Here is a 144,179-nt window from a genome sequence, read left to right as displayed (position 1 = left end):
CCCCCCTTAAGCTTACATTTGGATTTCTCGTGCAATGGAAAGAATAAAAGCTAGAGCGTGCATGTCTTCGTCAAATTTGTCTAAAATGTGTAGAAGAAAGACCTTACAAAGTACAACAACTTTTCCTAACATATTGTGAGACTGAGTCATTTAATTTTAGCCAGAATTAAAATTTCTGCTAAATTCACATTCTGGACCACTGTGCATTGGTGGTTAAATAAATGTGTAGAATTATATTGTCTAGAAAATGTCGAAAATGTTTAACAAATGTCAAATGTATTTCTATATTTTTTTAATAATTTTTCAAATAAATACAGTTTCAACCGGGTTCTTCATGCGATTTTTATATTATTTAAGTTGTAGAATGTTTCATATATTATCAGGTTCCAGGACAATTTTTTTGTAGCAAACACAGGGATTTTAAAATGACCTCCATATCATGCGGAACATAGCACTTGACTAGGGGTTTGCTGAGGAACACAAATTGTGTCTCTATTTTTTTTAACTAGCGTAAATCCGGCACTAGCTTAGTCCTGTTAGTAAGATAGTGTCGGATTCTGATAAGAAGAAGCCGAGACGCAAATTCCATAAGCAATTTACTTAGATTTGTTGGTGCTAGTCACTGGGTTAATTTGATAAAAATCGTTGATTTTAGGAAAATGCTTCAATTTCATGTAAGTTTGATAAATTACAGAAAGTTCAGAAACAAAATTAGTCTAACATATGCATTTATAATGTGAATTTGTGCATGAAAATACAAAGTGCACTTGGTATAAATAAATATTCGAAAACTTTTCTAACGATCAAGATCACATAATTTCGAAGGCTTCAACTGTAGAGTTTTAACGACCTCGAAGAAGCTTTCCAACATAAAAAGGACATCTTTTAATGTTATAATTTTGGTGATTAAATCTCTTAGAAGTAATTATGGAAAATTAATTCTTTAAAATTAGTAAGAAACTTGGTGTCTTCAGTAAAGTTGTAGATAATGTTATTTTACATAACTTTGTTCAAATATAAAGGCTACATGAATGCAGTATATCGAAATATAAAACGATACTTAAGAAATCCTTTTCAATATTTTTTTGTTGTAAGCTTCAGAAACTACCTTGAAAAGAATGTGAATTATATTCTTTATCACCTCATCAGATGAGATTTATCAATTACAGTAATATCAGAAACCCGGTTTTAAAAAAAATCCATCACTTATAAGCTAATATATTTCGATATTCTGAATACACGGAGTATTCATGTCTTCAACATAATTAGTAATGTTTTCAAAAAAGTTTTCTTTTTTCATTTCGATTATAAAGGCTTTCACCTTAGGCTTTTTCGACTATTTTTTCAAGTTAGAAAAATTTCAAACCTGATGTACGGGGGTTAGGAAACGAACCCAAGTGAGCAGCGTACAAGGCAATCGACTGTCCAACTACACTATTCCCACTTCATTCAATAAAGTTGTTTGAAATAGCAGTTTCGAAAACTTTGCAGAAGACATTAAATCTCGAACTAAATTTGTTTGAAGACCGCCTAAATTATTTTATTAGGTGAGGTGCTGCTTTACGTTGTAATATTCTACAAAGATACTAAACAACCATGACCTGTTAAAGACAAACGAAAAACGTAATTTTTCATCATTTTTCTTCTACTTTCCAAAATTGTTGTCGTTGTTAATCACACTGAGTTTTTGTCTCAACTCAAAAAGATACATTTTTTAGTAAATATCAAATTGCATGCAATTTGTTTATGTTTATAAACATCAAACTGTGCTTCCCGTTCGAAGCATTGTCCCTAATCCATATTTCGGAGTTAAACTTCAAAAAAGAGCTCATGATAATTTGGCAACTATGGAACCTCGGCTAAGAGATCAGTTACAAGATCCCACAATTTTCCTATAGATGCTAAAAACAATACGTTATTAATTCTTACTTCAAAAATTGTTCTTGTGCAATATTAAATTAAAGTAGTTAGCATTAATTATTATTTTTTTCCTTTCAACTAGCTTTGGTTTGGGGCATTTTAACCCCCCAAACAACCACCCCCAGACTACACCACTGACTTTCATATACTTTATTCATATACTGAAAAACGATAAAAATCCGTCATCCGTATTTATCTTAAACATCTCTTTTGATAACAGTCCGATTTCAACAAACTATAGCTCATTCGAAATGTAGTCGTATAATCTATCTGAAAATATATAAAATGTACATCTATATTGTCAATTTCGACAGCATTTTCCAAAAAACCGCAAAAAAAATTTTTTTGCACATTCACTCATCAATATTTTAAAAACTAAGCACTAGAATCAAAAACAAATTAATAGCGTTTTGTTTGGGTGTTAGGCCTTTCGTTCAAAATTGGTTTTGATAAGCTCGGTTCAGCCGTTGTTGAGAATCACACAGACATTACCCCGAATCGTCGAGCTGAGTCGATTGGGCCTCGGACAAAATCTTAAAAGTTTGAGCGAATTCTAAACATTCCTTTTATAAGAAATGTAAAATATTAGAAATCTTCTGCATACTATTTCTTATTTCAAAAGATGGCTCGAAAATTTGTAACTATCAGCTATGACAATACACGGTGTGTTTGGTAGAACAATTTTATTCGAAAAAAATCGGCATCGCTAAAACTTCAGCAAGTGATAGAATGGGCTTTTCCCTTTCATTTGAAAGTAAAATTAAAATATTCTGTCGGGGGCTCCAGAACAACTTTTTATTTTAAAGTTTTTTTGTTTGAAAATTTAGGTTTTTCAATGAAACTGGTTCATATTTTTGCCCCTAGGTAGTACTTTAGACATTCAAACATTATCAAATGTGAGAATCTGATGGACAATTTCATTGTGTACAACTTTGTAGAAAACTACATTACGATCTAAAATCGCCAGGGAAAACTATTAAATTTTTATCAAAGTTTCTAGATTCGCACGGGGCCTATTAGTTAAAAAGCTTTATTCCAAAACCGTTTTTATGTGTATAAAAATGGATTGCCTTTTTAACAGTGTGCTCAGAGGAACCTGAATACTAGCAAAGTCCCACCTTTAAGCGTAAAAAACATAATTCCAGATTCCACCGTTTTTTGCGCACCAGTGATATTTTAGGAGCATGGAGATATAGAGAAGAGTAGATAAAATTTGAACAAAATTAAGACTCTTTTGAAAGATACTGGGTAATGCAGCAAATGAAACAGTTTTTTTTCTGTCACAGATATATTTGTTTCTTCTTTTTTTCTTCACTCATTCTGGAGTATGCTTGATGTAATCTTGAATCAACCTATTTGTTTGTGGGATATATTTGGCCTTAATTTTAACTTTATATTTGATCAAACTCGATTAGGTGTTCAGTCATTTGATTTCATTTCAATTGGGAATCCTGTTGACAGTTTCATGAAGGATGGAAAAATAATTCGATGAGATTTATGTTCAAGTTTGTTAACTTTTGGGAGTCGCTGTACATTGCACAGTAATCGCAATAGTAAATGAGAAATAAAGGTTTTGTCTATTGTACGAAGATAGCGATCTCAATATAAAAGTAGATATAGAAAGTATCACCTTTACCCGAAAGACGTGTTGCTGTTAATGTCTTCAGATTCTGAACTGAACTGGCAACGCTGTCTTCTTGATATGTTGTCTTTGCTGTTATCCCATATTATGAGCGAAATCCGGAAATCTTCAATAAACAGACTTGTATTACTTTGAGAATTTACTGAATGTATGGTCCAGCCTGATATTTTCTTGTTCGTTTTCTGTTGTGATCCGTGTACAACGAGTAACGACTCCGGAATTTCTTCTTAAAGGAAATTATGAAACTTGGTTTTGTTCTTTTTTTCTAAGATTATGTGAAGTGTATTCGATTTGGAAATAAAATTTGAGGACAAGCAAAAATCTGCATCTATAAATTCTGATTAAATGAATCTACCCCAAAAGACAGCAAACATGGATCCAAAACTCGAAGAGCTTTTTTTCTTTTTCAATCATCTTTATTTTAATGTCGATAAAGACAAACAGGATTCTGAACCTAAAATTGCAATAAAATCCGTCGTTTATTACAATGACTCGAACTGTCTACTTTAGTTCATTCAAATATAGAGCTTTGAATTTAAGCCAATTGTATTTTACCAGGCAGGATAGGATCAGGAAGAAGGGTAATTCTAGTTTACATTAGCTATCCCCTAGAGCGAGAAAAGAAATGAAAAAGGCCTGATAAAATCCGTTACTACATTAATCAACATCTTGAAAAGGTATAAGATTACCGAATAAATTTGGTCAACACCTTTCCACGCCTCCTTGTTCATAAAGTGTCATTTTCACCCAAGACCCGGAAATATAGTTTTTCTGCTGAGAATGGGACTTTGTATACATTGAAATTTATCTGAATTTACTGTTCATTTAAACCCAACATTTTTTTTGTAAGTCCTTATTAATCGACTTCTTAATCCATAGGCCCCGCGCACACCTAAAAACTGATAAAATTTTAATAACTTTCTCGGGTGATTTTATATCGATTTATAGCATTCTACGAAGTTATAGACAATAGGATTGTTCATCAGATTCTCACTTTTACTATTTTTTGAATGTATATAGCACCAATTAGTAGCAAAAATGCGAATTAATTTCATTACAAAACTTAAGTTTTCAATAAAAAAAACTTTAAAATAAAAAGTTGTTCTAGACCACCCCGTTAGAATATTTTAATTTTACTTTCAAATGAAAGGGAAAAGTCCATTCTTTCATATCCCGAAGTTTTATAGATGCCGATTTTTTTTGAATAAAGTTGTTCGACAAAGACACCGTGAATACCTTTTGTCTGCACTATGACAGATTTATGGACAAGGACACAGGGCCGGGATAACGTAGGTAGTAAAATACACACTCGAAAATAACTGAGTGGGTAATTACCCAGTCGAAATTTTGCACCAACGCAAAATTTTGAAACCTGCAACGCATGCATCTCGGTCACACATTGCGCACATTTGAAAACATCGATGTACCACCATCCCATGTACACAAACGCTCCGTAAGTAATTTAATGAAAGCGTGTATATTGTTGAAATGAGACAAACCACTTGTAGTAGATCCCCCACCCTATGCTTACTACCTTCTCGGGCTAAAAATGTGACGGCGGCCCTGCAAGGACAAAAATCAGAACCGCAGTGCCGAAACGGAAACAGTTCTATTGCAAATACATGCACACTAACTTGCGAACAAATCAGCAAGGAAGAGGGCTCTTGAAAAAGTTTACTGATTTTTCAAGTAACCGACTCAAGTCACCCGTTCTTCTTTGCAGTGCTTGTTCTCGCTCCAACAAACGAGGAAGTATGCTTTGAACTAGCCAGCATCTGCCTGCGCTTCCGTTCTATCGATTCTCGAGTAAGAACAAACAAAATTACAAAAGCAGCTGATGCTGAGAAGTCCTCGAGACAGTTAACAAGCACACTCGAAGAGCTGCGGGTGGTTTATCAAAGCATATTACATCATAGAAATTGTAAGTTAGAACTGTCTCACAGTGAGTTAATCAGAAGCATACAGATTATTGACTCAATTGAATCAAATTTGTATCAATTTGTAATAAGTGAGATATACTTCTACCACTGCTTTGCCGCACGTTTTCACTACACGGTGAAATTCATTCAGGCAGCATAGCATATTTTTTCTATCTTTCACGCTTTTCATATACTATAAATTTTCAAAAGCAATTTTTAAACGACATGCAGTCATGACTGAGAAAAAACAAGTTTTTCCAAGATGAAGATTAAATAAAAAAAAAAACCTCGGCAGGCAATTAGTGAGGGCAAAAACTAGCTCATTCAATGCAACGTCGTGTAAAAGCTTAGTGTGGAAGTTTACCGTGACTTAACTTTGTGCCAGTTCCGACAAGTACAAGTTACTTTACGCTCGTCCGGACATGCCGCAGACTCAGGTGATTCGTATTTCCAATGTCAAAAGATCCTGACCCCTGCGGTAGCAGACAAAGGATTAAGTCGTTGGTAAACTCTAAGCTTGCTCAAATGACCCTTTCCACGCTTTTCTAAACTTTCTTCCTTCAACTCCTTGCTCTCCCTACTATGGCTCTTAATAGTGAAAAATATACTTCATTTTCCAGTCCCTTGCTAATTGAATGTCGTTAAAAACATAAAAATAAGAAAACTGACTCACTCTTAGTAGTTAATAAAAAAAGGAAATAAAATAATATTTTATTTAATCAGTTTATTTAACACAGCGCCTTGCGTGGGTGTGGGTCGCGTTTAATGACATTGTTCAACAGTTTAATGGCAGTGGCTCATAGTAGGGGTCATTTTGTGTCCATGAATCGGTCGGTTTCGTCATCGTGCACAGCTAATTAAATTAATTTAATCAATACATACAAAGAAACCTATTAGTTGTCGTTTTGTAATAAATGTAGTTTTTAATTCTAGTGTACAATTATTATGTACTAGTCCTATGTTTATCTGTGAGTATTTGTGAAAGTTGGGTCCGGGAATGGATTCAGAACTGGCGTATATGATAGAATAGTGGCTAAAATTTCCGGTGTTCAATTTGTGCATTCGATTCTATTCATTCGGGAAGGTTAGATTGGGTAAATTAAGGTACAATTAATTTACCGACGCATGTAAATCATCCATTCCCGGTCAGCATAGCGTGATGAGATTTTAATATAATAATATTTTAATAATGAAATATTTGCTGCATTTAGACAAGTTAACGTAGTTTGATTGCATGTTACACGTGTTTTTCTATTCTACTTCATTAGTCTGTTTCTATTGTACTTTTATTAGTCTGCTTTTTCGTTACTCATGTATACCAAAACAGTATCGGTCAATTTATATACTTCTAATCAATCTCTTAATTATTTCTTTACTGTGCATGTTACGAAATTTTTAAATTACTGTATCTCCATACTATACTCTATCTTTACTCTTATACGTACAAACGTACAAACGCTCGTGGCCTTCGTGATAACACAAAGGTTGTCAAGCATTAACCCACCACTCGCGCGATCATAAAATGGTCACATCCGGAAGTCTAACCCCGGTCCTTAACTTCAAAAAAGAGCTCAAAATAATTTGGCAACTATGGAACCTCGTCTAAGAAATCAGTTACAAGATCCCACAATTTTCCTAAAGATGCTAAAACAGTTTTTGTAGTCTTTAACCAAGTCTCATGCATTCAGTTGGACCAATAAAAAAATGACGCTCATATATACTAAACAACACGTTCCATGGCAACATGATCGGGAACTCCAGTGATATGGGGAAACTCTTTTCTCCCATATGTACTATACACTAAAAATTAAGCTTCAGATTCACGGTCTACGCGCGATCATTCAAGAATACACGCCACATGATTATAAAATCGAAATTATACACGCGACGTCACATACACGTGACAAACACGTTAACATACAATTGCTTGAACCTTTCGCTACCATTCCCGGTACCTACCGGTGATAAGGTGAACGTTTCAGCGCTTATAAATTTTCAAGCCCGATCTCAAGCGTGAACTTTAAAAATCCCGCGCTCGCACGATCATGAATCGGTCACTTCCGGAAGTTTCTATCCTTAATATCAGCAGCCTGGGTCCATGACTTCAATTGAACCAATTAAAAAATAAAGCTCTCATATCCACTGGACAACGAGTTTCATGACAACATGACCGGGAACTCTGGTTATATGGGGTGGCTCACTCCCTGTCAGAGTATGAATTGTACGCCGAAAACTAAATATCAGAATGACAGTCCCCGTGACCAATCCAATTCGAAATCGAATTTGTACACGCTAAGTTACATGCACGCGGGTGCATGCGACAAACACGTTAACATACAAACGCTTGAGCCCTTCGCGATCAGCAACGCATACTTACGCTCGCGATCGCGCAAACTTGATAACACCCTTGTAAAATGTTTTTGCGCTTACGAAGTTTCAAACGCGAACCAACAAACATCCGTATTCGCGCGATCATGAATCGGTCACGTCCGGAAATTACCCTCCGTCCTAGTAGCTTAGGCTCATGCATTCCGTTGGACCAATCAAAGAGTGAAGCTCATATCCACTAGACAACACCTTCCATGGCGACATAATATGGAACTCTAGTGATATGGAAGATCTCATTTTCTTTTGGCATCTGAGCCGTACATCGGAAATTCTACAGCTCTTTTGGAGAATTGAATAAAATTTTTCCCACTTGTGTAATAATGTCCACACTATCCAATAGATGTACATTTACGGTATAGGGTGGGTGCTCCTATAATTGAGGTTTACCAATAGTTACAGTAGTGGGTTATACGCCTAAGGTACCAACCATCAGCAAATATTTTTTATCGATTCATCGCACTAAAATTATGCGACAATTAAACTGTTATCGTTGAAATTTGCTCAAATAACTATTGAAAAAAAATGATTTTCTTAGAATTTTGAGCTCCCTTGCACCTATAGTTGATCTAGTGTACCTATAGTTGCAAGTCCCATAAGAAAGTAAAGGGATTTGCAACAATAGGAACCGAAATTAGCGATTGCGCCACTATTGGTACATGTGTTCCTATAGTGGTACAAGAGGTTTTGAATACATAAATTGGTTATTAAACTATCTTTATATTTTTCCTATGAAGCAGGGACTGAAAGCTTTCGTTTAATGTATTAACATTGCCCATAGGTCTATTCATCGATCAAAAGTTTTCCTTAAGTATGCGACTATTGGTACATCCACCCTATATAATTTAATAACAGCACTTAGCACATCTTCTACATCTAAGATGCACATTGGTGGTGATGATGTAGTAAACCAACCATCAGTGTAAGAGCTACACCAGTGGTTTAAAATGCGAAAAACGTGATCGTTTTGAATAACTTCGAAATGTTTAGTTGAAGTAATACACAATCTTTGAAAGAATTTATAACAATGAGACGCACGTTTTTGTTAAGCAATTTTTTGTCGATTAATCCTCGTATAAGTGAAATGCATAATCAATTTCTCGTATAGTTACATATAACAAGTTGGTATATTTTCCAAAGATGTAGCAAATTCTTCTATAAGAAGCTTTGTCGAAAATGGTAATATTCTATCTTTAATATTCTTTGAGATATAGAGCATTGTTTGAAAAAAGGACGAAAAAATCATTTTTTTCATGATTTTTAAGAAGGTCAAAACGTTCTACAAAATCTGTCACAATTAATTAAATAAAAAAAGTGAATGGAGCAACGTAATATGTTTTTAAGATATTACCGCTACTTTTCACCAAAATAACTCATGAATGGGCAAAAACCGGCAGACCACTCAGTATGCATTTGAAAGTAAAAGAAAAATGTTGCAAGATCCAAGTATCTAATGGCTGGAATCAAAGAATATAATTTTCTAGTGTTAAGGCATAAACTAAGTACTACTACATAGACTACCAATCTGCAAGAATTTTGATACGAACCATAATTGGTGAACTTGACGAAATTCAGTGGTGGTATCTTCGGCAAAGTTTTGGAAAACGCTCTCACAAAAAACATTGCCGTGGACCCCAGCTTTCCATCTATACTGGATCTACTGATACGGAAATACAGACTTCCACGTTAATTTAATGTTTGCATCGAATGGAATTATAAATTACGAAAAGAGTTTCGAATAATAAATCGACGGGTATTTAGTAGGTATATTTATATGATTTTCATATATTAAGTGGATCTTACAAGATTGTTTATCTCTTTCATTATTCTTTTATCTTGCGTTCCTTCTATTGAAAAAAATATGTTTCATGATTTCTCAAATCACTTGTGTTTCATTGCATGGTTTCTCGAAATAACACGGATTTTTTGGCACGGTTTCTCGAAATAACACAGATTTTTCTTGCACAGTTTTTTTTCACGGGATAGTCGTATCATTGAACCGGTATATCGAATGAGTGATACAGTATTTTACACATAAAAATGGTGTTTTTTGCAAAACCGTGCAAAAAAGTCACACAAAAAACCGTGCAAAAAAGTGCGTGCAAAAGCAGAATCCGGTGTAATCTGATCTTGACCGTTAGAAAAGTTTTTGAACATTTATTCCACTTTAAAAGTGCACTTTGTATTTGCATTCTTTGACTTCATTGACATATTATAAAAGAAATTATAAAAGGCATCTGTTCGACTAATTTTGTTTCACTAATATTTCAAACATACAATAAATTTACACATTTTCGAAAAAAAATCAACGATTTTCATCAACCCCACCCCAGCCATTTTTTGGGTACACCACTGCATAGGAGATAACAACAGAGAACAAGAAAAAGACAATAGCGGATTTCATTAAAAAAAAATTTTAGTGATGACTAAAGCGCGCTCACAGGAGATCGTTTTATAAGAGTAGATAAAATAGAGAACAAACATCACAGTCTTCTACACATCAAAAATGAGTTAGTTTTACGTTTGATTTTAATTTTACATGACGTTGAATTTCGTAAATCGCGAAATTTTACTCCACATATGTCGTTTATTTTGAATGGTAGTAAGTGTAATTTTACGTCATTGCGCATGTAAAGTATATTCTTCATGTAAAATTAAACGGAACACGGTTATGTTTCGTCATTTCGTCAATTACGGTTTGTTAAATTGTGTCATGTTTGCAACTACGTTAACGATAAAATTAAAAAAAAATATGAATTTTATGGTTGACGTAATTGCAAGCATGACATAATTTAGTAAACTGTAATTTACGAAATGACGAAATATAGCCGCGCTCCGTTTAATTTTACATGAAACATTTACTTTACATGCGCAATGACATAAAATCACACTTACTGCCATTCAGAACAAACGCCATATGTGGTATAAAATTACATGATTTGCAAAATTCAACGTCATGTAAAATTAAAATGAAACATAAAAGTAAGTCATTTTTGATGCTCGTATATGTCAGGGTCAGGAGACGTAAATTTACATGATTTTTTCTAGGTGTGTAGACAAATATGCGCTAAATTGTTCGTTCACTGACAGCCCGCCAAAATAGTTTTTTGTTTAATTTTTGTTTGCAGTTTGGCATGAACTACAACATAATGTAAACATGATATTACTAAATATACAATATACAATATTTACTACCAAAAATTCGAAAATCTCGAGAAAAGTTTGCAAGATTATATGGAGAAGTACACACCAAAACATAATGAAATTTAAACGACATGTAAATCAATATGAATGTAAACATACAAAGCTTGAATCAAAAATTTGATTGAAAATTAAGTTGAGTTCGATGGATGTACCAATTATTTTGTTCGTGTGATTGAAGTTGGATCTCAGGTTGATACTGTATACACGGATCTCAAGACTGCATTCGATCGTGTAGATCACTCTCTTCTACTGGCAAAGATAAAGCGGCTGGGCGCTTCGTCAAATTTTACAGGGTGGCTTAAATCATAGCTCGCAAATCGTTATCGATCTGTAAAATTAGGAAATAGCGAGTCATACAGCTTCATTACCTTGTCGGGAGTGCGTCAAGGAAGCAATCTAGGACCGTTGCTTTTTTCGTTGTTCTTCAATGACGTTTGCTATGTTATACCTCCAGGGTGTAAACTTATATACGCTGATGATCTCAAACTATTTCTCATTGTGCGGTCAATAGAAGATTGCGTGGCACTACAGCGACACTTAGATGCTTTTTGTAATTGGTGTAGTCGCAACTTGCTGGCTCTCAGCGTGGCCAAATGTTCCATAATATCTTTTACTCGCAGAAAAAATCCAATACTCTGGAGCTACACCATCTCAGGGGAATCGCTAGAGAGAATTACAGTTATCAGAGACCTCGGAGTACTCCTGGACTCCCAACTGACATTCAGAAATCATTACTCTCATGTTATAGCACAGGCAAATAGAAATCTCGGCTTCATTATAAGAATCGCCAAAGAATTCACTGATCCATGCAGGCAAGATTCCTCCGTTTTGCTCTTAGAACTCTCCCATGGCGTAACCCAGTAGAGCTACCACCGTACATCGATCGCTGTCGTCTGCTCGATATGGAAATCCTAGCGAAAAGGCGGAACACATTTAGAGCGGTATTTGTTGGGAAAATATTAACTGGTCAAATAGATGCTCCAGATATTCTCTCACAAATAAATATCAATGCGCCCCCTAGAAATCCCAGATCGCATAACTTCTTTAGACTGGAAGCGCACAAAGTACGGTCAGAACGAACCCATTAGGGCGATGTGTAATATTTTTAATACTGTTTATGACCATTTTGACTTTTCTGTATCTTGTGATGTTTTCAAAAATAGACTAAGAAGGTTGACTTAGATTTTAAGATTCTATTTTTGTAATATTTGTAATTTGTAGTTATACATGGAAATAAATTTAAAATCACAAAATATTTTTTTCTGTGCACTGTGTAAAATTTCAAAATTATTGACACTCTAGATTTTGAGTTATGATGTACACCACAAAACAATTTTTTGTCAAGACGCTTCCGGAGATTCACTGTCACTCAATTTATAATATTATTTTATAAAATTATTCAAATGTTTTCTTTTTTACCGAATTAAAGTTACCCTCCCCTTTTTTCGAACATTATTTTATGTTGCATTTGACGAGACCTGCAACCTATACTAGGTCCTTTGAAAAGTATAAAATCACTATAGCATCGTTTTACCTGTGGAAAACATGAATAATCATAAACCGAACATAACCGCAAAGAATGGTTCGAACCGGGTTCGGTCGAATCTTAGGTCATGTTGTGTTACTTTGGAATTCCTCAGAACTGGTTATTTGGATTAACCATATGGGGGCATGACGTGGAACACTGTCCACGCTGTATATTTATTGCATCAGTTGATATCGAAATATGCATGCTGAAAAACATAAGTAATTGCGATCTGCCTGTTAGTTTCCGATTATAGTACTAATCAATTTCAAAGCGTTCATCTTGCATTTCAACAGTGCTACTCAAATGCTCACTAAAAACTTTTCGAATTGAATTTTACTCGTTGTTATTGTTATGATTCAATATTTTTCCTTCTCAATTACTTTTCCTTCCCTGTATCTAGGTAATATATTGATCAATAAATCGTCCACGTGGTGATCTATGCACGCAGAAACACTTCAATGGATTCTCTTGGAACCATCTACGATTGTTTGCTTTTCAATACTCTTGTATACCTATAGTTTTATAGTTGTTCAGGTTCTGTAGAAAACACGAAAGATAGAGAGTTATGGAGATCAGTAACACCGACAACAATTTTCTCCGGAAACCGAAAGCCGTAAATAGTTTAAAGATTGTCCTTCGGGTTTGCACTCAGCGTTCATCGTGAAATGTAGTGGATAGAGACTGTACCTAGTAGAGCGAAACATTCACAACAAAAAACGGCATCGATCCCAGTTATCTCATGTGGAGGCAAAAACTAAGTACTACTACATAGACTACCAATCTGCAAGGTAGAAAGTATTTGTGGGAAAATAATCGTCCTGCAACTCCTTCCGTTGGCGCTATTTCCAGCTTTCAGAATGTGAACTATATCGAGTGCAATGCGATAAATAGCAGAAAGCAATTTATTTTTTCCCGATAATTTCTTGATTGCAGAAGTAGGATCAGAAAACACATAGTTTCACTTTGCTAATCGTTTACCAGTAAGGTATCTCTCTAGCACGCTTTGCTTCGCCCGTGGCATGAACCTGAATATGTTTAAAAAGCAGTTCTACTTCACCGCATTGATGCTCTCTTCCGGAAAATTGCTGTTACCTACATATAGCTTCAGGAGCAAAGGAGGTCTTGACGAGGAAAATATTTCCAGGATGATATTAGTTTCCATGCACGGAAAAAAAATCACTCCCGTGAATAAAGTGATGAGAACTCAGGAACAATTTCGTTTCGACCGTGAACAAAAATCAATTGTTTTATAATTGTATTCTATTTTAGTTCATCTTTATGAACATTTTTCATAAACCACTGTTGACTCGTGATTTTATATATCAATTTAGGATTATTATCTACGATCCTATTATATTACGTGATTTATATATTGTATTGTATTGCATTTATTACTTTAAATTTTTTTTAGAAGTAGGGAAAAGCCCCTTTTGAGTGAAATTTCATAAATCTCTTCTCAAAAAGGCATAACAACTTACTTATCTTTTCAAAAATATGTGTATACAATAAATTCTTAACCTATTGTAGCTCACTCGGTTAAAAATTATACCATAACGGAACTCAGCTTCATCTTGATTCGGTCATCGTCGGTTATCCATTGCGTACCTGTAAAGTCGTTCGAATGTATGAAGAATCAAAGATTGATTTTGAAAGGAATTCAAATATGATTTTGAGGATAGCTAAGTCTCTATTACTCAATACATCTCATATAGAGTGGAAAATAGGTCTTCCAGTAGGAGAAAGAAAATGGTGTCTTGTCTCAGAACATTCGCAAAGATTTGTTTCAATTATATTAATGCGAAAAAGTTGATTTCTGCATAAATAATGACTTGACAATATACGAGAAAAAGTTTGTAGAAATATAATAATACTACGGTTAGTTTATAAAACCAAGGTTTACGACTAATATTAATAGAGTGATATAAACGCCCCATTTCACACGAATCCCAGGATTGTTGCCAATGTAAGTTGATATTTCGACGTATTAAAGGAAAATACTCATCACTTTGAATACCACGTTCATAAAAACACCTCTTAATGCTCCTAATTTCGATAACATATCTGCTTGTTCATTTCCGTATATTTCACAATGAGCTGGTATCCAAATAAAAGCAATTGAGAAACTTCTGTGCTCAGTTTATTTATTACATCTCGAATTAACAATATCAAATGAGGAGTTTTGTTATTCGTATTTTGAGAATCCAAAACTAATAAAGAGCCTAGACAATCAGAACAAATATAATAAGATTGGGGATATAAAGTTCTTATTATTGTGCATACAAAGAATAAAGCAATCAATTCTGCTATGAAAATAAAACATGGTAAATGTAAACGAAAAAAATAAGTGATTTCATTGTTATAAATACCAAAACCTGGACTGATAACAAATTTTCGATGAAAATTTAATTTGGCGAGTTGTAACAGATGATGTGAAGGAATATTGTTGAGTTAAGTAACTGTAAACATGGGTAAGAGATTTAACTATTTCTTTAGTGATATATGATATGTAAGGCATTAAAATTCTACTTAAAGGATTGATTTCAAATAATGAATCAAGAATAGGAACTATAGGATGAGCAGTAGAAAAACATTGGGTTAAAAATCTGCAATTAAGATCATATCATATCAAATTTTTAAAGGAAGAACAGAAGAAATAACTTCAATAGATTTAGTATGTGTTGATTGCATTAAACCCAAACATATTCTTAAACAGCGATTTTAAATTCTCTTCAATTTTAAAAGATGAGAATTTCAGCTGACCCAAAAGTATAACAACCATATTCTAAAACTGAAGAAATAGTTGTTTTATAAAGTATAATTAAATCAGAAGGAGAAGCACCGCACCACATGCCAGTGATACTTCTTAGAAAACTAATTCTCCTATTACATGTTTTATAAGGTAATCAATATGTTTTATCCCAGTAAGTTTAATATCAAGCCAAATACCTAAATATTTATATTCATTAACTTTAATGATTTCCTGACTATTAAGATAAAGATGAAAATCTCAAATTGATCTTTTACGTGTAAAGATTATATATTGAGTTTTAGAAATCGAAAAAGTGAATCCATTCTCTAGAGACCAATTTTCTAATTTATTTAAGGCAGACTGTATGGAATTTTGAATAACGTATCTATCTTTTCCAACAACTGAAATAACTTATCATCAGTAAATTGATAAAAGATACAGCCATTAGGAATTATTTGCCTAATATCACTAGTGTAAATATGGTATAAAAATGGACTCAAATACGATCCTTGAGGTATACCAAAATGACTATGTCGGGATAATTTGATTGATTCATTCAAATAAATATGCATAATTTTGAAAGAAAAAAGGTTGTTTAGAAAATTGACAAGTATAGCAGGAATTCTTAATTTAAACATTGTTGGAAAAGTATATTAATCAATACTGAATCATAAGCCCCTGAAATGTCTAAAAATATTGTAACCATATCTTGTTTCTGATTGAAACATAATTGAATTCGAGATGCCAGAAGAGCTGTACAATCTCTAGTACTTCTTCCTTTTCTGAAACCATATTAGTAATTAATAATATTTTCTTACGTATAGGTTTTTTAGTTTGAGCTTGTAGTAAACATTGTAATAACGTGTCGCAAAACAATTTATAGTTATCAAGAGTACTTAACGATCTATCAAATTTATGGATTTCTATAGATATTAAATTTGAAATTTTCTTTTTAATCTAAAGTTTTATTTGAAACGGCTCAATGCGTTGGCACAACTGAGCAACGGGTCTTTTAATTTTTTTAACAATAATTAAAAAAATAAATTCTAAGAATGTCGGTCTGCCAGATCTTGTTGACGCAGTTTGCTGCTGCGTGTTGAGATCCTTTTCCTTGGCGGTGAAGCCGCTTGGGGGTCTGCCTTTCGTGCTGTTCACGATCAGAGGTTTTTTTTGTTTCTTGTTTTTACGGGTCGCTGTTGTAAATCCGTCTTCATCGGTATTTGCTTCTTTATTGGCGATGCTAGTTGTTGGTTTGGGAGCGGTTGTCGTGGTCGTTGTACCTGCACAATTGGTTAATTGGATCGTTGTTTTTGGTTTATTTTAAGGTGTCGGTGGCTGCTTGTTAGAGTTGTCTGTAGTAGATGAGTTTTGACTAGATGCTTCGGCGCATGTTTTTCCGTAGTGGGCTGTATGGTTACAGAATTGGCATGTTGGGGTCTGCCCGGGATACGTGATTAGCGTTGTTTGATTATAGGTCACGCCATCCTTCGGTGATTTGCATTCGATAGTCATGTAAGAAGGTATTGGTTTAGTCACTCGCATCCTCACAATACAAACGCCGTTGGGAATGCTGGTAAAAAAATTTCTCCAGATGTCATTCGTAATTGATTCTACTTCTCCATATTACGACATGATTCATTTGATGTAATCATCCCTAGTGCTGAATCATGGATACGCACGTCTACCATGTCGCTTTCCATATGCCGGGGATCTTGATTCTGGTGTTATTAAATTCGACCTCGTGTTGCATGTTGTTCTTTGCCATGAAGTTTTCGGCCTGTGCTAAGCTTCTAAACGTGGTCAAACACACAGTTTTTTACGTGATGTAGCTGAATGTACGTAACTTCAGCAAGATTAAGCTCCATTTTCACTTTAACTAATTGTTCCACTTCCTGAACTCTGGTTCTAATGGTAAACCTATATTAATCTCTCAAATATTACGAAGATCGGTGAACTACATTGCAAGTTTTTACTAAAAATGTAAACAAAAGTCACACTCATACGTGTCATAGGTGTGTATTGATGACAAAATTTGTATGGCGTGTCAGAATCGTGCATGGAAAATTTTCCATAGAAAAAAAACCGTCAATAATAAACTTTTATTCATATCTTTGGTTTAATTTGGTCTATAAACAATCAGTTAGATGCATTTTTAAGGAAATAAATCAGGGAATCTATAAAAAATAGTAACTTTTGGTTACAGTGTTGCCAAATATACTATATTTAAAGTTTAAAACTTAAACTGTGTTTTTCTCGCAACTCGTGTATTTTTCTTTTTTTATGCCATTGTGTTCCTCAGACATTTTTACATATAAAAACATCTGAAACTTTTTTATAACTTGAGCAAATCCTAAGATACAGTGATTTGAAAACTCAGAATTTCTCATCATGTTTCTCGCTATATCTTAGTACCAAATAGAATTTCAAAATTCTGAGAACGCTACTTTGTAGAGATTTTTTAGACAAGTAATGTGGCATATCTAACTCAGTTTGCCCCAAAATGGCGTTTGTCATAAGATAGCACAACAGCGACGATATATAAAAGTCAATGTTTATATGGACTGCTAAACGTCGTTGGCTAAACGGCTTAACCGATTGCCGTAAAAATGTATACATAGTAGGCATTTTTTATAAAGCGTGTTTGTATGCTATTGGTTGGGGAGTAACTCCCCGCCAGATGGCGCTTCGGAACAAATTGTGTTTTACTCCTATTTAGTTGAAAGTCGTAGCAACGCGCGATGTGTATTAGTGCTAGTTTCTTATAAAAGAAATGTATGAAATTTGCTCAAACTTCCACGTTTTATTCCGAGGCCCGGAGGGCCGATTTTTTATTAATTTGTTTTTGATTCTGATGTTTAGTGATATGGATGCTTGTATTATAAAAACCGGAGGCTGAAATATGTACTCATTACAACGACAAACAGTTGTTGTTGTTGTTTATTCGTGGATATAACCTCTTTAGGTCATTCGCCATGACCAGACATTGCATTTATCGCTCATATGAATAGATGCGTCCGGATAATTTGCTACTGCGACAATAAAAACTCACATTTTCACACGAAAAGTTATTGGCACTCACACAACTTCTCCAGATAAATTCAACGTGTTATTTCTCCGGATAAAGAAAACCGCCGGAGAATGAGCGAATGAGTTTATCATGGTATCCTTTTTGTGCTCGCTGCCTTGCTGTCACTATTCCAAAACACGAAAAAACAAGTCTGTCGTACTTCTTTGCCGCTTTTCTTTGAAATTAAGTTAATATTTTGACGCTTTCATTGATTTCTACGAAATTAAAAAATTCTCACCTTCTCCGGTGAGAAGGAAAAAATCAAATAAACTGTATTCGGAAAATTTATTCTCGCGCTATTTGTGGAGACGGAGAATTTTGCGACTCATCTCGGAAAAGTTGGACATCGGATAAGCCTCTTCTCGCGTGAGTGAGAGAGAATTACAATGCCTGGCCATAACAAACAGTTTATCGCACATCTTGTTCTTCCTTAGTAGGCAATGACCTAGCTTCTCCTTGTTAAAAAAATTACGAAAAGTTGCTGACAATGCAGTATGCAAGCGCGATATTTTCGCGGCTTTGATTCACGTGATAATATAAATGCAGGAGGAACATTACATCATAGCCAATAGTTTTCAACTTTTCTACAGTATTTTGATGTAGATACTGATACTCCCTTATTTGTTTTTTTCGTGGAAGCAATAGTTATTCTACAAATTTATTCTGGTCGCGAATATATTATCTCATATTATATCGCGAAAAAAATGAGGTCGGACACTACGTTGTCGTGAAAAGCTAAACACCAAAAAACGTAACATCACGTTGTTTTACTTTTGCTGGTCGAAGTAGGTGGATTATCGCCTATTTCTGCTCACGAATGCGAAAATTTCAAACTCTGATAAAAACGCTTTTTATCCGCCTGACAGTATAATGAGAAATTTCTTATAACCCTGATCACTCTCTTCCAGTGGCGTAGCCAGAAATTTGGTTTGGAGGGGGTTTTGATGAAAATCGCTAATTTTTTGAAAAAATCTTAAAATTTAATATGAGTTTGATAAATTATTGAAAACTCAAAAACATAAGTAGTCTAACAGGCGTCATTCCAGTCTACAAACAAGAAGGATCAACATGGAACAGTTTTCAAATCTCTATAGATTATTTTCTTGTATAATATGTCAATGAAGTCAAAAATTGCGATCTTTTAAAGTGGGATAAATGATCTAAAAAACTTTCAACGTTCAAGATCACCTAATATAATAATCCTTGACTTTGAAGGTTTGACAACTTCGGGAAGTTATCAACATAAAACAGCGCCTGCTTTGATATAGAAATTTTAGTGATTAATTCTCATAGAGGTAATTATGGTGAATTAATTTTTCAAAAATATTAAGAGACATGGTGCCTTCAGCAAAGTTTTTGATAATGTCATTTCAAACAATTTTGTTGAAAATATGAAGGCTATATGAATTCAACATATAGGGATTTAAATGGACTGGGCATGCTATATTTCTCCGTAGTGAAGAAAAATTTAGGTGAAAACTATTTTTTCTGCGCTGCGGATAAAATTGTTTGAAACAATCATTGCGAGTTGAGAACACAAAACCTATAACTAAATTATGGATGGATGGAACTGAAACTTGCGTTTCGACTTCATCTCATCACAATCCGACACTAACTTGGAGGGCGGACTAAGCTAGCACCGAATTGATGCTAGCTCCTGAAAATGGAATCACTCTTTGTGTTTTTGAGTCCTTTTAATATCTGGGAATTATTTGTTTTAAATCCAGTTCCCTTATTTTTTTGTAAGCTTCAAAGGCACCTTAAACGCAATGTGAATTTATTATTTAATTACCGCAGAAGAGATTTATCAAATACAGTAATTTCAGAATAGCTTGTTGTAAAGGTTTTCTACTACTATATTTCGATACTCTGAATATGTGGAATATTTATGTCTTTGACAAAGTTGTTTGAAATAGCACTTTCGAAAACTTTGCTGGAGACATTAAGTCTAGACCCAAATTTGCTTGAAGAGTAATTCTTCTCTATAATTACTTCTAGGAGGATTAACCGTCAAAATTATTCTATCAGCAGATGAACAGTTTTACGTTTTGAAATCCTTCAATGTTACTTAACATCGAAATTTGGCAGTTTCGAATGAATATGATCGTGACCGTTAAAAATTTATCGAGCATTAATTTTACTTTTCTTCATTAGTCAACCTCACAACTTGCAGTACGTATCACACAAAATTTTAGTACGCCATTCATTGCATCCTGCTAGGAGGCTATTCATATAGTTGATAATACAACAAAAATCCAATGCTCATAAAACCGATCCTGACCTGCTAGAGACAAAATTACACCAGCTTTCAACTAGTTTCTGAAATGTTATTCTTGTTGTTAATTGAATTGTTGTCTAAACTCTACACAATCTAAAAAAATACATTTTCAGCAAATGTTGAAATGGTTGAAATGTATGCAAGTTTTCGGTAAATAAGCTTATGTTTTATATGCAATCAACCTATTCAAATTTAGATTCCCATTCGAAAAATTGTCTCTGATCTATATTTTGAAGCATCTTTCCAAAAATGAGCTCATAATAATTCAGACAGTTATTTTATTTTACATTGAAGTAATTTGACAGCTATGGGATTTTGGCTAATAGATAAGTTACAAGATCCCCTTCCCACAATTTTCCAAAAGTTTAAAAGTGACGCTTTAAACACAGTTCTCAATGTAGTGATCAGAGAATATTTTTCCAAAAATGTTTTGTGGAATATTAAATTGAATTCGTTAGTATCAATTTTTTTTTTAATCCGATTAATTTTGGTTTGGGGGGGGGGTTTAACCCCCAAACCCCCCCCCCCCCCCTGGCTACGCCACTGCTCTCTTCGGATATTATATCGATTGAGAACATTTAGAATATGATGTTTCATGATGTTTTTGATAACACATATTACGTGGGAAAATGCAGGACTCAGAGAAACAATAAACGAATAATTAATAACATAGGATGAAGCGCCTATTTTCACCATACTAGGGAGGGTGCCCCACTATTTGATTAGTTACTCGGCCTATAAACAGTACAATGCGTATAAATTGGCATCAACAGCTTTGCTTCGTTGGTAAGAACCAATTTAATAATACAAATGCCCTGAAAATGACGTTTTTGAGCGCGACGAAAACTAGAATCGAGTGCCACTACCATTTGACCTAATACGTTAAACAAAGATAGCAGGTGTAGAAGAGGTATATAATACATTAGCAATTAAACAATAAATGTCATACCTAATAGTATAAAACATTATCTGTGAAAATAAAAAAAGAAATTCCCCCCTACACATAATCACCAATCCACCAAGAGAGAGAGAGAGAGAGAGAGAGAGAGAGAGAGAGAGAGAGAGAGAAAGTTGCATTACTCTTCGCTTTGGTTCCATCTCTGGGATCTCTGGAGGAGAGGTTCTTCTTTCTGCCACAAGAAGAAGAAAACAATCTTTTGTTACCTGTTAGAATGACATAAATAGCGCATCATCATCGACTAGCAGCTCATCAATCATCATTCAGTTTGTGTTCATCTCGCTCCGAGACTGGACGCTATTTTTTTCGACTGTTGTACGCTGCTACCTGTGTTTTTGAATCACCGAGCTGTTTGCGACTTTAGTGTCCCAAGAGATGGGAAAACCGCGCCCTTCTGCTGGGCAATCCGCTGCATCCAAAAGGCAGCTAGAACCTGATGCCGACGGAGACGAGACGGCTGCTACAAAACGGCTGCTGGCCAACAACAAATTCGCTGCTCTGACCAGCCAGGAAATCGAAAAAAGGAGAAATTGCCGCCATTTTACGTGCAGGGATTTCCACCAACGCTACGGACGGATATAAATAACCTAGTTAGCCATGGTGTCAAGGCAACCATTCGTCTGTGTGCCAATTGTTATAAAATTATCGTCCCAACCCGGCCGCATTACAACGCTATATAGAACTACTTAAACCAAGTTAAATTTGAGTACTTCACACACGACTTACCGTCGAGCAAGCTGCTGAAGGTGGTACTCCGTGGGCTGCCAAACATGCTGACAGAAGAACTCATGAAGGCGCTTGAGGAGTGCAAACTAAAACCACTGGCGGTCTACAAGATACGAAGACAAAACCAAAAGGTAAAGTACCGGGATCAACTGTATCTGATCCATTTGGAGAGAGGCTCCACTTCGTTAGACGAGTTGAAAACAATCAAAACGCTTTTCTATATAATCGTCGAGTGGGAACGTTACAGACCCGTACATCGAGAAGTGACACAACGCACAAAATGCCAAAACTTTGGGCACAGAGCAAAGAACTGCCATGTTAAAAGCAGATGTCAAAAGTGTGCAGGCCCTCATAAAACAGAGCAATGCGAACCTATGGAGGAAACAAAGGCAAAATGTGCAAACTGCGAAGAGGAACATGAAGCCACTGACAAATTGTGTCCCAAGCGAGCAGAATTTCTGAAAATCCGCAAGGCGGCAATCGATAGGCAAGAAGCCGAACCAGAAGCCAGATCCGGTTATAGATGAACTCGCCTTCCCGCCACTGTGTCCGGGAACCTATTCACTTCTTGATCCGACCACTGGAAAGAAGAAACCTCCCCCAGGTTTCCGTAGCTATGCAGATGCTGTGCAGCAACCAACAACGAGCCAACTTTATTCAATGGACCAGCTGACCTCCCTGTTTCTAGAACTCGACAGGCATACCAGAGCGTGTCGTTCCAGTCAAGATCAGATATCAGTGATGATGATGTTCTACTATCGACATGGTCAAATTCTCGCCTCTCAAAGTCGTTAATTGGAATGCCCGTTCGCTGGCTCCGAAGAAGCTCGAACTATAGGACTTCTTAAAAAAACATGATGTCGATATCGCCGCTATAACAGAAACCCACCTAAAGCCGGAGGCCAACTTGTGCCTACCTGCTTACACAGTCATTAAGATGGACCGGACAACTGCTGCTGGGGGAGGAGTTGCCATAGTCATCCGTAGAGGCCTTCAGTTTAAAGTGCTACCAAGTTTTCAAACAATGATCAAATTAATTCGATCATCGCAGCCTACTGCCCAAAGCAATCGCGTGTATCCGACGGTTCAGATAGCAGATTAAAAAATGACATAGAAAAACTAACCAGACGTGGTGGAAGGTTTATCATTGCGGGCGATCTCAACGCTCGGCATCCTTCGTGGGGAGACTCTCGACTAAACACGAACGGGAAAATTCTGGTAGATGATTCCATCAATGGCCACTTCGTGCTGGTTCACCCGGATTCACCCTCCTTCTTCTCCCGCAACGGTATTGGATCAAATCTGATGATACGTATTTCTCACCAACTTCAGTGAACATCTGTCAACATCAAAAACCATCACCGAATTATCGTCAGATCACCTGCCTGTCATCGTTGAAATTAGTGCTGCTCCTGTACAAAGGAACCGATTTCTGCAACACGTCGAAGATCAACTCGAAGAAGACGTCAACTTGAATACAACTGATGATATTGACCAAGCACTGCAGTCTCTGGTGAGTGCAATTCACGAAGCGGAAGAGAGATTCGTTCCGACTGTTCGGCTTAGAAGTAAGTACACTGAAATCGATCAACAAACCAAATTAGTGATCTCCACTCGTAATGCGATGAGACGGCAGTACCAACGCACAAGAAATCCCCGATTAATGCACCACGTAAAACAGCTCACTTATATAATTAGACTAGACTACAAATTGTTAAGAATGAGCAGTTCTCTTCTGATATACGCAACATTCCAAATTACTGTAGGCTCTTCTGGCGAGTCACAAAAGTTCTAAAAACAAAACCTAAGCCCATCCCTCCTCTGGTAGCAAATAATAGCATAAAAATTACTTTTGCCGAAAAAACGAACACTCTCTATCTCAGCACTTCTTGTTCTCTCACAATATGTGTCAACACATTATTAGTCCGTTGGATGCAGTTGTCTCAGAAACTATTAACAACCTAGTTACTGCTCCAATTGAGGTCCCACTGAATAAGATCATCACCGTTGACGAAGTTAGGAACAATATCAAGCATGCGCGGAACATGAAAGCTCCTGGCTTTGATGGCCAGTTTAACTTGGTTCTCAAGAAATTGGGCCCCAAAGCGTACACCGTGATAACTAAAATTCTTAACCGTTGCCTACCCGAGCAAATACGCATGGGTTCAAACACCACATAGCCCCTTGAAAAGACCTTAAACATGGTCCGTGCCAAAATTCACAACCATTAAAACACCATAAAATGGTCTCTATAACCCATGAATACTCCAACAAATGGTTTTTAAATATGATCTACCGGACCATGATGATGGTGTTTTCATGGGTTGAACCCATTTCAGACACCCATGTCAAACTCCATGAGCATGGGGGTATTATGGGCTTTTCGTTTGCTCGGGTATCGCTGGTATACTTCCCAAGTCAGTGGAAAACTGCCAAGGTCATCCCGATTGTTAAATCGGGTAAGGATCCAACCTGCCCTAAAAGCTATCGCCCGATTAGCTTGCTCTCTGCCCTCAGCAAAGCTTTCCAACGATCTATTTACAATCGAATTCTGGAACACGCTGAGACGAACAATACTCTCTTAGAGGAGTTGGACAGTTCGGTTTTCGTCGAGGCCATTCGACAGCCCATCAGTTGCAACGTGTGTCCAACTACATTACCAGAAATAAGGCGGTCTCCAAGTCGACCGTAATGGCCTGCCTCGATATAGAGAAAGGTCTCGTACATGAAGTGGTTCATTTCAACTTCCCAACGTATCTGGTAAAAATCGTACAGAACTACCTACCTGATCCCTACGATGTGTGCACGGGAGTACCTCAAGGAAGCATTTTAGGACCAATTTTATACAACTTATTCACTTCGGACATTCCCCCACTTCCAGGCGGTGGAGTTTTATGTCTCTTCGCAGATGATACCGCAATAATGTACAAGGGTACAAAAATTAAATGCATGACCAAAAAATTGCAAAATGGTCTAAACTCCTTCCTCGGGTACTTAGCGAAGTGGAAAATCTGCGTGAACGCGGCTAAGGCGCAAATCATCATTTTCCGACACAGAAATACGCAGCGCCTAGAGCCGACAAATAAGATTCGCCTGAACGGGATAGACATCCCCTGGACCTCGGAAATACGTTACCTCGGCTTCGTAACATTCGATAAAAAGATAATTTTTTCGTTCCCACGTGGACCAAACGGTCTCTAAAAGCATAATCCTGCTAAGACGTCTTTACCCGCTAATAAACCGTCGATCTAAATTGTCAACCACGAACAAACTCGCGGTATGCAAACGGATTGTTTTGCCAATGCTGATGTATGCATCTCCAGTATGGAAGACTTGCGCCCGCTCACACCATTTGAAGCTTTAGAGAGTACAAAATAAATTCCTGAAAATTGTCCTAAACCTTCACCACAGGACAAGCACAACAGAGGTTCACGGGATGGCAAACGTGGACTTGCTTGATGATCAAATTATCCAATGCTATGAGAGATTTCCAGTGCATCATATTCAAAAGGACAGTTTGAAATGTAAATTTTGTCTTATATACCACAACTGAATTACAAAATAAAACGAGAAGAGGAAACTATAGCTGAAAAACGAAAAGTTGAAACCCTAAAAATGTTATATTAAGTAAATGTACAAACAAAACTAAATAAAATAGGATTTAGTAAAAAAAATCGACTAGCAGCTCATTCTTGCGGATACTTTCAAAAGCGACGGATTGGATCCAAACTGGAAAAAAGGACACTGCGAGCAAGCGGCCTGCCAAGGATGGCAATCAGGACACTGCGAGAAAGCAGCCTGGGCGGATTCAGCCAGCCACGGACGGCGATCAGTACACTGCGAGCAAGCAGCCTGGGCGGATGCAGTCAGCCATGGGCGGCAATCAGGACACTGCGAGCAAGCAGCCTAGGCGGATGCGGACAGCCACGGGCGGCAATCAGGACACTGCAAGCAACCAGCCTAGGCGGATTCAGTCAGCCACGGGCGGTTATCAGGAGATTGCGAGCAAGCAGCCTGGGCGGATGCGGTCAACCACGGGCGGCAGTCAGAACACTGCACTATGGTCCCAAAGCGGTATTTAGGAAGACAAAACTGTTTGCGCCAAAACCGTTGGTTTTAGATATATAGTATCTTCGGCAAACTTTGTTAGTACTTTCTTGCCGATTTTTTTATATTATTTGAATTAAGGTGGTCCTTGTGGTTAGGGTGTTCAAAGTATCAACTTCTTAGATATGTAAAATTCAGCTACATAATGTTCTACAAAGTTATAAATCAATCAAATTGAAGCAACTTTTCTGAAGAAACTATGTGGATATCTCTAATGGTTCATGTGCAATGATTTTTGCAATATTTAAGGTGGGGTGGCTCTTTAAAAATTGGTTTTCTATTAATATCTTTTTATGTGTTAATTTCTCGCTAATACTTTGTTCTAGAGGTTTTTAGAACTTTTGTAAATACACATTTTTGCTGAAGCCATGAAGTTTCTATCTCTTTTGTTTGCATAGTTACAAGCGATTTTCAAAACAAAAATGGTTTTTGTCAAAGCTAAATATCTTCCAACATTGCAAATAGATTTTCAATCTTTTAATTTCATTTGAAAGATCAAAACTTTTTTAGTTTTTGGTGAAAAAACTGCGAGAGCGTTATTTCTGTAAAATAAATAATTAATTTTTGAAAATGGTGTATTTTTCAACAAAAATCGTTCATAACTTTTCAAATAGACGAGATAATAACTTTGTTACTTCAGCAAAAATATTCATCATACAAAGTTCTAAAAGTGCTGCAAACAAACTATTTACGATAAATCAATGTATGAAGTGACAAATGAGAAATAGTGATTTTAATGGGTCACGTTTCAACGTTCAATCTCTTATGGTAAAATCAACTGAGAAATAGTCAATGTGTGTTATAATGAAAATCTATTGAATATGTGACACTGTTTGAAAACACAACATTTTACCGTACAACTACATGTTAGCGTGAATTCACAATAGTGTTAATAACGTACTATAGTAAACTCTAAATAAAAGTTATCTATTACGGGGCCAATAAAGCAAGTACCGTCATCATGCATTATATAGATGCTAGGGAATTATGCTTTATGAGTTATTTTACCAGTTCACGGTTAGCGATTTTCAGACCTCTTACTTTTATTTGTTTTGAAGTTACAAAAAATTGAGAATCTTTCCTTAACCTACCCACAGCCGTCATTATAGTCGATAATTAATTTATACTTTCAAACATTGCATAAATGTTGGAAAAGCATTCAATAATTTCCGCTGCTATGAATAACAAACTCGTTTCAAGATTTTATTTTAAGATAACAAGACGTGAACTAAAACATTTTCTTTCTAGCACTCGTTTTGAGCACTAGTCCAAACCAAAAAGGAGCATAGTGCATAGTGAGCATAGATAACTTTTGTTGGCCGCTTTAGAATTAACGATAGTTTGCAGCTAACACTACTGTAAATCCACTGTACTATTTAGATGTACGGGAGATTGTTCTTTCAAAAACGTTTACAAATCCAATAGAATTGCCATAACATTCGGTATTATCACACTCAATGACTATTTCTCAGTTGATTTTACCATAAGAGATTGAACGTTGAAACGTGACCCCTTAAAATCACTATTTCTCATTTGTCACTTCATACATTGATTTATTGTAAATAGTTTGTTTGCAGCACTTTTTGAACTTTGTATGGCGAATATTTTTGCTGAAGCAACAAAGTTATTATCTCGTCTATTTGAAAAGTTATGAACGATTTTTGTTGAAAAGTACACCATTTTCAAAAATTAAATATTTATTTAACAGAAATAACGCTCTCGCAGTTTTTTCACCAAAAACTACAAAAGTTTTGATCTTTCAAATGAAATTAAAAAATTGAAAATCCTTTTGCAATGTTGGAAGATATTTAGCTTTGACAAAAACCATTTTTGTTTTGAAAATCGCCTGTAACTATGCAAACAAAAGAGATAGAAACTTTACTGCTCAGGAAAAAATGTGTATTTACAAAAGTTCTAAAAACCTCTAGAACAAAGTATTAGCGAGAAATTAACACTTAAAAAGATATTTATAGAAAACCAATTTTTAAAGAACCACCCTACCTTAAATATTGCAAAAATCATAGCACAGGAACCATTAGAGATAGCCACATAGTTTCTTCAGAAAAGTTACTTCAATTTGATTGATTTATAATTTTGTAGAACATTATGTAGCTGAATTTTACATATCTAAGAAGTTGATACTTTGAACACCCTAACCACAAGGACCACCCTAATTCAACTAATATAAAAAATCGGCAAGAAAGTACTAACAAAGTTTGCCGAGGATACTATATATATAAAACCAACGGTTTAGGCGCAAACAGTTTTGTCTTCCTAAATACAGCTTTGGTACCATAGTGCACTGGGTGCAAGCAGCCTGCGCGGAGTTGCTCTCGGAACGCAACGAACAAGCTACTCCGGGGAAGTCGGCCAGCTACCGAGGGCTGTCAGAACAATGAGTGCAAGCAGCCTGAATGGATACGTCCAGCAACTGAGGGCAGTCAGATGCGGCTACCCCTAGAAGACTCTCGGGGTACTGCGAGCAAGCAGCGAGCCACGGACGGCGCTCGGGATGCGCCAAACCAGCTACCGAAACGGATGCGCTTGGGATCGGATTCTCAGTCCGACCTGGGTGTTTTGGATGACACACTTGGACAGTCAACGTCGGTTCACGACAATGGCAAATAGATTTTCATATTTTAGCGCTTCAATTTGGGAAGATTTTGTAAAAAAGAACGCGTTGCATAAAAGCGTGGGTGACCAGTGTAAATCCGTCATCATTGTTTTTATCTTCTTCGCCGAAATTTCTCACAGTGGTTTTTGAGGTGCTGGATGCTGCTTTTGCAGTTGTCAATATAGACTGAACAGCTGCAACAAATTTTGCAACCGTTTGTGGTGCGGGTATTGGTATTGAAAACTCTTTTTGGGTTGATTTTCCGTGGATTCGTTGGCAATAGATTGAGATGCATTCTCCTCTGTATCTTCCGCGCAAGGTTGTCCATGGTGTGCTGTCTGATTACAATACTTGCACGTAGGAGTTTGCCCCTCATGGGTGCATAACGTAGTTTGATTAATAGTAGCTTCGCGGGTTTTAAGTTTTATAGTCAAGTGGGAGGGAATAGGTCTTTCAATCCGCATCCTCACCACAAGAACACCGTTAGGTGTACCGGGGAAGAAATTTCTCCACGCATCAGGTGTAACGTATTGCGACATGTATTCTCCGTATTGCGACATGTATTCTGCAACTAGATCAGGAGGGGTACATGGTAATAGGTCATGTAGCTTTACATCTACATAGCCTTTTTTCTATATACACGGGAATCTTAATTCCAACTTAATCACTTCAGCCACGTGCTTCAAGTTGTTCTGCGAAAAGAAACGTTCAGCTTTGGCTAACGTGTTGAATGATATGAGTACTACATTGCGAAGATGATGATACTGGAGATACATAACCTCCTTGAGCTTAAGCTGCATCTCCACCTTCAGCAGGTATTCCACTTCACTAAAACTCAATCTTATTGAACAGAATTTAAAGTCAACGACCGCTGTGTTGGGTCGGAGCAGAGTTTTTTCGTCAACTTTACTCATGACGGCAAGAATAAATTAAATGTTTCCTTTGTTCTCGAGACAATGCACACTAGATCGAGAGATTGCTAGTTGTTGTTCACTTGGTTCGATTGTACGTCTGACTTGGGCAGAAGTAGAAAGTAGACTGGGGACCAAGATGTCTATTAGAAACGAAGAAAAGGGATTCCGCCAACTTACCCCAACCGCCAGCTAACACCGGGCTACTGCTCGAACCGAACTGAACCGGTTTCGAATGGGTAGAGTGATACTCCAAACATGGCCAAAATAGTCTCATTACCCTATCTAAGTTCTTCAATCAATTAATTGTGTAAGGTAAACTTAATTGTCCTAAAGGGGTATGTACATGTTGCGCTGGACCAAAAAAAAAACAGAAAAAAATTACTTTGGGTGATTTTTTTTAATTTTGGACCTGTTTTTTCACGAAACCCTTGAAAACCTGGATTTTGTTTTCTTCAGATAGAGTAGACACCATGCACCGTCAATCCGGTGCTAGCTTAGTCCTGTTATTAAATTAGTCGCGAATTCGATAACTAATTTAGATGTTGCTAACTTCACGCGCAAATTTGGTTCTATTAAAAGTTGCTCTGGACACCTCATGCGAAGATTAAGTTCATTAAAATGATCTCTATAATCTCAATATACTGTCATATTCAACCTGTTTTTTTCGTTATATAAGCATCGTTTAACTATCGTGATTTGTTTATTTCAATAAGGCAGTCCGCCGATCAATATATGGAAAATCACCTGGTCGTAACGCGCAGTCCACAGAAAACTTCAATATAAATACCAGCCAGTTGCATACAACGTACAGTTTTGATTTGAACCCACTGTTGTTTTTTTCACCAACTTAAGTCATGGGACTGATTCCGTCAAGTGTACAATGGATCGCATTTCTTTGGATTGTACTCACCTACACCGTTTTAACAAATAGCTTGCCTTGTATCTGTTGTTCGGGATGCTGTGATTCCAATGGACTAAGAGATAACCGTGGATCATACCCAGATTCGACAAACGACGTCGACTGCGGTAATACAGAAGATGAAGACGTTCTCTCACGAAGTATCGGTCTTATAGTTAGAGATGGTGCCTCCTTTACCTCTAAGAACTCAAAATATTTAGCAGGACCAGACGTAGTTCAAGATGCGACAAATAACGGAAATTTTGGAATGGGAAACGCTAAAGGACCGGGTGCAGTTGCCAATGGCGATGCTGGAAACGGTTTTGGTCCATTTGGTCGTCCATGGGGATGGGGCCCTCCAATAGGGTGGCCTGGGCCCTACGGTCCAAGAGGTTTTGGAAGATAAATTTGCCGTTCGGCCAAGTAAATAAAAACATATTAAGTTTTAATTAAAATAATCTAAAAATTCTTACGGTCGTACCTGTAGAACTAATAAGAAAATAAACTGCTTGACAATTAGTATTGTTTCTAATTAAAAACTCAATACAATAAATTGAGAAAATTGAAAACATTGCACATTGTACCTATAATCAATGGTAGATGCTTGTCTGTTGTATTCAATACATACATAGCTTCTCATAAGACGGGAGGTTATCAGAATCTCATTACGGTACATGCAAGAAACACTTGTCGAAAAATTTGCTCAATCCAATTCAAAGTAAAGATTTCATACAACGGTGTTTATTTCCAGTATCAATCAATCCAGGTGCTAATTGGTTCGGCTTTGAAGTGAGATTCAAACGAACGATTGTATTGTCTAGATGTCCATACAATTCAATGAAACACTGCAAATAAAACCAAATTTATCCAGGGAAACTATTGAAATTATATCGAAGTTTTTAGCAGTTTTATTTTAAGTTGGGATGTCGATTTCCACAATCTGTTATAAATTATTTGAAAAAAAAAATAGTTTAGTTGTACTTAAAAATATTTGAGTGCTTTGGTCTCAGCACTCAAACGTCAAAGTTACTGAGATCTCAGCAAAAACAATAGTTTGCTGAAACTCAGCTGTTGAGATTTCGGCAAAAGATGCAAAAAAGCTGAGATTCGACAGGAAAAATTAAGTGTATATTATCTATGATTTTTCTTAGAATAAAGTATCAATGCCCTGCATCGTAAAAATCGACGAAATACTTATTCAACTAAAATTTATCCATTTCCAGCATCAATAAAAATAAATGTTCGATTCTGTGCATCTATTTTTATCGCAGCAATCCAGTTCTCCTTGGCATGCGAAATTTCACCGCTCCGAAAAAAAATCTGCTTGAAACGCAATTGCGCCAAAAAGTTTAACCCATAGTAACAATCCAAAGGCCAATTGGTTTTATACAACTTTTATGGTAGTTTTGTATAATTACTTTTGACTTTCTTTACAATTACTTTTGACAAAAACATCTAGTTTTATATGAATGTCGGGATTTTTGAATTCTTCAAGAACATTTGAAGAAACTTCCATAAAACTACATAATTAAAGGGAGTAATTTATCTTATAAACAGTTTTAAAAGACTCCTGAGCCGCTTTTTAAGTTATTGTTTTCCAACATCCATAAAACCAAAGGATAGTTTTATGACTTTCTTGTTCAATCTGAATGTATCTTGAAAATGCTTCCATAAACCTTTTTAAAACCATATAGTTCAAATAAAAAAACTGTGTTATGGCAGTTAATTTTAAAAAGCTTAGGTTTTTTAAATTTTTTGAGAAAATAAAATATTTTTATGTTCCTAGCTTGTAGTACTCCTCTGTAGCTGTGAAATTATGTTGTAAACGATGAAGAATTAATAATTATTAGCAATAAAATCTTAATGTTTCAAAGATTTTCTTCCATTTAATTCCACTATGTTTTTATAGTTAGATGCACTTGCACTTCACTATTTAACAGATACCGGTATTTCGATTACTACTTGTAATCTTCTTCAGTGTTTGTATCAGTCTATAGGAAATTACGGGATTGTAAAGTCGTTTTATCTAGGGAAGCGGATAGGCTGTGGTCGGTGGGTACCTAGGTGCATGAAGCTGACCGTTTTTTGCATGTAGGTAAAATTTCGAAGAGCCATGAATATCCGTTACCTTGGTCTCGATTTAATAAGAAAGGAGACGAATGTTTGAAAATTTCCAGGCTTTCAGCTACGTCTAATTTCCAAGGATTAGAGACTTGACGCTGAACTTTAATATCTTCTATAGTTAAGTTATGTTTTTCTGAAAAAGCGTGTTCCGCTACCTTGGATTTGAAGTGGAATGGTAAATCTTTAGCAGATTCTCTAGAAGCTTTTGCTATTTCCGCAATATGCTCTTTGAATCGAATTTCTAATGTTCTCCTGGTTTGTCCAATATAAACTTTATCACAATGTGAACATGATATTTTGTATATCCCCGATTTGCTCAGTGTTTCTATCGGATCCTTTGTGGATCCAAGTATTGATTTTAGCTGGTAATTTTTACTACTGAAAACTAGATCTACACCAAACTTTTTTAATTTTTTCCTAAGTGGATAAGCCGTATTCTGATTGAAATCTACTGCTATCCTTTTTAAATTTTCAGTTGTTGGAGTTAAGGTTGTGAGGTTTTGCTTATGAAGTATTCTAGATTTTTTATTAATTATTGATTGGATGGTTTGCTCTGGATACCCGTTGAGCTTACCTGTTTTGAAAATGAATTCAGTTTCTTTAGTTTTTGCTTCTTACCCTAATGGTAGAGTAAGCATCCTATGGACCATGTGGTGAAAAGCGGCCATTTTATGCTGATATGAATGGTTTGAAGTATTTGGTATAATTCTCTCAGTATTTGTAGGTTTCCTATATATTTCGAAAGTCAAGGACCCCCCCTCTCTTTTTACAAGCACATCCAAGAAGGGCAAATTGTTATCTTTCTCTTCTTCATGTGTAAAATTGATATTTTTATGGATGTTGTTAATGGTTTTCAACATGCGGGATAAATTTTTACGTTTGATAATACAGAAGATATCGTCAACGTATCGCCACCAGCGTTCTGGTAGCTCACCTTTTTCTTTTAAACATTCTTCTAAGTTTGCCATAAAAAGTTCACAAAGAAATGGAGAGAGTGGGTTACCCATCGGAGCACCCGTGGTTTGTTTATAGAAGACACCCCGGAATGTGAAATAATTTTCTTCCATGCAAAGACGAGTAAGCTGGATATAAGATCTTACTTTGCTTTTCCATAGACTGTTGTTATTTTGTTGTAATAACCAATCCTCTAGTAGGCTAATTGAATCTACATTTTTCGGCTTTCTCATTACAAAAGGATTTTTTACGAAAAATAAAAATTTAAATGCTGTACATACATATATAGCGCGATGTTGTTAGTTGTTTGTATAGCTCTATTTAACATCCGTTGTTTGAAATGAATTATTAAAACGCATGGATGGAATTGTGATTGCCACAGAAACTAATCATAGGAATCTTCATTTCAACATTGACATTTTCAATGTTTATGTTGTTGAAAGGACTGGGTTTATGGTATCTTGCAAAAAAAAACAATCTGTCTTGAATAATTCCAATTAGTTTTATTAAGTTTCCACAGGCTAAAGATGGGTTTATCACGATCTTGAATAAATCATATTTCTCTTGAGAAAGAATAAATCGTTTTATTAGGCGCTTATTGTCGATTCAATTAAAACTAATGACAAGTAATGGCGTCATTATATTTTTGACTTGATCGGAATAGTAGTCGTTAGCATATGAATGATTATAACCATCTATTTAGTTTATAGACTGAACTGATACTTACTGGCCATGATCGATAATCAGTCCCATAAAGATAGGAAATCCCATAGAAAATGGGACAACTATGCGATCAAGGGCAGCTTACAATGTTGAACAAATATCTAAACTAGAAAAATGTTTCACTATACCTACGATTTATTTAAAATAGGGTTACTGCACCCTAATTCATCGTAGCCTCTCAATTCAGCTCACCCATTTGAACGCATAAATCTGTTGAATAACTGGTAGTACAGAATTGGATTTAATTGTGTGGACTTTTCTAGAATGAAAATTCCCACTCTTTTTGATCAAACCGTTGATACGTACAGATCATTTCCACTCCTATTCGGATTTTCGGTGAATCAAAAATTGAGTCACTTCCCAATACTAACAGTTACGAGAAGCGTTCTCCTTCTAATCCCTTTCAAAAGAGTAAATTTTGATTAAAAAAAAGAAAAAAGCTCAATCTCATCTCGAACAAAGCTTCGACTTATGATATAAAGTCTTCGATTCTCAATACTTATCGAATGCAAGTAAGCTTGGAGAAAGGTCACTGTTCGATTGCGCTGAAGGATGATCTGTTAAAAGATTTTCACGAGTGTCTCTTTTCAATCTCTCCTATCTCATTCATCCCTAGTTCCAGTGGATTTGGCTTAAGGTATGGTATTGTTTGGTTCTCTCCGGATAACAAGCACGCATGAAACATAAATTGAAGGAGATAAGTGCGAAAACAGGGGACTTTCGTTTTATTGTCGAACCATATAGCCTCCATCAGAATAAGGTATTCCTTTACATTCCGTGGAGTCCCAAGGAATGTTTGAAGAGTGCTGATGTTTTGATGAGGCTAGATATCCATAATTTTTGTACGCGGGCAGTTTGCTGGGAGTTTCTCAGAACTAAGTAAACTATAGAGAAAAATAGCAGTACACTGAATTTTTTTTTATGCGGGGGATACGTACCGCATAAAAAACCGCATAACTTTAAAAATCCGCATAAAAAACCGCATAGCTTTAAAAATCCGCATAAATTAAAAAATCCGCGTAAAAAACCGCATAAGAAAACCGCATATCTTTGAAAATCCGCAACCGCATAATTTTGAAAATCGGGAAATTTTTCCGTCGGAGTAGACTAGGCCCATCGCCGGGGACTAGTTCGAGTAGATCGGGAAGTAGCACCGGCAAATGGTCGTCGGGCGCCTGTCAACTGGAAGTCACCCTCCACCCAGAATCGCATGACCGACCTCGGCATCTGCCCGGGTAACATCGGTTTTGGAAGATCTTGCCGGGGAATTCTTCGTCGGAGTAGGAAAGATTCACCGTCGTGGACTATTCCGAGTAGTCCGTAGCGAATCGCCGGCTTGAATTGTCAGGGCACCAGTGGACCGGACGCAATCCTCCACGCGGAATCGCTGGACTGACCTCGGCATTCTGCCGGACTGCATCGAAGGAAGAATAACGCGTTCTCATCAACAGTTGCTTGAGACATTCTTTCGTCAGGGAACTCTTCGCCAAGGTAGGCTAGCTCCACCGTCGGTGACTACACCGAGTAGCACCGAACGCGACAAACCACCAGTATAGGGTCGTCGGGGCACCAGTGAACCGGAAGCCACCATCCAACCGGAATCGCTGGATCGACCACGGCATCCAACTGGTCAACGTAGAGAGGAGAGCATGTAGAATATCATGCCGTGCAGGACTGATATGGCGGTTATGAGATCAGTGAAATCTCGCACGACCAGCTAGACCTGGAATCAAGTGAAGTGCATTAGTACACCTCCCCGAAGTAGTCATTTCAAATGGAATCCGGGGAATCAGGCAAATATCGGACTTCTTGGTGGAGCTTGGAGGAGTAGGGTCCAGAGTTATCTTCTCTGTTCAGAGTCCCTCATTCTGGCACACGATGGACGAAATCGGTAGTATGGTCTAACTACTGAACGTGTGCTGGGTCGACGTAAAAGCTTTACCACCAAGAAAAAATATACACACACATAGAGACTTTTTCCGATCTTACCGTACTGAGTCGAGTGGTATAAGAGACTCGGCCCTGCGGGCCTCGGTTACAAAGTCGAAATTCCGACCGATTGCATAACCTTTATTACGAGAAAGGTAAAAAGGTTTTCATTCACTTTCTGTTTTTATTTTCACTCACATCACGAATGCTCCCCATATCTTTAACCCAAAGACTAATAATTAATAATCTAAAATAAAAATATGAACATTTTATGTCTTTTGTTTAAGGATGTGCATTCACGAGGATCTATCTTTCGAAAAAAATCGATTCATGTTATGCCCTAAAGATTAAAAGGAAGCTGCATAAAAAGAATTGCATAACTTTGAAAATCCGAATACAAAAACCGCATAACCTTGAAAATCAGCATATTATAATTCGCATAACTTTAAAAATCCGCATAAAAAAGTCTCATAAAAAACCACATAAAAATACACAGTGTATTTTTGCAGTATCGAGAACCATTCCACAGAGGAATAACTATAACAAATTCCTGGCGAACCACCAGAATTTTTGTTAAGTTATTTTTTTGCATACCCAAAACCATACTATATAATTTTGCAAAATAAGGAGTATGTCAAAAATTGCTAAAGAATTTTTGCATGAATGCAAAATGGTGATATTTTAAGGGGTTTTAATCATTTTTGCCTTTCTCATCAACAGAGTTCCTAAAATCACAACACAAACCGGACAGCTTACTACGAAACGCAGCATGAATAAGGTAATACCGACAAAACTCCATTTGGCTCCTCCATTGTTCTTCCCAGGGACTACCTCTCGGAATTACTTCTGGGGGATGGCTGTACTTGATGTACTCACTCACTCTCGCTCATGCGTTCATACATCCTGTACGTAGATTACCTAGGTGCTCGCTCTGTCACACCCTGATTCACTCTCTAACACTCCATGTGAGGCTTACTTTTGTGCTCACCCCTACCACGCCATGCGAGGCTTACTTGTGTGCTCACCTTTTTCGTACCTTGTGAGGCTTACTTTTGTGCTCACCTCTAACATACCATGTGAGGCTGACTTGGATGCTCACCTTATCACCTGATTCACTCTCGATCATACCACTCTATTACGCCCTGTTGCTCCCCCTGGCATCCCATGTGGTTCATTTTTCTTAGGCCCCACTTCTGGCATATTATGTCAGGCTTACTTGGGTGCTCACCGTTTTCATACCTTGTGAGGCTTACTTTTGTGCTCACCTCTAACATACCATGTGAGGCTTACTTTTGTGCTCACCCCTAACATACCATGTGAGGCTGACTTGGATGCTCACCCTTCACTCCTCTGCCACGCCACGAGGTATCAATAGCGAAGTCCCAACATACTACGCTACGACCCTCCCATCTTGGCATGAGGCAGTCCATATATACCTATGCACTCACTCTTCTGCCTTGCTTCGGGGTGGCTGGGTTTACCCCTTGCGCGGTTGCCAGTTGCTGCGCCAAACCTGCCTCAGCATGAACAGACCATTCACTCACTTTTTCGCGCTCGGCCCTTTCCGCTCCAACTAACCAATCAATAGTTAGTCGTGCCCGTCGTGTGTGGCTCGGTGCGCCAGATTCTCTGTAGCCTGCAGGCAATTTGAGTGGTTGCAGTCGTGTGTGTACCACAGACGTCAAGCATTGCTCTCCTTTCGACGTCGAAGCGAGGACATACGAACAGTATGTGCTCGGCAGTTTCGTCAACATCTGGGCAGTCAGGGCAGACGGGGACCTCCGCGTGCCCGAACCTGTGGAGGTATTGTCGGAAGCAGCCATGGCCTGACAGGAATTGTGTCAGATGGAAGTGAAATTTCCCCATGGGGTCTACCCACCCAGCTCGATATGTTAGGTATCAGCCGGTGGATCCACCTACCTTTCAAGGAGTTATCCCACTCACGCTGCCATCTAGCGACCGAAGCCACCCTGGTGCGCTCGCGGACTCCTCTAAATACCACGCAGCTCAAATCACTCCTCATCTTCCCGGATGATCAGCCCGACTGGCATCATGCTCGCTATCACGCAGGATGCATCGTGTGATACCGTGCGGTAAACAGATATCACTCTAAGGCACATCACGCGTTAGGTGCTCTCCAGTTTCTGCAGGTAACTGGTTACCCTCAGTGCTCTTGACCAGGACAGACCGCCGAACCTGAGAATAGATACCGCAACGCCTGCCAATAGCCTACGTCTACTGGCGCACACCTTTGAGCTTTTGGACATCATCCTCGATAATGCCGCAACAGCAGTCGAAGCTCTCTTGCACGTATAGTCGACATGGCTGCCGAAGGTCAGCTTGTCGTCTATGATGACTCCGAGAGACTTCATGAGATAACTGCATGTTGTGCCGACTTGCGGTTGTTGACGATAACCACCTCCGTCTTATGCTGAGCGAGCTCCAGGCCTCTCGCGCTCATCCATTCCGCCACAGTGTTGATCGCGTATTCTGCGGTCAGTTCTACCTCGGGGATTGACTCTCCGTCGACGATCTTGACCCCAGGAGGGAACTTCAGTCTCAGAACCCCGTCATACATGAGGTTCCATAATACCGGGCCTAGGTTCGAGCCCTGCGGGACTCCGGTGGTAATAGGAACTCTTTTTTGACCGGCGTCGGTATCGCATAGCAGTACACGGTTCTGGAAGTAACTTTCCAGGATCCGGTACAGTCCCACCGGTAGGCTAAGCCGGTGTAACGAGAGCGCGCCAATTTCGCAGCTCGAAACACTTCATGGCGGTTCTCTCTTGTATCCTCGGTGCGGGCTCTTTGCATCCTACGTCTAGCTCTGAGGCAGGCTGATCGTAGAGGTGCAATCTCGGTACTCCACTAGTATACCGGGCGTCTGCGGCTTCTTGGCAGGGTTTTTCTCGGCATGGTGGCGTCGCACGCGCGTGATAGGACTGCTACCAGCGCATCCCCGCTTAGACTGTCGATGTTGGCCTCCAGTCCCAGGGCCGCGGTGAAAGCTTCGATGTCGAAGTGATTGGACTTCCACTCGCGTGCCTGACAGGGATACCCCACTCCACTGCCCAAGCGCTGAAGTCTCCCGCTATCACTACCGGTTTCCGGCCCAATAGACGGACGAGAGCCTGTCGATCATCTGGTTGAACCGTTCTATGGGCCACCTTGTACTCATTCACTCTCACTCACACGTTCATACGTCCTGTATGAGGCTTACATGAGTGCTCTCTCTATCGCACCTTGATTCACTCTCTAACACTCCACATGAGGCTGGCTTGTGTGCTCACCTTTTTCATTCCATGCTAGGCTTACTTTTGTGCTCGCCTCTACCATACCATGTGAGGCTGACTTGGATGCTCACCCTGTCACCTGGTTCACTCTCGATCGTACCACTCTATTATACCCCTGTCGCTCCCCCTGGTATCCCATGTGGGACATTTTTCTTAAGCCCCACTTCTGACATACCATGCGAGGATGACTTGTGTGCTCACCTTTCTTATTCCTTGCTAGGCTTACTGTTGTGCTAGCCTTTACCATACCATGTGAGGCTGACTTTTGTGCTCACCCTTAACATACCGTGTGAGACTGACTTGGATGCTCACCCTTTCATTCCTCTGCCACGCCACGAGGCATCGATAGCTAAGTCCCAACATACTACGCTACGACCCTCCCATCTTGGCATGAGGCAGTCCACATATACGCCTATACACTCGCTCTTCTGTCTCACTTCGGGGTGGCTGGGTATACTCCTTACGCGGTTGCCAGTCGCTGCGCCAAACCTGCCTCAGCATGGACAGACCATTCACTCACGCTTTTGCGCTCGGCCTTTTTTCGCTCCAACTAACCAATCACTAGTTAGTCGTTCCCATCTTCTGTTGCTCGGTGCGCCAAATTACCTGTAGCCTACAGGCAATCTGGGTGGTTGCAGTCGAGACTGCGTTCCACTTCTCCACCGATTGACACATCCGCTGAATAAGGGTATCAGGGGTTGTGTCCCAGCCACAGACGTCAAGCATTGCTCTTCTTTCGACGTCGAAACGAGGACATACGAATGTATGTATGTGCACTAATGTCATGTAATTATCTCAAAAACTGCTGAACCGATCTTAACGAAATTAGTTCCACATGAATGGCCCAACGTTGCAATTTGATACTATTATTTTTGTTTTTCGATATGTTGTTTACTTTCTGAGATACGGATGATATTAACAAAACACAGAGTTTAAAACAAATATCTCTCGAACTAAGCAATGCATATTATATGTATGCACAAAATTAGAAAGCTTGTAAAAATACCTTTCGAACAAGCTATATACTGTCAAAATCCGTTTACGGACGGCGGAGATACTAAACATTTTGTATTTTAATTCCTCATTTACCAATTTCCACTAACTAAAAAGGAGATCGTTACATACAGAGTATGGCTTTACAGGTGTTTTAGGAACTAAACTAAACCGATTTTGAATATCGGGGTACGAAAATACATCTGCGTGATTCAAGGAAATCGATTCTGAAAATGTTTTGTGAATTTACTTAATAAGAAATCAACTTTTTATCAAAAATCAATACGCAAGTTTACTTCAGACAAAACAATGTGTAAATTCACTTCAAAATGAAAATTTATCCAGAGTTGATGTATTTATCCGTTAAATTAAGCATTACGTTCAGTCGTGAGATAAACGTTTGATGGTATATGAATGCACAGATCACTAAGTAATCCACCTAGTAGTGAGAAAATGAAATTCTGACATAATTCATATTCATATTATACTCGTAGCATCACCGAGAGCAACTGTGTTTTTGAATAACAAAATTCTAGTGAAAGTTTATCTTATTTTACAAGATTTATGTTATACTAATTATGGCGCAAAAATTATCAGTTGCATTGTGTATAATAAAGATGTGGGGAGTCAACATTTCGCCCTTTGTACAAAAATAATGTAACGGCTAGGGGGTGGAGATAGTGTAGTTGGTAAATCGTTTTCAGTGTGATTACATAACCTTTCTATATGAGAAAGGTAAAATGTTTTTTTTTATGAGAAATAGGATTCTTTTGCCTAACTTCGGAACCAATACTTAAGACTTTAAGACTAAGATTGTGAGCATTAAGTCAGCAATATCTGAGAAACAGGTGTGAATCTAATTTTGGCCATTTCCTCGAATTTCTGGGATCCTCAATGTGGTCAAAGAGACTTTGATTTGCAATTAGTGATCTGGACCAACAGTTTCAAGCAATTTAGAACTCATTTCAATTAGTTTTGCATTGCTTAAATACAATCATTATACCGGTTTGATTGGGAATTTCGCATGTGACCGCATACTTCAATCCGTAACATGGGAACAAGAACTCCAATTTCCAATGAAATTTAATATCGTCAATGCAGCAGCTTTCATTTGAAACCAAATTTGAGAAAATAGAGTCAGACAGTTCTAAGAAGCAGATGTGAATTCACTTGAGGAACTTTGCCACCTTCCCGAAGCTTCCGGTTCCGCCGAATGTGTTCAAAGTAAGCAATGTGGGTTTGATTGAACCAGTGAGCTGAAACTATAAATCCAAGCAATTTAAATTACAATTTATGAGACTTTGCATTTTTAGATAACATACTGACAACAATTTATATGAGAATTTCATGCGTGATCGCACTCTTCAACCCGTAACTCAGGAACCGGTTGTCGGAATTGAATGAAATTGCCTATGGGAACGTTGTATCTTTCATTTGAGACTAAGTTTCAGAAAAACGGTTCAGCCATGTCCGAGTAGATGTGTATATTTTTGGTCACATACATACATACATACATACACACATAGACACACATACGCAAACACAGACATTTGCCGAACTCGACGAACTGAGTCGAATGGGATATAAGATGCAGCCCTCCGGAACTCTGTTGAAAAGTCGATTTTCAGAGTGATTGCATAGCCTTTCTATAGGAGAAAGGCAAAACGACTTTTTTGACATTAAAAATGTCTTACTCCACTATCTGGGGCTAGGTGTCATTCTAAAATCTAAACTATCTCCCATGTAACGAAACTATGTAAGGTTTGCACGCTTATAATTCCGATATTACTAGATGAATTTTAATCATTCATACACCAACCGATTCAGAAACACCTAATTTAAATATTGGTAATAATTTAATATCTCCCCAATAAAAGTAGACTTTTGGAAATTGGTAAAATTAAAAAGTTCACAAAAAACGGGAAAAATACCATTCGTGAGGCAGATTTCTCAGACACAGCCGTCAAAAGAGGGCAGCTTAGTTGCTCAATGAAACACGAAAAGTCATAAATAGAAGCAACGCATGTCCGTTTAAATCAGTTGTTGCTCTTATCCCACACGAGCAACGTCGTCTCCGGGCGATGCAATAAGCGCTATCGATTTTCGGTAACGTTGGCATTTGCACACACTCGCACCTAAGTGACTAAACCATATACGGTTAGTTTATAAATAGAGGTGACGCGTACCCGTTTGAATCAGTTTTTGTTCTTATGTCGAACGGGTAAGATCATGGCTGCAGCGTCTGGGCACTACAATAAGCGGTAGACGCTATGCATTTTCGGCAGCGGTGGCCGTGTGCGGATTTGTCGGGTACCAGCATGGTGTCACAGAATGATTTGCAAAGTGGGTGGGCGGGGTGGTTTGGATTTAATTCAATACGGTGTGTGCTGCTTAAGAGTGTTGCGTTTGAAAAAAATATATTTATTTTTATGCATGCGTGTGCGTTGTAACTTGTTAATCCATGTTTACGGCGCTTTGTAGCTGCGTAGGGTAAAGGGCCAATTGGTTTTCATGTTTCATATTTCGGTTATATGTTTTTTATCAGTAAGGCATCTGACAACGTGCTTCTGTAGTTATTGCACTGCTCAGCAGCGTAGTATTTTATATAGGAGAGTACACTCAGGTTTTTTACGCGGATTTTGAAATTTACGCGGTTTTCATTAACGCGTTTTTTTGACATTGAAAATGTCTTACTGCACTATCTGGGGCAGGGTGTCATTCTAAAATCTAAAATCAAACGATGTCACGTTTTTGCGTCACTATTTTGAACGCTAATAACTTTCTTATTTATGAACGGATTTCCGTCTGGTTATCACTAAACAATTCAGAATTAACTGAAATTATGTTTTATTGCTATAGTGTTTTTGTATTTCAATAGTACACTATTGAAAAACAAGCAAAAATGAACAGATCTCGAAAACGTGAAAACTCTCATACATCAGTCAATCTATCCCCGGCAGCGCCGTCGAAAGGGAGCAGCTTAGTGATTCAAACGAACACGAAAAGTTATAAATAAATGTGCCGTGTGCCTGTTTGAATCAGTTGTTGCTCTTTTGCCAGCCAAATAACATCGTATCTATAGCGTCTCGTACGACAGATTTGAGCACCTAGCACACTACGCTTCTATGAATGACGTCATCCTCGACTATTTAAAGAATATCATTTCTCGAGCGACTTCATTCTCCCGTCGATCGTCGGGCCGTAAAGAACAGCAGTAGCAATCATGCATGTTGACAATGCACTGCGTAGAGTGCTGCATTTGATCACTGCTACCGCTGGGGGTGATCCGATGTAAATAGCGCGCGGCTGGAAGAGTTGCCCAACCTCAGTTGAAGCCGACTAATTGTTCCATTCTGCATGTTATTGGTTAATTAAAAACCCTTTTAAGGGCTATAACAAACAATGAAGAACAAATTTGAATATTTCCAATCATTGACAGCGATAATTCAATTGCGCAGTTTATATTCGTTATTTGTTGCTTGCACACGCGCAAGCAATCTGAAATTTGCAACAATCTGTTATTTGTTTAAATTTATCCTTCCGAAACAATACAAAAATGGGCAGCTACTTAAAGTACATTTCGAGGCTGAAATTGGTGAAAACCTGCGATTTATTAAAAAATAATCTTTCGGAAACATAATCCAAAATTCTGCAATGTTTCAGAAAATTGGAGAATGTAGCAACACTGCCAACTAGCGAAAGCCGTACCAAAAAGAATCCGCAAATTTTTGTTCGTTATTCTGCATGAAGGCAGTCCTTCCATCAACAATGCGAAAGTGATAAAAGCCGATGTCACATTTCAAACTATCAGTATTTCAAATTATCTGTTGAAGGGGAAGGTTGTTTGTTTCTTTCCAATTTTAATTATTTATCCGATGTAAGTAGCGCGTGGCTGGAAGAGACGGCAAACCGTTATTGCGGCTGACTGTTGGTTCCATTTCGCATGTTATTTTTGTAAATTAAAAGCCCTTTTCAGGGCTATAACCAACAATGAAGAACAAGTTTGAAAAATTCTTGACGATGACAACGATAACCTAATTCCGCCGTTTATATTCGTTACTTGTTGCTTGCGCGTACATTGACAATCTGAAATTTACAACAATCTGTGATTTGTTTAAAATTATCCTTCCGAAACAATACAAAAATGTACAGTTATTTAAAAGTATATTGTCATGCTGAAATTGGCGAAAATCAAGCCAAATCCAAAAGTCTACAATATTATAGAAATCGGAGGATGTGAAAAATCCGCAAATATTTTTTCGTTATTCTCGTGAAGGTAGTCCTTCCATCATCAGTGCGAAAGAGATAAAAGCCGATGTCACGTTCCAAGCTATCAGTATTTCATATTAGATTCTGAAGGGAAGGGTTGTTTCTTGTTATTTCGAAATATTTATCTGATGTAAGTAGCGTGAGAAGGCAGACCTTGTTTTGCAGCTGACTAATTGTTCCATTCTGCATGTGATTTTTGTTAAACCAAAAGCCCTTATTTAGTTTAGTACTTTTCATTCCATAGCACGCGTGTTTGTGGATTCCACAAATAGTCCTTTTCAGGATTCCACCAATGGACTCCAAATATAGAACATTTCAGAGTTAATGTTAATTATACTACCGAATATATAAAGATACATATGTTAAACTTTCTTTGTTTACGAATAGTTTGAGTTATGACCAGTTAATTTTCTATCATGCTTGCAAACATTTAATTTGATAGCAGGTATTTAAAGATAGATGTAAGGTTTTGTTTGTGAGCATCATTAATTGATGTTCCCATTTCATGGATTTGAATAAAACTTTTTTAAAACTTGAATTTATCACACTATAGGTTATCGATTTTAATTTAAAAATTCAACAATTATCTCTAGTGAAGAATAGCATGCCTGTGTGTAGTTCTAAAACAGTCTATGGCATTAAGGGGTTTTAATTTGGCCACGGATAATATTGATTGCTTATAAAACTGGCTACATTTTTAATGTCATCGTGGTCGTGTCTTGTACACAACCCTTAAATTTTTTCACCGAAGCAGCTTGCCTCCCCTTAAGAGGATCAGTAACACTGAAAACTGCGTAAATTTGGTCCACGTCTCAGAAAATTTACTGGACTGCACAGTTGCATATGATGTTGACCTCCATGATTTGAGATGTAAAAAACAAGACTGATCAAATTTGCAATGCAAGTTGGTAATGCAAATTTGTAATGCCAATTTGTAAGGCAAATAGCAAGATTGATCAAATTGCAGATAGCCACCTGGCCATAAAGTCCAATCAATGAAACTCTTCCGATTACATTCTAGCAAGTTAAATACCACGTTGAGACTGCATTTTGATTCATTTTTGTTTAGTTATTCGCAATCACCATGGATTTGATTCCTTCAAGTGAAAAATTGATCGTTTTTCTTTGGATTTCATTAACCTACATCTTATCATCAAATTGCACTCCATGTGGATGTTGTACGGTTTGTTGTGATTTCAAAGATCAGAGTGCTTACCCTGTACCGTACATTGATACATCACTAGATGGTGCATACGGTTCCCCCGAAGATGAAGACGTTCTCTCAAGAAGTATAGGTGCTATTATTGAGAAAGGAGCGAAAGTACATCTAGATAATGTAATCGCTAGCGCAGGACCAGATAAAACTCAACTTGCGACAAATAACGGTAATTTTGGAATGGCAGGTGCTAATGGACCTGGATCAATGGCTAATGGAGGTGCAGGAAACAAAGGTCCATTGGGCAATCCATTGGGCAATCCATTGGACAATCCCTTGGGCAATCCATGGGGAAATCCATGGGGAAATCCATGGGGCAACCCATGGGGTCCATGGGGGCCGTGGGGGAATCCATGGGCATATGGAGGATAAATTTGTGCTTGTGTACTTATATCTGTGAAAAGGAAAACAAGTTGCTTGACAATTAATTATTAAAAAAAAGAAAATTTCAAAATAACCATCCAGTGTATGTATGTATTTGCATGTTATGTTCCCGTTTTTAGATAAATAATTATACAATTCACCGTACCTAGAGGAATTTATCGGAAATCTAGTCATATTATATATTCAGCGATAATAAAATTTGGAAAGTAGCACTCTGCTGCTATGAGATATTCAATACTGAAGACAGAATTATAAATTTAAACTGAAAATCATTTTTTTAACCTCAAATCATCATCATGGAAACAATAAAGGATTTCCGAGAAATCGGCCGACCACAAAATATCAACATCGTCGATATGAACGAAACTTTGCAGTTGTGTTCAGTTTGTGGATCCCCGTGTTTACCACTTGCAATTAGAACATTTTGACAATAGTGCACAATTTTCAAAATGGTGTAGATGTGTTTACACACATTTCTATTAAATTTTTTACAAAAAGTCCATCCGAAAATGAGAATATGAATCTAAATTCAATTTAAAATCACATTGCCTTTAAGCATAATCTTCCAAAACGTGTTAATTTTCAGGATGTTTTGATTTTTATTTCAATAAATTAATTCATTCGTAAAATTACGACCTCTTTAAACGTTATTCACGTTTCTCCTTCAAAAACATTTCATGATCAAAAATTTTGCCTTTCTCAATAGAAAGGATATGCCATCACTCTGAAAGTCGGCTCTCTAACCGAGGCCCGCAGGGCCGAGTCTCGTATAACATTCGATTCAGTTCGATGAGATCAGCAAATGTCTGTAAGTATGTGTGTATGTCTGTGAGTATGTATTTTCTAATCTCACTCATTTTTCTCCTAGATGGCTGAACCAAATTGCTCAGTTTAGTTTCGAATGGAATGTATAGCGCTCCCATAGGCTGCTATTGATTTTTTTGTCGATCGGCTTTCCGGTTGTAGAGTCACGGGTTGAAGAGTGCGGTCACACAGCAAATCCCCATATATCACCATGATGTCCAAATGAACTAATACATATTGAAAAGGGTCCAACACTACTTGGATTTGCGAGTCTAGATCACGAATGATCATTCAAAGTAGTTTTGACCACAATGACCACCTATGACGGCTCCCAATACCCCCGGGTACTTTCCAGATTGTTAAGTTAATGGTACACCTATTTTCTAGCGAATTCTTTATCGATTTTTACAAACTTGAATGAAAGATACAATACTTTCATGAACTAATATTGATTTTCATTCATATCTGACTTTTGGCTCCGGAGTTGCAAGTTGGTTACTGCGATCACGTAGGAAATCCCTGTATAAACCGGTACAATCGTAATATTTGGGCATGCGTGCATGCTTCAAGCTTTTGGACGCGATTATCATTTTACACTATGTTCACTTGCACTCATCTACTAACACGTAATTTTTTTGTTCTGCGAACGCTAAAAAAATTATTACCACTTATCGCGAATACTAATTATAATTGGCGGATGATTCAAACTTTTCTAGCTATTCACCCTGATTACGCTAATTACCATAAAACTACGGGGGATTTTTGTGAATGCTTGTAAAGCATTTCTTATGATTCTTAGAACTCACTATTCGGATATTATATCAATCACCCGAGCAAATACTCATGGGTTCAAACACCACATAGCCCCTTGAAAAGACCTTAAACATGGTCCGTGCCAAAATTCACAACCATCAAGACACCATAAAATGATCTCTGTAATCCATAAATATACCAACATATGGTATTTTATATGGGATCTACCGGACCATGGTGATAGTGTTTTCATGGGTCGAACCCATTTCAAACACCCATGTCAAACCCCATGAGTATGGGGGTATTATGGGCTTTTTATTTGCTCAGGCAAATTAGAATGGGGTAACATCATAGGAAGAAATTTCGAACTTCAAATCAAAATCAAAGGTAAGTGAAAAAAAGCCCTTTAATATAGGCGGACAATCTACTTATTACTACAGTGGCGGCGCGAGATTTTTTTTGACGCTCGGGGTAGAAAGTTTAATTTGTCGCCTCTTTTATTGTGAAAGTATCAAAAGAGTTCGATTATTTCCCACCTTTTCATAACAAATCTCGATTGGCCGAACGAGGTTTACCAAAATGAGTAATTAGGCTTACTATTCTATTTATCTGAATAACCATGGCTGTGGTTCACTAGGAGGATGATAACAGTCTCTTACACTGGTCTACACAATCAGAAAAAAATGTGGTGCGGGGTTGTAATAGTAGTTTTTAGGGTAAATCGGGTGCGCTGAGTTCAAAAATAACCATAGTTTTTCCCGACGTGCTCCTGTTTTTTAAAATTTCACCATAAATTTGATTTTTTTGTAGTCAGTGTTAAATTTTTTTTCTACATTTTTCGAATTTGCAAACTGTTTCAAATCTATTATTAAAAGGTACTATAAACACCTAACAAATATTTGGAAATCTGGAAAGGCATATTGAATACTGTCAAATTCGAAAAAACCATGCGTAAACAAAATAAAATGCCCCTTTTTTGCGAAAATTTGACATTTTGCAAAATTCAAAATGCTGCCATTTCAAAAGTTCTCAATGGATTTCGATCAACAATAGCTGTATTTGTAGCTGTAAGCGTCTTCTTTCACACAAAAAAATCGTCAGAGTTCTGATCAATTTACCTAATTGAAGAGAATCTCCAAAATCAACGCTTTTTGATATTACTACAGACACGACAAAAACTTCGGAAAATCTATTAAAAACAAATGTTTTTTTATAGACTTTGATGCTCTGGATATAAATTAAAAGTCATAAAGTAGTTTTATTATCACATTTCAAAATAACCTAAAAATATTTCATTTTGTAATAGTTATACTATAACAAAAATACGGAGTTCAAGACTTAAAAAGAGACAGCGAACAGAATTGGACATACTCAATCTGAATATGAAGTCGTAGTTTTGTTACTTTTGGTCAACTTACATAACCTAACTCAATTATATGTTCAATGACGTTTGCGAATGGAATACTTGGGATTTACAAGCCAAATATCAAAAGGCTCCAATGTTTTTTTTATCGAGGACTCTTAGTCTGCGTTGTATCAATGCAAAGCATTTGCAGAGCAGATGCTCAGATGTTTCACTTTCAGATCCGAAGACGGCGCATGTATCGTTTGTAAGCTTACCAATTTTTTTAAAGATGATATTTACTCGGACAGTGTCTGGTAAGTAGTCCCGTCATGATACATCGTTCTTTTTTGTTTAGTCTAAGCAACTCCAGACTTTTTTTCTCGATTGGGTGAGATAAATTTCTTTGATTGTCGTAGCCCAGGTGTGGTACTCCAATTGTTCTTTATAGCTGTGATTTCACACTTTTCAATTCCATGTTGAGGGCACTCGATGAGAACCCACAGAATGGTTCTGCGTCAATAAAATTAGTGGAAGACCCTCTTCTTGCTAGCTCATCGGCTTTTTAGTTCCCTGCAACGTCATTACGTCCTGGAACCCAGTATAAATTAACATGGGTTTTCTCCGTCAATTGTCGGAAGGCAAGAATGGGAGTGTACTAGTTTTGAACAACATTTAGGAGCCCTTAATGCGTTGAGCGCAGCCTGACTATCTAAGAAAATGTAGACATTTGGGTACCGTTATTTTCTTTTCAGATATACGTAAGAGCATTCTAGAATGGCACATATTTCTGTTTGAAACACTGTCGGCGGATTTGGATCATTCTTACGTTGTCTCCGTGAAGACGCCACATTTCTCATTGAATCAATTTTGTTTCGGTGAGCTAGGCATAAAATACTAAATAAATGCAATATATAAATACCTGTTCGTATTTACTTCTCGCACATCTCAATAAATATGCAGGCAACAAACTCAAACGGCATCATAAATGAAACACCAAGAACTATAGAGCTGAACTGCCAAACGCCTTCGATCGTAATGAAGTGAGGTGCAAAAATTACTGTCTATTAAAAAAAAAACTTTAAGGTTATGTTAAAATGTGGTCATAAAACTATTTTGACTTTTAATTTATATCCAGAGCATCGAAGTCTAGAAAAAGAAATTTATTTTTAATAGATTTTCCGAAGGTTTTGTCGTGTCTGTAGTAATACCAAAAACAGTTGATTTTGAAGATTTTCTTCAATTAGGTAAATTGATCAGAACTCTGACAATTTTCATCTGCTTAGCTTGAACTTTTTTTGTCTGAAAGAAGAGGCTTACAGCTACCAATAAAGTTATCTTTGATAGAAATCCATTGAGAACTTTTGAAATCGCAGCATTTTGAATTTTGCAAAATGTCAAATTTTCGCAAAAAGTGGCATTTTTTTGCTTACGCATGGTTTTTTCGAATTTGGCAGTATTCAATATGCCTTTCCAGATATCCAAATATTTGTCAGATGTTCGTAGCACCTTTTACTAACAGATTTGATACAGTTTGCAAATTCGAAAAATTTAGAAAAAAATTTTAACACTGACTAGTAAAAAATAACAAATTAATGGAGAAATCTCAAAAACGGCGGTAAAAACTATGGTCATTTTTGAACTCAGCGCACCCGATTTACCCTAAAAACTACTATCGCAACCCTGCACCAAAATTGCTGTCGACCAGTGTAATATTTTTTGTTTCAAGTGTTTCACCGTCGACACGTTCGTGACTGGCGAGCCATTGTGTATAAGTGCAAAGTGTACTAAGAATGTAATAGATATTTCCACAATTATATTGAACATAACCAGCCATAAGGAATCATAGTTTGGAGAAATGAGAAAGGATTAAAACAGGTTTTTGTTAAGTCTAATTGCTAAAATTGTGTCATATACAAAATCACGAGAATAGTCACAATAATAGTGATTATTTTGAACTTGCACCGAATTGATCTAACCGAAAGAAGAATGGATGTGGTTTAACCGTAAATTACTCATACTAAGCCTAACCACGAAAAATATGTAAAAATATGTCACAAAACACTACATGCAAAATTATAATATGGTTATCAATAAGGCTTGTTGGACAAATTTTATTTTTGATGGTGGTCAATTTTCTTTCAATATTTTCTTATGAATACTGTAAAAGTTGTTTCTACATCCTCTGTTTTGCAGTTTCGTAATTATGTCGCAGAATATCCTATGTTAACAGTTTTCAAACCCAATGAATAAATTGTTTGATTACAATGGAATAAACTCTCATAACTTACTTTTGGATGATTTCGAAAGTTGATTTTTTTAATTTATTGACTGTAAAATTTTGTGGCTGGCAAGTGTATGAAACATTGATTCTTCTGCTTTTCTCGATCACAGTGATTCATCGCATAAGGATCAATAAAATGACATTGAAGCTGCCAAAAGTTAATCTTCTTCTGTAAATTTTATTCTGTTTTTAGAGAGCGAGTAATAATACGAAACAGTCACAGTGTCACCTAGCTGGACAAAACCTCAAATATTTTTGGATGTTTGATGATTTACCATTTTTCTCTGTTTGTAAACAAGTTGCATAGAGTTATCTCAAAACATTACGCTTTGAGGATAAAAGATCGATTTATTGCAGAACTTCAAAGGTCAAATAGATTATGAATACCAAAAAAAAACTTTATTCAAACAACTGTTTCTCAAATGAATATGTCTATTACCGACTCGAGTCAAGCTTTTCTTCTAGCTCAGACATATACTGCCCATTAAAGCACAAGAGCCCCATATTAAAAAACAGCAAGCCGAGAAAAACGCTGTTCAACATTTACATTTTCAACGAACCTAATGGATGAGACATCCATGTTTTGGTATTTTTTCGATATTTTCTAACCTTATTGGTGCGTTGTGATTCAGTGATGATACAGAATGCAATCCAACAGATAACTCATTTTCGATAAAAAATCATGTGGGACTCATATGCTCTTGGCAGTGCAGAGTAAAGAATAAATCGCGCAATAAATAAAAGTTATAATGTTCAAAGTGGTTGCACTTTTTTTGAAACAGTTCGGACGATTGTTTCTACTGCGTTATACTTCAAAATTAATGTGCTTTCATTCATTTCTTGTATTTCTTGTATTGACCCTTTCTGCCCTGATGTATGGAAAAACGTGATTTCTGATGATAAGTCTAAAGGAGACGCTTGGTCGTGTTTGCCCAGGATTCACAAAGTAATTTATAAATGACTCAGAATTACCAACAATTACAAAAATTTATATTCTATTAAAAAATCACAATAATTAATTTTTTGAAATTAAATTTTCAAAAATATGCGTATATGTATATATGAACTTTATATTCGTAAATGTTGATTTTTTGGGGTTTGGTATTTTGTACATAGAATGTGTATGCAAAGTTTGAAATAAATCGGTTAAGTAGTTTTGTAATGGCAAATCGTGATTTTTCAGAGACGTTTTAAAGAATGCTTCATCATCGAGTCGCTTGTCGATATTTTTTCCTAGAAAAATCACAAAATATTGAAATGATACATTATAATGTACCAAAGTTTTGATCATCACGAATTTCTAAAAAAAATCGCAAAAATCGTGTTTTTTCACGCTGAAACCCTTATACATAGATCCCCCCCCCCCCCTTAAATCATCTGACCGAATCTCTGTCGTGAATGATTCCCGCTGATTTCATGCACCGCCGCAAATCTTAAACATCTTGTGATTTCAGTTCAGCAGCTTCGTGCTAGTAACCAGGACCAATTGGAAAAAAAAATTCCCGCTAATTTCATGCACCGGCCCGCAAATCTTGAACAGTTATTGTTCGAAGCTCCTCCTCTTTGAAGATGAAGTTACATGATTTCATTCGTTGGCCTGGCCATTTGTCTTCGAACGCAAACTGAACCAAGTACAAAGGTCGCTAAGCCGAGCCTGTCGGTGACGGAGGGCTCGTCTACCCGGCAGTAGTGAACATCTGAATTAACGCGGTTGTTTTTACACGGATTTCGCAATTAACGCAGTTTTTTTACACGGTACGTATCCTCCGTGTAAAAAAACCTTAGTGTACTTTACTGGAGTTTGCAGAACTACTCTGAGTAGCACAAGACTCTTGACATAACCTTTCTAAAATAATCAGAAGTAACACGAAACCCATAAAACTTCTATAAAATGTGTCGCATTTTATTGAAGTTTTCAAAATGAAACGAATAAAAAATGTTGGTAGGTGTAAGTACTATCAGAGGCAAAATGTACGTACTATCGAGGGTACGTACTATCGAGGTTACGTATCAACAAGTGTACGTGCTATCGAGGTATACTTGTACTAATAAGTGCGAAAGCGGTGCAAAACTTAACAGTACCTAAATTTATGTTAAAAGAACATGTTCTTTGGGTTGTTTTATTTTTCCTTGAATGTTGTAGATTTGAAAGAAGGAACATAGTTGAAGAAGGAACTTTAATTTTTAACCATAATCACCATAAAGAATCATTTCAAAATTTCCCATTTAAACGTCATTCCATTGAATATCATTAGATTTGAATTAACGCCCCGAAATGTAGTCACGACATCCCGGTTTTTCGCAGATATTACCTACCCATATTTTCATTTTTATAAAGAACTAGCTAATACTCATCGCGCGTTGTTGCGACTTTTAATGTAGGGTGGATGTACCAATAGTCGCATACTTAAGGTAAACTTGTGCTAAAAAATCGATGAATAGACCTATGGGCAATGTTATTTTTACCATTTTTTTTGTTATTAATTTTTGTTAACGACCTATTGAGTCAATTTGTCAACAGTTGTTACGGCATTTAATTAGCAAGGGACTGGAAGGTGAAGTATATTTTTCAATATTTAGAGCCATAGTACTCAAGGGAGAGCAACGAGTTGAAGGGAGAAAGTTTAGAAAAGCGTGGAAGGATCATATATGCAAGCTTAGAGCTCATCGGCGACTTAACTTTTTGTGTGCTACCGTAGGAGTCAGGGTATTTTGGAATTAGAAATGCGAATCACCTGAGTCTACGGCATGTCCGGACAAGCGTAAAGTAACTTGTTACTTCATGCTGTCGGAACCGATGTTAATGTTAATATATTAAACGAAAGCTTTCAATCCCTGCTTCATAGGAAACATATAAAGATGGTTTAACACATGTACCAATAGTGGAGCAATCACTAATTTCGGTTCCTATTGTTGCAAATCCCGTTGCTTTCTTATGGGACTTGCAACTATAGGTACACTATATCAACTATAGGTGCAAGGGAGCTCAAAATTCAAAGAAAAGCATTTTTTTTCAATAGCTATTTGAGCAAATTTCAAGGATAACAGTTTTATTGTCGCATAATTTTAGTGCGATGAATCGATAAAAAAATATTTGTTAATTGTTGGTACCTTAGTTAGGCGTTTAATCCACTACTGCAACTATTGGTACACCTCAACTATAGGAGCACCGACCCTAATAGGAGGAAAACACAATTTGTTCCGAAGCGCCATCTGGCGTGCTGATATTCCCCAAGCAATCGCACACCAACATGCTCCATAACAAATATAATATTTTACGGCAATCGGTTAAGCCGTTTGGGAGTCCATAAATTATATACATACAAACATTGACTTTTATATATAAGTATATATATATATATATATATATATATATATATATATATATATATATATATATATATATATATATATATATATATATATATATATATATATATATATATATATATATATATATATATATATATATATATATATATATATATATATATATATATATATATATATATATATATATATATATATATATATATATATATATATATATATATATATATATATATATATATTTGCATGCAATTGCTAACTTGGAAGTTATGAATTTTACAATTTCGAATACAAAATACATGCACATATTTCCGATCAGATAATGCAAAAATTAAGCGGTTTCGTTCAGTACAATTGAGTTATCCGCATTTAAAAACTGGGAAAATATATCAGCAGAAATTTTCGAAATGGGACCCCAGCATTGAAACGCTAGAAGTATTCTACTTCAAAAATTTATGACACGTTCTCTTTTTACATGTAAACTCAACGTTGAATATATTCCAGGATACAACAATACATTTTATAGTAAATTTATTTGAAGAAAAGAGATTAACATTGTTCATAGACCAACAAGCATGCCAATTCTGGTTAAATTGATTTTTTTTTGTTTGCCAAACAACTGTCAGAACTGGCCATAACATGATTAAAAACGAAGAAAAATAAGTCATACGGAAATCAAAACGCTGCATAATTGACTGACTAATCCTAGCGCGCATATTCATATGTAAAGACCAGCATCTGAGAAAACTTCCAAAAACAAATTTGACAAACACAAATTCAATTCAATTTGGTTTTGGAGTGAAAATTTCATCAGGATATAACTGCAATTATTCGCATTTGAGAGCACAGATATAAAAACGTGCTAGATTTTTTTAATTCCACCGATGACGAAGACGTCGTTTCTGTTTCCATGGTTACTTTCCCCAATTATACAAGAAAATATTATTTTTCTCCCCAAATCCAGCAGTTTCTTTCAGTATCTACTTTGGCGAACTGGTCTTCTGATGGAAACAGAGAACCCAAATAATGTCTAGTGCTAGTGTACTCACAAACAACTATGCAGAGGCAGTGAAAGAAACCAAACGATGAAGCTGAAAAAGTTTTCGACCAAAGAATTCATTGCTAGAAAAGAAACAGAAGAACGAAAAAAAGATTCTGTTGTCGGTGTTGATATGATATTCACCTAGCTCCAGCACATCGCATGGAAATTTCTGCAGCAATCCGAGAAAAGTTTTCCTCTCAACCATGTCGCTACGGTGCTACATCATTGGGAGACTGTTCTTGAAATGCTTCAGTTTTAATTGCATTTTCAGGAACTTTTTGGTGCTGGATCGAATTATTAAAACCAATATAGTTTACAATTCTTTCATCCGAAATAGCATCGAACATACAATTTACAAACAAAAAAATCTAATTTATAAATTAGAACGCATTGCTACACAATAGAGTACAGCATGTCATGTGATTTCCACATAGCATATCAGACGGATTAGATCATCAATTGTGGCATTTTTATGGTCATCAAAAGATTTTGATTAACAATACCTAAAGTTTAATTGTGGCTGAAGCCAATACTATTCAATATTCGTTGTTTTTCTATGGGAAATGGCGAACCCTCTACAGTAGTAGGGAGGCAGATAACATACGAAAAGGCTTTAATTTCAAAAATTAATTTTTGATTTAATTTAAAATATATAAGAACCACTACAATGTGAAAGAATACATTGCTATTGATGGCTTCTCCATCAGTACAGTTAAGCCATTTGTTTTTCATGTTTAATATGGAAACCCCGCTTAAATGCACCAAGCAGTGAGATGAAACATTTCTTATGTTATTATCAGAATTTACTGACTCAGTTAGAATACCGTACAATACTAATGAAATAAATAATATATAAATAAAATGAGTAAAATCAATAACACTTTCACATAGTTGTAACTTTTATCATTTAGAAATATTATATTGAGCTTTTGGGTGAAATTAGTTCAATGTGTATTGTATACATTGCGTAAGTTTCAGCTCAAATTGCGCAAATGGTATCTAGAGAACATCCGCGGTGTAAACAAATTCGGCACACTTGCCAGCTCAATCCGGACCTTATAGCTACGGAAAGTCGGTTGCATACCGCTACTGTAAACAAAGCCTCGACACGCGCTTTCAGTTGCTTTACATGGTGTGCAGTTTTCTTCTGGGCTTTGCCGATGCAAGAAAAACAAACCGGAGTTTTGTTCACATAGCTCCCCGGTTTAGTTTTGGGTTTAGTTTACGGGTGCATGAATACTGAACAAAACACGAAAAATACATAACATACCAGTAAGAATTAACATGAACATAAACATAAACATAAACATAAACATAAACATAAACATAAACATAAACATAAACATAAACATAAACATAAACATAAACATAAACATAAACATAAACATAAACATAAACATAAACATAAACATAAACATAAACATAAACATAAACATAAACATAAACATAAACATAAACATAAACATAAACATAAACATAAACATAAACATAAACATAAACATAAACATAAACATAAACATAAACATAAACATAAACATAAACATAAACATAAACATAAACATAAACATAAACATAAACATAAACATAAACATAAACATAAACATAAACATAAACATAAACATAAACATAAACATAAACATAAACATAAACATAAACATAAACATAAACATAAACATAAACATAAACATAAACATAAACATAAACATAAACATAAACATAAACATAAACATAAACATAAACATAAACATAAACATAAACATAAACATAAACATAAACATAAACATAAACATAAACATAAACATAAACATAAACATAAACATAAACATAAACATAAACATAAACATAAACATAAACATAAACATAAACATAAACATAAACATAAACATAAACATAAACATAAACATAAACATAAACATAAACATAAACATAAACATAAACATAAACATAAACATAAACATAAACATAAACATAAACATAAACATAAACATAAACATAAACATAAACATAAACATAAACATAAACATAAACATAAACATAAACATAAACATAAACATAAACATAAACATAAACATAAACATAAACATAAACATAAACATAAACATAAACATAAACATAAACATAAACATAAACATAAACATAAACATAAACATAAACATAAACATAAACATAAACATAAACATAAACATAAACATAAACATAAACATAAACATAAACATAAACATAAACATAAACATAAACATAAACATAAACATAAACATAAACATAAACATAAACATAAACATAAACATAAACATAAACATAAACATAAACATAAACATAAACATAAACATAAACATAAACATAAACATAAACATAAACATAAACATAAACATAAACATAAACATAAACATAAACATAAACATAAACATAAACATAAACATAAACATAAACATAAACATAAACATAAACATAAACATAAACATAAACATAAACATAAACATAAACATAAACATAAACATAAACATAAACATAAACATAAACATAAACATAAACATAAACATAAACATAAACATAAACATAAACATAAACATAAACATAAACATAAACATAAACATAAACATAAACATAAACATAAACATAAACATAAACATAAACATAAACATAAACATAAACATAAACATAAACATAAACATAAACATAAACATAAACATAAACATAAACATAAACATAAACATAAACATAAACATAAACATAAACATAAACATAAACATAAACATAAACATAAACATAAACATAAACATAAACATAAACATAAACATAAACATAAACATAAACATAAACATAAACATAAACATAAACATAAACATAAACATAAACATAAACATAAACATAAACATAAACATAAACATAAACATAAACATAAACATAAACATAAACATAAACATAAACATAAACATAAACATAAACATAAACATAAACATAAACATAAACATAAACATAAACATAAACATAAACATAAACATAAACATAAACATAAACATAAACATAAACATAAACATAAACATAAACATAAACATAAACATAAACATAAACATAAACATAAACATAAACATAAACATAAACATAAACATAAACATAAACATAAACATAAACATAAACATAAACATAAACATAAACATAAACATAAACATAAACATAAACATAAACATAAACATAAACATAAACATAAACATAAACATAAACATAAACATAAACATAAACATAAACATAAACATAAACATAAACATAAACATAAACATAAACATAAACATAAACATAAACATAAACATAAACATAAACATAAACATAAACATAAACATAAACATAAACATAAACATAAACATAAACATAAACATAAACATAAACATAAACATAAACATAAACATAAACATAAACATAAACATAAACATAAACATAAACATAAACATAAACATAAACATAAACATAAACATAAACATAAACATAAACATAAACATAAACATAAACATAAACATAAACATAAACATAAACATAAACATAAACATAAACATAAACATAAACATAAACATAAACATAAACATAAACATAAACATAAACATAAACATAAACATAAACATAAACATAAACATAAACATAAACATAAACATAAACATAAACATAAACATAAACATAAACATAAACATAAACATAAACATAAACATAAACATAAACATAAACATAAACATAAACATAAACATAAACATAAACATAAACATAAACATAAACATAAACATAAACATAAACATAAACATAAACATAAACATAAACATAAACATAAACATAAACATAAACATAAACATAAACATAAACATAAACATAAACATAAACATAAACATAAACATAAACATAAACATAAACATAAACATAAACATAAACATAAACATAAACATAAACATAAACATAAACATAAACATAAACATAAACATAAACATAAACATAAACATAAACATAAACATAAACATAAACATAAACATAAACATAAACATAAACATAAACATAAACATAAACATAAACATAAACATAAACATAAACATAAACATAAACATAAACATAAACATAAACATAAACATAAACATAAACATAAACATAAACATAAACATAAACATAAACATAAACATAAACATAAACATAAACATAAACATAAACATAAACATAAACATAAACATAAACATAAACATAAACATAAACATAAACATAAACATAAACATAAACATAAACATAAACATAAACATAAACATAAACATAAACATAAACATAAACATAAACATAAACATAAACATAAACATAAACATAAACATAAACATAAACATAAACATAAACATAAACATAAACATAAACATAAACATAAACATAAACATAAACATAAACATAAACATAAACATAAACATAAACATAAACATAAACATAAACATAAACATAAACATAAACATAAACATAAACATAAACATAAACATAAACATAAACATAAACATAAACATAAACATAAACATAAACATAAACATAAACATAAACATAAACATAAACATAAACATAAACATAAACATAAACATAAACATAAACATAAACATAAACATAAACATAAACATAAACATAAACATAAACATAAACATAAACATAAACATAAACATAAACATAAACATAAACATAAACATAAACATAAACATAAACATAAACATAAACATAAACATAAACATAAACATAAACATAAACATAAACATAAACATAAACATAAACATAAACATAAACATAAACATAAACATAAACATAAACATAAACATAAACATAAACATAAACATAAACATAAACATAAACATAAACATAAACATAAACATAAACATAAACATAAACATAAACATAAACATAAACATAAACATAAACATAAACATAAACATAAACATAAACATAAACATAAACATAAACATAAACATAAACATAAACATAAACATAAACATAAACATAAACATAAACATAAACATAAACATAAACATAAACATAAACATAAACATAAACATAAACATAAACATAAACATAAACATAAACATAAACATAAACATAAACATAAACATAAACATAAACATAAACATAAACATAAACATAAACATAAACATAAACATAAACATAAACATAAACATAAACATAAACATAAACATAAACATAAACATAAACATAAACATAAACATAAACATAAACATAAACATAAACATAAACATAAACATAAACATAAACATAAACATAAACATAAACATAAACATAAACATAAACATAAACATAAACATAAACATAAACATAAACATAAACATAAACATAAACATAAACATAAACATAAACATAAACATAAACATAAACATAAACATAAACATAAACATAAACATAAACATAAACATAAACATTAGACCTGTGCGCCGCCGCGCCACGCCGCCGCCGCCGGTAATTTTTAACGTACGCCGACGCCGAACGGTAGTTCAGCGGCGCGCCGCCGATGCATTTTTCCCGCGCCGATAATTCGCGAGCTCTAAAATTATTGGTTCATAACTTTATCCACAAATCTAGGAACATTGTCTATGGACCGAGTATACGACGTTAACTGATTCATGATTTATCACGTCTTGATCATTATTTGGTATTAGTGGTCGTCAATTGGATTACAAAATTAAAATAATCTTGATATTTTCTCGAAAACCATTACACGACACTCGCTATATAATTCAAAGATCCATTCTTGCTTCGTCAACTGGTTGTGATTGTGAGCATATAAGTTTCAATTCACCATTCGTGTGCGTGAAATGGTCCACAAATTAAAAAAAAAACTTCCACTTTCAAGATATATGTGCCTGAAATTTACGATTATGTGCCTGATCCTAATCTTTGCACCTAATCAATTTCACTGGAACGCAGTGTATTATTCATTGCTTTTTTAACCGATTCTTAATTCCTAATATGCTACACACGATTCACCAGTCGAGCTCGTGAAACTGTTCATGATGTAATTCATGAAGTAATTAATTTTTCACATAATTTTATTATACTTACGTAAAAAAATACAAGGAACTCAGACTATTATTCATGGATTATTCGCTCTGCTTTTTGGTTTTGAAATTTCTATGTTAGCTATTGTGTACAACTGCTAGCAACCAGTCTCATAGGCACGAGCGTTAGATACAAAGACATTACTAAGACCTGTAACCCTGTTATTCCTTTGTTAAAATTCAGAGAAATGTTCGGAATTAAATGAAACTGCGCTGAGCAAAATACATTACCTAACCACAATTCATGTCCGTGAAATAATTTAGAAAACTATAAGACATGTGACTCTGTGTAAAAAATCCAACGGTAAGCTCAAGACTAAAATATAACGATAACACGACGAGAATTTACGAAAATCCTTGCACGTCGTTTAATTCTTGACTGTTTTAGTCAATAAAGTTAATACAAATCAATGTTTCATCGAGTTATGAATTAGAATCATAAAATATATTAAACATATTCAGACACAACCACCTACTAAACATTTGAGTATAATGTCATCTGTCATTATAATGTCATTGATTGAATCGTTACCTATTTTCAAAAAAATTTCTCGAAGAATAGTTGAGCAAAGTGATCTTGACTTTTCGCGACGCTGGTGCACAGATGTGGCGATGCAGAGGGTAAGATTTCTAGTCTCATAAATTATGCATCGTATGATCTAGCCCCACTCAAGAAAGATTTTCAGTGATTTGCACCAGCCCGGTATCACAGGCAAATAAGACGTAACACGAGATGAATTTTCATCACTCGTAGAAAAAAAGGTCGATTTCAATTACAAATCGGTGGCGTTAGTGAAGAGATTTTGACACAGAGCTAAATGCGTTACTTAGTTTCCGCACCCACCCGAAAACGTTACGGTCTTTTTAATCTAATGCAAACCAAAACAAACAATATGGGCCGGAAATGTGAAATTCATTCTTGTCGAAGTGCCCAAGGTGGGAGTTGTTCACAACCATTTCTTAAGTTACAACCAGAGTTAAAAATATTCAAATTCATTGAATGAAAATTGATCATATTCAGCCGCATTCATTTTCAATATTCAGTGACGCAGCTGAAAACGTCAAACGAACAAACCGCCCATTCATCCATGCAGATTTTCATTCGTTTCCGATTATTACACGAAGCGACCGTGCAGTAACGAATCAAACACATCAAAGTAGGCCCTGGCACAATGTAAGCGATGATGATTGTTGTTTCAGTTGCTTTACCGGCATTTGAAAACATTATTCTAGATAATTAGTGAACAAATATATTGTACGATATTCAACTGAATGATTAACATGGATATTTGAATGAATATTTTTTCTATTCACCGCGAGTCGCATCAGGTTCATTTTCAGTCGTCAAAAAACAGATTTGATTATTTTTAACTCTGGTTACAACACGATGCCAATCGATGACTAAGCACATAACAGTATGTTAGTAATTTAATTGATTCGGTGTATCGTATGTATGCAATGGATTAGAATTTGTTGGTCCCCGGAACTGCTGGAGAAATTGGCGGGGTGCAGGTGCTACGAAAACTAGAGATACGCTCAGGCCATTTTCAATCAGACTTGTTTAGTGATCAGTTTCAACCTAACAGGAGCTAACACGTTAAGTCGTGGAATGATTATGATTGATAGTAACTGTATATTTAGGTTTCGTCAGGGTGTAGAACTGTATGATTGCAGCACATCGAGCATACTTTGCACTCAAGATAGAATCAGGTCGTACGTTGTAAGAAAATGTAGTACTAGGGAATCGTATTCCTTATCATTGTGGCGATTTAGTACTTACAAGAAGTAAAAGTAAACACCAGCCTGGAAAATGAAGTAATGTGTCTACCTTGAAAGGTGTCCTTACACGATCATTAAAAGTGACATTTCTGCGCAGTAATACCAATAATAACGCCTCGTGTTAGGGTACCTGATATCTGCGGGATTCTAAAAGAGCGATGGTAAACAACCCAGGGACAACTTGACAGATAGTGCTTGTTTCATATATGCACCACCGATTTGATGGTGGCGCTAGTATGCCTTCTCTGTATGAGTACCACGAACAACGAAACGAAAAAGTTTCAAGAGAAAAGCGTGTTTCGTTACGTGTGTTATAAACGCTGTCAATGCGGCTAGAACAACATTTAGAAAAAGCTTATTCCAAAATGTGAATAAAGAAAACTATTATTAGAGAATAAATTTATCCTTAACTGAAAACCATCAGCAAAGTTACATAAATCTTATTAATATTTAGCTGGAAGTCTGTTTTTAACAACCGGCTCTCTTCCTTCCTAAACATGTTTTGGATTTCTTGTTGTGTGAAGTTTGAAATCGTTAAATCATTGGTGCTTTTTATCTCGAGAATCGTAAATAAAAAACATTTTGGCTAATGAAAGTACATCACCACCAAGCTTAACAATTCGTTTTGAATAGAATTTGTGTTTTTATCAGAATTCTAGCAGCAAAAAAATCACCATATCACCCCCAAAATTTGCTTATGAATTCAATATATTGGAGCTGTCAATTGTCCCTGGGCTTACGGTAAAGATGACTAAATAGAAACAAAAAACAATGAAACAACAACAACAATTAATTTCCTCAAACAAAACAATTTTTTTACCGTTGCTTAATTTCCCAAATATAGAACAATAAATAATTATTATGGCTCATTGAAATACAGTCGTTACTCTGCACTCTTCAAATTTGTCCATTGCAACCATTATTTCATGCGAAGTCGTAGTATGCGACATCGACAATTTTTCTATTTCGTTCTTCAAATTTTACAACTGTAAAAATAGTTCCACCTTTCATTTATTATCTTGCATTTGGCAAGCAGGGTGGGCACTATTGGAGCTTCAGTTGAAAAAAATTCGATTTGGTTGCGAGAATTACATTTTGTGCAATGTGTTCAACAGATGTCGCTAGTACATCGTGGGCGATGATTTTTTTACATTTTCTATAAGCTGTAACGTTTGTTTGTATGTATGAAGTCTGTTACAATAGAAACCGAAAATTTAGGAAAGGAATTGTACAGTCAAGAATTTCTTTTAGTTACATAGGCGTCAATATTCGTCACGCCGACACACGCCGGCGCGCCGCCGCCGGTAGGGTCTAACGGCGTGACGCCGCCAACGCCGCCGCCGCCGGCCAAAAATGTCGCTTACGCCGCCGCCGATTAAAAATGCATCGGCGCACACCTCTAATAAACATAAACATAAACATAAACATAAACATAAACATAAACATAAACATAAACATAAACATAAACATAAACATAAACATAAACATAAACATAAACATAAACATAAACATAAACATAAACATAAACATAAACATAAACATAAACATAAACATAAACATAAACATAAACATAAACATAAACATAAACATAAACATAAACATAAACATAAACATAAACATAAACATAAACATAAACATAAACATAAACATAAACATAAACATAAACATAAACATAAACATAAACATAAACATAAACATAAACATAAACATAAACATAAACATAAACATAAACATAAACATAAACATAAACATAAACATAAACATAAACATAAACATAAACATAAACATAAACATAAACATAAACATAAACATAAACATAAACATAAACATAAACATAAACATAAACATAAACATAAACATAAACATAAACATAAACATAAACATAAACATAAACATAAACATAAACATAAACATAAACATAAACATAAACATAAACATAAACATAAACATAAACATAAACATAAACATAAACATAAACATAAACATAAACATAAACATAAACATAAACATAAACATAAACATAAACATAAACATAAACATAAACATAAACATAAACATAAACATAAACATAAACATAAACATAAACATAAACATAAACATAAACATAAACATAAACATAAACATAAACATAAACATAAACATAAACATAAACATAAACATAAACATAAACATAAACATAAACATAAACATAAACATAAACATAAACATAAACATAAACATAAACATAAACATAAACATAAACATAAACATAAACATAAACATAAACATAAACATAAACATAAACATAAACATAAACATAAACATAAACATAAACATAAACATAAACATAAACATAAACATAAACATAAACATAAACATAAACATAAACATAAACATAAACATAAACATAAACATAAACATAAACATAAACATAAACATAAACATAAACATAAACATAAACATAAACATAAACATAAACATAAACATAAACATAAACATAAACATAAACATAAACATAAACATAAACATAAACATAAACATAAACATAAACATAAACATAAACATAAACATAAACATAAACATAAACATAAACATAAACATAAACATAAACATAAACATAAACATAAACATAAACATAAACATAAACATAAACATAAACATAAACATAAACATAAACATAAACATAAACATAAACATAAACATAAACATAAACATAAACATAAACATAAACATAAACATAAACATAAACATAAACATAAACATAAACATAAACATAAACATAAACATAAACATAAACATAAACATAAACATAAACATAAACATAAACATAAACATAAACATAAACATAAACATAAACATAAACATAAACATAAACATAAACATAAACATAAACATAAACATAAACATAAACATAAACATAAACATAAACATAAACATAAACATAAACATAAACATAAACATAAACATAAACATAAACATAAACATAAACATAAACATAAACATAAACATAAACATAAACATAAACATAAACATAAACATAAACATAAACATAAACATAAACATAAACATAAACATAAACATAAACATAAACATAAACATAAACATAAACATAAACATAAACATAAACATAAACATAAACATAAACATAAACATAAACATAAACATAAACATAAACATAAACATAAACATAAACATAAACATAAACATAAACATAAACATAAACATAAACATAAACATAAACATAAACATAAACATAAACATAAACATAAACATAAACATAAACATAAACATAAACATAAACATAAACATAAACATAAACATAAACATAAACATAAACATAAACATAAACATAAACATAAACATAAACATAAACATAAACATAAACATAAACATAAACATAAACATAAACATAAACATAAACATAAACATAAACATAAACATAAACATAAACATAAACATAAACATAAACATAAACATAAACATAAACATAAACATAAACATAAACATAAACATAAACATAAACATAAACATAAACATAAACATAAACATAAACATAAACATAAACATAAACATAAACATAAACATAAACATAAACATAAACATAAACATAAACATAAACATAAACATAAACATAAACATAAACATAAACATAAACATAAACATAAACATAAACATAAACATAAACATAAACATAAACATAAACATAAACATAAACATAAACATAAACATAAACATAAACATAAACATAAACATAAACATAAACATAAACATAAACATAAACATAAACATAAACATAAACATAAACATAAACATAAACATAAACATAAACATAAACATAAACATAAACATAAACATAAACATAAACATAAACATAAACATAAACATAAACATAAACATAAACATAAACATAAACATAAACATAAACATAAACATAAACATAAACATAAACATAAACATAAACATAAACATAAACATAAACATAAACATAAACATAAACATAAACATAAACATAAACATAAACATAAACATAAACATAAACATAAACATAAACATAAACATAAACATAAACATAAACATAAACATAAACATAAACATAAACATAAACATAAACATAAACATAAACATAAACATAAACATAAACATAAACATAAACATAAACATAAACATAAACATAAACATAAACATAAACATAAACATAAACATAAACATAAACATAAACATAAACATAAACATAAACATAAACATAAACATAAACATAAACATAAACATAAACATAAACATAAACATAAACATAAACATAAACATAAACATAAACATAAACATAAACATAAACATAAACATAAACATAAACATAAACATAAACATAAACATAAACATAAACATAAACATAAACATAAACATAAACATAAACATAAACATAAACATAAACATAAACATAAACATAAACATAAACATAAACATAAACATAAACATAAACATAAACATAAACATAAACATAAACATAAACATAAACATAAACATAAACATAAACATAAACATAAACATAAACATAAACATAAACATAAACATAAACATAAACATAAACATAAACATAAACATAAACATAAACATAAACATAAACATAAACATAAACATAAACATAAACATAAACATAAACATAAACATAAACATAAACATAAACATAAACATAAACATAAACATAAACATAAACATAAACATAAACATAAACATAAACATAAACATAAACATAAACATAAACATAAACATAAACATAAACATAAACATAAACATAAACATAAACATAAACATAAACATAAACATAAACATAAACATAAACATAAACATAAACATAAACATAAACATAAACATAAACATAAACATAAACATAAACATAAACATAAACATAAACATAAACATAAACATAAACATAAACATAAACATAAACATAAACATAAACATAAACATAAACATAAACATAAACATAAACATAAACATAAACATAAACATAAACATAAACATAAACATAAACATAAACATAAACATAAACATAAACATAAACATAAACATAAACATAAACATAAACATAAACATAAACATAAACATAAACATAAACATAAACATAAACATAAACATAAACATAAACATAAACATAAACATAAACATAAACATAAACATAAACATAAACATAAACATAAACATAAACATAAACATAAACATAAACATAAACATAAACATAAACATAAACATAAACATAAACATAAACATAAACATAAACATAAACATAAACATAAACATAAACATAAACATAAACATAAACATAAACATAAACATAAACATAAACATAAACATAAACATAAACATAAACATAAACATAAACATAAACATAAACATAAACATAAACATAAACATAAACATAAACATAAACATAAACATAAACATAAACATAAACATAAACATAAACATAAACATAAACATAAACATAAACATAAACATAAACATAAACATAAACATAAACATAAACATAAACATAAACATAAACATAAACATAAACATAAACATAAACATAAACATAAACATAAACATAAACATAAACATAAACATAAACATAAACATAAACATAAACATAAACATAAACATAAACATAAACATAAACATAAACATAAACATAAACATAAACATAAACATAAACATAAACATAAACATAAACATAAACATAAACATAAACATAAACATAAACATAAACATAAACATAAACATAAACATAAACATAAACATAAACATAAACATAAACATAAACATAAACATAAACATAAACATAAACATAAACATAAACATAAACATAAACATAAACATAAACATAAACATAAACATAAACATAAACATAAACATAAACATAAACATAAACATAAACATAAACATAAACATAAACATAAACATAAACATAAACATAAACATAAACATAAACATAAACATAAACATAAACATAAACATAAACATAAACATAAACATAAACATAAACATAAACATAAACATAAACATAAACATAAACATAAACATAAACATAAACATAAACATAAACATAAACATAAACATAAACATAAACATAAACATAAACATAAACATAAACATAAACATAAACATAAACATAAACATAAACATAAACATAAACATAAACATAAACATAAACATAAACATAAACATAAACATAAACATAAACATAAACATAAACATAAACATAAACATAAACATAAACATAAACATAAACATAAACATAAACATAAACATAAACATAAACATAAACATAAACATAAACATAAACATAAACATAAACATAAACATAAACATAAACATAAACATAAACATAAACATAAACATAAACATAAACATAAACATAAACATAAACATAAACATAAACATAAACATAAACATAAACATAAACATAAACATAAACATAAACATAAACATAAACATAAACATAAACATAAACATAAACATAAACATAAACATAAACATAAACATAAACATAAACATAAACATAAACATAAACATAAACATAAACATAAACATAAACATAAACATAAACATAAACATAAACATAAACATAAACATAAACATAAACATAAACATAAACATAAACATAAACATAAACATAAACATAAACATAAACATAAACATAAACATAAACATAAACATAAACATAAACATAAACATAAACATAAACATAAACATAAACATAAACATAAACATAAACATAAACATAAACATAAACATAAACATAAACATAAACATAAACATAAACATAAACATAAACATAAACATAAACATAAACATAAACATAAACATAAACATAAACATAAACATAAACATAAACATAAACATAAACATAAACATAAACATAAACATAAACATAAACATAAACATAAACATAAACATAAACATAAACATAAACATAAACATAAACATAAACATAAACATAAACATAAACATAAACATAAACATAAACATAAACATAAACATAAACATAAACATAAACATAAACATAAACATAAACATAAACATAAACATAAACATAAACATAAACATAAACATAAACATAAACATAAACATAAACATAAACATAAACATAAACATAAACATAAACATAAACATAAACATAAACATAAACATAAACATAAACATAAACATAAACATAAACATAAACATAAACATAAACATAAACATAAACATAAACATAAACATAAACATAAACATAAACATAAACATAAACATAAACATAAACATAAACATAAACATAAACATAAACATAAACATAAACATAAACATAAACATAAACATAAACATAAACATAAACATAAACATAAACATAAACATAAACATAAACATAAACATAAACATAAACATAAACATAAACATAAACATAAACATAAACATAAACATAAACATAAACATAAACATAAACATAAACATAAACATAAACATAAACATAAACATAAACATAAACATAAACATAAACATAAACATAAACATAAACATAAACATAAACATAAACATAAACATAAACATAAACATAAACATAAACATAAACATAAACATAAACATAAACATAAACATAAACATAAACATAAACATAAACATAAACATAAACATAAACATAAACATAAACATAAACATAAACATAAACATAAACATAAACATAAACATAAACATAAACATAAACATAAACATAAACATAAACATAAACATAAACATAAACATAAACATAAACATAAACATAAACATAAACATAAACATAAACATAAACATAAACATAAACATAAACATAAACATAAACATAAACATAAACATAAACATAAACATAAACATAAACATAAACATAAACATAAACATAAACATAAACATAAACATAAACATAAACATAAACATAAACATAAACATAAACATAAACATAAACATAAACATAAACATAAACATAAACATAAACATAAACATAAACATAAACATAAACATAAACATAAACATAAACATAAACATAAACATAAACATAAACATAAACATAAACATAAACATAAACATAAACATAAACATAAACATAAACATAAACATAAACATAAACATAAACATAAACATAAACATAAACATAAACATAAACATAAACATAAACATAAACATAAACATAAACATAAACATAAACATAAACATAAACATAAACATAAACATAAACATAAACATAAACATAAACATAAACATAAACATAAACATAAACATAAACATAAACATAAACATAAACATAAACATAAACATAAACATAAACATAAACATAAACATAAACATAAACATAAACATAAACATAAACATAAACATAAACATAAACATAAACATAAACATAAACATAAACATAAACATAAACATAAACATAAACATAAACATAAACATAAACATAAACATAAACATAAACATAAACATAAACATAAACATAAACATAAACATAAACATAAACATAAACATAAACATAAACATAAACATAAACATAAACATAAACATAAACATAAACATAAACATAAACATAAACATAAACATAAACATAAACATAAACATAAACATAAACATAAACATAAACATAAACATAAACATAAACATAAACATAAACATAAACATAAACATAAACATAAACATAAACATAAACATAAACATAAACATAAACATAAACATAAACATAAACATAAACATAAACATAAACATAAACATAAACATAAACATAAACATAAACATAAACATAAACATAAACATAAACATAAACATAAACATAAACATAAACATAAACATAAACATAAACATAAACATAAACATAAACATAAACATAAACATAAACATAAACATAAACATAAACATAAACATAAACATAAACATAAACATAAACATAAACATAAACATAAACATAAACATAAACATAAACATAAACATAAACATAAACATAAACATAAACATAAACATAAACATAAACATAAACATAAACATAAACATAAACATAAACATAAACATAAACATAAACATAAACATAAACATAAACATAAACATAAACATAAACATAAACATAAACATAAACATAAACATAAACATAAACATAAACATAAACATAAACATAAACATAAACATAAACATAAACATAAACATAAACATAAACATAAACATAAACATAAACATAAACATAAACATAAACATAAACATAAACATAAACATAAACATAAACATAAACATAAACATAAACATAAACATAAACATAAACATAAACATAAACATAAACATAAACATAAACATAAACATAAACATAAACATAAACATAAACATAAACATAAACATAAACATAAACATAAACATAAACATAAACATAAACATAAACATAAACATAAACATAAACATAAACATAAACATAAACATAAACATAAACATAAACATAAACATAAACATAAACATAAACATAAACATAAACATAAACATAAACATAAACATAAACATAAACATAAACATAAACATAAACATAAACATAAACATAAACATAAACATAAACATAAACATAAACATAAACATAAACATAAACATAAACATAAACATAAACATAAACATAAACATAAACATAAACATAAACATAAACATAAACATAAACATAAACATAAACATAAACATAAACATAAACATAAACATAAACATAAACATAAACATAAACATAAACATAAACATAAACATAAACATAAACATAAACATAAACATAAACATAAACATAAACATAAACATAAACATAAACATAAACATAAACATAAACATAAACATAAACATAAACATAAACATAAACATAAACATAAACATAAACATAAACATAAACATAAACATAAACATAAACATAAACATAAACATAAACATAAACATAAACATAAACATAAACATAAACATAAACATAAACATAAACATAAACATAAACATAAACATAAACATAAACATAAACATAAACATAAACATAAACATAAACATAAACATAAACATAAACATAAACATAAACATAAACATAAACATAAACATAAACATAAACATAAACATAAACATAAACATAAACATAAACATAAACATAAACATAAACATAAACATAAACATAAACATAAACATAAACATAAACATAAACATAAACATAAACATAAACATAAACATAAACATAAACATAAACATAAACATAAACATAAACATAAACATAAACATAAACATAAACATAAACATAAACATAAACATAAACATAAACATAAACATAAACATAAACATAAACATAAACATAAACATAAACATAAACATAAACATAAACATAAACATAAACATAAACATAAACATAAACATAAACATAAACATAAACATAAACATAAACATAAACATAAACATAAACATAAACATAAACATAAACATAAACATAAACATAAACATAAACATAAACATAAACATAAACATAAACATAAACATAAACATAAACATAAACATAAACATAAACATAAACATAAACATAAACATAAACATAAACATAAACATAAACATAAACATAAACATAAACATAAACATAAACATAAACATAAACATAAACATAAACATAAACATAAACATAAACATAAACATAAACATAAACATAAACATAAACATAAACATAAACATAAACATAAACATAAACATAAACATAAACATAAACATAAACATAAACATAAACATAAACATAAACATAAACATAAACATAAACATAAACATAAACATAAACATAAACATAAACATAAACATAAACATAAACATAAACATAAACATAAACATAAACATAAACATAAACATAAACATAAACATAAACATAAACATAAACATAAACATAAACATAAACATAAACATAAACATAAACATAAACATAAACATAAACATAAACATAAACATAAACATAAACATAAACATAAACATAAACATAAACATAAACATAAACATAAACATAAACATAAACATAAACATAAACATAAACATAAACATAAACATAAACATAAACATAAACATAAACATAAACATAAACATAAACATAAACATAAACATAAACATAAACATAAACATAAACATAAACATAAACATAAACATAAACATAAACATAAACATAAACATAAACATAAACATAAACATAAACATAAACATAAACATAAACATAAACATAAACATAAACATAAACATAAACATAAACATAAACATAAACATAAACATAAACATAAACATAAACATAAACATAAACATAAACATAAACATAAACATAAACATAAACATAAACATAAACATAAACATAAACATAAACATAAACATAAACATAAACATAAACATAAACATAAACATAAACATAAACATAAACATAAACATAAACATAAACATAAACATAAACATAAACATAAACATAAACATAAACATAAACATAAACATAAACATAAACATAAACATAAACATAAACATAAACATAAACATAAACATAAACATAAACATAAACATAAACATAAACATAAACATAAACATAAACATAAACATAAACATAAACATAAACATAAACATAAACATAAACATAAACATAAACATAAACATAAACATAAACATAAACATAAACATAAACATAAACATAAACATAAACATAAACATAAACATAAACATAAACATAAACATAAACATAAACATAAACATAAACATAAACATAAACATAAACATAAACATAAACATAAACATAAACATAAACATAAACATAAACATAAACATAAACATAAACATAAACATAAACATAAACATAAACATAAACATAAACATAAACATAAACATAAACATAAACATAAACATAAACATAAACATAAACATAAACATAAACATAAACATAAACATAAACATAAACATAAACATAAACATAAACATAAACATAAACATAAACATAAACATAAACATAAACATAAACATAAACATAAACATAAACATAAACATAAACATAAACATAAACATAAACATAAACATAAACATAAACATAAACATAAACATAAACATAAACATAAACATAAACATAAACATAAACATAAACATAAACATAAACATAAACATAAACATAAACATAAACATAAACATAAACATAAACATAAACATAAACATAAACATAAACATAAACATAAACATAAACATAAACATAAACATAAACATAAACATAAACATAAACATAAACATAAACATAAACATAAACATAAACATAAACATAAACATAAACATAAACATAAACATAAACATAAACATAAACATAAACATAAACATAAACATAAACATAAACATAAACATAAACATAAACATAAACATAAACATAAACATAAACATAAACATAAACATAAACATAAACATAAACATAAACATAAACATAAACATAAACATAAACATAAACATAAACATAAACATAAACATAAACATAAACATAAACATAAACATAAACATAAACATAAACATAAACATAAACATAAACATAAACATAAACATAAACATAAACATAAACATAAACATAAACATAAACATAAACATAAACATAAACATAAACATAAACATAAACATAAACATAAACATAAACATAAACATAAACATAAACATAAACATAAACATAAACATAAACATAAACATAAACATAAACATAAACATAAACATAAACATAAACATAAACATAAACATAAACATAAACATAAACATAAACATAAACATAAACATAAACATAAACATAAACATAAACATAAACATAAACATAAACATAAACATAAACATAAACATAAACATAAACATAAACATAAACATAAACATAAACATAAACATAAACATAAACATAAACATAAACATAAACATAAACATAAACATAAACATAAACATAAACATAAACATAAACATAAACATAAACATAAACATAAACATAAACATAAACATAAACATAAACATAAACATAAACATAAACATAAACATAAACATAAACATAAACATAAACATAAACATAAACATAAACATAAACATAAACATAAACATAAACATAAACATAAACATAAACATAAACATAAACATAAACATAAACATAAACATAAACATAAACATAAACATAAACATAAACATAAACATAAACATAAACATAAACATAAACATAAACATAAACATAAACATAAACATAAACATAAACATAAACATAAACATAAACATAAACATAAACATAAACATAAACATAAACATAAACATAAACATAAACATAAACATAAACATAAACATAAACATAAACATAAACATAAACATAAACATAAACATAAACATAAACATAAACATAAACATAAACATAAACATAAACATAAACATAAACATAAACATAAACATAAACATAAACATAAACATAAACATAAACATAAACATAAACATAAACATAAACATAAACATAAACATAAACATAAACATAAACATAAACATAAACATAAACATAAACATAAACATAAACATAAACATAAACATAAACATAAACATAAACATAAACATAAACATAAACATAAACATAAACATAAACATAAACATAAACATAAACATAAACATAAACATAAACATAAACATAAACATAAACATAAACATAAACATAAACATAAACATAAACATAAACATAAACATAAACATAAACATAAACATAAACATAAACATAAACATAAACATAAACATAAACATAAACATAAACATAAACATAAACATAAACATAAACATAAACATAAACATAAACATAAACATAAACATAAACATAAACATAAACATAAACATAAACATAAACATAAACATAAACATAAACATAAACATAAACATAAACATAAACATAAACATAAACATAAACATAAACATAAACATAAACATAAACATAAACATAAACATAAACATAAACATAAACATAAACATAAACATAAACATAAACATAAACATAAACATAAACATAAACATAAACATAAACATAAACATAAACATAAACATAAACATAAACATAAACATAAACATAAACATAAACATAAACATAAACATAAACATAAACATAAACATAAACATAAACATAAACATAAACATAAACATAAACATAAACATAAACATAAACATAAACATAAACATAAACATAAACATAAACATAAACATAAACATAAACATAAACATAAACATAAACATAAACATAAACATAAACATAAACATAAACATAAACATAAACATAAACATAAACATAAACATAAACATAAACATAAACATAAACATAAACATAAACATAAACATAAACATAAACATAAACATAAACATAAACATAAACATAAACATAAACATAAACATAAACATAAACATAAACATAAACATAAACATAAACATAAACATAAACATAAACATAAACATAAACATAAACATAAACATAAACATAAACATAAACATAAACATAAACATAAACATAAACATAAACATAAACATAAACATAAACATAAACATAAACATAAACATAAACATAAACATAAAAAGCTGCTATGTATTTTAAAGGCGAAGAATCGGACAATTTGCAGTTTACTAGTTTTATTGCAATTTCTGACTTCACAAAACATAATCATGTTGCAGTTTGTTTATTTTTGACTCGTTCTTTAGCGTTCATGATAGGGAAATTGCCATGTTTTCAACAGATTTTTTTCTCAGATGGATCAAAAAGCCAATACAAAATACGCACCTTCCACAGTGTGAATATAAATTCGAAATCGCCTACAGGAAGATCGGGATACCGAGGCGATGGAGCATCTGTACAGAGTTATGAAAATTGTACGAGTAGGTAAATCGCTCAAGCAAAGGTCACAAGCTGACATATGAAAAGAAACTAATGGATACCTTCTCACGAGCGAGTGTGAACTGATCGATAAGTGTATTATGACGAACATCGAAATAGCAGTAGACGACGAGAGTATAAAAAGAATCAGTGTGGGGACATGCGCAACCGACGACAGATTCCCAGCGCAAGATCTACCGAAGATTCATGAGGTGAACGGTGTTGGAAATGATCAACTGCCATGTGAGCTACTGAAACACGAAAGAGAGGCGTTGTTTAGAGCACTCCACTGGGTGGTTTTAATGATCTGGGAGAAACTGATTTTACCGGAAGATTGGTTAGAGGAAGTAGTATGTCCCATCTTTGAAAAGGGTGTTAAGCGGGATTGCTGCAAATAGTTATCGAGCAATCATATTGCTGAAGGTGTTCTCCCAAATTCCTTGTCGCCGCCAATCACCGTCAGCAAGCGAGTTCGTTGAGAAAACTCGCATATAATGCCCAAATACTGATTTCCGAAGAAGCGAAAATAGATCGAGTGATATGTGATGAGTATTGGAAATACTCTCGAGTCCCTTTGCAACTCGGAAAGGGCTACGGTAAAGTGTGATAATAAGAGCTAGGATTGACACGGTATTCCGGAAGTCTACTCGTTTTTTTGGCATCGCCGGTAACGTCCATATTGTAGCACACAATCTTGAGACGATGCTGGGAACGTACATCCGACTGTCGGTTGAAACGATGGCGATGATATCGAGTTGGTTAATACCCACACAATTAGGGCGGATTGTTGGCGGTCAAGAAACCGGGAGATCAACGCATGCTTAGTGATTTTGAATGCAATGTGTTGAGAACCATTACTTTCTAGAACCATTTAACCGAGTTGTTCACTATTCTGAAAACATGCAGCCGCCCAAAATTTCGCTGAGCGAACAATGGGTGGTTCTCCAAGCTACTGTTGCAATTCGTTGTTCATACGCCATCTCCGCATTCCGTTTTTCATATGCATCCCAACGTAGTACTTCCAAAATTATTATTTAAATATTAAAAATAAAATATTTTTTTGTATTAAACTGGTCACTACCAATATTTTTTTTCAACTCAATTTTGGTTTGGGGGTTAAGCCCCCAAACCCCCCGGCTACGCCGCTGATCAAGGTAAATCTCATTCGTATGGAATGACCTGCTTCTTTTGCCAAAATTTCTACCATATAACACAACTATATTTAATAAGGATTTTTGAGTTTATTTTATTTATTTTTCATCTTTCATTCCCTGAAAGTGTACAAGATCATAATGTAGCAGAGTGTTTTGTAAGAAAGACAACACAGTTTTATTTGCCAATATTTAGAAAGTTTAATCACCCTACTGAATTTATAATAAACCTATCCTAATAAGCGCCACTAACAAGCAAATTAGCCCCGAAGGGACCTCTAACATTCGATGATACTCTAATATATTATTTCACTTCGCTAGCACCGATTCAGGAATATAAAAGGAGTCTTTCGCTTGGGTGCCTTCCAATCAACTGCCACCGCTTTGAAGAAAGCGCACGATCAAATTCAGACACCAATTAGTTCTAACTAAATGCACTGAGTTCAATCCAAACACCGCGTACTCTCTATCTCTCTTGCTTTGACTCTTCCATTATCAACATTATCCATTGAAATAAAAGTGCACACGTGAAAATTGTAATAAGACGGTAGGTGCATATCGAGTGCAATTAAATGCGTTAACCTCAAGTACGGCTCAAAAACGTATGCATATGAATGAAGCAATTAGCAGCAACGAAAACAACAGCTGACACACTAGACAGCGAACCAGAAGAATTCAGTTCAGGACCGACGATTGGATTGTGGTTTCGTCACTGACCGGATTGACAGAATAGCCAAAACTGGATGCAAAATTTCCGAACCATCCGATCAACAGTGTGGTGAATAACTAACAAAAATGTGCTCCACTGCAATCGTGGGGTTGATAGTAACACTACTGTATTTTGCGAGAGCCGACCCACCAAATTGTGTAGTGAAATTTGAGAACGGTGTTGGTGTAGGTCTTTTGAACAAAACTTTCACGGAACGATTGTACTGTGCGTACCTTGGAATACCTTACGTTCAACCACCAATCGGAGAACTGAGATTTGAGGTAGATGTTTAGTGTACGTAGAGCATGGGCACTAAAAACTACTTGCTCTCTTAAATTCAGAACAATCTGTTCGAAATTTGCATAATTTTTTCGACGAACTGTATGAAGAAACGCAACATGTTTACTGCTAGCAAGTTCAGCAATTCCACTAAGCAAAGTTGTATGATCTCTTAGAAATTGTTAGACCCGCAGGTTGCTAACCCCGTAAGTAAGAAGTTATACGATCTCTTAGACTTTGTTTGATAGGGTACAGTGGCTATTTAAGCCTTTTAAGAGATATAATTCATAAAAAATAAGAAATTATTGTTGCATATATTGCGTAGCAATGACGTCTTATTTTTATAATTGTATCTTCGAAATAGTAGGTTTTGCCACGTAAATGTTTTTGAAAGTTGTTGTGTGAAATTGTATGGTTTTTCAAATACAAATATAAAATAAGGGCCTAACATTATTCCAAAATGAACAATTCTACCAAATATTAGGAAATTTCGTTGTGGTATTGCTGAGTTTAGACATAAGATTATGACCAATAGTAAGAATCAGAAACATGCCTGTAACTTTGTCGGAAGATAAAATTCGAATTTAAATCATTGGAAGAAGTTTCTGCCAACAACTCTGTTTCTATTCTATTAAAAATACTTTCGGCACCGTCTCCAATAAATTCCGGTATTACTTTTTATCCAGATTTTTAAATTGAGCTTCTTGTGATCCGAACAATCATGTAAACAATGACGAATGACAAAAAATCTACCTCATAGGATGCGAATAGGAAACTCGTGTTTTTGGTAACTATCTGAGGTAGCAATTGAAACTCGCTGTGATGCGCATTTTATATTTTAAACTAGCTGTAACCCGATGCGCTTCGCTACACTCATCGAGTCAATGTTGCGCAGTGAATTGAAAGGCACACAATGTTTCAGTTGCACCACGTGCGGTGAAAAGTCTAGTAAATCGAGTAATGTTAACAAACCAACAGGATAATTGACGATTTTTTCATCTTTCAATAGAGATGGATTTATATGTAATCGGATTTTCATTACTACAATTTTAAATTTAATTATTTATGAAATTGACTTAAATATTTTTGGCTGCCAGTAACGCAGGTTCCCTTAACCATTGTTGATTTCTGAAAATAAGGTCGATGTTTGAAATACCCATTCGATTAAAGGATTATATACAAAGTTGTGGCGAAAAAGTGAGCCTAGTTCATGATTTTTCAAAAGCGTTTTATGCAAATATTTTTTGGAAAAAGCGTTGGTAGCACTATCAAAGATAGAAAAAACAAGTTGAATTTGAAAAAATATGCAAAGGTTGCCGGAGTTATTGCCCATTCCCCGAAGCGTGTTTTTTGGCAGAGGTTTGCGGTGAAGCCGAACTCTCCAAGCCGAACCGTTCAACTAAAATGTATTGTGGTGTACTTGAACGGATCCGCTTCCTAAAAAAATCTTAGAAAAAAAACATGTTGACCAAAAAATAGAGTTTTATAATGTTCAAAATTTTGAACAAAAATTCATTGCAAAGAATCGAATTTTTTTAATGGAAAAGGAACCGTTCAAGTACACGAGAATGAAAATACAAATAATTAAAAAAATTGAAAATCGGATGAATAGTTTTTAAGATACCACGTTCACCGCAACAGTACTTTTCAAAAAACTTAATTCCGAGACAAATGCGTTTAAAGTTTTGTGTTAATGGGAGGTAAAGGTTTCAGCGTAAAAACACTTCTTTTGCGATGTTTTTTAGAAATTTGGGTGAAGCGAATTGATCGAAACTTTTGTACATTATACTGCATCATTTCAATAATATTCTGTAATTTTTTCATGCAAGCGACTCGGTGTCTTCATTCGTGGAAGAACCAGCGCGCTGCAAACGGCTGTAATTTTAAACCTAGTACTCCGATCTGGATGAAATTTCGCACAGATATTTTCAAAAGTATGTACTTTCAGAATATATATTAATTTTTTTCGAGTTTTTGAATTCCAATTTTGTATATAAGTCTTCAAAGAATTGCGTCGTGCGTCAAAAATCAGTTAAGGTAATTTGATGTGGCATCGGTTACTGTTTTTTCATGTCATGCAATCAAGTTTTTCATGGCGAATCGACCTGCGATGGTGACTATAAGAATTCTTGATTTCAATTTGTTATTAATTCCCTTTGTTACTTATATTGAACGATAGTGATGGGGCGGGCATGGCGTAATTGGCAAATATCGCGTGGATTCGGTGATCAACTCCCACGTATAGAGTTAGGGATTTTTTTTCTAATCCGATAAAAAAGAATGACCATAAAGTAAAACAATATGACCATAAAGTTAAAACCGCTGTAGTCGAAACAAAAAAATTAAAGGGTTGTGTACAGGACACGACCACGGTGACATTAAAAATATAGCTTTTTTATCTATCACACATATCGACACACGTTCTTGTTCACTCGCCTGTTTTCATATGTTACAATTTGCTATATACCCTCCCCATTAAAACATAATTTATTGAAGGTCTTTTAACGGTAATCTATTAATTAATCAAGTATCTCACTAGGTGATTGGCATTATTTGGCTGATCCATCTAGTGAAAATAGGCTGGTCTGTCCAGAAAATATATTCAAAAGAAAAGTTCCATATTGAGAGCTGTGATGAGGAAACCCACGCCCGCCAACGGAAATATACAGATTCTCCATAAAATATGAAATTTCATTTTCCATTTAAATTTTCAATAATGTACTAATGAACTTAAGTAAACAATCTTAAGTGTAAGTATTTCTTGATCGATTAGTGGTGGAAAAATGAAATTATTTGATAAATTACATTGTTATGCAACGTTCGCACTACCAGTTAAAACGGGTTTTTATGCTATCTTGGTGATATTTTTCTTGTTGCTAATAATTAAAACGTGTTATAACTCTGTAGTGTAAACATTGTATTATTAAACCAATTCTGCAGCGTTTTATGTTATATAGGTGTTTTATGTGGTAATAGGACTGACATAATTATATGTTCAGTACAGCGGTTTGTTTCATAATTTAGAACAGATTTATTTTAAAATTTAAATTAGTATACACAACCGTATTTGTTGTATACCTTAAAACGCAATTAGAACTGTGTTTTAAATACATAGGGTAGGACAGATATTCTGACTGGTTTAACTGGGAAAACAATTTTAAGTCCAGTAACGCTCAAGACATGGCTTGAATTTGAATCGAAAAAGAACACCCGCTTCAACTGCTGCTGGGACGGTAAGTTCTGTTTTAAAATTTTCCGTTGTGTGCAGTACGAAACAAAAGTGTTTGAAATTAGAAAACAAAAAGTTCTGCTGGGAATGTGATTGTTTCCGATGCAATTACACTCAGATTTTTCACGCAGGGGATACAGGCCGTGTAAATGAAAACCGCGTAAATTTAAAAAAAACGCGTTAATGAAAACCGCGTAAATTTCAAAATCCGCGTAAAAACCTGAGTGTACTCTCCTATATAAAATACTACGCTGCTGAACAGTGCAATAACTACAGAAGCACGTTGTCAGATGCCTTACTGATAAAAAACATATAACCGAAATATGAAACATGAAAACCAATTGGCTCTTTACCCTACGCAGCTACAAAGCGCCGTAAACATGGATTAACAAGTTACAACGCACACGCATGCATAAAAATAAATATATTTTTTTCAAACGCAACACTCTTAAGCAGCACACACCGTATTGAATTAAATCCAAACCACCCCGCCCACCCACTTTGCAAATCATTCTGTGACACCATGCTGGTACCCGACAAATCCGCACACGGCCACCGCTGCCGAAAATGCATAGCGTCTACCGCTTATTGTAGTGCCCAGACGCTGCAGCCATGATCTTACCCGTTCGACATAAGAACAAAAACTGATTCAAACGGGTACGCGTCACCTCTATTTATAAACTAACCGTATATGGTTTAGTCACTTAAGTGCGAGTATGTGCAAATGCCAACGTTACCGAAAATCGATAGCGCTTATTGCATCGCCCGGAGACGACGTTGCTCGTGTGGGATAAGAGCAACAACTGATTTAAACGGACATGCGTTGCTTCTATTTATGACTTTTCGTGTTTCATTGAGCAACTAAGCTGCCCTCTTTTGACGGCTGTGTCTGAGAAATCTGCCTCACGAATGGTATTTTTCCCGTTTTTTGTGAACTTTTTAATTTTACCAATTTCCAAAAGTCTACTTTTATTGGGGAGATATTAAATTATTACCAATATTTAAGTTAGGTGTTTCTGAATCGGTTGGTGTATGAATGATTAAAATCCATCTAGTAATATCGGAGTTATAAGCGTGCAAACCTTACATAGTTTCGTTACATGGGAGATAGTTTAGATTTTAGAATGACACCTAGCCCCAGATAGTGGAGTAAGACATTTTTAATGTCAAAAACGATGTATTTTCATAACGCAGAAATCAAATATCTAAACAAAACTTTTTTTTCAAAAAACTTGTGTAAACATTCGGATAAATTTACGGTTCAAATCACCATCGCGCTCAATTTTGAATACGTAATATTTTTAAAGTTGTAAACTCGGTGGTCTATATTCCATCAAATGCGTTCAGCTATTAAAATTCATTTTCGAAATTAGTAATGATCAGTGAAAGCTTGGCCGAATCCATACAATTCATTTATAAGAATTGTAAAACGCGTTATAAAACTTTTTAAACTGGTGTTTAGTAATATTAAGGGTTCACCAATAAGAGAATTCAATTCTGGAGAAAACAAACCCGAATTTGTTCCTATCAGTCCATAACTTCGAAAGAATTTTAAAAGCGAAATGTGAAGAAAACTCCCTGACCCTGTAAGTGGGATTGCCCGCGACCATGTTCGTCCATGCACTCGCATACCTGTGTGGCGCACCTATGCGTTGCGCTCTATATCTTCAAAAATACTCTGAATATAGTTCGGAAATTGTTGCGATATATTTTTAGATAGTTTATCTATTAACAAAATTCGACTTTTTCGAACTTGTAAAGCAAGCCACCCCCTTAATTGAAAAATCAATGCATTTATTTTTATTTCGAATCAAATATGGGGGATTTTTTTACGCTATATCAGAACATAAATTAGTTGAATTAGTGTATTTTTAGTAATGTGTAGCGCTTAAAATGATTGGTTGTATTGATAAGTTAAAATTCATTTGCGAACAACGATGCACGCTTTTCAATGTCCCCATAATTGAGTCGTGTACTCATACCTTTTTTCACATAATGTACAATATCGAAGCGACCTATATTTGTACTTTGTTTTATTTGTTTATAACTTTGATGCGAGTAGATTTTTGGTTTGATTTTCTGATGAAACAGAATGAAAAGGATGGCGTGTAATATAAATTATAAATATTTGTGCAGTCTAAAAACAACGATATTTGACATTTAATTCAATACTATTTAAATATGTACTTTCAGGACCCAGTCCGATTGTATTTTGGTGGTTCTTCAGAGTTTCAACACGTGCAAAACTCCTGTACACAAACCTTCAACCTGAAAAGCACCGAAGACTGTCTGTACTTGAATGTATACACTACTTACGTCCGTGGAACTGTGAGATCTCGCGCTCTAATGCCAGTGCTTGTATGGATCCATGGAGGAAGCTTCATCGAAGGGTCTTCCGAAACTGACATCTTTGGGCCGGAACCAATACTAGACAAGGTATCATGAAGGTAATCTGAATCATAATAACACTGGTGTACTGTTTCGTATTTGCAGCATATCATCCTAGTTACGTTTAATTATCGTCTTGCGTCGCTTGGATTCCTCGGAATCGTGGATTTGGATATCCATTCCAATTTAGGATTAAGGGACCAAACTGAGGCCTTACGATGGATCAACAGAAACATCAAAAACTTCGGTGGAGATCCAAACCGAGTAACGCTGCTCGGATGGAGCGCGGGTGCTGCATCCGTCACGTATCATATGTACACGGAAGCTTCAAAAGGATTGTTCCAAAGTGCGATAGCGATGAGTGGGACTATGACACAACCGTGGGCTTATAATTTTGATCCTCAACGGTGTAGTAATGAGTATCTCAAACAAATAGACGCCACCACCAAAGAGGAACTGAAAGCTCGTCCAGCCAAATCAATGCTACCAGTTGACAGATTATTACAACATTGGTGCTATATGCCCAGTGAAGATCCAATCTATGCGCCACAAAATCCATATGACATGGTTCAAAAGATGTCACCCGTTAGCAATGTGCCGCTCCTCGTCGGAAACACGAAGCTAGAACATCAAACATTTTTCAGTGATGACAGTTTCTTTGAAATTGAATCGAACTGTCCTAATAAGAATGCCACTATTAGAGAACAGATTTTAGATTTCCTCGCACAGGCTCGCGGTCATCGATCATTTCATACACCTACGTTGTTGGCTACTGGGGAAATCTTGTTTGGTATCAACTATTTTATTAAAAATGTAGCTTTGCACTATAACTCACCTATCTATCGTTATCGGTTTTCGTTTGACGGTCCATTTGGTTATCCAAAGAATGTAGCATATAGAAATAGAATACTTAGCAAAATACCTGGAGCCATGCATGGGGATGATCTTGGATACATTTTCACACCGTACAATTACCGAAACATCCTTTCACTGAATCGATCGTCCAGTGAATTCCGGGGGTACGAAAAAGCATTCAAAGTGCATCGACATATGGTGCGCCTGTGGACGAATTTCATCAAATACGGGTAAGTCTGCTCATAAATCATGTATTCGGTCATATTTCACAGCAAATGACACGGGCTTGCTATTCACATCTTTCGAGCTGTTCTAGAATGGTTCCCGTTCATCTGCATATAGATTTATTTATTCAAAGGGGATTTCCCAATCTGAAACACAAATACAGACCCCACTCTCGCCTCGCCCGAAAACGGTAATCAATCATACGCAATTTATTCATTTTACATTAAAATTCAACTGCAACTCCAATGCAATACTGCGGGAAAATTGTACCTTTTCAATCTGATTTGAATCGATTTCGTCTAGGTAATTAGTTTCACCAATATTTGATGACCGCTAGTAACTGGTTCGCAATGCATCGCATTGGCAATCCCTTATTTCGTATTCGCGCTTTGTGGAAGAGATAGCAACATTCCCAAATTCACATACATTCTTTGTTTTCACGTGAGTCATGTTTTTCCCTCTTTCCTAAATTATCAATCGAATTAGTTCTTATTAGAAAGTAACCTACAGTCAAAGCCCGTTTTTATTGGCCCCCGATTTTGTCAGCTTTTTGACCGGATTTTGTCAGCCTCACATAAAAATAAGTTTAATGGGCTCTAGCAGACGAACCAAGTCATATCCGAGTAAATCTTTTCTTGAAAATATTTTTCTTTTCTTAAAAATGCATAATATACAAAAAATGAGAACATTTTTTTATATTTTGAATTGGAAGATTCCCAAGTGTAATTTATACTAAATAATCAAAAGGCTTAGGTTTATTAAAAAGAAAGAAAAATATATGTTCCGATTTTATCAATGGACCCATTTTGTTACCAAGGGGCTGATGAAAACGGGTCTTCACTGCATAAATCCCACAACAGAGTGGGAAATTATAACAAATTTTTAAATAGCTGAAACAAAACGGCCAAGTTTTGCATTTTCGTCAATTTAATACGTCAATGTTAATATTTGGGCTACTATTTTGATTCATACTATAACATTTAATTTTCAGTATGTAGCCCCAAGCAATCATTGCAAATTGTTGTGCACCTGGCATGCTCTAATTTCAACTATAATATATCGTAATAAATTGATTGCGTTTATTGTGTAAATAAATTCTATGAACCATCAAGGAAAATATATTAGGAGAACTCGTGGCTATTCGGATACACCTAAGAAAATCGCCTTTTTAGGTACACCCAAAACTCGGCCGTAATACCTTTACGGTAATAAAAAAATGCTCTAATAGCAAGACGTTTAATACTAAAACGGTCCCAATAGAAAATTCCACAAACGGCAATAACAACACATTCAAATACTCTCTGCGTCGCACTCATGTTTCATCAATTCTTATACACTAAATATTAACGCCTGTCTGGAAGTGTGTAGCACTTCGCTCACGGAAATATAAAACAACCCACAAAATAAGTTCTTTTAACTTAAATTGAGGTACTTTTGATTTTGCATCGCTTTCGCACTTATTAGTGTTGTCAACAACAAAGCGAGAGATTTGACTCAGTCGAGGTCTTCCGTGGAATCAGGTACTTTTGAGTTGTTTGAGGTATACTCAAAATTAGGTAGATTCTACTTAAATTTAAGTATATTTAATTCAAGGTTGAGTATAAAAAACCTATCAATGAGTTGTGATTTTTGCTGTGGTTAAAGGAAAACTACCTTCAACACGGTTTACAGCCATGTAGCGACTGTACAAAACATGAACACTGTTCATGTAGTATTTCTTGGTTTTAATAAACTTTTCTATACAAAAATCCAGTTATCAAATTTTCTATTGCGATTAGAGCTATGTTCACCTGTTAAAACGTGTTAAGATATGTCTAAGGAACAACATTTGATGATATGTGGGCATGTTGGGCCTATTAAATAAGAGTATAAGTGATCTTACTATGGAAACATAGCAAAAACACGATTTTTGATTGGAGACACCTCTAAATCATGTCCAAATGAAGTCATTTTTGGCGAAACTTCTTAAATTCACACGTAGAACAAAAATCTGGGCTGACCCATGTATATTTCAAAACTTTTTCAAAATGTGGAGAGGTCTAATGAACAGTGCTTCCCACCCTGTACGGGACCTACGGTTTGGATCCACGAATCCGAACCGAGGGTGCGAATCCAGACACTTGTCTGAATCTAAGCACCAAGTCTGAGCCTGGTTCAGATCCGGACCTGGTAAGGGGAAAAGGGGATGTGTTAGATCCAGGCACTGGTCTGGATCCGGGCTCTGCACAGTGGTCCCAAAGAGCAAAAAGGGTTTTTTAGATTGCATCAAAACTGTTGACTTTAGCAATGTAATGTCTTTGAGAAAGTTTCTTAGAATAGAGCACCCCTTCTTTCCATCTTATCGCATTGATGATTAATTTCCCTAGTAGTGAGTTACGAAATTTATTTTCTTCAATAATTCAGATAGATATGGGAGACTGAGGAGACTTGATCCCATCATTGTAACTCAAAGGCGGATCAGAATACATTAATCGAATATACTAGAAAGTTGCGTAGTTTTATCTAAACATAAGTTTCTTTAACACAAAAAAATAAATTAGACATGTGTTACCGAATTTTTACCGATCTAAAGTAACAACAGAACTGAAGAAGATTTATTTTCCAAATTTTCAAACTTTTATACAATTGATAAAGTCACCCACTGCATACTATACTTTTTTTTGTTCAACTATATTTGCATTAATGTTTGCTGAAATAGATGCTATGGGTTCACTTGATCCCTTCAAATTCGTGGAGATTTGATCCCCTTCGCCATGCTTCATACACACTACTGAAAATAACCAAATTCACACCAGAACAATTGAAGTCATTGTTGCCATAAAATAACAAAAAAAAACTTTCAAAAATGAACGCTTCATCATACAAAAACTTAACTGTAAATGTTTACCACAGCATACGTATCAACCATGCATCCCACATTTGATGTTCCTCAACCATAATAACAACAGCTTTCAAATCATTGCACAGAGATTTGGGGAATTCGTAATAAAAATCAGGTGAGAGATGGGTAATATGTAGTAACAAAAATAGTAATATCTAATCACAACAATTTATTCAATACCACAATACATTTATAACATTGAATGAGGTTAGGTACCTATTTTTGGGCTACTAAGGAGGGCACCACATTATTTCATTATTAATTTTATTATTTCAGCTTCTTTGCTTTGTTATTAGAAGCCATTTTTTATTTCGATTATGGAGGTTTTAGCCTTAAGGTCATTCGCCTCTTATTAAGAGCCAATATAATAACAAAATTGTCTTGAGAATGGTGATAATCTTCTGTTTGAGCGCAGCAAAAACTCTAATCGAGTACCCCAATTATCGCAACACCATTTGAGCCAATGCGTTGAGCAAAGATGGCAGTCGCTGTTCTAACCAAAGGCTTCAGATTGGTAGGATGATAATAGAAACAGGGTAAAAATAGGCTTATTACCCCACATGCTCTTTTAAACACGTTTTCAAAAAATAATCAAGTGTCCCCAAATTAGGGATCGAGTCTCCACTAATCATAGAATTTTCCATTTTTTTGTTGTTTTCCAAAATGCTCATAGCTCATGTCCAGTATAATATTTCCATGATTTTTTTTATGATTATCAGTCAACCCTAGAAACAATATAAAACTACAATAAATACATAGTTTTTTTATCATTCCACGGAGTAGGATTGAAAAATAAAAAAGGAGATCAAGTCTCCTCAGTCTCCCCTAAATACTTAGTTCAGCAAAGTTGTGGAGAAACTTATTACAAATATTTTATCTGAAGATCTGAACTCTGTGGTTATTAAGCTGTTTGAGATATGGGGCATTACTTGTGAAAGGCCTCTTAAAACAGTTTTTTCATCACAAGTTTTCTTCTAGGTTTTTTCCAATATATAAATGTTCTAGAACATTGTTTGGACTGTCAAACTGCATTACTTTGCCGAAGACGGAAACTTGCTACCACTAGTATGTATGGACATATTTACGTTTCTTGATTGAAAATAGCTCTTTTTCCAATGCCGATAATTTTTAAACGGGCAAACCACTCGGTAAACAAATTAAAGTGTAAGAAAAGGACAACAAATGCTGGAAAAATCAGATATCCCCAAGACGGCCCTCTATAAAAATGCTCGAGTGTCCATTCAAAAACTATTCAACCGATTTCTTTCAAACTTTGCATACACATTCTTTGTTAAAAATGCCTTACCCCTACGGTAAGTTTTTGAGATAATTTTTCATTTAAGGGAGTGTTTACTCATAAAAGGCGGAATTTTTCGTGACAAATAGAAATTTTTATTTAAAATGAGTAAAAAACCCCCTTAATTGAAAATATATCTCAAAAACTCAACGAAGGGGTTATGTATTTTTTACATAGAATCAGTATGCAAAGTTTGAAAGAAATCGGTTAAGTAGTTTTTGAATAGCAGGTAACACCGCAAATCATGTTTTTATAGAGACGTTTTATAAAATCTTCGTCACCAAGTCGTTATTGAAATGATAGACTATAATGAACAAAAGTTTTGATCAATTCGCTTCACGCAAAGTTCTAAAAAAATTCGCCAAAAAGTGTTCTTTTTCACGGTGAAACCCTGGGCTAGGCCAGGATTTCCCTGCATTTTATAACACATACTAATTTTATATTTATACTAATTTTATATTTGAGGCGCCATCATTTATGTCACCAAAAATAATTTTATCAATCACAATCAAAACATACAGATTTCAAGCAGAACTATTGAATTAAAATAGTTTCAATTTCTATTAAATCTAAAATCCCGACAAGCGGTGGAATGAGTAGCTTATATTTATAGATTTCGATGTTTTTAACAGAGGTTATAAGCAAACTTTACTCATCAAAGAATGTATTGAAAGTTCTTCTTTCGTTGGGTGCAAATGTCAACAAGTTTGGCGATTGATAATAATTTTCAAAATGAACCTGCCTCAATTCTCTTTCTCCTGAGTAGCTCACATTGAACAAGTGCATGAAATCTGTAACCGCTACAAAAATTCATTAGTGAAAAAGCAATATGAGAAAACGTGCCGTTAATAACGTTAATGAAAGTGAAACAATTCATTTAGCAACAGTAGAGAATCGGATATACTTGTACCGTTATTTCGCTATTTCCTTTAGATATACCGAAATAACATAAAACCTTTCAGAAATTAGTAAAAATTAACAGCCTAAAGTGTATGCTGCTTCATTACGGTAATGTCTCTGACATTACCTACCCATCTTTCTAATCTAAAACAGAAAAATTGTTCTGGAAACCTAATAAATGCATAATAGACCTCTCCACATTTTGAAAAAGTTTTGAAATATACATGGGTCAGCTCAAATTTTTATTCTAGGTGTGAAGTTAAGAACTGGCATTGCATAACCTAAAGCGATATAAAGCTACACTTTTGTGAAATCCCGACAAAAAACAAAATTACGTGTTTGTCCAACGAGCTTTCTGGTCCGTTGTGGTAGTGAATTATGCCCCCTTGTTGTGGTGAAGTTTACCTGGTTTACCCCCGCAAAAGTGCGTTTTGCCCTGACCATTTTTCGAAGTGTAATTTATAATGATTTTGAAGTATTGCACACTTGAAATGTTTTTGAACCTTTTGCAAAGGGTTATGATTGCGATTACAGGAGAAAATGTTGGTTGAATGATAAATTATTAAATTCTCCTAATTAATGTTCTATAGCTAAGCTGTTATCCTATTTCCTTAGGCGCGTTTGCCCCATTTTTTCCTAAATAATAATATGCTCAAACCTCAACCAAGCAGGTTTCTTATAGTGGAATTTTCGCAATAACCCTGCAATTGTCACGTATGATAATCGACAACGAATGCAGTATCAGGACATTACTTTTAATGGAGCTTTTCACTTTTTGAGCCGCGATATGTGCAACCAAAATAATTAAAATGCACATTGCGTCATCTAGCCGCACATGAACTAAGCTGGTCTTAATGTGGATATAAAAATCCCATCATGCGTCTACCTGTTACAACTTATCTGGTTTTACGGATCGTTATTAAACTTAAACCTTGGAAGAATAAAGGTTTCAGCGTAATAAAAAATACCTTTTACGATTTTTTTAGAAATTTGAATGGAACCAATTGATCGAAACTTTTGTACATTATAGGGGAGACCGGGGCTAGTTGGCGGTGTTTTCAGTTTTCATTTTTTACTGCTTTGATTTTGGTAGATATTGCAAAATAGAATACGTAGCATAAAAGGGTAGACTGTTGGCAACATCTCTGAATTTTATTAAAATGTTTGATACGTTATCTTCATTTCTCGACAAACATATGATTACGGCCTAAAAGCCAACTGTCAAAATCCACTTTGAATGGAAATTCCAGACAAACCGTTACTAGTCGAACAAAGTTTACAACAGTTTATGAAAGAGAAAACTTTTCTCTTTCGTTTACTACCAACATCGGCGATTGGCGTGTAACGGTTTGTCCGGAATTTCCATTCAAAGTGGATTGTGACAGTTGGCTTTTAGGCCGTAATCATATGTTTGTCGAGATTTCTAGTGACAAAAATATGTTACGCGAAAAGCCGCCAACTTACCCCAACCACGGGGTAAGTTGGCGGTATGTGTGAGGTAAGTTGGCGGACTGCCAGAAAATAAGCAAACTAATGGAAATACAATTACATAAGTGGTCCAAATGAAATGTGCCGATTGTCTTTTCAATAAAACTGTATAGTATTCGACACTTTTCATTATATTGCAGTCTCAATACCCCGTCATTTTGACTTCGATGCGTACTCCATATTCAAAAGCAAAATTTTCGAAATACTTCAGGCGATTGGCTGAAATAATTGTCCCCTGCATTGATGAGAGACACAAGAAAAAGTTTCTCTTACTTTGGGGTGAATTCCAGAAATAAAAATATATGATGACTATTTTTGCACTAAAAATAGTACCGCCAACTTGCCCCGTGTGCGTTACCGCCAACTTACCTTAACCGCATATTTTATAAAAAAGGATTTAAAAAATTACTTTTGGGTATGAATAGGTATAATATCTATACGGACGCTGAAAGCTCTTTTCACGCACTATCGAAAAATATAATCGTTCGAGTAATAGACTGAAAACCACCTTAAATAACACAAAATGTTTAAAATTAAGAAAACTTACAAAGTATGCTCAAAAACACAATATCGACCACAGCTTCTACAAAACATAATTTTTCGCAACAAAGACACATCGGATAATGCGTTTCACATTACTTGAGTTACACAACGAGAGACAGCGCGTTGTGTCTAATAGAAACGGAGAAAAGGGGGTTCCGCCAACTTACCCCAACCGCCAACTAGCCCCGGGCTCCCCTACTGCATTATTTCAATCGATTGTAATTCCTTGTCAAGCTAGCTTTTCTCCCTATTTTAGTTATACAGTAGCAAAATTTTAGTGTTAGTGTTAGTTGTTAGCAAAATTTTAGTGTTAGTGTTAGCTGTGTAATGCATCATTTGGATGTTTGTAATCTATTGGTACAAAAGATGACGAGGTTCTATGCCCGCTGGAGAAAGGGTTTGCATGAAACCTTGCTACCTTGTGGACTTTTCCCTGCTCAAAAAAAAACAATAAAACGAATAACATTCTGCAATTTTTCCATGCAAAAATATTGACAAGAGATTCGGTGACGAAGCTTTTTGTAGAATGATTCTGAAAAAACATGATTTGCGGTGTTACAGCCATTCAAAAACTACTTAACCGATTTATTTCAAACTTTGCATACACATTTTATGTAAAAAGTACCTAAGCTCTACGTTGAGTTTTTGAGATAATTTTTCAATTAAGTGGTTTTTTACTCATAAAATGGCGGAAATGCTATTTTAAAAAAAAAATCCGCTTTTTATGGGCCCCCTTAATTGACAAATTATCTCAAAAACTCAACATAGGGTTTGGGTATTTTTTAAATAAAAGGTGTATGCAAAGTTTGAAATAAATAGGTTAAGTAGTTTTTGAATGACAGTTAACACCGCAAATCGTGTTTTTTTTTCAGAGACGTTCCCTAAAAAGCTTCTTCACCGAGTCACTTGTCGATATTTTGGCATGGAAAAGTTACAGAATGTTATTGGAATGATGCAGCATAATGTACAAAAGTGTCGATCACTTCGCTTCACCCAAACATCTAAAAAAATCGCAAAAAATGTTTTGTTTTGCGTTGAAACCTTTACCCCCCCCCCCCCCCTCTCCTCCTTAAGCACTAAGCGAAGTTGAAGAAATCGGCGCTAAGAGAAGCGAACGAAACAATCTCACAAACATACAACGAGCGAAATCAACAAAAATAGTAGTTTTCATATACATATCCGCATTGTGTGGATCAAATAGCGTAATATTTTGTAATAGAGTTCAAATGCAGCAATTTTCGCCTATCTGTCAACGATGTTTAGCTTCTACTGACAAAGAATAGCTGCAATATTAGGGATTCCGATTTGGTATGTGAAATATGCACTAACTTATAAATACACCATGCAATGAGAAGAATTCCTTGCTGGCAACGGAGATCAAATGGTGAAAATGCGTTCAATCTGTTGTATTCAAGTTGAACCAGTTAACAAATTAGCATCGACCATAAGAATCGACTTGCAGAATTCCTTAGAGAGTATTAATGTTTGGCAAACAAAATAAAAATGTTTTTCCGAAAACTCTAACGGAATTTCTTAATCAGATTACTTTCAAATAACAGCTTTATTTAATTTCTTGTATTTATCTGATTTTCTCCTAAATAGGACACGATGGTGAGGACTAATATAATGATACAATGCCCAATCAACATAATGACATAGAACCACAGACAGTCATCATTTGCCAATCGAAAACGGTGAAAGCCAATGTAGAGTAGTTCCGAAGTCCGTCCTTTCTTCGCACAATAGAAAACATTTCTACAATTGCCGTGCTTTTACAGTCAATTGCATGATTATTCAACAAATCCATTTGACAAAATATAACAGCATTTCCCGAGAAGATGTCTTATTCCTCGATCCCCTTTCACTCCCGGAAAGGCACTTCTATTACGAACCATTACACAAATTCGCCGTTTATTTTTTTGCCATTCCGTTGAAGTTTTTTTCCCACACGTATCCCCAAAATGACAAACGTTCGCGCAACTTCCGTTTCCGCAGCGAAGAAAAGTATCACATACATAGGACCATGTATCGTTGTGAATGGGAAGCCAAGCCTCGGAGCATGTTATTTATTGAATGCAAATATTTTATCGCCCTCATTTGATTCCAGCTGTGAGATTTGAAAATGGCAGCCTTTTGTATGATTTTCTATACATTTTTTTATTTATTTTTTTGCAGCAATCCAACACCAAACAATACGAGAATCAATCAGACAATATGGCATCCCTATAACGACCAAAATCCGCAGAAGGCCGGGCAATACCTTAACATCGAACATCGTATTCGGATGACGCAGAATCGAGCTAATGAAAATTATTACGAGCAACAGTGGAGCTTAATATTTGGCTGCCTGTATCGCTACGAGTGCAGTTTTTTGGAAGTTAAATGAAACAGCCACAATTAGTTGTTTGTACAAAGTACTTACGGTAATACTGTTCAACAAAAAACAAGTCTCGACAAACATATGATTACGGCGTAAAAGCCAACTGTCAAAATTCACTTTGCATTAAAATTCCGGAAAAACAGTCACTCGCCAATCACAAATGTTGGTAGTAAACCAAAGAGAAAAGTTTTCTGTTCCATTTAGTGCTGTGAACTGTGTTCGGCTAGTAAGGGTTTGCCCGGAATTTCTCTTGAAAGAGAATTTCGACAGCTGGCTTTTACGCCGTAATCATATGTTTGTCGAGAAGTTGGGGGCCGTGCACTAATTACGTAAGGCTTTTTTAGAGCTTTTCAACCTCCCCCTCCCCCCAGATAAGAGTTCGTAAGATTTTGGTGAACTCCCCCTCCCCCTACATAAGATCTTATCATGATTATCGTAATTAAAAAATCAAATTGTTAATTCATCAAATAATAAGATAGCGAAAACGATATGTATAGAATTATTACAAGAAAACTCATGACAAAATTTAACTGTAATCATGTGCAGAATTTCAATTGCATGCCAATCTCGCCCAGTAGAAAAAATAACTGTTGTCAGATATTCAGTAACTCCAATTTGGTCCACATGATCTGCTTTGCTATATTCCTTTTTTGTTGGAGACGAACCACTGCGACCAGTATTTAGATCTATGTGCTATACTCCACTTCCTTTGAATCTATTTTCTTGTGATGTAGAATTTAAAAGAGTTTATAACCTCTTCTGGCATGAATTTATTCTGAGTTCCAGCTGTGACGCTTATCGTACGCATAGCTCCGAGTTAACCATTTTCGAAGTTTCTTGAAATAAAATACAGTTCACACTCTGGAAATATTCGACATTCAAGATCTTTGACAATCGCATGTTAGAACATTTTCCAGATACCTTGCGGGTTTGAATCGAACGTTTGAAAAGGACAAAGTCGTTTTAACAACACGAAGGGTATCAACACTTCTTAACTTGTAAGGCATATTGTGACTCCAGTTCCCGAACAAAACAATGTACAACCAAGAGCCAAAAAATCACTCATATTGTTTGATATACAAGGATTATTTGGTACAAATGAAAATAGTTCCTTTTTCTTATTAAAAAGAATATTTTCCTTATGGATTTAATTTTTTAAACTTGTTTTATGATATTATGTAAGAAAAACCCTCCCTCCCCCTCAGATAAGAATTTGTAAGATATTTTGAAACTCCCTCTCCCCCCATATGCCCTTACGTAATTAGTGTATGGCCCCTTGAGTGTCGAGTCGGCCGCATATTGTTTTACGGAAAAGAGAAAGAAAAATAACGTTTACTGTTTGTCTCTAGTACGTCAGGATCGGTTTTCAGGAGCATTAGTTGTTTTGTATTATCAGTTCCATATTAACTTTTCAGTAGGGCTTATAAGGTTTATGAATAAACTTTTATTTTGCTGCATGAGATGCTGCTAGCGTTTTATTTCTGAAAAAAGATTTGCCATTTATCTAGCTTGTTGAATATAGGAACTATACATTTAACGGGCTAAATTTTGTTGTTGATAACTATAATTTCCAGTAGGATTTCAACTGAGTTTCACAACTACAGTACTAGCAGTTAGCAACTTACAAGTTTTTTATTATCTCAAAAAATTGAAAAAAAGAGATTATTTTGTAACTAAATTACATTGTCATACTCAAAATAATATTTGCTTTCCACAAATTTGCAACTTTCAATGTTTGTTGCAAAGAAATTTTCGTAGTAGTAACAATGTACAATCGTGTATTAATTTTGTTGGTAAATTTAAGACTAAGAGAAACGAGGGAAATGAAATTGAAAGTTGGATAGGTACTCTAGAGTGAAGCAGTTATAAACTTAGAACAGAAAACTAGGACTAGACAGGCTCATATGAACATGATCGAAAGGAAATGTGAAGAATCCTTTGCTTTCTGCTAAGTAGGAGTTGGGCGTTGCACCCAAGTCTACCGCATGGTCGTTGATAGAACATAACTCATCATCATGTTTTACCGCCGACGCCGATTTCATTGCTTTTGTCTTGGGCTTACATTTGCCCAAAATAATCACCAAAATCGAAACAGTAGAACCTTGCGGCAATTAAAACATAGTAAAATATACAATCGTGTTTTGTTGTTTTTCTACAACGTCCAAAGGCCTAATCCCACCAGCAGTGGGTTAATTTTATTTAATTACAACACAAAAAACGTTTGCAGTTAGTTGAGCGAAGGGTAATGGCGTGGATTAGCTTGTATTTTCATGAAATGTCACTCTACAGCGGAATAATGAGCAATATAAGTTTGTTTACAAACAACTTTTTAGCGCTTTTGAAAAATTTGTATTGAATAATAAAAAACCACCCCCACCCAGTGGGATTGAAAATTAGAAAAAATAAAAAAATAAGTCAAGTAGGTTTCCATTGAAGTGCTAAAAAGTGAAATATTAAAGAAACAGTCTTGACGTAGGACTTACGTCTTTCTCTACTATACAGTCGTGATTCGCTAGTTGGGCCGTCTGACAGACATTAGTAGTGCAAACGCACTATGTTCCGACTAAAAAGTGGTCCAATCAAATAATGACCAACCAGCGGATCACGCTGTACTGAGTGTCATTTAAATATTTTAAAAATGGAGATACATTTACATTTTGAATCAAAGAAACTTTTACGCTATTCAACAAATTGCTAACATATTCTTACCAATCTAAATGAAAGTAACCAATGTTTATTACTGACACTCTGTTTGCTGCTTTAAAGTTATTTGAATATACCACAAATTTATAATGCGAATCAACAAAACCTATAACCTATAAATATTGGTGAAAATTTTACCTAACTAGTGCACCTCAAGATTTGGGGCAACACCCCCCGAAACATTTCATGCATTGGAAAATCTAATATTGCGAATCTTTTCTAAAATCTACATCGAGACATTTCAGCAATGCACCACCAAGCCGTGCGCCGAATTACGCGCATGTTCATTTTGCATTAGTGCAAGCGAAAAAAACGGTTTGACGTTTATTTTTGTTTCATTCGCACTCATTTGTGTCACATATAGCAACAAATCGACGAAACGCTAGATTATCTCGGGATAGGCAATACTGTTCGTCATAATTTCTAATGTCCCTTTGTTTGCGAGTCTGCGAAATTCGTTTAGCACAAAACCAGGGAGGCGCTACAAAGTCATTTTCAGAATTTTGTTCTGAGTCCTCCGTTTTCTTCCTACAAGCACAACAACTTAGTCCAAATTGGCACTACATGTAGCATTGCCGGTCTTAATATTTGTCAAATAATTAGTTTATTCTTTAGGCAGAGCCAAGAATTTCAGTTTATAAGAGGGTATAAATATTTTTTTATATTTGTTGCATTTCGCTAGGATTCCTTCAATTTGATCCTTAACCCTCCGGAAGTCGCACAAATGGCTCACTGAACGAGCACCCGCAGCTGCTCTAAGACGACATCAAATATCGGTCGTATCATGTTCAAATTTAATACATACATTCTCATTTTTTTTTGTTTATGTTTATAATTAGTATTCTGTCAAGAAACCTGTGATTTATGATGGCTGTTCTGCATACATCTATGGATGCCAAAAATGACCTCATTCGGCACCGAGTACCACTGACCAACCAGGTCCAAAACGGTAATATTTACCAGAAACTGAAAATTTAAACTCTATCAAACAATTCAAGTACCAGTTCATATAGATTTGGTTGAAAATGTATCTTAAAACTGAGTTTGAAATTAGGGTCAATATGACCTGCTAACACCTTATTCGTTACACAGGACCTAAAAAGGTTAAATGCTTACACAGGTTTTTCAGGAAAATTTGTTCTGCCTTATATGTCTGTTTTCCGTGGTTTAGTTGGTCTTTTCCAATCACATTGTGAAAATTGAAATCAGAAGTTTCATTTTTAACTGGCAAATACTATCCACACACACTCAATTTGGTTCGGCTTGGTTTCCCAACAGCTGTGTAATCAGAAACTGATATCTCAGTAAAGTGAGACTTGTTAGCCGATTTTCGGTGAAATATTTTCCGAGTATCAGCCATGAAACGTCACTTTTACTGAGATCTCAGGCAAAAAATTGTTTTCGGTGATCTTAGCTGTTGAGATTTCGGTAAAAGATGCGAAAAAAGCTGAGATTCGGCAGAAAAAATTAAGTGCGGCAGACGTACAGGAGTCAAACCGATGGGCAAGCACTGGGGGTCGTTGATAAACCACGTAGACTCATAGGGGGACGGGGGGTCTAGCAAAAGTCTATGTTTGTGTACGAGGGGGGAGGGGGGGGGGGTTCTTGAAAAAGTCTACGTAGACTTTATTTTTTTGCCTTTCTCATATAAAGAAAGGCTATGCAATCACTGTAAAAATCGACTTTTTAACCGAGGCCCGGAGGGCGAGTGTCATACACCATTCGCTTCAGTTCGTCGAGATCGGCAAATGTCTGTGTTTGTATGTGTGTGTATGTGTGTGTCATTTAAACTCACACAATTTTCTTAGAGATGGCTGAATCGATTTTCACAATTAGTTTCATCTGCAAGGTATAACGCTCCCATAAGCTTCTATTGAATTTTTAGTTGATCCGACTTCCGGTTCCGGAGTTACGAGTTGAAGAGTGCGGTAACACAGCAAATTCCCATATAAACTGGTACCACCATGATGGTCAAATGATGTAAAACATATTAAAATTGATGTAACATTACTCTAGTTTGCGGGTCTGGATCACTAATGATCAATCGAAGCAGCTTTGACCACATTGGCCACCTATGACGGTTCATGACGCCCCCGGGGAACCCGCCAAGTTCCTAAACTAATATCACACCCATTCCCCAACGAATTCACTACCGATATTTACAAACTTGATTTCAAATGAAAGATACAGTAATACCATTTACTGCTGCTGAATTTCATTCTGTTCTGACTCTTTCTTCCGGAGTTACAGGGGTGTTAGTAATGATACACTGGAATTTCTCATATAAATCGGTACAATCGTAATACCTCAGAGACTAAAAACTATTCAAATGGTCACCAAATTACTTCTAATCGCAGATATAGATCACTGATTGACAATCAAACATTCCGGAATTCCGGGCATATTCCACAATTAAAGTCACATCGGTTCTTCGGTGATGACTGAACCGATTTTCTCAAACCAAGTCTCAAATGGAAAGCAAAATATGCAGTTGAGTATTGCGAGTATTACAAATTAATGATTTCAAGTGATCAATTTTTGGAATAATGCTTCTCCAATTCCATTGAAGAAATTTCAAACAATTACTATTTTGATGTGATGTCATTACCAATTCGATAATAATTGAACAATGATAGGCAAATATGAGGATAATTTACTAAAAAGTGATGAAATAAATGGAATGAGATTACTTAATATTTTTTTCCAAAAATCGTTTCAACCTAATAGATTAATCATTTTCTCTAAAATGTTATGAAACAAAGCTTTTGATTTATCAGAATCAGAAGGTTTATTTTCAGAATCATTTTAGGGAAACCTGGAATATCATCAGATGATGTAGGTTTGAGTGGAGGGAATTCTTTAGGATTAAAAATGATCGATTTATGAGAGTTGTGGTTTTTCTTTAGCTCACGGTGAATATTACTTCGTCTTCATTTAATACGAGGATGATAACTACAGTGAGATTGAGGATCAGACAAATTAGTATCAGCATCATTAGGAAATAAAATCAAAAGAATTTTCAGTAGGAATAATTAAAGAAGAAGATTTAAGTAATGCAGCATACGACATTTTACTTTTAGTTAATGCCTTTTGATGCAATTTGGTTTGACAATTAATATAAGCAGAGCATTCATTCAATTGAGAATGAATACCTTTGCATAAAATACATTTTTCGTCAGAAGATTTACAAGAAGAAGTAATATGATTATCACCACATTTTGATTTATTAGAACAAAATTTTTCAGTGTGACCGAAAAGTTGGCAATGATCACAATGCATTACTTTGGGAGTGTAAATACGAATCCGAAATATTATTGTACATTATTTACGCATAAAAAATCTGGAAGTGGAGATCCAGAAAAAATGACACGAATAGCATTAGATGTAATAAATTTAGAATTATTATTTTCAATAATTTTTTTATAAAGGCGTTCACTATGAAGTACCTGAATAGAAGAAATACCACTATTTTTAAATACCCCACATCCATGATTGAGAATATCATGAGATTCAATAAATTCATCAAATATAACTCCATCAATTTCTACAAAATCCGAAGGGATATAAATTCGGTATATATCCGAAACATATTCCCTCTGGTGCGGATATTAATATAAAAATCGCTGTGCAGCAGATAGTTCCATTAGTCTCTCCAATCCAAAATATTTCATATACCAGAGTCGCAACAAAACTGATTAAATTAATTTTAATGCTTAATAAAATTTTAGAAACTAAGACTTCATTACAAATTTCTAACAGATTTACAATATTTTTGTACAGCTTCTACGGTTAAAATGTAAAAAAATAAAATCAACAATCAAAATTAACCCTACACGGCTAACAGCAATGTTAAAATAGAGCTGTGTTTTTTTAAAAATAATTTCTCTTCTTTATCGACACAACAAAAGAAAAAAATCCCTTTCGATAACGTACCCACCCTTCTTCTTTTCTTTTCTTTTGTTTGGCATGCCGACTGATTAAATTGACGATTTAGTGCCTAGGGTGGGATTCCATCCGTAGTCGAAAACCTCGTCTCAATTTGGTATACGCGTTTGATCACCCAAGTAACCGTAAGCACTAATTTAAAGCTCTAGATGGACTCTAAGTTAGCATTCCTATTGCTAACTAGCCGTATACAAGTATTTTTAATGCTTCAATGTACCTAAAATTTAATTAAATCTAGCACTATATCGACATACATAACATACACATCGCACTAAAAAGCTTTTGAAGATAAATGCTATGATACTTTTATATAAAACTCTAAGTGCAAATATGTAATCTTCTTATAGTGCTTTGAGACACCGAACAATAACAAATATACCTATGCATTCCAATAATCACCTAAAGTCGTATGCATTCCTGTAATAAATGATAATGGAATAAACGTAAATTAGTGTACTTTCGACTGTTATTGTGACAATTTATCATTTGAAGATCGGCGTTTCAGTCAATAAAAATCAAGAACACTCCTTGCTCTCTTTCTCCATCGTTTCGGTCCTTATTGGACCTTTTTCAACGAAACGAGAATTTGTGTGTGTGTTCTGTTGTCGTTTTGCTCATGCTAAACAATCTAGCTGTCACACTATCATTTATCAGTAGGGCTGTTAGACCCACTCTTTGTAATTAACGTTTAAATTAGACATTTCGAATTGGTGGACTACGATTGGCGTCACTGCACTATTTTATCAAAATCTCCGTTCACTCTCATTTTGTGTCTGTAAAAAATACGTAAATAACATAAAATCAAAATGCAAATTCTGCACGATTCTTCGAAAAAAATAAACTAAACATCTAGGTAGAGTTTGGAATAAACCGAATATACAAGCAAATCTTCGCACAGATCAGTGATCAAACGCGTATATCACATTGAGACGAGCTTTTCGACTGGGGATTGAACCCCATTTCTATAGGCACTAAATCGTCAATTTAAATAGTCGGCACATCAAACGAAAGAAGAGCGGAAGGGTGAGTGTGTTATCGAAAGTTATTTTTTTCTTTTGCTGTATCGATAAAGAAGGAAAAGTTATTTTTAAACGGCTCTATATTAACATTGACAGCCATTAAGGTGCTTCTGAACTAGCTCTATTCTGGCACACTAAGTGTGCTTTAATGATCTCTATAGAACTGTGAAACCGTAAAGCATATGTTTTGTATGAAAATTTAGAACATATCTAAAGCCATTACATAATGCTTCGTGGTTACTTGGGCGAGGCCCAAAATCATTGTTTTTTCTCAACACAATGCACTTTCAGAAGAAAATTCCTTGAGCGTGCTATAAAAATACAACAATTATCTATTTTAATCACCGGTTAATTAAGGTCAGTCTACCTTCTCATCTCGCCCAGAGTAGAAAATAAAAATCGGTCCGCTATATATGCACGGCAAAATCCAACTTTTTCATACGTAACCATTTTATGCGGATCAACCGAAAATGGGACGTTTCATCAGACAATACTGGTTATGCAACCATGGTAGATTCCTATGCGCGAATTCTACAAAAAGACACTGCACCACGGAAAACTTTGTGCAAAACCAGCTAAGAACAGCCCACCTATTATAACCGTAAACAGCACACCGTTATCCTCTGCCAAACCACAAACGGCTACAAAACCAATATCTATGGATCTGACACGAACAAATATTCACTCAAAAACAATCACGACCAGTGTCTCTAAGCCAAAAACTGGCACCACCAGCAAAGAAGCGAACGTAGAAGAGGACGGATGCGTTTGTCCGTACGCTCGCATTTTTGTTTGACGCTCTATTGCTTTCTTCGAAATTACTTTGAATTAGCTTCTCAATATTTTGTAGTGTATTCCATCAATTCAAGCAATAAAACTCGTTTTTTAACTTGAACACAAAATAGGCAAATCCTTCAAAAACGTTTGTTTTAACAAATGTCAACTATCAAATAAAGTTTGCATTTTTTATACTTTTATCATACAACAATTTAATAAAGCGAATGATTATAAAGAAATTATTACAGCGGAGACCCGATTTTATCAGCACCCAATTTTATCAGCCCACGATTTTATCTACCCACGATGTTATCAGCTTTTTGACCCGATTTTATCAGCCTATCGATTTTATGAAAATTGATAGTTGGTAGTTTGATGGGCTCTAGCAGACGAACCAAGCTGAATTCGAGTAAATTCTTTCTTGGGCATATATTTCTTATCTTAGAGATCCGAAAAATGCAAAAGTAAAAATGTCAATTTTTTTTAAATTTTGCGCTGTCAGACCCCGTTAAGGGGAACTTGAAGAAAATAATCAGAAAAGGCTGCGAGGCTATATCTAAGAACCAAATATTTTAAGAGCTTCGGTTTATTAAACTGACAGAAAAATATATGTCCCGATTTCATCAATGTCCCTATTTTATCAGCATAAAATTCGCCAAGAGGCTGATAAAAACGGGTCTTCACTCCTTCTTCCGGGTGAAAACGCGGGCCCCCAAATACGACCCGGGCCCCAGGATATTTGCCCTGGCTGCCTCCCCCTCTCATCGGGCCTGCCTACACGCCACCGAAAAACTACCTAAAATTAAGTACTTTTGACTCAATCTCGTGGTATCGTGCAGGAAGGTAAAATTAGGTAAACCGTGTTGAAGGTAGTTTCCATTTAACTACGACAAAAATCATAACTCAGCCTAGACTTTAATTTACTTAAATTTAAGTTGAATTTACCTAGTTTTGAGTATACCCCAAACAACTCAAAAGTACCTTACTGCACAGAAGACATCGACTGAGTCGAATCTCTCGTTTTGTTTTTGACAACACTAAAAGTGCGAAAGCGACGCACAACTCAAAAGTACCTAAATTTACGTTAAAAGAACTTATTCTGTAGGTGTTAAGTTCGTTCGTTTGTGTATATACCTTATTGAAAACCTATATCTAACGCAAATATTCATTTAATGGCATTCTGACGTGAAAAAATACATTTTAGCTACGCATCCTCTGCCATCGTATGCGGCGTCTCACCCGCGATTTTGATACGGTATCTCTCCCAATTGTAGAGGTGAGCTGCTGCACCGTATTTTCCTTTGAAATTATAGATGGCCGTGTTCATGATCAGAATGCCTTCTAAAAGTTTCCGACTGTTCCACTAATACATGATTTACCAAAACAAATCGAACAATTTAAAAAAAACGAAATTTAAATAGTTCTGAAAATTTTTGGTACTTCGCGACGTAGCTGTTAAAACATAATCATTAATAAAAATTTTGTGAGTTAATATTAAAGAATATTTTACATCTTCAGTATTGGTCGTCAAGCGGTGGGATAACAAAATTCTCACAAGTTTCCTATCTCATGCCTCCACGCGAGTCTAAGTCTATTGATGACATTTGGTCCTTATACCGACGACGACTGGGTGCTATCAGCCTTCTGCCGATAGTAGCAGAATGAGAGGGTGCGAACATATCTAGTCGAGAAACCATTGCCGTAAAAGAATAGTTGATTTGAAATTAGCCTAAATAAGACTTTAAGGTTCGACAGAGAATGCGCCAAATTCGCAAACAAAAAAGCAGTTTTTTCCACACCGTATCTTCATAAAAATCAATCAGCGTATGTAATATGTTGTTACAGTACTGCTGATTGATTTTTATGAAGATCTGACATACGGTGTGGAAAAAAAACTGCTTTTTTCGTTTGCGAATTTTACCCTTTCTCTGTCCAACCTTAATCTGACTAGTATCGATGATCACGGGTCAATACGTATTGAAAATTCGCCGCGTCTGTTTTTATGAACCTAATCTCAAGCTCCATTATTGCTAACAAGTCCGTGCATCAGGTTAACAATCCTTTACATTTCCCTTCAGTGTTCGTTATGATCGTTCGTATACTTGTATTCCACAAACAATCCGATATGGAAAATAATAAATACTTTTCTTTTGTTTTTACATTTTGGATATCTTAAAACTAGGAGGTTACAATGCTGAATTTTTTTTTATAAAAGAGAAAAATTTTACAGCTATCTTAAGACTAGAAATAAGTTTATATATACAAGAGACGGGGCAAAAGATTTTTTTTTATGAAAAATTTTAAAACAAGGAATTCAGTTTGATATACAAGAGGGGGAGTTGTTTTTTACGAAATATTTTACAGGTATCTTAAAACTAACAATATAGTTTGGTACACAAAAGAGGGAACAAATATTTATAAGAAATTTCACAGATGTTTTAAAGCTAGGGATACAATTCTATTTACAAGATGGAGGACAATAGTTTTAACAAAGAATACAAATTTAATTTTTTATCGGAGACTTATGCTTGGTCAAGATATTCAGAGGGGGGCTTATTTCCAAAATCGGTGTAGCAGCAGTTATATCAAGGACAGGGGAGAGAAGGCGTAGATGGTGACTGGGAGAGAAGAGCAAAACTTGCAACTTTCGGGCAAACGGGAGATCAGCGAAACAAATTAGCGCCTCGGTCTAGTAGGTCAGATTGGCGGATGGTATTCTTCGGACCCGCGGGGAATTCTTCGAGAGTCATCGGACCTCGAGTCGCTTTCGCTTCAGTTTCCGTAGTGGTAAGGGCGACGGCGGTTACATAATGGCACTCTGGAGCTGATTGGTTCCACAAGGTAGGAGGAAACTTTTTAAAACGAGAAATAAAAGAGAGGGGCTAAATTGGGATATTTATCGTTTTTATGGAAGTATAAATAAGGGACATATAGGGGGAATCGCGAATTGCCGGAATATCACGAACTGGAACAGTGGACGGTCTACCTCGGGCCCGAAGGGAATCCTTTAACTGAGACCTGGCGTCACAATACCCGGCGCACACCCAGACAACGTGTTCGATGTCGTGATAGCCCTCGTCACAGGCGCACAGACTACTCTCTGCAAGCCCAATACGCCGCAAATGCGCATCCAATGTGTAGTGGTTGGACATAAGCCGGGACATTACACGTATGAAATCTCGACCCACATCCATCCCCCCGAACCAAGGCTTCGTTGATACCTTTGGAATAATCGAATGTAGCCATCGTCGAAGTTCACCATTGCTCCACGAGGTTTGCCAACTGTTGAGCGTCCTCTGACGACATATACTAAAAAATTCTTCAAAGCAGATTGGTCTTTCGTATATGTCACGATCTAATGCGCCCACCTTTGCTAATGAGTCGGCCTTTTCATTGTCCGGGATAGAGCAATGAGAGGGGACCCAAACAAAGGTAATCTGGTAAATTTTTTCAGATAATTCACGCAGAGACTCCCGTATCTTCCCTAGAAAAGCCTAGAAGAGCCTCGATAGAGCTGAGACTGTCCGAAATAATGAAGTAGTGATCTGTGGGCAGCTAATTCGACGACGTAAACTGAAGCAGAATCATCGAGCTTGAATGAAGCGGTGACATTATCATTGAAGATGCCGAAGCCAGTGGACCCATCGAGATTTGATCCGTCGGTGTAAAACAGTTTGTCGCAGTCGACTTCTCGGAATTTATTATAAAATACATTGGGGATCACTTGCGGGCGTATATGGTCCGGGATTACACGAATCTCTTCCTACATGGATGTGTCGAAGAATACAGTAGAATCAGAAGCATCTAAGAGACGCGGTTGGGATTATACGAAGAAGGATTGATGCTCTGTGCCATGTAGTCGAAATACAAGGACATAAATCGGGTTTGAGAATTAACCTCTCGAAGTTTTCAATCACCAACGGGTTCAAGATGTCGCATCGGATGATTAATCGATATAAGAGTTCCCAAAACCGATTTTTCAGCGGTAGAACGCCCGCCAGTACTTCGAGACTCATCGTATGGGTCGAGTGCATGCAACCCAAGGCAATGCGCAAGCAACGATACTGCATTCTCTCCAGTTTGATGAAGTGTGTGTTCGCAGCGGAGCGGAAACAGAAACACCCGTACTCCGTCACCGACAATATCGTTGTTTGGTATAACTCGATTAGGTCTCCTGGGTGTGTACCCCACCATGTTCCAGTTATTGTCCGGAGAAAATTGATCCTTTGTTGGCATTTCTGTTTCAGATACCTAATGTGACATCCCCAGAGAGAGAGAGAGAGAGAGAGAGAGAGAGAGAGAGAGAGAGAGAGTCCAACCAGACCCCGAGATATTTAAATGTGAAAACCTGATTGATCGTTACACCCATTAATAGAAGCTGGAGTTGCGCCGGCTCACGCTTCCTAGAAAAAACAACCAACTCAGTTTTCTCCGTGGAGAACTCGATACCCAGCTGAAGAGCCCAAGCAGACAAATTGTCCAAAGTATCTTGTAATGGTCCTTGCAAATCGGCAGCTTTGGGCCCTGTAACAGAGACCACCCCGTCGTCTGCAAATTGCCTTAGCGTGCATGAATTGGTAAGACAATCGTCAATGTCATTCACGTAAAAATTGTAGAGCAGGGGACTTAAGCATGAGCCCTGGGGAAGACCCATTTAGCTAAATCACGATGTTGTTAAATCGCCATGCGAAAAGTGCATGTGCTTTTCAGACAACAGGTTTAGCAAAAAGTTATTTAAAATCGGTGAAAGACCATGCTGGTGCAGCTTCTGTGACAGAATGTTGATAGAAACTGAGTCAAAAGCCCCCTTAATATCCAAGAAGACTGATGCCATCTGCTATTTGCTAGCATAGGCTATTTGGATTTCTGTAGAAAGCAACGCAAGGCAATCGTTCTTCCCTTTGTCTTTGCGGAAGCCAAATTGTGTATCTGACAGTAAGCCATTTGATTCAACCCAATTGTCGAGGCGAAACAAGATCATTTTCTCGAAGAACTTCCGAATACAGGACAGCATTGCAATCGGTCGATACTTGTTGTGTTCGGAGGCTGGTTTTCCTGGTTTTTGGATGGCGATGACCTTCACTTGCCTCCAGTCATGAGGGACAATATTACCCTCAAGAAACTTGTTAAATAAGTTCAACAAGCGCCTTTTGCAGTATCAGGCAGATTCTTCAACAAGTTGAATTTGATTCTGTCTAACCCTGGGGCGTTATTATTGCATGACAAGAGAGCAAGTGAGAGCTCCAAAATCGAAAAAGGTGTTTCGTTCGCGGTATCGTAAGGAGACGCGGCGCGGTACGATTTCTGTACCGGGACGGAGTCCGGACAAATCTTCTTGACGAAAGCGAATATTCCACGTTCTCTTTGGTACTGTTTCGGTTATGCATACGTCGAGCCGTACCCCAAAGAGTGCTCATCGCTGTTTCTCTCGTTAAATCGTCAACGAACCGGCGCCAATAACTGCATTTTTTGGCGTTCATTAGACTCTTCATTCGCCTTTCTAACGACGCGTACTGCTGATAGCTAGCGGGCAACCCGTCATCCCGGAAGGCCTTATATGCAGTGGACTTCTCCGCGTACAACTCTGAGCACTCTTTATCCCACCACAAGGTAGGAGACCGTCCATGTGTATTCGCGCTGGGTACTGGTTTAGTCTGAGCTTGAATCGCACTGTCGAGAATTAAGCCAGCCAAAAACCTGTACTTTTCCTCCGGAGGAAGTTCTTGAGTGGATTCGATTTTAGCGGATATCGCGGTCGCGAAACTCTTCCAATCGATGTTCCGTGTGAGGTCATACGAGACATACCGTGGGGATCAGGGATCACCTTCCACCGCAATCTAACTGTAGCGTCTGTCGAGCATAGCGATAAGTCCAAAGCGCTTGCGCGTGCTGGTGGTGTAGGAATCCGCGTCATTTCTCCCGTGTTTAAGACTCTTCATTCGCCTTTCTAACGACGCGTACTGCTGATAGCTAGCGGGCAACCCGTCATCCCGGAAGGCCTTATATGCAGTGGACTTCTCCGCGTACAACTCTGAGCACTCTTTATCCCACCACAAGGTAGGAGACCGTCCATGTGTATTCGCGCTGGGTACTGGTTTAGTCTGAGCTTGAATCGCACTGTCGAGAATTAAGCCAGCCAAAAACCTGTACTTTTCCTCCGGAGGAAGTTCTTGAGTGGATTCGATTTTAGCGGATATCGCGGTCGCGAAACTCTTCCAATCGATGTTCCGTGTGATGTCATACGAGACATACCGTGGGGATCAGGGATCACCTTCCACCGCAATCTAACTGTAGCGTCTGTCGAGCATAGCGATAAGTCCAAAGCGTTTGCGCGTGCTGGTGGTGTAGGAATCCGCGTCATTTCTCCCGTGTTTAAGATGGTCATGTTGAAATTGTCGCAAAGATCTGGGAGTAATGTTGATCTATTATCATCGTAAAGACAACCGTGCCGTGCGAGTTAAAGTCTCCTAGAACTAGTCGCGTTGCCGGTAAGAATTCCGTGATATTACAAAGCGTTCGGTGCCCTACCGAAACTCTAGGAGGAATGTAGATGGAAGCAATGCAAAGGTCTTTGCCTTTGATTAGAACTTGACAAGCGATAATTTCAATGGCTGGTGTCGAAGTGAGGTTAATTCGATTGAAAGAATAGCACTTTTTAATCCCTAAAAGTACTCCTCCATACGGGTTTTCTCGATCCAGACGAATTATATTAAAGTCGTGGAAGTTGAGATTTATATCGGAAGTTAACCAAGTTTTACATAATGCGAAAGCATCACATTTTAAACTATTTAGTAAAAATTTAAAGGAATCGATTTTCGGGAGGATACTTCTGCTATTTCACTGTAGAACAGTGATCGAGTCGGTGACCTCGTTCGATGATTTAGCCATCGAAGGATACGATCGCTGCAAGAAGGGGCCATTTAGTAGTCAACTGCTTCAAAAATGTTTGCACTATAGGGAGAAAACATATCAGAAGGCTTTTAAGAGGATCAGTGACATTGAAAACTGTGAAAATTAAGTCCACGATGTCAGAGAATTTCATTAGTCCATTACTGGACTGAGTGTCTGTTTGAAAAAGAGGAACACTTGGGGTTTCTGGTGTCCCTGGAAGTGGTGGGTACTCCTTGTTTGAATTAAAATTTCCAAATACGGGAGCAGATTGCTTCGGGTTTAAGGCAGCACTTCCGTTGGATTTATTAGATGTTGTTGGCGCACTCTCAGAGGAGGACATCTTGGGACCCTTACGAGATAGTCTAGGGGAGGCTAGAGTTCTCCTCTTCCTGGACTCCCCCGGGATAACGAGAGATGTTCCCTCTTGAGGGTCGTCAGATTCTTGCTCAACGCGAGCCAAACCAGCAAAGGGATTTTCAGACAGAACAGATGGCGAAGCATTCTTTAGCATTTCTGCATAGGAGCGCCTCGAGCGTTCCTTAAGGGAGCGTTTAATTTTATCCCCGCGCTGTTTGTAAGCAGAGCATGATTGAAGAGCATGTGAAGGGCCCCGCAGTAAATACACTTTTCAGTTTCTTTGCCGCAAGAGTCCTCCCTCACATTTGCCGCATCGTTTTTTATTTCCACAATAGGTGGCTGTGTGGCCCAACTGCTTGCAATTGCTGCAGGTCTTGACCCGCGGTACAAACAGGCGAACAGGTAGGCGAACTTTGTTAAGGAGGATGTAGTTGGGCACAGAAGACCCGACGAAAGTCACCCGAAGCGAACCTGATTGAGGGTAGGTAGTCTTACCTCCCTCGGTGTTTGCGGTATACAATTGTTTGCATTCTAAGATCTTAATCTGTTGGAGTAAGGGGTCCTTAACCCATTCATGCCCATGTTGTTTGTGGACAACAACGTTTTTAAACAGCTATAACTTTTGATTGAGGCACGATTTGCTCACAAAAACATGTAAGGCTAATAAATGTGACTATTGGCTTTCATTTGAGTATTAACGGTTACAAGGATCAGCTCTAGAACTGAAGTTATTGCAATTAGTCTGATTGAACTCCGATGGAGCAGTGCTGCCAGAGACCGTTTATGTGGACGACAGAAAATGACTTTTTATATAACTTCGTTATATTGCAATATTAGTGAAAACTGATAAAATTTATCAATTTAGACTATTTTTAGCTACGTTTTCCACGCAGTTGGACTATTGTAAATATTCAAGGAGAATTATAGTGGGCATTGGAAGGTAAAAATTAAGCAGCTTCTGGCACTGCAAGGAAAACACCTACCTTTATGAAAAAAGGTTTTTCGAGTTTCTTGGCCCCACCGTTTTAAAGAAAAAATAGTTTTGAAACCCTACATGCACTAGAAAAAAGTTGGGCATGAAAGGGTAAAAGCAGCCAACCCCGTGCTCCAACAGTTCTTCGCATGTCAGGCTCGGTTCGGACACAACCCCATCGATTTCTACGGCCACACAAGGCACGTACGCTTTAAATTCCCGCATAAAGCGCTCACAGCAAGCAATCGCGTTTGCCTGGCCGAGGTCATTCACTAGAACACGTATCTTGTTTGCCCGAACACGTGTTATCTGAGCTACGGCCGGGTAGTTAGCAGTCAGATCCCGAGAAAGTTTCAATACATTAACTGGTTTCTCCCCGGTCCGAAAGTACACTACCCATGGCCCAGTGGAATCTAGCGGGTACTGTTTTATATGGGGGGCAATGCGCGAGTTAGGGGAATCAGAGACTTCCATGAGAATATCAGATGGTATTTCGCCCTCGGCCATTTAAGCACGAGGGCAGAGCGTTGTATATACGGGAATGTGTCTTATTATTGGATTACAAGGTAAAATAAAATTAAAGGGTTGTGTACAGGACACGACCACGGTGACATTAAAAATATAGCTTTTTTATCTATCACACATATCGACACACGTTCTTGTTCACTCGCCTGTTTTCATATGTTACAATTTGCTATATACCCTCCCCATTAAAACATAATTTATTGAAGGTCTTTTAACGGTAATCTATTAATTAATCAAGTATCTCACTAGGTGATTGGCATTATTTGGCTGATCCATCTAGTAAAAATAGGCTGGTCTGTCCAGAAAATATATTCAAAAGAAAAGTTCCATATTGAGAGCTGTGATGAGGAAACCCACGCCCGCCAACGGAAATATACAGATTCTCCATAAAATATGAAATTTCATTTTCCATTTAAATTTTCAATAATGTACTAATGAACTTAAGTAAACAATCTTAAGTGTAAGTATTTCTTGATCGATTAGTGGTGGAAAAATGAAATTATTTGATAAATTACATTGTTATGCAACGTTCGCACTACCAGTTAAAACGGGTTTTTATGCTATCTTGGTGATATTTTTCTTGTTGCTAATTATTAAAACGTGTTATAACTCTGTAGTGTAAACATTGTATTATTAAACCAATTCTGCAGCGTTTTATGTTATATAGGTGTTTTATGTGGTAATAGGACTGACATAATTATATGTTCAGTACAGCGGTTTGTTTCATAATTTAGAACAGATTTATTTTAAAATTTAAATTAGTATACACAACCGTATTTGTTGTATACCTTAAAACGCAATTAGAACTGTGTTTTAAATACATAGGGTAGGACAGATATTCTGACTGGTTTAACTGGGAAAACAATTTTAAGTCCAGTAACGCTCAAGACATGGCTTGAATTTGAATCGAAAAAGAACACGCGCTTCAACTGCTGCTGGGACGGTAAGTTCTGTGTTAAAATTTTCCGTTGTGTGCAGTACGAAACAAAAGTGTTTGAAATTAGAAAACAAAAAGTTCTGCTGGGAATGTGATTGTTTCCGATGCAATTACACTCAGATTTTTCACGCAGGGGATACAGGCCGTGTAAATGAAAACCGCGTAAATTTAAAAAAAACGCGTTAATGAAAACCGCGTAAATTTCAAAATCCGCGTAAAAACCTGAGTGTACTCTCCTATATAAAATACTACGCTGCTGAACAGTGCAATAACTACAGAAGCACGTTGTCAGATGCCTTACTGATAAAAAACATATAACCGAAATATGAAACATGAAAACCAATTGGCTCTTTACCCTACGCAGCTACAAAGCGCCGTAAACATGGATTAACAAGTTACAACGCACACGCATGCATAAAAATAAATATATTTTTTTCAAACGCAACACTCTTAAGCAGCACACACCGTATTGAATTAAATCCAAACCACCCCGCCCACCCACTTTGCAAATCATTCTGTGACACCATGCTGGTACCCGACAAATCCGCACACGGCCACCGCTGCCGAAAATGCATAGCGTCTACCGCTTATTGTAGTGCCCAGACGCTGCAGCCATGATCTTACCCGTTCGACATAAGAACAAAAACTGATTCAAACGGGTACGCGTCACCTCTATTTATAAACTAACCGTATATGGTTTAGTCACTTAAGTGCGAGTGTGTGCAAATGCCAACGTTACCGAAAATCGATAGCGCTTATTGCATCGCCCGGAGACGACGTTGCTCGTGTGGGATAAGAGCAACAACTGATTTAAACGGACATGCGTTGCTTCTATTTATGACTTTTCGTGTTTCATTGAGCAACTAAGCTGCCCTCTTTTGACGGCTGTGTCTGAGAAATCTGCCTCACGAATGGTATTTTTCCCGTTTTTTGTGAACTTTTTAATTTTACCAATTTCCAAAAGTCTACTTTTATTGGGGAGATATTAAATTATTACCAATATTTAAGTTAGGTGTTTCTGAATCGGTTGGTGTATGAATGATTAAAATCCATCTAGTAATATCGGAGTTATAAGCGTGCAAACCTTACATAGTTTCGTTACATGGGAGATAGTTTAGATTTTAGAATGACACCTAGCCCCAGATAGTGGAGTAAGACATTTTTAATGTCAAAAAAAGAGAAAAGGAAACTACGAATCACTCGAGTTCACTATCATGTGTCCTTGATAAAGGTAGACGTATCTATCTTTACCGTGACAACCGGCAAAAATTAAGCCACGCAGCCGGTTGTCACGGTAAAGATAGATACGTCTACCTTTATCAAGGACACATGATAGTGAACTCGAGTGATTCGTAGTTATTCTGCCTAAGCTCGACCCTCATTATCAGAAGGCAAAAATTAAGCCCGCACGATATTAAGCCTGTTCTAATGACCCTGCCACTTCTAGTTTTCCGATCTGTTTACTTCACATCCTTGCTCTCACTTGAGTACTATGGCTCTAAGTTTCATAACTTTCCCTACCCAGTAATCTCTAGCTAATTGAATGTCGTTAAAAAAAACGTAAAAAAGAAAATGTGACTAACATAGTCGAAATAAAAAAAAGGGAAAAAAGAAAAAGAAACTGATGGGATTCCATCGGCAGCGGTGGGTAGCCGCTGTAGACACAGCCACTGCCTTACACAATGTAGCAAACCCGCCACGACTGTGAGAACAGTGACAATAGTCTAATAAAAATCTATCCCGGCATTCAAAAGGCATACAGAGATGAACAGCAGCAATCATCATTCAGATTGATGCTAATCGTCAACAGGTTTTCAGTGGTGATCTTGCGTGGCTTAATTTTTGCCGGTTGTCACGGTAAAGATAGATACGTCTACCTTTATCAAGGACACATGATAGTGAACTCGAGTGATTCGTAGTTATTCTGCCTAAGCTCGACCCTCATTATCAGAAGGCAAAAATTAAGCCCGCACGATATTAAGCCTGTTCTAATGACCCTGCCACTTCTAGTTTTCCGATCTGTTTACTTCACATCCTTGCTCTCACTTGAGTACTATGGCTCTAAGTTTCATAACTTTCCCTACCCAGTAATCTCTAGCTAATTGAATGTCGTTAAAAAAAACGTAAAAAAGAAAATGTGACTAACATAGTCGAAATAATAAAAAAGGGAAAAAAGAAAAAGAAACTGATGGGATTCCATCGGCAGCGGTGGGTAGCCGCTGTAGACACAGCCACTGCCTTACACAATGTAGCAAACCCGCCACGACTGTGAGAACAGTGACAATAGTCTAATAAAAATCTATCCCGGCATTCAAAAGGCATACAGAGATGAACAGCAGCAATCATCATTCAGATTGATGCTAATCGTCAACAGGTTTTCAGTGGTGATCTTGCGTGGCTTAATTTTTGCCGGTTGTCACGGTAAAGATAGATACGTCTACCTTTATCAAGGACACATGATAGTGAACTCGAGTGATTCGTAGTTATTCTGCCTAAGCTCGACCCTCATTATCAGAAGGCAAAAATTAAGCCCGCACGATATTAAGCCTGTTCTAATGACCCTGCCACTTCTAGTTTTCCGATCTGTTTACTTCACATCCTTGCTCTCACTTGAGTACTATGGCTCTAAGTTTCATAACTTTCCCTACCCAGTAATCTCTAGCTAATTGAATGTCGTTAAAAAAAAACGTAAAAAAGAAAATGTGACTAACATAGTCGAAATAAAAAAAGGGAGAAAAGGAAAGAAAGCAAACGAGAGGATAAAAACAGACAAAACTTATCTTGCCACCGGCACCAGCAGAACGGCAACCAACAAACGAACAAAGGCTGACCTCCACTCACTGAAAGTTACACACCGAACACCACTGTGGAGTATAACGATCTGCTCCGTTGAAAGCCTCGGAAACAACCGATTACTAGGTAGTTATCAACCCAATAAATATGTTGTAGAGAAGAAGTAGTGAATTCTGTCTAAATACTGTTGCAATAAATAGTGATCCAGCCCATTACCTAGATAAGATTAGCTTTTCTAGGCAATACTCCCACGGTCGGCCGTGTGAAGTTCAAATTGCTTTTGTTTAGGGAACATAGGATACTCTCGGTGGCCGGCTGCCAAGAGTTTAAAAAGAACCAAAAACTAAACAAGATCTTTTTCGAGTGATCATATACTCGAAGACTAACTAAACAACGACCTAATAAAATATGCTTTACAGGTCGCATCGCTTGCTTGGAGCGAATCCTAGACCTTATACCCTTCCAAACCACCAACTCCGCGACACATATGGAGGAGTCTGATGAACCGTCGTTCTTCCGTTAATTAGGTTGGGCATCACCACTTCCCGTCTACCTTATCCTTTATCCTTCCCCGTGAACGATGGAGATGGGGGCGGCCGGCAATGATGGCTATCGTGTGTTGAAGTTTTGATATGGGTCGGATTGGTATGAATTCCTACTTACCATTTCCTAAGCAACTCTTATTAGATAATCAGCAGTCAAACATGATGAAGTCAGTGTGCAATCCGCCAAAATCATCACCACAGCGCAACGCAACGCAAGAATAAAAAATTAAAGGGTTGTGTACAGGACACGACCACGGTGACATTAAAAATATAGCTTTTTTATCTATCACACATATCGACACACGTTCTTGTTCACTCGCCTGTTTTCATATGTTACAATTTGCTATATACCCTCCCCATTAAAACATAATTTATTGAAGGTCTTTTAACGGTAATCTATTAATTAATCAAGTATCTCACTAGGTGATTGGCATTATTTGGCTGATCCATCTAGTAAAAATAGGCTGGTCTGTCCAGAAAATATATTCAAAAGAAAAGTTCCATATTGAGAGCTGTGATGAGGAAACCCACGCCCGCCAACGGAAATATACAGATTCTCCATAAAATATGAAATTTCATTTTCCATTTAAATTTTCAATAATGTACTAATGAACTTAAGTAAACAATCTTAAGTGTAAGTATTTCTTGATCGATTAGTGGTGGAAAAATGAAATTATTTGATAAATTACATTGTTATGCAACGTTCGCACTACCAGTTAAAACGGGTTTTTATGCTATCTTGGTGATATTTTTCTTGTTGCTAATTATTAAAACGTGTTATAACTCTGTAGTGTAAACATTGTATTATTAAACCAATTCTGCAGCGTTTTATGTTATATAGGTGTTTTATGTGGTAATAGGACTGACATAATTATATGTTCAGTACAGCGGTTTGTTTCATAATTTAGAACAGATTTATTTTAAAATTTAAATTAGTATACACAACCGTATTTGTTGTATACCTTAAAACGCAATTAGAACTGTGTTTTAAATACATAGGGTAGGACAGATATTCTGACTGGTTTAACTGGGAAAACAATTTTAAGTCCAGTAACGCTCAAGACATGGCTTGAATTTGAATCGAAAAAGAACACGCGCTTCAACTGCTGCTGGGACGGTAAGTTCTGTGTTAAAATTTTCCGTTGTGTGCAGTACGAAACAAAAGTGTTTGAAATTAGAAAACAAAAAGTTCTGCTGGGAATGTGATTGTTTCCGATGCAATTACACTCAGATTTTTCACGCAGGGGATACAGGCCGTGTAAATGAAAACCGCGTAAATTTAAAAAAAACGCGTTAATGAAAACCGCGTAAATTTCAAAATCCGCGTAAAAACCTGAGTGTACTCTCCTATATAAAATACTACGCTGCTGAACAGTGCAATAACTACAGAAGCACGTTGTCAGATGCCTTACTGATAAAAAACATATAACCGAAATATGAAACATGAAAACCAATTGGCTCTTTACCCTACGCAGCTACAAAGCGCCGTAAACATGGATTAACAAGTTACAACGCACACGCATGCATAAAAATAAATATATTTTTTTCAAACGCAACACTCTTAAGCAGCACACACCGTATTGAATTAAATCCAAACCACCCCGCCCACCCACTTTGCAAATCATTCTGTGACACCATGCTGGTACCCGACAAATCCGCACACGGCCACCGCTGCCGAAAATGCATAGCGTCTACCGCTTATTGTAGTGCCCAGACGCTGCAGCCATGATCTTACCCGTTCGACATAAGAACAAAAACTGATTCAAACGGGTACGCGTCACCTCTATTTATAAACTAACCGTATATGGTTTAGTCACTTAAGTGCGAGTGTGTGCAAATGCCAACGTTACCGAAAATCGATAGCGCTTATTGCATCGCCCGGAGACGACGTTGCTCGTGTGGGATAAGAGCAACAACTGATTTAAACGGACATGCGTTGCTTCTATTTATGACTTTTCGTGTTTCATTGAGCAACTAAGCTGCCCTCTTTTGACGGCTGTGTCTGAGAAATCTGCCTCACGAATGGTATTTTTCCCGTTTTTTGTGAACTTTTTAATTTTACCAATTTCCAAAAGTCTACTTTTATTGGGGAGATATTAAATTATTACCAATATTTAAGTTAGGTGTTTCTGAATCGGTTGGTGTATGAATGATTAAAATCCATCTAGTAATATCGGAGTTATAAGCGTGCAAACCTTACATAGTTTCGTTACATGGGAGATAGTTTAGATTTTAGAATGACACCTAGCCCCAGATAGTGGAGTAAGACATTTTTAATGTCAAAAAAATATTTTGCATCTCCAGTATTGTAATTCTTCGAAAAAACAAACTTGCAATATCACATTATGGTACATAAGTGACTCTATGTACGAGAAATAGAAAGTGCTTCATCTCACCTCACGCGGCGTCTCTCCCGAAATTACCCTATTATATAATGATTCGTAAAACCCGGACTGATCGGCCACAATAATAAAACAAATTGAGTCTCAAAATTTATTGTTTCAAAATATGACAGTTATACAATTGAAATTTGTAAGTCATGTTTGAGAGGTGCAATAAGTTATAACCTTACATTCACTGGTTTTTTACGAAACGACCCTTTCCGAAAGGACGTTTATTATAAAACGGTTTCGTCTCCGTTTTTCCTGACAACTCGTCCATTTCCTGCTTCACCTTCAATTTGTGCTTTTTACTGTACCAATGTTGAGAAAAGAGTTTCTCATCGGCCAGAATAGAGTTGCATGATTTACAATAGTACTTTCCCGATGGCATACGATACAGTGACCAATCGTATTGTTGTGGCGGCTTGTTGAGCGTGGACAGAATGCTTTCCATTGCGTTTCCGTTGTCATTTATAGGCAGCATACGACCCATAGATTTAAGCTTCTTCAAATGTTTGACACCTTTCAAATGGGTCTCCATAACTGTTGTTGAAGTTACAGCAATCTGACATACCTTGCAAAATACACCGGTTTCATCGACACAATCAGCACTTTCTTTTTTCTGAATTTCGCTTTCAACGGTTTTAATCGCTTCAACTGGGTTTGAAACTCCGGCTGATTGGGCGATGAAGCCAGGAGTATAAGTAGGATTCACCATTGGAGCATATGAGGGGGTTATCGATGGTGCGTGCACAGGAGTGTCTGGTTGTACAGTAGCTATTATCGCTGGTACTCCCACAGTTCCATCGAGAACGTTTCCAACAATCTCCTTAACACCAGGCGGAGGAGACGGAGGCGGTTCTAAACGAATTCGCTTGGCATCTTTTGCGTTGTATCGAGTTTTCTGTTTGGCGAATGACTGTCCAATTCCAAAGCGTTCCGGTGCTTCATCCGTGTCAGTCAAACTGTATGAATAGAAAGTAGAATATTGAAGAATATAAACAACACTAAAAATATTGATATGGGCCAGAACAGCGCCTCTGATTGGACATATTTATACATATTTGTTCATGTTACAATAATATTATTTAACAGTACATAGAGTACCATCACAATACACGATAAACCCAGTGGCTGTTACAATGGGGAAAATTATTTACATATTGGCTACAAGTTATTTTTGTTCAGGTAGGATCATCATAAACGAACACACAATGAAAGGGACAAATCCACCTAATCGACCTATAATTGCATTTGTTAATGATAATCAATTCATATATTCATTCTAGTGAACTTTCCTAAATGTAAATAATTTTCTCCAATAGCTACATATCAATATTGCGAAGAAATAAAATGTATACATGATAAGATTTATTAGTGATAACCACAAGTAACCGCTCCAAGCAAACACATCCGGTCAGTTCACAACTCAACTCAGATTACCAATGCAATCGACGTTCCATTCTTCAACGCTTCAGCATCTGGGAGTCGAGGGTGCTACCTTGCGGTATCACGCTGAAATTCAGGATAGGAAACTGTGTAAGAAAATCGCCTGCTCTAAAAAATTGTAGCATGAAGCCATCACCGATTCAACCGATTGGTGAGATCATGTACCAGCCGAATGTCGCATTTTTGTTTGCCAGCTTCGATCGGGATCGATGATTCATCGTGTGCTTGCGAAGCTGATCGGAAAGTTTTCCGTGAAACAAAAATCAACCAGGACATTGTGGGTACCAGCGTTGGCTTCTGCAGAAGGTACGCCTGGATCGTAGGTACATTTTATATCGGTAGTCTCTAATGAATTATACCGCCCTTGATGAATAAAACACTTATAGCATAATTCTGAGGAGTGAAATAAAATGTATCGCCAGAACCCAGGAGTGAACCTTATTCGAAATGTATATGGATGTTTTCCTTTAAAGAAAAATGATCGGTGTTAAGTTCGAGCGCATTAAATAGAAAAAACTCAAAAAGTCAGAATTCGATTAAAAGTTTTGCCAGCTATATTTGGCATTTGTCGGATTTGGAAAATATTGTCATAAGCCAATATTACGGTATAGATCCATTTTGAACGACAAACGTAAAAATATAGTGATTCAAATTTTGAACTCGTTTTTCTCGAAATCAACGAAATGTCGCTTAGTCCGGCTAGACCTAACATCGACCAATTGTGCTTCTATGAATTATATACTATCAGGAGATCTGAATACGTTTCGATGTCACATAAATAGTATTTAAAAACAAAAATCATTATGGCAAACAGGTATACTTATTGGCATAATGATTTTTCGTTCTTTCTACAATACATTGTCATCTTTACACATTGTGGTGGATACCAATCTGTCATTATTGTGAAGTATAAACATAGCATCGCGAAGCACGAACTAAGAGCGCGTCAGCATAATCAAGTCTACTGCGCGACATCGACTATGCTGCCGTTCTACGCATAATTGTCCCATGTTGCTTTTTGGTCATTTTCATTTTTTTTTTTAACCAAACAGTACTTTTTGATGTATATTTTCAGAAAACACATCCAAATCATAAAGTTTGTTCGAAGACTTCGTGAAAAAATACCAAGTCTGTTTGTCCCATTGTTGATATTCTACGCATAATTGTCCCACTAACAAAAATCCCAAAAAAGTGCGCAATAAAAAAAATAATTACGTAGCGTTTAGTTAAGAAGTACATTACGCTAGATGTCGGGCACTGAAAAAATTGATGGAAAAATACAGGATCATTAAAAATGGCAGTGGCAATATTAATCACAGCAGTGAGAACAATCCTGTAAAGCTCTTCATAACTATCGTCGCTTGCATAACATGGCGAACGCATTGAGGATAATGAGCCTATTTTCGCAATGTTTCTATTATCACGCTACCCATTTGAAGCCGTTGGTTAGTGCAGCGTTTGCTATCTTTGTTCAACAAATTGGATCAAATGGTAAGGCGACAATTGGAGCACTCGATTGGAACTTTAGTTGCGATCAAACACTAGCATTTCATCGTTTTTAGGCCATTTGTGTTATTAGATTGGTTCTTAAGAACGAAGCAAGGTTGTGAATGCCAAATTAATGCACTCCATCGAGTGTAGGCAGAGTAATTAATGATCTTGTGAGGTACCCTTCTAAATAGTGTAAAAATAGGTACTTTACCCTATGTCCAATTTTGATAAAGCAACAAATCTCCCGAGTAACAGAAAAACTCACGACATACACTTTTGTAAAAAAATGAGTTATGAGCATCATTTACAAAGATCGTTATGGGACTGATATGCGTAGAACTTTCCGGTTTCCGCTCGATTTCTCGGCATAACAGTCCCACTTAACATTTTTCTTAAAAACTAACGTTAATTGAATCTCTATAATAAAAAACTGGACTGATTATAATGAAAACGATTGCCATGAACGTAATTTTGGACAATAAAGCTTTATTTGTTACACCGTATCCCTCCAGATGGCTAATACAATTTTCATCTTCTATCGCGTTTTTCTCAGTTGCCAGTTTTGCAACATGGGACAATTGGGCGTAGAACGGCAGTATGCTGCTTATAGCTCAAACGGTCACGTATACCACCGAACACCTAGGCCTGTGTAGAGAGAAAATTGAAAAATGAATTTATTCTTTTGTTGAATCCCAACTAATACTAATCCTTGCATATTTTCATTTTTCCCCTTTATGGGCAGCCGATGGTGGTGGCTAGCCGGTTTCATACATTGTTAACCTGACGGACTAAGCTATGGTGCCATGAACACAGGCAACGATGAGAACATGCAATTGCACTCATCTACATATACTTGCGTCTACGAACTCGCCAACTTTAAAACAACCCGGTAATTAAGCGAACGTTGTAGCACTAATAAATTTACAATCTCGGTTTTAAGCATTAGCCCACCGCTCGCGCGATCAAGAATCGATTACGTGAGAAAGTCTCTACTCTCAGTTATAGCAGCCTATAGACTCATGCATTCAGTTGGACCAATCACAAAATGATGCTCATAATCTCTGGACAACGCGTTCCATGGCGACATGACCGAAACTCTACTGCCCATAATCGCTAGTCAATCCTATGTTCTATGGGATTCCCTATCTACATGGGAATGACTTGCGATTATGGACAGTCTAGTGATATGGCGAAACTGACGCACTTCTACCATCTCTACCATACACTAAAAATTAAGCATCAGATTTTCGGTCCGCGCGAGATCATTCAATAATACGCGCGAATATGCGAATGGCCACACGATTATAAAATCGAATTTATGCACGCGAAGATACACGCTAGCACAAGCGATAAACACGTTAACATACAAACGCTCGATCCCTTCGCGATCACACTAGTACGCAATAAGTGAACGCCAACCCAGTCAGACCCCTGGACCCGAACGCAAAAACTCACATCTTCCATGCACACACCACCACAGGACTCACAATTAGACTTATACATACAAAGTCACACGCAATAATTACAGATATACACCTGGCAACCGGGGGAAGTGCATCTCAATCGCATATCTTATCATTTCAATGATTATCGGGGCGTTTTAATGTTAGCGAGATCGTGGGCGTAAGTATATGCGGATGGTTACAATTGCATGTTTGCGTTTGTGGCCAGGTTTGTATTATCGCGAAGGCTGCGTTTGTACAATATATACACGAACGGAGGTCTTAGTGGAATGTACGTAATATTTCAAAGGTTTTCTTCCATAGTGGGATTACCACTATGTTTTTGCCTTTCTCATATAAAGAAAGGCTATGCAATCACTGTAAAAATCGACTTTTTAACGGAGGCCCGGAGGGCCGAGTGTCATACACCATTCGATTCAGTTCGTCGAGATCGGCAAATGTCTGTGTGTGTGTATGTATGTGTGTGTATGTGTGTGTGTGTATGTGTGTGTGTGTCATTTAAACTCACACAATTTTCTCAGAGATGGCTGAACCGATTTTCGCAAACTTAGTTTCATATGAAAGGTATAACGCTCCCATAAGCTGCTATTGAATTTTTAGTTGATCCGACTTCCGGTTCCGGAGTTACGGGTTGAAGAGTGCGGTCACACAGCAAATTCCCATATAAACTGGTACCACCATGATGTTCAAATGATGTAAAACATATTAAAATTTATGTAACATTACTCTAGTTTGCGGGTCCGGACCACTAATGATCAATCAAAGCAGCTTTGACCACATTGGCCACCTATGACAGTTCATGACGCCCCCGGGGAACCCGCCAAGTTCCTAAGCTAATATCACACCCACTCCCCAACGAATTCTCTACCGATTTTTACAAACTTGATTTCAAATGAAAGATACAGTAATACCATTGACTGCTGCTGAATTTCATGCTGTTCTGACTCTTGCTTCCGGAGTTACAGGGGTGTTAGTAAGGATACACTGGAATTTCCCATATAAATCGGTACAATCGTAATACCTCAGAGGCTAAAAACTATTGAAATGGTCACCAAATTACTTCTAATCGCAGATCTAGATCACTGATTGCCAATCAAACATTCTATGAATATATTGTCCACTATCGACGATTCCGGAAGTCCGGAATTTCGGGCATATTCCACAAATAAAGTCACATCGGTTCTTCGGTGATGACTGAACCGATTTTCTCAAACCAAGTCTCAAATGGAAGGCAAAATATGCAGCTGAGTATTGTATCAGAGACCCTCCGCCCCCCCCCGCCCCCGCCTTGCCCTTACATCTCCCTCCTTCATCACTACCGTCCCCTTGGACCACCCTCACGCCCGCATTTCCTTCATCCACCCCGTATACCAAAATAAAATGAAGGATTTCTGACGCATCCTCCACTCCCACTCTACTAACCCCCCATTCCCTCCACTTTTAAACCCATTCCACCAACATTTCAAAATATAATCACATGAAGATAACATTGAACTCATGCTGATTAAGCTAATTAAATACTATTCTTTTGCCTTTCTCATATAGAAAGGTTACGCAATTGCTCCAAAAACCGACTTTCTAACCGAGCCCCGGAGGGCCGAGTCTCATATAACATTCGACTCAGTTCGCCGAGATCGCAAAATATCTGTGTGTATGTATGTGTGTATGTGTGTATGTATGTATGTATGTATGTATGTATGTATGTATGTATGTATGTATGTATGTATGTATGTATGTATGTATGTATGTATGTATGTATGTATGTATGTATGTATGTATGTATGTATGTATGTATGTATGTATGTATGTAAGTGTGTATGTGCGGATTTGTTAACAAAATGTCCACATCGGTTTTTTGGAGATGGCTGAACCGATTTTTACAAACTAAGATTCAAATGAAAGGTATACTATTCCCATAGGTTGCTATTGAATTTGATTTTCAACCGACATCTTGTCCCGGATTACGAGTTGAAGAGTATGGTTACAAAACAAAATTTGTTGATTTGTCCACATCGGTTTCTCGGAATTTTCTGAACCGATTTTGACAAACTTGATTTTAAATGGAAGGTCCATCAGCTGCTGTTGAATTTTGTGCGGATCCGAGTTCTGGTTCCTGAATTGCAGGAGGATACGTACGATCACGCATTAAATCTCGATTCTAACGAATTCTGCGATGAATGTAAAAAGGTGAAATTTTTGCCTTTCTCAATAGAAAGGTATTGCAATTGCTCTGAAAACCGACTTTTTAACGGAGGCCCGGAGGGCCGAGTGACATATACCATTCGATTCAGTTCATCGAGTTCGGCAAATGTCTGTGTGTATGTATGTATGTGTGTGTATGTGCGTATGTGTGTGTGTATGTTACCAAAAATGTCACTCATTTTTCTCAGAGATGGCTGAACCGATTTTGACAAACTTAGTCTCAAATGAAAGGTGCAACGTTCCCGAAGGCTGCTATTGAATTTCTAATGGTTCCGACTTCCGGTTCCGGAATTACAGGGTGATAAGTGCGAACACGCAGAAAATGTCGAGTTTAATAAATTCTGCAATGAATGCATAAAGGTGAAATTTTTTCGAAAATATGACCACAGCTGCTTCGATTTGTAGTATTAGGTCACTAACATCCATTCAAAGTCTATTTGGCCACATTGGCCACCATCATCGGTTCAGGAAGCCCCGGCGGAAGTATCTAAATTCAGAATAACCGATGTGACTGGTTTCTCGGAAATGGCTAGACCGATTCGACCAAACTTGGCCTAAAATGAAAAGTATTGCGTCCCCGTAAATGGCTATTTAATTTCATCCCGATCCGACTTCCGGTTCCGGAGTTATAGGTTGTGGCGTGCGATCACATAGCAAATTGTGATTCAAACCGATACTCCGATGAAAGCAAAAAAGGTAAAAATTTCGCTAAAATGTCTCTCAAACAACTTAAATTTGCTGTTCTAGGTCACCGACGGCCAACCAAACTTTCGTTGACTACATTGACCACCATAGACGGTTCCGGAAGTGCCCGGGAAAAGCGGCCATCTTTCAAAATTTACGAACTCACATCAGTTTCCCGGAAATGGTTGGGCCGATTTTCACAAACTTAGTCCCAAATGACAGCTATAATATCCCCACAGATGTTTATAAAATTTCGTACGGATCGCTTATATGGGGCCGGAAATATAGACTAAATCGTCCGGTCATATATGAAATTCCCATATAAGCCGGAACTCAAATTTTTTTTTCAAAGGGGGGACCCCATGAAATTTCAGAAATCGAATTCGTATTTTTTATGCAAAACATCTTTAAAATGCATGAAACGTCGAGATTTTATGTTATCTCGAAAAAAATTTTTTTGTAAAAATGGACTTTTTGGGACTTTGCCGATTTCGCACCTTTTTTCAGTTCAATATTACCGTGGCTGTTTTTTCTTCTTCAAAATTTTTGATTTATTTTCCTGTATATAGTTGTCATGTGATGTACAATAATAAAATGTAATGTATGCATTTAAAAGCTTTTAATGAATATAAACAACGCACACATTCTCGTGATTCATGATTGAGAAAGGCACAATTGCACCGCTAGGTGGATTAAAATAGGTTTTTTATAGTTGCTTGAACTTCACTATTTAAGAGATACCGGTATTTCGATTACTACTTGTAATCTTCTTCCTATAGACTGATACAAACACTGAAGAAGATTACAAGTAGTAATCGAAATACCGGTATCTGTTAAATAGTGAAGTGCAAGTGCATTTAACTATAAAAAAACCTGTTTTAATCCACCTAGCGGTGCAATTGTGCCTTTCTCAATCATGCACACGAGAATATTTGTGTTGTTTATATTCATTAAAAGCTTTCAAATGCATATATTATATTCTATTATTATACATGACATGACAAATATACAAGAAAAGAAATCATTATTCGAGTTCTAAAATTTTGCAAAAAAAACAGCTACGGTAATATTGAACTGAAAAAAGGTGCGAAATCGGCAAAGTCCCAAAAAGTAGATTTTTATAAAAAAAAAAATTTTTGTGATAGCATAAAATCTCGACGTTTCATGCATTTTAAAGATGTTTGGCATCAAAAATACGAATTCGATTTCTGAAATTTCATGGGGTCTCCCCTTTGAAAAAATTTTTGAGTTCCGGCTTATATGGGAATTTTATATGTGACCGGACGGTTCAATCTATATTTCCGGAACCATAAAAGCGATCCATGCGAAATTTTATAGACATCTGTGGGGATATTTATAGCTATCATTTGGGACTAAGTTTGTGAAAATCAGCCCAACCATTTCCGAGAAACTGATATGAGTTTGCTAGTTTTGAAAGATGGCCGCTTTTCCCGGGCACTTCCGGAACCGTCTATGGTGGTCAATGTAGTCAACGAAAGTTTGGTTGGCCGTCGGTGACCTAGAACAGCAAATTTAAGTAGTTTGAGAGACATTTTAGCGAAATTTTTACCTTTTTTGCTTTCATCGGAGTATCGAATTGAATCGCAATTTGCTATGTGATCGCACGCCACAACCTGTAACTCCGGATCCGGAAGTCGAATCGGGATGAAATTAAATAGCCATTTACGGGGGCGCAACACCTTTCATTTGAGACTAAGTTTGGTTGAATCGGTCTAGCCATCTCCGAGAACCCGATGTGACTGTTATTCTGAATTTGGATACTTCCACCGGGGCTTCCAGAACCGATGATGGTGGCCAATGTGGCCAAAAAGACTTTGAATGGATGTTAGTGACCTAATACTATAAATCGAAGCAGTTGTGGTCATACTTTGTAAAAAAAAATCACCGCTCACTACCCTGTAATTCCGGAACCGGAAGTCGGATCCTTCAGAAATTCAATAGCAGCCTATGGGAACGTTGTATTTTTCATTTGAGACTAAGTTTGTCAAAATCGGTTCAGCCATCTCTGAGAAAAATGAGTGACATTTTTGGTCACATACACACACAGACGCACACACACACACCTACATACATACACATATACATACACACGCACAGACATATGCCGAACTCGACGAACTGAATCGAATGGTATATGTCACTCGGCCCTCCGGGCCTCCGTTAAAAAGTCGGTTTTCAGAGCAATTGCAATACCTTTCTATTGAGAAAGGCAAACATAGTGGAATTAAATGGAAGAAAACCTTTGAAATATTATATAACCCGTTTGCACGCTTGGAATGGAAGAATAGGCAATTGATTGTGTTAGTGAGTGTTAGTATGAATCTAATTTAAGATGTAGTAATAAGGGGAAAAACATGTCGAATAATGAAAAAAGGAAAGAAATTAAGTAGAAGCGTATAAATTGATCCATATTGTTTTTGGTATACATGAGTAGTAGAAAAGCCGTTTACCATTAACGACAATTGCATTCTGTTAAAATTTTATCATGCTATGCTGACCGGAAATGGATGATTCACGTGCGTCGGTAAATTAATCACACCTTAATTTATCCAATCCGATCTTCCGATCCGATTTGCCGGTCGAGGTCGAATGAACTCAATTTTCCTCCTCGTTTGTTGACTTTTAGTTGAGCGATCTTATCTTTCAAGGTCACCCTGAAAAAGATTCTTGTGCGGGTTTGAGCAATTTTGCACGTCGATCAGGGTTGCCACTATTTTTCAAAAAAAAATCTGGCAGTTCAACTAAAAAAAATCTGGCAAAATCTGGCACTTGACAGCGACCTCAAAGTCATCGAAATTTTGCATACATTTTAGTATTCATAGAATGCTTAAATCGATTTTTGTATAATTTGGGACACAATTACCCAATTTTCCAAAATGTGTATGTAGTAGCTTCTAAAACTTAAAAATCTGGCAGAATGAGAGATTTGCTTTTTGTCTGGAAGCTGCCAAAACCTCTGGCTATGCTAGATAAATCTGGCATAATGGCATCCCTGACGTCGATTAACACGTCGTGCGAACGAAGAACGTTTTCAAGACGCTGATTTAGGACCCGAGAATTTTATAGTCGTAGTTTATTTGACTTCGTCTTTCTCGCTTCCTCAGATGATAGGTTGAGATAGTTTCTCCCGACACGCGTGTTCCGTTGATTCTCACGAACATCTCTGAGAAGTGGCGCTGATGTGAGAGCATTCAGATTCACCGCCTCCCTCATTCATTAACTTTACAACCGACCGAAATTTCATGCAGAATCGAATGCTTGAATGCGGAGGAAATATAAATTCCTTCACCAACCAAAGCATTTGTTATTATGTGGACGGTTTGAAGGCAGAAGGTAACATCTTCTACATTATCGAGCATAAGTGAACTGCGTAATCTATATCTGGTGCACTTTTGCTCAAAAATACCTTTCAAAGCTAGCATAGAAACAAAATTCAGTTTGCTTCTGAAACCAAACATGTCCGAACCTGAATGCGCTGCGTCGGGAGAACGAATAACGAGGGAAACGAACCAAAAATTTTATTAATCGCAGCAGGCACAAATTGAATTTCGTTTGCTTTCACGCAGGGATGTCAATTTTTTAAGCTCTGGTGGGAAGCATTGCACGCAAGATTGCACGACTGTTTTGGTAGCCGTCGTATGCCTGCTGTAGTCCCAATAAATACGTTATTGCTCGCAGTGAAAAATATTGAAAGCAATTTTTTTATTTCCATCGGATAAAACGACTTTATTTTGGGCTTACTACACGACAGCCACCACTCCATCCACGATGAAAAGTTGCGGCGCTGGCGAGTCCAATATTGCCACTGTTTTTGGAGCAGCTTGATTTTTACGGTGCTCAAGAGATGGGGAAGGAGAGACCAAAACCCGCAACCGGTAGGGGAGAGGAAGGCTTATTCTCGCTGTGACTGCTTTGTGGTTTGAGAAACAGCAGCCATGGACAGCTGCTGTTCTCAGCTGATTCCGAAGCCCTGCGCTGACGTATATGCGATCGAGTCTGGAGGAGTTGTGTGTAATGTAGGTGTATTCGATCTCTCGGGGTCGGAGTTACTGCTACACATCTTGCAGATGTAGCTGCTGAACGGTCGCTTGTAGAGCGGAGCTAGAATCGCCGCCTAGGATGGTGTTTGCGGTTCGGGGGCGAAGGTAGTAAGCATTGAAGAAGCGCTCTCGATCGGCACGTTGGGCAGATCGACGGGGCATACACATTGCACTGTTTGATGTTGTTTGCGGGCAAAGCTAGCAATGTTTCGTCCAGGTTCTTCTCTACGTGTGAGAATTTGATGTGTTCTTTGAGCGCAATTGCCGTTCCTATCCTCGCATGGTCAATGTTGCAGACGACGTTGTTGCCGGGTATGGTGAGTCGTTCGCTTTCACCCTCCTGTAGGAACACGATGTCGAGGTCCGTCGATCATGCGAATGTGAGTAGGGCGTTGATTTTGTTTGTGTTGATGTTGATGGTTCCGATGTTACAACTGACGAAGTCTATCATTGTTTACATTTCTTCGTCGGAAATCTGAACTCGCCTGTGATCGATGGTGGTGAAATCGTCTTCGCCGTGTCGCATTTTCTTCTCTTTGCGATGTGTGACGCGTTTCCGTTTGTGGCTAGAGCCGAGAGAGGTTGGATTGTCACTTGAGTTGCAGTAGGTTTCTGATTGGTGGTTGTTGGCGCCGCAGGGGGTGGCATGATGTTTTTCTGCTGTGCGACTGCAGATCGTGTCTCGATGGCTTCTCGAGGTTTTGAGGTTGGTTGACTGGGTGGCATCGACACTCGTGGTGTGGGCTTTGACCCCGATGACTGTAGTGATTCACCTGTCTTGGGAGGTTTTTGGACTGTTTTACCGGTCCTTTCTGCTGTACATGCGTTTTTGTCACGTTTGCGTATGACTTATATTTTATTTTGCACACATGGTATGCCGATGTGTACAAATTCACGACAGTGTAGGCAAGTTTGCCGCTGCCCCTTGTAACCGACCGCGGTGTCTTCTCCCTGGATCGTGACGAGAGAAGGAATGTTCTTTTTCACCAGCAGCCGAGCGACACGAACGCCGGTCACGCCTTTGAAAGAACCATAGCGATTGTCCCACAGTTAAGTGGTGAAGTATATTCGGTTAGGAAAGCAGATATTTGTTCGTTGGTGATGTCTTCGGATAGATAAAAAATCTGCACCCCCACCACCCCGTCCTCCATCGTAATCCGGTGCCTGTGTGCTTTACGGTCGAGTGTAAACTCCTGTTCTGGTTGTGTTCTTCAACGATCTTCTCTGCCAGGGCAAGCTTGTTGACCTTCACGAAGGTACATCGCAGCCTTCTGCTTGGCTGAATTTGAAGCACATTCGTGTGAGACCGAGTTCTTTCCCGACGAGTTTCAAGATTACATCGTGGGAAAGGTGTTTCGTAAACTGGGAGTAGTTTACACGAAGTGTGTTTTCACACATTGCGCAAAGGCACTGTCGCGACAAATGCGCAATGCTTTAGAGCGCCGATGAAAAATTTGCAAAATAACGAGTAATATAGTTCGTTAGCAAACTTTCAGTTTAACGCGTCCGAGATAAATCGACCGATCAGCACAGAAGCTTGCTGCTAACTGGCAATGAAATTATTACGTAAGAAATTCGGTGAATGTTTAATTTCTCGGTGTGGACCTGTACCCGCTAAGATCGAGCGATATCACACATCTACACTTTTTCTATAGAACTATGTGAAGTCAAAAGTCTATGTGGATAAGCCAGCAACGGTTGAAGTATTGGACGTCAATATTACTTGACTAATTAGCCAGGTACCACTTTCAATACTCGAATCCGTCATCAAAAATAGGACCCCTCGAATCAGTGCTTGGAAATTTCAAAATCAGTTACCTATTTCTGCTTGCGTTTACCGAAACTGACATTCAGATTCAACGCCTCCCTCATTCATTCACATTCCAACTGACTGAAATTTCATGCAGAATTGAAAGCTATAGAGCAAAGGGAATGAAAATTCCTTCACCAACCAAAGCATTCATTTGATATTATGTGGACAGTTTGAAGGCAAATGTTGGAATCTTTTACATTTTTGAGCATAAGCAAACTGCGTAATCTATATCTGGTGCACTTTTGTTGAAAAATTCCTCTCATAGGTAGAATAGAAACAAAATTCAACTTGCCTTTGAAACCGAACATGTCCGAACCTGAATGCGCTGTGTCGGGAGAACGAATGACGAAACAAACGAACCAAACACTCCATCGCAGCGGGTATGAATGGTATGAATTGAATTTCGTTTCTTTCAAGTTCACGCAGCGATATCATTTTTTTAAGCACTGCCTCGAATTGACTACCTCAAGCACCAACATGGTCAACTTTTAGTAGAAATTGTTTTGAAACAATAAATTTCTTCGAGAGACAAAAAAGATATCGCGATTTTGTTCATTTTTTCGCTATATTAAAAAAACTTCATGGCGCATCACCCTGTATTAAATTATTCAGATTAAGTTTATTCCATTTTATTTTTTTAATTGACAATTCCTCCCACCGCTTTTTTGTCAATGCACACGATCCGCGTCCCATTGCACCTAAAAGTTTTTTTACTCAACGATAACCAAAATATGTTAGATTGCTCAATATGAGGTTTGCTCAAAGTGGTTATCTTCGTTCAACATTCCACCATTCCAACTTATCTCCTACACCACCTACACCATTCCAACTTATCTCGAACGAGATTCAACGTCCCAGTTGAACACTTGAAATATGAGCCGGAATTCCGACTGGCTCACATGACACAACTGATTTGGGCTCAAATTCCGGATGGATTTGACTGGGATGTCCTTAATGTGCTCTCAGTCCATTTGGTAACCCTAGCAATGCCCCCTATATAGTAAAAAGTCTATTGTCTAATAGTTTCTCATCAACCGTGCTAACTATTTTGATTAAATACGATTTTTTCCCGAATGTCTGAGACATAACCGGAGTGTAGTGACTATACTTCGGATTGCTATTCCAGATCCAATAATTATGGTGATTCGAAAAAGAATCATTGATGTTTACGTTTGTGTTTATGGGTGTTGCACTGGATTCGAAAATCATTGGATGCTCTATGCTTTGGCGCATTTTGTTGTTCATGAATGCAATACAGACGTGATTGTTTTAGATGTATCGCGTCAATCGGTAGTTATTTTACCATGTGTTGCACATTGCAGATTACAAATGAAACCACTGGATCAATCAAAGTATTGGTCTGTGACATGAAAAGTAAGGAATATAACTTTGGCTTTCTACATAAGCGTTTTTGGCAAGCAATCTATGACATGGATGTCACATTGAAATGTGCTTAGTTAAAAAAATATTTTTATATCTACAACCGAACAAAAATCTGTGCTAAAATTTTAAAAAATCTGTGAAAAATCACAATATTTCCAAAAATAAATCTGTGACACTTTAATCAAAATGCCAAAGATCTGTCATCTAAAAAAGAATCTGTGATCAAAAATTGTAAAAAAATCTGTGACATTACAGAAAAATCTGTGAATATGGTAACCAATTGCATGTAGTTTCGAGGGTAGTCACTTGTGCAGGATCAAAGATAAGACGTAGCTTGCAATTTCAATTTTTCCACTTTGGAATGTGTTCAAATCTTCTGAAACAAAAGTTGAAAATAAAATACGTGTATAACGAAAAACTGCTTTTCTTTAATACTGACGATATGTACACCACGACCAGCAACGTTTTAACAGTTTTAAGCGCTGGTTATTTTGTTTGGCAAAGAAAAAACGTCAACGTAGAGAGTAGAAGCCATGTTTAGTATTCTTCATTACTAAGACCAAAATTTATTTTATTGGCAATTGTTCCAAATCGTGGCTTTTACGAAAAAAGGGATAATTTTTTTTTGGAAATGGTTCTAAATGGCAAATTAAAAAACGGTGGGAAAACTTTAAAGTAGTTTAAACTGGAAAAATAAGTTGTTCCCACTTACTTTACGAACAGTGGCATTGCGCATGAGACATAAAGCTGCACAAAACCGCTGAGAATCCGCCGGACGAGGTGGTCTTGATTTCTCTATCGAAGGGTGCATTCAAATCTGTAATCCACTCGTTTGTCCGGTATACTCATAGGTGCTATTCCTTGTTTAAGCACGAAGAAAAGCGATGTGGAATAGCCACATTAGGCAATAACTATGTTTTTTGACGTAGGACTACGTCTTTGTTTTCGATATGGGGGTGCACTCTGCAAATTCTACAAAAATGGTATGTAACGAAAAGTGGACCAATTTTAAACGCATATAATTCAGCCATCTCACGATAAATTTTCAATTTTTTTGCGCAAATCGCCCCGAAATACTTCTAAGAATAGATTCCAATAGATAAACCCAAAGATTTTTGATATCATAGCATTAAAAAATTAAATAATATACAACCTTGTCAAAATATCGCGCATTAACACACAGAAGATAGCGCTTCCCAAGCCCTGTACGACGGATTGGTATACCTAGCGCGCAACGCTTCTGTGAATGACGTCATCATCGACTATTTAAAGAACGGACTTGGCCAGACACGCTCAGTTCCCTGTTGAACGGCTGGCGAAGCAGATCACTGCGCTGTGTTTTTTACAGCCAGTGTAGCTGAGTTAGAAGTCCGTTACACTGGCTGTGGAGGGTCGCTACCCTGTGTCGTCCAACAGGCGACCGCTCCAACTGCTTCCTAAATGCCGCTGTAATGTTGCCAGTAAATTTTTGGTTTAACTAGCACATGTATTTGCTATTTGCGCTTGAAATTAAGTAATGTAGTGGTAGTAATAAGCTTCCCATTTTGGTTTAAACGCAAGGACAGTTTTTAAAACAGGATTTGATTAATTAGTTTAGCTCATCTAAGCAATTTTATCAATTCTGTAATTTAAAAGGAATTTTACGGAACTTGGTGGATTTGGCCCCACTTGCAACTGGTATAATCAACCTGCACAAAGTGTTGCATAACGCAGGGCTGTTTTTTGGAACAAAATCATTCAGCCCTTCGCTATGCAAAATCACGATATTATGACAGATAAGCTAAGCGCGGCAGTTCCTTTCAATCGGGAAAGGCCGCGTGGAATTTTGGTGAAACGCGCTAATAGTGGTACTAGTTGTCTCTTTCGCTCTACCCATCATCATCAGCGTTGACTCATTTTGCATTGTACGCTTGGGTTCAATGTTTGGCGCGAATGTGTTGGTAGGTACGGGAACTGGCGGTAAAATGAACACGTTAAACAAATTCATTATTTTCTAACTAATAAGTGAATGAGATATTACAATCACCTTATGTTTCTTGTTAGACATGTTTTGTACATATCTGGTAAAAATACTTCGTCATAAACACATTTTTTTCAAACATGATTCTTGATTTCTAAACATGTACAAAAATGAGACATGTTTATAGCGAGTGGGTAAAATGAACAGCTTCTGGTGACCTGCAAAATGTCCTGTATGTATGCAATGCGCAGCGTTGGAAAGCATTTTCCGATCAATGCTAATATTCCAACAAATCATGAGCTTTGCATACACACAGGGCATTTTGCAGGCAAAAAAAATTGTCACGGAAGAATTGAATTTTCATGACGTAATATTAACCATTTTACAATCCTGTGGCATCGAAACACATCTACAAACTTGGGGTTATCCATGGGTGTTTGAACTTTTAGGATCTGTTTGAGAGCAACTAGAAAGCTTGTTCTATACATGAGATTTGATTATATTGTCAAAAATTTGATTTTTCTTCACCGATCCGGGTGTTTTTTTCTCACACACTAAGTACTAAGAAAATAAATATTTTACATTAAATATTATAGTTCTACGTCTACAGTTCGTGCAACCCCATAGGGCTGCCCCTTGTAGTTTTTTAGTTACAAAAGGATAGTATTTATTAACGAAAATAAAATATTGGTGCTGCCAAATGTGGCTACGCCACATCCCTTCAATCGTGTGCTGGGAATAACCCCTACTTGAGTATACCGGGCAAACGAGTGGATTACAGTTTTGTTTGCATCCTTCGCTAGCACGATCAAGACCACCTCGTCCAGCGGATTCTCAGCGGCTTTACGCCGCTTCAAATCCTTTAACTCGGCTATGCACCCAAGCCGCATCACACTATCATCCCCATAAATGACTTTCTTGCGCGCAATACCACTGTTAGTAAGGTTAATAAGGACAACTACTTATTGTTTCAGTTTAAACTACTTTAAAGCTTTCCCCCGACTTTTCATTGATTGTTGTAAAATAGGCAATTTAGAACCTTTTCCAAAAGAAATTTACCCATTTTTCAAAAAAGCCGCGACTCGAAACATTGATCCTTTTCCGAAGTGGGATAGTTATTTTGAAAATATACCATTCATACGTGATTCCGTTGAATATTATTAGATTTAAAATAGCAGCCCAAAGTTTAGTCACGACACTCTGGTTATGTTACATACATAACCCACCCATCTTTTTTTAACTCAACGCAACATGCACAAATATCTTACCGTGCACAAAATACTCACACTCTAGTCCAAACACCTTCTTTGTTGTAGTAGCCCCTCCCAGCAGGAGTTTTTCTACCACGCACTACCATCTGATGCCGTTTTCCAGTATAGTGCTGATTGGCATGTTGAATCGATGTTAAAGGCAAATCGCAAGCATCACATCGCAATGAATTCGGTCCAACCGGCTCGACTTGTACCGGTCTACGCTTTGCACGATACGGCATGGGAGTGCCAGTACGTTCACAATAATCCTGAAGCCATTGGATAATTTTTCTTTCATGCACCTTCGATTGATAATGCACATTCGCGGAGATATGGGAGTTCATCTTACTCTTGCACAGACCGCAATTCAATGGTTCAAAAAGTTGTTTCAGGTCCGCAGGAAACAGTTCTTCGTCGTCAGGATTTGCTAAAATAAAGAATCATGAATCTATCAATCAGTTTATGTGGTTGACCAACTTACCATAAAAGTTCGTCGTGGTATAAACCTTAGATCTTTTAACGGATGCATCTGATTTATGTTTCAGAGTTGATGGATCCCGATAGTGATCTTGTGATTGGTTGTAAAAAGCATCAACATTAGCGAGTGGAGTCGTAAATACTGGCGGGGGAACTGCCATCGCCGTTGGAAGAAAAGTCGTTGTAGTTGGATAAAAAGCGGCAACCGGAGCTACTTCTCCTGTTGCAGCATAATAATCCTGGTATACTTTCTGGTGCTCATACTGTTCAAGCTGACTTTGATAACCATTATGTGCTTGTAGATATTCATTATAAGCTGCTTGCTGCTCCTCGTAAGTGGAAAGAGTTGCCTGTTTTCGCATGTACTCTTCGTATGCGGCATACTGCTGCTGATACAATGTATATGCATTTTGATACGTACGCCATTGTTCCACTGCATTGGCCGCTGATGCAGCGAGTGCCGCATCCGTTTCCAGACATGGCTTTGTGGGCTCCTTCGGAGGTTCCATGGGATATTTCTCTTATACCACTCTACGCTGCTTTTTCCACAAAATTCATATTCTGCAGACTGACTGTGACGAAACGGTCAATTAATGGTAAGAAAACTGTAGACTATTAGCGTAATAATGAAAAAATAAATGAATCGATATTTTTGAAGTATATAATTCAAAACACACCTGAAAATCCTGAAAATCACAAGCAGCAAAAATGCACCCACATCACAGCTTTTTGATTTCGAGCACGCACCAGAGATGCCAGATTTGAAGATTTGTTTTCATTTTGAAGACATTTGAAATGTTGTGAAGATGTATTTTTCACTGAGAAGCAAAAATATGCATATGGATTCCAAATCAAATGCAACAACCGATTCCGAAACCGATTGAGTTGGAATCGGTTGCTGCATTTGATTTGGAATCCATACTGACTCTATTAAGGATTTCGAATCAAATTCCGAATGGTTTGACCAGGTAATAACTCAACCTTGAGTTTAATTTACTTGAATTTAAGTTTAATTTACCAAATTTTGAGTATACCTCAAACAACTCAAAAGTACCTTACTGCACGGAAGACCACGACTGAGTCGAATCTCGTTTTGTTTTTGACAACACTAATAAGTGCGAAAGCGACGCACAGCTCAAAAGTACCTAAATTTAAGTTAAAAGAACTTTTGACTCAATCTCGTGGTATCGTGCAGGAAGGTAAAATTAGGTAAACCGCGTTGAAGGTAGTTTCCATTTAACTACGACAAAAATAATAACTCAACCTTGAGTTTAATTTACTTAAATTTAAGTTGAATTTACCTTTACCAAACAACTCAAAAGTACTTACTGCACGGAAGACCTCGACTGAGTCAAATCTCTCGTTTTTTTGACAACACTTATAAGTGCGAAAGCGACGCACAGCTCAAAAGTACATAAATTTAAGTTAAAAGAACTTATTCTGTAAGTTATTTATGGTTGCGTGTATAACTACACTCAGGCAACTAGACTAGCGAAATTTGTAAGTTTCGCCTTATGAAGCTGCAAGAACATTGAAAATTTAAAATACATAAAGCAACTATGAGTTCCATACGCTACCTATAATTCTTATGACAACAATTCAATGTTGCCACTTATGCGAAAAAAGAGTTAAGCAAACCCAAAAATGGCGCCTATAATTGTGAACGAACTGAAGCTAATCGCAAATTTTCTGAACGGCGCATCCGGTGTAAATTTGGAAATATTCCGACGTAAACCAAAGTAATTGGTCTCAATTGATTTATTAAAAAAAACAATACAGCATCTTCCTTTTAAACGCAAAAATCACAATTGGATAACTGCTAACTTTCAGCGAGATTGAATTTTGCAGCGCAATCGGAACCGTACTTTTAACGCACCTGGTTCATATAATGCACGAATGTTATTGATGTATTTAAAAAATGCATTAAAATAAAGTAGACGAGTAGAAATAAAATCGTAAAGATATCTGATCAATCAGAGTTTCCACTTCCTGTGTAGTATTTATTCGAGTTTTAAAATGTTGAATTTCATTCTTCTCATTACAACCTTCATAAGGTAGGATTTATTTATACCATAAATTCAAAAATTAGAATTTCATAAGGTTACCCTATGAAAGGCATAGGTCATTAAGTTATTTGATTTTGGTTCGATTCATAAGCCAATCTAATGGAAATCAAACTGATTTCTTGTGTCGAAAAAACATAAGGCAATTTTTTGAATTTTGATATTCTAGTTACCTCAGTGTAGAGTGCTGCATACTCGCACCAGCCCAGTAAAGCTCAACCGGAAATGAGCCGGAATTCCGGCTGATTCCAGTTCGTACACCGGCTCCAGTGACACAACCGATACACACGGTTAAAATAATATACCCATTAATGAGTATTAGACCACCTATCTTCGACAAAACTGGCAAAACTCATTTACCGGGTACAGTTGTGATTCGCTGGTTGAACATTTTTTAACTGAACCGCTTTTTAGTTGGACCTCCGCTTGTTGGACCCATTTTTCTAGTTGAATAGCAAGAATAAGATGGGTAATATTTTACCCAGTTTCTTATTCAAAAATTTACCCAATTTGTGACAGCTGGAATTGAACTACAAACTGGATACTTTTGGCACAGAGAACAGACGTCCATCTTCAGCATTTAACTTGTGTAAAAATCTCTAACGGTTTCGTAGGTAGTTGGGATATCCAAATCAGGTGCGCTACTGTCGTCATGTTTTTTCGTGGCTGAGTTCGACTGAATTGACAGCGGTTATTTCTCTACCCAATCAAACTAGTTCGGAACCGGTTCGGACTTCCAGTATGAATTCCAGCTCAAACTTGGTCAAACCATTCGGAATTTGATTCGGAATCCTGAATGGAGTCAGTATGGATTCCAAATCAAATGCAACAACCGATTCTGAGTCGGAATCGGTTGATGCATTTGATTTGGAATCCATAATGGCTCCATTCAGCAACCCGAACTGCTCACTGAGAAGTCCAAAAAATTGTTTCAAAATCGTTCAACACGGGTCCAACGATGGACGTTGGACGATGTCCAAATTGGTCCAACGAACGTCCTTCATTGGACGATTTTGAAACCAACCGTTCTTAGAGGGTGGTTCCGGAATGAGTTTAACTGGGAATGTATGAGCCGATAGAGTCGGAATCGGTTATTTTCTTTGAGCAAGATTCCATACACTGAAAAAAATCCAAACGTTAATTCTATTTGCTTCAAACCGCTTAAAATTCATATGAAGAAGAAATGCTGTTGTTATCACGCGCACACATACCTTCTATGTGTCAACTGTATAAACTATGTATGCACACACCTCTTACAACTGAACGTGAAAAAGTGTAATTCAATAACCTTTAGTCGAAAACGACAAACACCGAATGTTGAGATTACCTTAGGAAATCAGACTGTAGTAAAGTGTGAAAGAATTAGGGATTTAGGTGTTATATTAGATTCAAAGTTAAATTTTATTGATCATTATAACACAATTATACACAAAGCTAACAACATGCTCAGTTTTATAAAACGCTTTAGCTATCATTTTGAAGATCCTTATACAATAAAAATATTATATATTGCATATGTTAGGTCGATATTGGAATATTGCAGTATTATTTGGTGCCCATTTTCAAGCAGACATGAAGAACGAATAGAATCGGTACAAAAACAGTTTTTATTATTTGCCCTTCGTAAATTAGGATGGACAGCATTCCCTCTGCCATCTTATGAAGCACGCTGCTTGCTTATCAATATTCAAACATTAAAGGAGCGTCGCGAATTTGCAATGCTCTCATTCATTAATAATATCGTTTCGCATCGTATCGATTCAGCTGAAATTTTATCCAAATTGAACTTTTATGCACCTTCACGACAGCTACGAAATCGAAGTATATTTTCAATAACTCCTTTTCACACAAACTATGCAAAATATAGCCCCATAAATCGAATGATGTCTATTTATAATCACTATTGCGACTCAATTGATTTTACAATGTCTAAACTGAAACTAAAGCAATATTTTATACACAAAAGAAATTCTAACGCGTAAGAGGATGATTCTGTAAAAGCCGAAATTGCTTCATTTATACTAAATTCACGAAATATACACATTAGTAATTAAGGAAATCTGTAGTCTACATAGATTGACGAAATAAATAAATAAATAAACATAAGTTATATAAGCATACTGTTATAGAATGGGGTTTTATGTGCCTAATAGTTATGAAATGTAAATGTAAGACTAATATTTCTTGTAAATACACACATTAGGTTTATGTTCCAGCAAAAAGTATCTATATGCCTCCGTTAATTGCAAAAATCTATGTGTAAAATCAATAGGCATAACGTTCACTTTTTTTTGAGTGTACGAATCCATTCAGGATTTCGAACCGGTTCCGGAATGGTTTTAACGGATAGTTGGGATAAGTTGGTTTGGCGATGCTAGTGTTTATCGTGTAATAATTCAAATGTTTACACACGTGTTTTAAATATTTTTGTTCGATCATGGATGTCTGTTCTCTGTGGTAAAAGTCATTTTTATGTCGACTGCGTCAGCGTGCATAGCCTAATACTGTGATATACATTTGTTTCAAAATGACAAGCCGTCGGATAATTTTGATCTAGCAAAATACATCTAGAACACGGTGTTCCCAATGCATTAGTCACATGTTCTAAATATTGTTTATATTATTTTGTTATTGTTACTTTCGTGACACATAGTTTTTTTTAATACAGACTGGCATCGCTGGTTTTGAATGT

At 35.0% G+C, this 144,179-nt stretch overlaps 2 protein-coding genes across 5 annotated transcripts; one reads left to right on the top strand and one right to left on the bottom strand.

Annotated features, from left to right (window-relative positions):
* The first annotated feature begins 80,556 nt into the window (after nt 1-80,556).
* Nucleotides 80,557-98,805, top strand: LOC131689848 (juvenile hormone esterase-like). Its single transcript, XM_058975182.1, has 4 exons — nt 80,557-81,161; nt 86,582-86,824; nt 86,882-87,861; nt 97,141-98,805. Exons 1-4 carry the CDS (start codon nt 80,967-80,969, stop codon nt 97,349-97,351), a joined length of 1,629 nt encoding a protein of 542 aa, XP_058831165.1. The 5' UTR covers nt 80,557-80,966; the 3' UTR covers nt 97,352-98,805.
* A 22,484-nt stretch (nt 98,806-121,289) lies between these two features.
* LOC131694221 (uncharacterized) lies at nt 121,290-140,231 on the bottom strand. Of its 4 annotated transcripts, none has more exons than XM_058982738.1 (4): nt 140,102-140,231; nt 139,429-139,996; nt 138,984-139,374; nt 121,290-122,156 (listed from the first exon to the last, which is right to left on the bottom strand). In XM_058982738.1, the coding sequence occupies exons 2-4, from the start codon at nt 139,931-139,933 to the stop codon at nt 121,385-121,387; spliced, it is 1,668 nt and encodes a 555-aa protein (XP_058838721.1). In that variant the 5' UTR covers nt 139,934-139,996; nt 140,102-140,231; the 3' UTR covers nt 121,290-121,384. The 4 variants fall into 4 exon arrangements, with proteins under 4 accessions (XP_058838721.1, XP_058838719.1, XP_058838722.1 ...); XM_058982736.1 differs by having other exon boundaries at nt 139,429-140,036; nt 140,102-140,224; XM_058982739.1 differs by having other exon boundaries at nt 139,429-139,992; nt 140,102-140,207.
* Between the last annotated feature and the right edge of the window lie 3,948 nt (nt 140,232-144,179).

The sequence above is a fragment of the Topomyia yanbarensis genome, chromosome 3 (genome assembly GCF_030247195.1).
Source record: "Topomyia yanbarensis strain Yona2022 chromosome 3, ASM3024719v1, whole genome shotgun sequence".
Taxonomy (NCBI): Eukaryota; Metazoa; Arthropoda; class Insecta; order Diptera; family Culicidae; genus Topomyia; species Topomyia yanbarensis.
The sequence above is the reverse complement of the archived record's forward strand: the minus strand, read 5'-3'. Positions and strand labels throughout refer to the sequence as shown.

Coding starts and splice junctions, on each gene's coding strand:
- LOC131689848 (XM_058975182.1), top strand. CDS start 80,967: ATGTGCTCCACTGCAATCGTGGGGTTGATAGTAACACTACTGTATTTT. Junction 86,825..86,881: donor CGGAACCAATACTAGACAAG/GTATCATGAAGG, acceptor TCGTATTTGCAG/CATATCATCCTAGTTACGTT. Junction 87,862..97,140: donor ACGAATTTCATCAAATACGG/GTAAGTCTGCTC, acceptor ATTTTTTTGCAG/CAATCCAACACCAAACAATA.
- LOC131694221 (XM_058982738.1), bottom strand. CDS start 139,933: ATGGAACCTCCGAAGGAGCCCACAAAGCCATGTCTGGAAACGGATGCG. Junction 139,375..139,428: donor TACCACGACGAACTTTTATG/GTAAGTTGGTCA, acceptor TCTTTATTTTAG/CAAATCCTGACGACGAAGAA. Junction 122,157..138,983: donor GAAGGTGTTTGGACTAGAGT/GTGAGTATTTTG, acceptor CTATTCATACAG/TTTGACTGACACGGATGAAG.